This window comes from Artibeus jamaicensis, unplaced genomic scaffold, assembly GCF_021234435.1.
Source record: "Artibeus jamaicensis isolate MK-2021 breed Jamaican fruit bat unplaced genomic scaffold, CSHL_Jam_final contig_332, whole genome shotgun sequence".
Taxonomy (NCBI): Eukaryota; Metazoa; Chordata; class Mammalia; order Chiroptera; family Phyllostomidae; genus Artibeus; species Artibeus jamaicensis.
Window position 1 is genome coordinate 15,474,317 of NW_026521788.1, and position 133,882 is coordinate 15,608,198.

General features: G+C 37.0%; 1 protein-coding gene across 2 annotated transcripts; it reads right to left on the reverse strand.

The window, feature by feature from the left end:
* Positions 1-14,670: 14,670 nt before the first annotated feature.
* RTKN2 (rhotekin 2) lies at positions 14,671-86,205 on the reverse strand. 2 transcript variants are annotated; one of them, XM_037153989.2, is made up of 12 exons: positions 85,942-86,205; positions 79,746-79,942; positions 67,385-67,443; positions 62,330-62,383; positions 60,869-60,986; positions 58,248-58,442; positions 47,781-47,875; positions 37,802-37,908; positions 36,718-36,849; positions 25,403-25,565; positions 20,424-20,531; positions 14,671-18,941 (listed from the first exon to the last, which is right to left on the reverse strand). In XM_037153989.2, exons 1-12 carry the CDS (start codon positions 85,999-86,001, stop codon positions 18,412-18,414), a joined length of 1,818 nt encoding a protein of 605 aa, XP_037009884.2. In that variant the 5' UTR covers positions 86,002-86,205; the 3' UTR covers positions 14,671-18,411. The 2 variants fall into 2 exon arrangements, with proteins under 2 accessions (XP_037009884.2, XP_053519795.1); XM_053663820.1 differs by having other exon boundaries at positions 67,385-67,461.
* Between the last annotated feature and the right edge of the window lie 47,677 nt (positions 86,206-133,882).

Consider the following 133,882-nt stretch of genomic DNA (forward strand, 5'->3'; position numbering starts at 1 on the left):
ATTCTTAGATGATAACCAAAGCCAGAAAGGGTGTAGAAAATACAAGTTTGGGGATAGAGTTGCAATTTTAAGTAGGATGGCTAGGGAAGGAGTCATTAGTGAAGTTACATTTAAATTAAGAACTGAAGAAAGTGTGGGTGGCTGGGGAAAGAGCATTCTAGGCAGAGGAAACAGCATGTGCAAAGGCCCCGAGGCAGGAACATGTCTGGCATTTTTAAGACAGCAAAAAGACCATTATGTCTGAAGCAAAGAGAGTGAGGCCATCTCAAGAATAGGAGGAGTTGCCCTGGCAGGTGTAGCTCAGTGGATTGAGCACCAGACTGCAAACCAAAGGGTCGACGGTTCAATTCCCAGTCAGGGCACATTCCTGAGTTTTGGGTTAGGTTGGGCCCCAGTAGGGGGTGTGTGAGAGGCAACCACACATGGATGTTTCTCTCCCTCTCTTTCACCTTCCCTTCCCCTCTCTCTAAAAATAAATAAAGTATTTTTTAAATAATTTTAAAAAGACTAGGAGGAGATGGTTACAGGTCAGCAATCATATAGAGTCTTGTAGGTCATTGTAAGAACTGTGGCTTTTTATCCTGAGTAACTGGGGAGGTGTAGGATGATTTTTGAGTATGGAAGAGATAAAATATTACTTGTGTTTTCAAAGGACCTCTCTGTCTGCTATAATAAGTATAGACAATAGGAAGCTAAGAAGAAGTAGGGAGACTGGGTAGAAGACTATTGTAGTGATTCAAGCGGGAGATGATGGTGGCTTGAATAAGGGTGGAAGCAACAGAGATGGTGATAACTGGTCGATTCTGGATATACTTTGAACACATACCCCAAAAGATTTGCCGATGAATTGGACAAAGAGTGGGAAAGAACAGAGAAGCCAAAAGTGGTTTCAATATTTTTGACCCAAGCAATGGGAAGGATGGAATTGGCATTTACCAGATAAACAAGAACCTCAGAATTGAGAGAGAAGAGATGGTCACATTGGGTTCAGAGTTACTTTTAGACCTTCAAGGGTAGCTATGTAATGGGAAATGAAACATATAATTAATTGTATGTGTATGTGTTTGTACATGTATACACCACAAACATTTAATGCATAAAAAATTTAGAAATATGCAATAACGGCTTATTGCATATTTAATAGTTATTAAGTAGTTATTACCTCTGGATAATAGGAATCTTCAAAAGTGGCACTGGGATGTAAGAAAGGGAAGTAATGATTATTTTTTGTTTTTTCTAATTTAATATCTTCTGTACCAAGTAATATAAATATATGAATTACCATATCCTGCATTACTTTTATTGCTAAAAATATTACATAAAAGTTGTGCGGTTGGTGAAATGAATCCTGTCACCACAAGTAAGTCTTACCAGGAAAGCCCACAATAGAGCAGGGTTTTGACAATATTCTTTCAAGCTCTGACACCGATTTCTACAAGGGCGAATTAACTGCTAATTCTTACCCTCACTTCCTCCCGAGATTTCTGTGAAATCTGGAGTGTGTAAACAGCCTCTCTAATTCACTTGCCTCATCTTGAAAACAGTACCAAGAGCTCTCAACACTTACCTACCTTACAGGAAATTTGAGGTTGGATGAGATAAGGTGTTCAAATACTTTGCGTTAGCACAAAGGCAGGTGCGCAGGTAGGCAGGATATTGTGAGTCCTGGAATATCAAGAGGCGTAGTAAGAGGAAGCCATTTCTGCCTTTTGATCCCATAGGAATTTTGATACTCTCGAACTATTACTCTTCATTTAGTCTGCTGTACAATGAGTGTTTCTCCCTGACAGTATTCATTTTAGCATTTTTTTTTCCTGCTTTCTGTCAAACAAGCTTTCCTTAGCCTTTGATTTTTTATCAAGATTTACTTGACTTCATTCTTCAAAGCATTTCATTCAAAGTTCACTCTATCAGTGGGTGGATTAGTTGAGTAACTGAAATAACAATGTCGAATGCCATAATAGTTTGTTACAATATTTCTCTTCACAGGAGATATACTTACTAAAATCATGTACTAAAGAACAATGAAGTGACTGTCTAAATAGCAGACATCTTTAAAAGACAGTTCCTGGTAAATGCTGAGTGGAAATTGTAAACAACGACAGCTCTATAAAATGTTCAATCAATGCCTCTTGAGTGTTCTTCTAAGGCCATTATTATGTGTTGGGTACTGTATTAGGTGCTAAGAATACAAAAAGAAAACACATGTCTTTTCCCTCATGAAGCTTATATTCTGGCAGACATATGCCACATTGTATTTTAAATTTCACACAACTGTTCTAATGAAGTATTTGAGATGATAGGTGAAGAGGAGTTTGGGTTGCTGGCAGTTTCCATTATGTAGTTGATTATTATTATTTTGAAAAATCTACCTTTAATCCCACAAAGGTGAAGAGAAAACTACAACGTCACTACTACCCAGAATCACAAAGGGTAGTCAGTGGAACAAATTGCAAGTTTCAGGAAAGATGAGCTCTCTTATTATGTAACAAGGCCTTTCTTAGAACTTGAAGTTACAAGAAATCAGACTGAATATTATAAAAAGAAACAACCTAAATTTTTAAAAAAAAACACCCAAGCAACAATTGTGTTGAGCAGAAGCTGGACATTGATGGATATTATGGATTGGGGAAGTGGCTTCTGCGTGGAAAAGAGGGTGGGGTAGACTGCCTTTGAGGTACCTTCCCAGACAAAGGAACATAAAATACATACAGCAATTGTGAAGTTACATTTTCTCAGGAGAAAGATTTCTCAACAACCAAATACACCCAAGATGCTAATATTCTATTTATATTTTAGAATTATTTAACAATGATCTGAAAGTAGAGATGAGTAAAGAAAACAAACAGACCTTGTTAATTACTGAAGAGAGAATAAAAGTCTTAGCAGATATTTTCTTGCCTGAAACTCACTGGAAATCTTACCATTCACTGGTCGACCATCTGTCAGAATGAATAGGCAGGCCTCCCATTGGTCAATGATCAGTCCAGGACCCCCACCATCCTCGTCATTCCCAACTCCCTGGAAATCTTCTAAAATCTTCCCCATTGCTTTTGTCTCTTTGTTCTAATTAATTTGCCACCCACATTTCCAATTTCAGAGCCAACCTCAAATAACTCTTGTTTCATCTTATGATAATTTAACTTGCCACTTCTCACATTTATAATTTATCCTAAATAAGACTTCTTTGATTGGCAGACTCTCTGAGTTGACTGGCACATAGGCAATAAATCCTAAGGTAATGAGCATTTAATTGCATAAAAATGCCCCTGGCAAAGACATCGTCTGTCTTTGTGGTGAGACATCAGAGGAGTTCTAGGTCTGGTCCCTTGAGGAAGCGTTCAGGTTAACCTAATGTCAGAATTTATGGTACATTTACATGTGACCACTGGCTCCTCACCTTGCAGCAACCCTAAGTTAAGTTATCTCCTACACAAAGATCTTTCTGTGCTTAAAACAACCTCAAAGGTTGGGAAAATAGTGGCCTTCCTAGCTACCACATATGGGACACGCTGTTTTCTTGCAACTTCACAGATAGCTGTATGTAGTTTCATGTTGAGTCCTTGCAGTGGCCCCCTGGAGAAGGTCCTACTGTTATCATTTTACAGGGTCTGGGGCTCAGCAGAGTTGGGAAGGCACTTCTGCCAGGACTGGAACTGGTGGGAGATTTCAGCAATGAATGGAAACTAAGGTGTGACCATGGGAGGCAGCTGGACCTGCATCCCAAGCCTGACTCCCCTGCCTAGAGCCCAAAGGGCCTCTTTCACTTATTCTTAACTTAGAAGCATTTATTCTGTACTTGCTTTGTTTTATAAGGGAAATATTTTATACTTCAGCTAAAGTTTCTGCTTAATGCATTCGGATACTGTGAAGTTCCCAAAAAGTCCTTCTCTACATATCTCTGTGAAGTTTTGTTAAAGAAAGAACAGTTAAGTGAGCAATTTACTAGAAACAGGATTGATGAGGGAAGCTTCTGTAGACCTGAAGGGGACAAACGTGGAGAATTTGCAACAATGGGGCAAGACAGAGAACAATGAATATCTGCATTTTTTCTGTTTCCTGACTGGAATGGGCGTTGGCACATTAGGAGATGTGTGGTAATAAGGAGTTATGTTCTCTCCTTGATTCATGGTCTCAGGAACCAGCGGAGGGCAAATTAGTGGGAATTAAGCCTTTGGGAGACTCCAGGAACTAAAGATTTGTATGTCCAATATAATTAAAAAATGATACAATACCAATCTATAAAATGTAAATCTTACATGTGCTGACATTAATGTAGTTTTTAATTATATTTTATTGATTATGCCATTACAGTTGTCCCAATTCTTTTTCTCTCCTTTATTCCCCTCCACCCTATACCTCCCCCCATCAGCATTCCCTTCCCTTAGTTCATGTCCATGCGTCATACATATAAATTTTTGGCTTCTCCATTTCTTATACTATTTTAACCTCTCCCTATCTATTTTGTACCTACCATTTACATTTCTTATTCTCTGTACCTTTCTCCCCCATTCTCTCCTATTCCCCTCCTAGCTGATACCCTCCATGTGATCTCCATTTCTTTGATTCTGTTCCTGTTTTAGTTGTTTGCTTAGTTTGTTTTGTTTTTTAGGTTCAGTTGTTGATAGTTTTGAGTTTGTTGTCATTTTACTGTTCATAGTTTTGATTTTCTTCTCTTTCTTAGATAAGTCCCTTTAACATTTCATATAATAAGGGCTTGGTGATGATGAACTCCTTTAACTTGACCTAATCTGGGAAGCACTTTGTCTGCCCTTCCACTCTAAATGAAAGCTTTGCTGGATAGAGCAATCTTGGATGTAGGTCCTCGCCTTTCATGATTTGAATACTTCTTTCCCTTCTTGCTTATAAGGTTTCTTCTGAGAAACCAGCTGACAGTCTTTAGAGAACCTCTTTGTAGGTAACTCTTTTTCTCATGCTGCTTTTAAAAATTCTCTCCTTATCTTTAATCTTGGGTAATTTAATTACGATGTACCTTGATGTATTCCTCCTTGGGTCCAATTTCTTTGGGATTCTCTGAGTTTCCTGAACCTCCTAGAAGTCTATTTACTTTGCCATATTAAGGAAGTTCTCCTTCATTATTTTTTCAAATAAGTTTTCATTTTCTTGCTCTTTCTCTTCTCCTTCTGGCACACCTATGATTCAGATGTTGGAATGTTTAAAGTTGTCCTAGAGGTTCCTAAGCCTCTCCTCATTTTTTTTTGAATTCTTGTTTCTTCATTCTGTTCTGGTTGAATGTTTATTTCTCCCTTCTGTTCCAAGTGGTTGATTTGAGTCCTGGTTTCCTTTCCTTCACTGTTGGTTCCCCTGTATATTTTGCTTTACTTCACTTTACATGGCCTTCACTTCTTCTTTTTCTTTTTTTTTGCAACTGTACTCAACCGTTTCTGTGAGCATCCTGATTACCAGTGTTTTGAACTCAGCATCTGATAGGTTGTCTATTTCTTCATAGCTTAGTTCTATGTTTGGAGCTTTAATCTGTTCTTTTATTTGGGCCGTATTTCTTTGTCTCAGTGCACCTGTTATGTTGTAAGGGGCAGAGCCTTAGGCATTTGCCAGGACTGGGCAACTAACATTGCTGCATTGTGGTGTTGTCTATGGGGGAGGGGTCAGAGAGAGAACAGTGCTGCTTGCTCAGCTCTTAGCCAGCTTTCAGTCACTTCCACTGCTTCTCCCCAAGAAAATCGGGCCCTTCTGGTGGTGATTCCTGGGTGGGTGGGTTTGTGTACATCCTGGGACCCTGTGGGTCTCTCCAACAAACTCTCCTGTGAGTCTGGGAATTTCTCCCACCAGCATAACCCCCACAGGTTTTTACCACCAGAGGTATTGAGGCTTTATTTCCCAGCGCTAGAACCCTGGGTTGGACAGTCTGTCTTGCCCCCCCAGTTATTCCTCCAGGTTTATATGCCCACAAGTGTGGGACCACCCAGTCTGCCAATCACTGCCTCTCCCACCTGGTTTTTGAGCAGCCACCTTGCTCTGTGCCCTCTTTGCCCAGGCTGCCTGGCTCCGTCCCTCCTACCAGTCTGGATGAATGTGTCTTCTTTCACTCTCCAGTTGTTGGACTTCCATACAGTTCTATTTTTCTGGCAGTCCTGTTTGGTTTTTTGTTTGTTTTTAAAATTTGTTGCTATCCTTATTTTGGCTGTGTGAGGAAACAAACATATTTACCTACACCTCCATCTCGGCTAGACATCAATGTAGTTTGTTTCTTATTGAAAAGTCTAGCTTCTCGTTCTATTATATGTGTGTGTGTTGTTGTTGGACTGAGTACTGCTTAGTTTTGTTTACTGTGTAATCTGGTACTAAGCAGTGAAAATATGAGATTCTAGAATGCCGATTAATTACAAAAAGGAAAGAAGGTGACTCTTAAGCCCATCAGCTTCCACACTGCCTGTCCAGCAATATTTTACTAATACTCAAGCAATGTATTAGACCAGCACTTTCCAAACTGTTCTGGGAAACCTTGAGGTCCTACAGAGAAGGTTCTGGGGCCACTAGAGAGTGGGAGGGGTGAGGAAGCAGGACAGGGAGTCCAAGTGCTCCTCATTCCCTCCCTCCTCGAGAGTACATCCACTTTGATCAGTTTTTCATATTAAAAGGCCTACGTAAGATTTTGTTTGGAAATGGGACTTTGCTGCTACAACAAAATGAAAGCATGGTATTGTACAATTGTCATTTCAATGCTAGTTACTGATCAGAAACTGACACTGGAACTAAATCCCATGAATCATACAACAAAGCTCTAAACTTTGTGAGGATGAACAATGGACTTCATCCTCATCATCATGTGCCCAGACGGCTAGAAGATTCCTACATACGATGGGAACTAAGCAAAGTGTTGGCTGAAGGCATGTTTTTTTCCCCTCCAGATATCACATTAAGAGGACAAGTTATCGACTGCTTCCCAGGAAGTTCATGGCAGAAAATTAAACAACAGATTATTTTCGTTGGTGTTGATAAGACGTGTGGTACATTTAGTTCAACACTCGGTTCTCCACTCCAAGCATTTTATTTTAGTAATTGATTTGGGTTGAAATCAACCTAAAGTGGAATCATATCTCAAAATTTTTATTGAATTTAATTTCTTGGAATGCTCTGCTGTGTGATAAAGCAGAAGTGTTGAAGTATACCAGGTGCACTATTCTAATTTCCCAGGGAAACTTTGAGTGACTGATTTTGGGGATGATAGCAGCTTTGCTTTCATAATTGACTGTTCGAGAAACACTTTTGGTGCCACAAGTTACAAAACAAACAAATTTTAAAAAACCTGAACGAAAGAAACGCACAGTTAAATTTCCCAGAGTGGATCGAGCATCATGAACGGACTCCACTCAAAGCCTTTGGTGTGGGTGCAGGTACACGGTGTTGCTCTGGGCTCCTGTGTGTTTCCTGCCTGCAGTCTGTTCATCCCTCTGTACCACTCACCCTTCACAGCCCTTCAGGCCTTTCCTTCCGTCTTGCCACGAAAACGAGAATTTGATAAACTCAGTCAGGCCAGGATGGCACAGGTGGAGGCAATTTAATGTGTCACCCTGTCCTTGCAAAAAGGCTGGCAGGAAACAAAAACCAAGCCAGTGGTGTCACATTAGTGACCTGAATGCACGTGAGAGGTTTTTTCTCTACCAAAACACTTACAAATAAGTAAATAAATAAGGCTAGGGGAGGCTTGATCCTCTCAGCATCTTCACGCTGACAAAGTATGACTGAAGCGCTCCATGAAGTTATTGTGTAGTAGTGGCATTTAGAGGCTATTCTGTTCCTTCTTTATAACCACTTCTGCCCTTACTACTCTAACAGAGAATAAGTCGGGCGTGATCTGGATGTATTGAGCCCACATTGCAGATTTCTGCAGCTCTCAAATAAAAGGCAAACATTTAGCCTGACACTCGAGGCCTTCCATGATTTGACTTCACCTGCCTAGTCAATCTTTTTGCTCACTAATCCCCTACCAAATGCAACTAAACTATATTCCAAGCCCTCGCCACACCCAGTATTTCATGCTGTTAAAAGTTATCTGTTGCTGTGGAAACAAATTACCTCAGAATTTACTGATTAAAAGAATAAACATTATCTTCTTAATTTCTGTTAGTTAGGTGCTTCTGGCTTGGAATTTATGAGGTTTTGGGGACTGGAGGATCTGCTTCAGAGGTGTCTTCTACACTCCTCGTTGGTGGGAAGTCTCGGTTCCTCTCCACGTGGGTCTCTTCCAGGGCCGTTTGAACATAGTTGCTGGCTTCTCTCAAAGTAAATGATCCAAGAGAGAGTGCTGAGGTGCAAGCTGTCCCTTTTACGACCTAGCCTCACGAGCCACATAGCATCACTTCTACCACAGGGTAGAAGCCTATCATTCAGTCCACACTCCAGGGGAGGGGAATTAGGCTTCACCTTTGAGGAGGGTTGTCAAATAATTTGTGGACATATTTGAAACCACCATAATGCTCCCACACCACTGTTCACTCTGTTCCCTCCGCACAGAATGCACTTCCCATATCGGCAGAGCCCAGTCCTACATGACTGTATATTTAGCAGCTTCCCTGGTCTCTTCCTACTAGATTCCATTAGCACCCAGACTCCCAGGAGTGATCATCAAAAATGTCTCCAGACATTGTCAAGTGTGCCACAGGGAACATGAATCACTCCTGCTTTAGAACCACAGTTCTAGATATTTCGTTTTGTGATTCGTGTTGTAACCCTAATTTAAAATAGTTTTGACATGTTGATATTAACCATTCTAAAAGACTAGTCTAACAAGCTAGGAGAATAAGACTTTATTTTTTCAATCTTTATGTTGCTGAAGACACTGAATTACCCTGTCCAACTTTTCCTGGGCTTCTTTTACTCCTTTGGGTGATTCCAATAGCTTCAATAAATTTCTCTGTTGTTATTATTATTATTTTGCTTATATTAGCTGCGGTTGCTTTCTACGGAAATGTAATGAACAAAGACCAACTCATACTTCAAGCTCTAGCTCAAATACCATTTCTTCCAGTTCTCCCAGATGTTCTTGGATGAAATTTATCTTTTCCTCTCCTTCATTTCTATTTTTGGGCTTTCCGCAGCCTCATAGTAGAATCAGGTTTACATATACCCTAACCTTTTTTTCCAAAAGCCTCCAAGAGCCAGGAATTGCACCTAGAATAATATATCCTGAATCTAATTGTAAATGAAATAGAGTTTCATTTGGGGGCAAAACACCAAGGGAAATACCAAGTGACCACATCACTAGGGAAAAAGAATTTGGACGCTAGTATGCTTCCAATGCCTTTTTGCTTTTTCACATTTATTAGAGGCGGTTTCAGTACGATGAGGAGGTTTAGCACTCACTTTGGATCACGATTCAGTTCAGATTCTGTCTCACTCACTGTGAGACCTTGGACAAGTTACTTAATTTTTCTGTGCCTCAGATTGCTCATCTGTAAGATGGTGATTGATATAATACAATCTAATGAGGTTAAACATAAAACAGGTAAGTCAGAGCTGTTCTAGCCGAATTAGGAGAGAACCAGAGGTTCAGTCAGTTGGCCTCGCCCTCACTGGTAGCCGCCCCTGAGGGAATCAACTCAGGAGCCGAGGGCTCTCGAGTTCAGTCTGAGACAAACACCAACAGCCATTCTAGTGGTTTTACTGATAAGAAAGTTGAACAGGTGAATAAATAGCTTTCCCTTGACAACGTGGCTAGTTAATGGTAAACCAGGGACTACAGCCCAGTCCCCCCAACTCATAAGCTGGGTGCTCTTTCCACTAACTCTCCCAACTCTAGTCCTGATGTCAACTCTTCCTACTTAGTTTATCTTGTCCTATTTTCTTAACTTGACATTCCAGGTCCTGCATGTCAGCCGACTTACCCTACCTTTCTGCCATTGCCACTTTCACTTCAGCCATGTCAACCTCATCGTTTTGCCATCGTGGTTTGTTGATTCTTCCCTTAACAGCAGGCTCACTGCCCTTCCAAACATTTTTCCTTTTATGACTTGTTCTCACATCACTCCAAGAGATTCATAGTACATAATTTTGCATGATTTAACTCATTATTTTAGTAGTAAAGAGATAGTAGGCCTTTGGCACTTGTTATAAAATTTTTATGAAAGTTCTCATACCCTTCACTAATTTTTCTCATATAACCTAAAATTAAATGTTAATTGTGTTATACTTTCATATCGCCCATTGTTGTTTTATTACAGAACAGACACACAGGGCCCCATACTCCAGAGGATGGTATACTAATATCGGCCGGACCACCTACTGGGCTCCATTGTCCGCTGCCAATCAGAAAGATGTCTCTCAATGCCAGAGATTTGTGAAAAGAAAAAGAAACATTTATTTAATGCTATGCAGACTTAAAGTAGTGACCTAACATCTTCATTAAAATATCAAATTCCTTTATGATACCCACAGACCCACACAGTGCTCCCTTCTCCCCCTGCCCTAATTCAGGGCACCATAACTCAGAAAAAGACCATACATCCATGTTCCCAGGCCGCTGGCACCATCAGCTGTGTCACCATCCAGGCAGGATCTCTGATTAATCCAAAGCCATGTGGCACCTTCTCGTGGTCTACTGGCATGAGTTCTTTATACCCATTTTTCCAGGCAAAGTCTCTCCTGCTTCTCAGGCCACGTGGCCAAAGGGAGCACCCCAAAGCTGCATGGGCCTCTTCTACCAAAGCTGCAGGGGTCTGCACTCTGGCCAAACCATGTGGATCTCTTTTCTTCCACCAGACCCAAGAGGGGGTCCTCACTCTGGCAAAGCCATGTGGCATTGTCTTTCAATGGCTGCCCTGTCTGGATTTAAATCCCCATGCCAATCTTCCTCTGTAACCCCATTTCCAACTCCTCCCATAATCAGTTACACCTGCCAGCATTTCTGTATTATTCCAAGTTTACTGGGCTGCCATCATGAGTCTGGGCAGGTATGGCCCACATGTCCTGGAGCCAATCTTCTCCAAGCTCCCACACAGGTACTGTAACTTGGGGGACCTGCCCCCCCAGTTACATTTTGAGGGGAGTCTCTTTCCATCCCCCTGGCTCAGAGCATGGCCACAGCCATTTAACATATCTAAGCAACCCACCAAAGGCTATAGATATGTTAAATGATCATGCCATGGATTAGCTGTAAGGCTGTGGTTACACAAAACAGCCCTGCATGTTCCTGCTCCATGTGTCCCTTCCCCAAACTCACACCTATGGGGGAAGGAGTGAGGAGGACATCTTATATGTCTCTCCAATATTTTCTAGACACCTTGAGTGCTGAACCCCATTCCAAATCCCTTTTTGGGACCCTCTCTTAGCTGCACCCTCTATCAGTTTTACATTATTACTTAAACTTTTCAAGTAATTTCTTATGTTTATTGATGGTAGGTAAGGATTGTTTTAAATGTCTGTATACAGATATATTTGCTAGATATTCAAGAGACAAGGTCAAGCAGTAATTCATTTCAATATTTTAAAATATGGTTGATTCCACAAACTAGAATGTGAACTTCTCAAGAATAGTCTTTTCAATTTTAAAAACTCCAATAGTGCCTAATGTAAGGAGGAGTATTTAGATAAGTGTTTGGGTCTCTTAAATTCTTCTGCGTTCTAAGCTCACTATTTTAACATCAAGCATTAATGAAATATATATATATATATATATCACCTATGTCCTCTCATTCCTCTCGTGATACATTTGTTATATGCTATTGCTATTCTGTAGGAACAATGTAAGAACTCAAGTGTTAGGCCCTGGACTATGTGTTATATGCATTATAACTTAGTAATCACTGAGCTAAGTACTATTTTTATCTTAAAGATTAAAAAGATACCCCAAAACTTAGACGAGGTTAAAAAAAACAGCTCCAAATAACACAGCTAGGTCATGGCAGAGCTAGAATTGAATCCAGGTCTAATTGCAGAATTCACACTCTTAACTGCCGTGAGGTGCAGCCTGGAGCAAGTCCCCTACATCTGTTTAGTGGAGTAAATAGGAGGCTACGGTAAGGGTTAAATGAGCTAATTCAAGTTCTTAGCAGGATACCTGACAATCCCTAACCATCTGCCCTCATATCAAGACACTATGACAGGGTTGAAAGGTCAAATAAGACCAGCTCCCTATCCTTGAAAAATTTGTCTAACTTTTGGTAGGCAGAATTATACAATAGTACCCCAAGATTTCCTGCCATTGGTATCATGCCCATGGTTATCTTATATGTAAAAGTTTACCCAGATGTAATTAAGGTTACTAATCAGTGGACTCTAAATTAACCAAAAGGGAAATTATCCTGGTGGGCTGTGCCTAAGAACAGGGGCCCTCAAACAGCGCTTTTCTGCAGCTAGCAGTGAGTGCAAGTCAGACAGGATGGAATCGGATTCCAATTCTGCACGAAGAGGATGTGATGTGTCAGATTTAATGAGCTGTTTCCAGCTTTGAAGATGCAAGGGCTGGAGAGTGGGCTTTAGGAGAGGAGACCCCTGGCCAATACACAAGCATGAGGAACCAAATTCTGATGGCAACCTGTAAGCCTTGAAGTGGATTTTTCCCGGTCTCCAGATTAGAGCTCGGCCTGGCTGACATTTTGATGTCAGCCCTGTGAGATCCTAAATCAGAGAACCCATCAGAACCCATCTGGACTTGTGATATAGAGAAATGTAAGATAATGAATTGATGTTAAGTTTATAGTAATTTGTTATGCAAGGGACAGCTTTACAAAACTATTGCATGGGGTAATACAAACACATGGACAAGGGCCTAAGCCATCCATAGAGGTGGAGAGACATAAAGCACAAGGAAGGACCGTACTTCCACCTGGGTGGAGAGGCTAAGGAGGGTACGAAGCCTTGGCAAATTCAGAGGCGCTACTATTTTGAAGAATGAATAAAACTTGCTGACTGTGGGCGGGGGGACCTTATATGAAGGAGGAGGAGGAAATATGTGTTAGGCAGGGAGTTCAGTAAGAAAATGATGAACGATCAGAAACTGTAAATACCGTTGAAGCAATGTCCAATGGACGAGCGGCGAGGGCGAAGCGCCAGGCGGGGTGGGCAGGTTGGAGCTGGGCTGCAATGCTTTTGGGAGACAGAAAGGTGTGGTCTCGTTCTGCCAGCACTGGCAGCACATTTACAGAAAAACCTTTTAAAACTAATTGAAAATATTTAAAGACAGAGTACATGTATGTATATACTTGTAGTTTTATATTTATATATACAATAGATGTTTCAATATTTGAGGTAAGTAGATGAATAACTCTTTTTAATAGTATTTCACCCCTTTAATATAAATCTGCTACAACTAATTACGTTAAAATGTTTATTCTGAAGGCTATAAAAAAAGGAAATCTTACCTTTTGCAACAGTATTGTAAGATCTGGAGAGTATTACGTGAAGTGAAATAAGCCAGTCAGAAAAAGACAAATTCCATAGGATTTTGCCTATATGTGGAATCTAATGAACGAAATAGAAACGGACTCATAGATACAGAGAACAGCCTGGCAGCTGGCAGAGGGGAGGGGAGGTTGGGGGCCAGGTGAGAAAGGCGAAGGGGTTAAGAAAAAAACCCAGACACAAAAACACGGTGATCACCACAGGGAGAGGAGGCCGGTAGAACAAAGCGGGATAAACGGTGGCAGAAGGAATCTTGACTCGGAATGGTGAACACAAATACAGTATATAAATAATGTATGACAGAATTGTACGCTTGAAACCTATGTAATTTTATTAACCAGTGTCACCCCAATAAATTCAATGAAAGTTTTTAAAAAGAGATTATGATCTTTCTCAAAGCAAATTGATGCAATTTAAAACATGATTTTCAGCAACATTTGGAATGTTTTTGCCTAGCTTTCTAATGACCAAACATCCCAGATTGGTATTTTTCTCATATTAATATAAATATAAAATGTAGGTTAATATTTCTATAATCGTTTAATTTGTTCATTGAACCTGAATGTACTTTGTTTATCTGAGCACACTGATTAGCAGGCTTCTCTTCTTAGGGAAAGAGAAGTTTTTTTCTAAAAAGAAATGTTAATATTTATTTTTGGTCACATTACAGGTTTAGAAATAAAACGCTCAAGTAATATAATTGAGCCAATTGTTCATTTCTCCTCCCCTTCCCTGAGGTTCTCCATGGGAACAGATTACGTGCTCAGGGAGGTGCATTGAAATAGGGAGTCTCCGTGTGGCTGAGAGCACCTGAGTATCCTGGGTCCCCAATTTTTCATCAGAGTGACTTATGCTCTGGGACATTTCCCATCACTAAAGACTAAGGTTACATCAACGGATTTTTTTAAAGAGCATATTGTAAGAAGGATTATATGCAAACAGTTTAATAAATGTTAGCTATCCCAAAGATATTAAATATTGGTCTTACAATAATTAGCACCAGCTACTGGGTATATCTTTGTTTGAATAAACCAGCTTCAATATACTGTTCACTTTTATCAGTCTAACCCAGAGAGGAAAAAAGCTAGAAAATGTCTTCATGAATCAGAAATGTGTGTAAGTCTTAATCACATGACCTTGGCTTCCTTACCAACGTTTGGTACTTTAAAAATTATATAATCTGTGATATAATACTTTTTAACTCAGAAGCTTGACTCACATTTAATTAAAAATTAAAAAATACAAACAATTTCCATTATACAAGCACATCACAGAAAATAACACACCATATTTTCAAAAGAAATCTCGTCTTTTAAAAACTCAAAGGTAACATCTTTTCTAGTAACTAAGAATATACATGATCTGTCATAAACTGTTTTCATATAACTATTATTAGCAATGAAGTAGTAACACATAAACAAGTAAACATTTGAAAGTTGTACTATCTTTGGAATCTAAGTACAACAAGTCAACTCTATCTGCATTATAGTTCCAGACAAATAGACACTGGGAACAACTACTAGGATACAAATGGTCATCAGTTAAAGTTTAATTACTGTTCAATAATTCACTCTTTAAAAAGGAACAGGTTTTAATAAGTTCTGGCCCACGGGAGCGGACATTCTCCTTGCCAAAGCCCTTCTCCACGCTGCTGCGCTCCACCCCCATCTGGGAAGGTTCTCCGCGTTCACGCTAACACAGGTGATTACATTCAAGTGGCATTCAGCAGAAATTCTACCAAACTGCTCTATAATTTCATTTTGCACTGAATTAATTAACTTCTTGGTAGGTGGCTCAGATGCTGAACCTAAGCCTAAAGAAATATTTTACTCTTTAACCTATCGTACATGAATTGTCTCTAAATAAGGTAGCTTCCATTTTTAGTAAATAGTACCAGGTTAAGCACATTTTGTAGGGTCTGAAAGGGTAAAGATGTAACATTCATAATGAGTAGATTTAGGTTTTGACAGACAGGCACATCCATTTAAAAAAAGTTGGGGCACTGAAGACAGTTGAGAAGGATTTAATAAAACTCACCAAGAGTTGGCAGGCATGATATTTTGAAAGACTATTTACCTTAGAAGGTGTTTATAACAAAATGGCTTCTTTGTCCTTTGTTTAAAAGTTACCACTTTGTAGCAATTAAACATAATATCTTAATGCTGTTGTAATTTATATCCCAGAGCTTGAAATGTAAATTTTCTAAACTATTTTTTCAGATCATTAGAATTATATTCTGAAACATATATTCTATTATGTTTCTCCAATTATATTACCAAGATATGACAGCTAACTCTTTGTTTCAAGTTTATAGCCTTCATATACCAAGAAAAAAATGAGAAGACAAACAAGGAATGTGAAAAGCCATCTCATAAAAAGCTGAAATGTCTTTCATTACATAGCATATTTTTCTCTGTAATAAACTTCTGGTTTAGGAAATGAGAAAACAAATACTTCTTTTGACGAACTTTTTTTTTTTAAGCAAACTTCTTCTCTTTTTTTTTATATTTTATTTCTTTATCTTTAGAGGGGAAGGGGGGAAGGAGAGAGGAGGAGAGAAACATCAATGTGTGGTTGCCTTTCGTGCATCCCCTGCTGGGAAGTGGCCTGCAGGGAACTGGCCTGCAACCCAGGCATGTGCCCTGACTGGGAATCGAACTGCGATTGTGTGGTTTGCAGGCCTGTGCTCAATCCACTGAGCTACACCAGCCAGGGCAATGAACTATTTTTAGTTTTTCAGATTTTTTGAAACTGAAAGGAAGGGAGGGAAGGAAAGAAAAAGGGAAAGAGGGAGGTGGGAGAGCCAACTTCAACTTAGACCTTTTGGGGAGAACTGCACTGACATTTAATGAGCACAATTCCAGAGGAAGTGCAGCTGAAGACTTCAGACCAATTTCAAAAGCTTTGTAACATACAGTGAAATGGGCCCCTGGAAACGGCCTGAATAATGTGGGCGGGGGAGGTAGTCCTTGGTCAGGTTTCACCTAAAGGGAGTCTAGGAGCTTGGGCCTCAGACTTGTTTCAAAGCGTCCCACTGAGGGAACAACTGCTAGGTAATCTCTCTATGAATAAATTCTCTTTCCTGTACAACTTAAACCCTTCTTGATATAATATGCATAAGGAGAAATGACAAGAATATAATTTGGAAGTTTTAACACTGGTTTGTTATAAGGCAGGCTTCAGCTTAAAAAAATGCTTACATACCAGTTTCAGAAACAATTTTGCCTACAGCACCTTCTAACTCAATAATTCTGCAGCAATGACAGTCAAGAATGCTGTCAAAAACAGCACTGAGGTTTAAAGAATAACAATTCAAATAATTATATCCTTTAGATTTGTAATATGCCATTTACTAAATTGGCAATCACAACAGAAACTTACAAGAGCCTTCTAGTTAGAAAAAACAAATTAATCCTACCTTCTTAGGTTTTTATGCGTGTGATTGTCTCTAAATTCTATCAGGCAAGTATATAGGGTTTCCTTCTCATCAAATACTATGTCTGTCCTGATGTCGCCAGTCACAAGAGACCTTTTGTATCACTGCTCCCTGGAGTCCTAATTCTAACCAGAGTCCTGAGCAAACACAAAAGTAACCTGGCAGTTACATCATTCTATATAAATGAAGAAAGACTTTGCTACCTAAAAATAACCAAAGGCTCCATTTAAATTAATGTTATTTTTGTCAAGTGTTCATTTTACTTTGTAATAATGTAGTTCTGATCCAAATAGAGTTCTTACAGGCTCTAAAAAGATCTCTAGAGATTATATGCAGGGCAGTAATTTAATTCTTATTTCTTGCAATGATATTTAAGGTTCACTGTGATTTGGGATTTTTAGGGCTGTTGCTGACACCTTATGGAAACTGTTTTATTTAGAAATTCTGATTAGATTCTGTTCAGCTCTTGTTTACAAAAAGTATTATTATAAAAAAATAAATGTTCTTGTTCTTGTGAGGTATTCAATCTCTTGCTTATTTGATTTCATAATTCTGTTTCGGTCACTATGATTAATTGCTATGGAAATTACCTCCTATGGAAATAATTCTGATGTCATTATTGTAAGAATATGATTTTTAATGAATCATATCAATTGTAGACATCAATCCTTGCTAGAAAAAGAAAGTCTAATTAAAATTCTTAAAAGGGGGATTAATTCTGAAAGTTATTATCATGGGCCACTTTTCTGATATTTTTGAATTGACCACCTGCTTTTAAAATAAGTATTAAATAAATTTTAAAGTGTTAATCAGCTACTCACTTCCCTAAATTCCAATGTAACAATGGAAATCAGTACTATGCATAGAAAAATGAAAGAACATTTCATCTACCTTTTCTCTAAACTAATAAGTGTATGCTTCACTTATGAGAGTTAATGTCTACAGGATTTCAGGGCTCATCAAAGAGACAACTCTGAATAGCACATTACAAATTCCCTTTAAAGATGAAGAATTTAATATCCCAAATTTATCCCAGGAATTTAAAAGGTCAGTGAGTTAACTAAGTGGGTTAAACAATAGATGAGAGCCAGTGAATCATTAGATGAGAATTCCAGAATGCTGAGAGGAAATTTTCTTGGGTGAATTCTATAATTTGTGGTTTGAACAAAACTTTGAAAAATTCCATTAGTGTTAAAATTCTCAAAATGAGAATATGGCTCATATTTAACACATTTTAAATTACTAGACAGTCTCTCCCCAAAGAAAGTTTAATGCTTTCTTCTGCCTAGTTCTTGTTCACTGCCTGGTACTAATTTAGGAATAAATTAACCCTTCCAACAATTAGGGTATTGTCTAGAGAGTGCCTCTTGCACTCTGCTGGGGAAATCACTCATATTATGAAAATCAGAAGTAAATGAGAAATTCATTTCTTCATTATAAAACACATTTATACCTTATAACTTATTAATTATTGATTTAAATCACTATCTTATTTACCTACATAATTCCATATTACTACATCTACAGTGCTTCTGAATCAAGCCTCACAGTTACAGATTTTGTTAATGTCTTAGAGAGTTAAGGGGTTTCTGTATTTATGCCTGCAACCATGATCGAGGGTCCAAAATGTCCTTGATCGATTTCTGCCTTGGAGCAGGCATTGGCTTGGCTTCAGAAGCAGTTTTGGTGTCCGAGTGTTCACCATTGGTTAAACTGCTTTTCCTGGCAGGAGGCAGTTTTCGAGGAGCAGCCACTGGTTTCTGTGAGTGATGCATTAGGGTTGATAGTTTGGTATCCAAAGAGGAGGTCTGAGATGAATCTGTATTTTCCCAGTTGTCCTTCACCGATTGATCTGTGCTGCTCTGTGTCTTTAAGCTGAATGGAGCTTTATCAGAAGGGGGAAGGGGAGCTTGTCTCTTTTTCCTTTTCCCATCGGGTACCTGCTTGCTTGCAGAAGACAGTATCTTCTTCTGGATGACCACTTCATGGTCACCATCAAAGAGTGTGGCCCAAGGAGGTGGTGAGTATTCTTCCTGCGGACCAATAAGGAACTGCCCATTTGTCTCTTCAATTTTTTTTTGTATTATGTCAGTTAAACTTTCAAGTTTTATAGGTGAATCAATGCCTGTAATAATTTTAAGAAAAAGATACATGGGACAAAAATCGAAACAGTATACACTCTACCTGAGTTACTATTTTCCAAACCAATATGCTATCTATAATAGTCATCACAAACACACTAGGATAGCAAGCGGTTTTTAAAAAGTATTTACTTGAGAAAACAACCACACTCGGAGAACCAAAAAATAAGATCACATACTATGCACTGCACACACTCACATATATACGTATATGAATAAATGTGTGTGTTCCTAAATAAATGAGTAAAGTCTACCTTACAAAAAAACAGTAACATCAGAATTTTTTCAATTACTTTCCTGGATTTAAAATCTATTCTGACTTCTAAGTAAGAGAGGAGTCCATTTTTATAAAAGCCTAGTATATAAACTGCAATGAACACAATGGATTTTCTCTTATAGATCAGCCAAAGTTCTCTAATAGGGTAAAAATGCAAAACCAAAAATCCAGAGGAATAGAGTGAAACCCTGATACCATTTCTGTGATAATTCTGGGTGAAATTTTCATTGGTAAAAATAAAAGAACAGAGATAAATGTCTATTAAATGAATCACTGGTATTCTCTAATGTGTAAACCCAAATGTATCCTTTTAAATCTAACACTTTAAAGTACATGTGAGTGCAGGGCCACTGGGGGCAAAACAGGCTAGAGTTTAGTCTTGACTTGTGCTTGCCCACAACATGGCTCACGGAGGCGATCTTGCAAAGACAAATAAATGCCCAGCAAATGCCCTTCAAAGAGTAAGAAAATGAAGTATTAATGAGTCTAATTTTTTTAATTTTCCAAAGTATTACATATCACCAATTTTTTGACCTGGCAGGTGTGGCTCATTTGGTTGGGTGTTGTCCCGTAAATCAAAAGGTCACTGGTTCGATTCCCAGTCCAGACACAGGCCTGGGTTGCAGGCCTGGTCCCCAGTCCATGTGCATGCAAAGGCAACGGATAGATGTTTCTCTCTCACATGGACGTTTCCCTCTCTTTCTCCCTCCCTTCCCCAATCTCTAAAAATAAATAAATAAAATCTTAAGGAAAAACATTACCATCTTTTTTGGCCTGAGATAAAAGCTTCCATTTATTAATATTCATTTATCAGCACTACTTTGAAACAAATTTAATAAAATACAAAAATTACTGAACATGGTAATATTTTATAATCTGTAACTTTACATTTTCAGAATTTTCATCAGCTATTCAGCTAATATTTATTTTAGTGCACCCTTATTCATTTTGAAACCTTAACATTTTTGTTAGATCTCAGGCATTCAAACTACAAAAATGCGTATTCATTAATTTTGCATTAATTCATCTATTAAACATGAGTTCCTTAGTCTATAATCACAGCCTTTTTTAATTCATTTTCACTGTGCCCCAAAAATGTTAGCATTTTAATGTCAATGAATAAGCTGCTTGATTATGGACAATGTTGTTTTTGTTACCCTGCAGCTTAGAAAAGACAAACCCCACTTACTCATATCATGGTACACTGAGGTCGCGTCTTTTGTCAGGAACAAAGGTGGTTTCCGTGGTGACATAATCTCAATTTTCATAAGTTCTTCACAACAATGCTTCCATTGGCCTAAGAAAGAAAGAAAAAGGCAGGCTAGTTTAAAACATAAATGTGAAGGAGTATATTTCAGTTTCAGTAGATATCAACACACATTTTTGCTTTACAAAATAAAAGCGAATTTATAAAGCATTACCTTAAAAAAGCCATAAAAATATAGTACTACCCATCATTTTAAGTCCAGGTTGAGGCATAAAAATAATCTACTTTAAAAATAAAGTTCTATGCACAGATCTTGAGCTAAGATCTCTAAGCTATTAAATACTGTACTATTTCACTAAGTGGTCAATAATTAAAATTTCTATTAATGACAAAAGTTTACACAAGTTTTCTTCTCTTAAATAGTAAATAAAAATGTCCAGTATTTAAGACAGTTGAAAGGTAAAACATCAAATGGAATATAGTTACCCAGGAGGAAAAAAGGGAGTAGTGGTTCTCAGAAGTAATTTCAACTTTGAAATTTCTAAGTAAAAAATAAAGATTGGTTATCTAACAATTACATCTTTAAGATGATTATCGTGCTTTTAAAAAAATCATGCAACTCTAGAAAAACAATGTTTTCATTTAAGTAAAAGCTATATAAAAGCCTATTATAATGACAGAGCCATCAATACTCTAGCAGAATCTAATTTATTTTAGGAAGAACACTTTAAATAAAGCCATTAGGCACTCAGAATAAACAAATACTCTTGAATAAATTGTTTCAATTATTAAGTTAAACTTTAAAAGTGTGGACAACATTAATTTTTCTTTTAATTATGTTTTACTATTTTCATCTTAAAATAAAATCCTCAAATTATTTCTTCTGCGTGGATGTGAAAAAACTGAAGCTCTCTGTATTTACCATGCACCTGCATGCTGGAGAACAGCCATGGGAGGAACTGTGTGTCTATAAATTCATATTACAAGAGTCTAAGTTATTGAGGTTCACCATTATTAAATTCTTGTATCAGTAGAAAAGTAAATGTAATACACAAGTGCCTTTTTAGACTGATTAATGATCCATATTTCTTTTCCTTTTATTATATTCTCAATCTCCATATTCAATATCCAACTTAGTTATTTTCCAGGGCTTAAAAATTAAAGACTTTTCATGTTTAGTCAAATTAGCTATTCATTTTTGTTATTTTAAGTCTGTCATAGTAATATGGTAATATATGCTAAATTTTAAATTCATAATCTTAACTGGTTAAGCAACATAAAAACCTTTCAGTATGTTTTATTATAATGCTAAATACAGAATATCATAAAAATTTCAAAATAACCTACATAGCAACACTAAAGGGAATAAAATCTTGAGTTTGAGGCTTCAAAGGTTGCCCTGCAGAATTGAAATCTAGTGGGATCTGAGATCTGATAACTTATTCCTCCCCTCCACTTCCTTTTTAGATAAGTATATAAAAGCCAGCTCTTCCTTCTTGGGGGCAGAAAAAAAGGCCATATTTAATGGAAAAATAATGAATTGCTTTAAACCAGCAAACATTTCTCTGTCAAATCTTACACAAATTATAAAGTGCAGTATTTTCTCTATGTTGATGGAAGAAAGCTTCTGATGGTTAAACTGGTAGCAGAACACGCATCATGCTGAAAACTGGAACATAAAGCCACATTACCCCATGTGTTACTGAAGTCTGGGGGACAAAAAGGTGGTATGTTCACTGGTCAAGACTTCACAGCTGAGAAACATTTACCAACGACTAAATTAGTATGCACAGTTATAGATGCTACCAATATGCTAGCATAAAAACAAAGGCTCAGTATGCAATATTCAATGCATATATTTTACTTACATAGAATCTGTATACTGAAGGTGTTCCCCACAATATTTGTTATACTATTCCCAGTCAAAATAATCTGTTATGCTAAGCTGCTCATCTAACTCAATATTTATATTATTAAATATCTGAAAAAAAATTATTTTTGACCCACCATTCCTAGTTCTACCCTTTTGATCAACTAAGACAAGTGGTATTTCCTCTTATGCATGTTTGTTAGCTCCAATTATTAAAAATTAACTATAACATATAATAACAATGTATGGTACCAGGTGGGTACTGGAAATCTCAGGGGGAGGAGCAATTTGTGAAGTGTATGATTGTCTGACCACGATGCCGTCTGCCTGAAACTAATACAAAATATTGACTGTAAACCATAATTTTAAAAAGGTTAAAATAATTATATGGTAAAAAATTAAAAGTTAACTATCATATCCCCGTTGCCTCGCAACCTCCACTCCTCAGAGCGCTCTTCAACAGGATCAACAGGACCTGGTTCCATTAATGTTTTCTCAAGATTTCTCATAATGATCTCACTCTTCTGATTTTCTACTCTTAAGCAGAGTCAAATAATTGAAATTTGCTCCAAATGTTAAATTGCTCTTACTTTATTGTGACCTGGACATCCATCCTCTACTTTGTTGCACTGTCATAATTCACCTATGATAACAGGAGTCCACACTTACCACTAGGAAGGCAAAAATTTTAAAGTGCAAGGCAATCTGTAGGATAGTATAAACATTTGCATCTTTGCTTATATACACAATGAATTCTGAAGTACAAATGTAATAGAATTTATACTTTAAAAACCAGACAGATTGGCAGATTTTATCCCCCAAACATTAAGTACTGAAGAAACAGCCAGACCTGAGAACCTTGTTGTCATCACTTTTTTATTACTCTGACAGTACAAAAATGCAGTGAGATTCTGCTAGCTCCCCCTTTTAGCATGATAAGTTATTTTACATAATCTGGAGAATGAAAACATGAGATCATGTAGTAGAAGCTGATATCCAGACAATAATATTCTGGCATTTTAACTTCCTTCCTGCTCTTATGTACATAAAAATTACAAAATACCAGAATCATTTCTAAAAATAACAGTCTTTTGTAGAGGGACTCTCTAAATGAAAGCATTTAGGGAAGCCGTTAAAATTTTAGCTGTGATTAACAAATGAAGGGAAGTTGTCATTTAGACAACACACCTATCATCAGCTGAAATTTTAAGAGAAAGAAATGCTGTCCATGCTTATCAGCACAGAACATCTATTCAAACACTGAGTGCTCAGGTATAGTACTTAAGGAAAACCACCTCCTGAAGTCCCATAAAGGCCAAGGAAGGAGTCCTCTCTCTGGTTCCCTGGAGCAAACTAGAAACCTCTTCAGGACCCAATTGTCTCATATTTAAAGCAGAGGGAAATAATTTCTACACCACTGGTATATTATGAGGAATAAACAAAGCCACATGGTGCACGGAAGGCAATCAAACGTGGTTCCTTTTCTGCCCTCTCCTCAGCCGTCACTGTAATATTCAACCAGGCCAAGGATCAGAGCAGGCTTATAAAACTCAATCTCAGGACTGAAACTGCAGATATTAACTCTTTTTATAGGGTTTCCCAAAACTACTTGTAAGAAGTCCTAAAAAGTTTCTAGGATTAGTTCTAGGAGTTGCAGAGGTAACTACAATTGTTTGAAAGTGGCTCTACTTTGTAATTCTATAGAAAAGTATTCTAAATACATAAGATACTGGTTGAATCTAACACTAGGCTTAATTTGATAGAAATATATTCCCATTGACAAAATCCCTCTTTAAACCGAGACAATTAGAGCCCCATATATTTTACTATAGCCCCATATATTTTATACTAGAACTCTATTACATTACCTTCCCATTGTTTTATAATCCATGCCATTGGAGTGTATTATTGAAGCTGAGAATGGTATGTATGGTTTAAAAAAATCTCTTTGGATGATATCCAAGATGATATTATAACAAATCTGAGTTAAAAGAAGATTATAGGAAAATGAATTTCCTTTCAAGCATTTAAATATTTTAGAATCATTATTATCTAGAGAAGTTTTTTATTCCTCAAATGGTTTCTTATCAAACAACATGGATAATCCTCAGCCTATCATGCTAAGTGAAATAAGTCAGACAGAAGAATTAAGAACTATGTGATTTCACTCATATGTGGAATATAAAATTGAACGCAAAAAAAATGAAAAATAAGAAAAACAAACAAAAACTCACAGACACAGGCCCTGACCAGGTAGCTCAGTTGGTTACAGCATCTTCCCAACACACTGAAGCAGCAGGTATGACCCAAGTCAGGGTACATACACTAAGCAACCAATGAATGCATAAAAAAGTGGAACAACAAACTGATGTTTCTCTCTCTCTCAAATCAATACATGAAAATTAAAAACAAAACTTCATAGACAGAGACAATAGTATGATTGTTACTAGAGGAAAGAGGGGTGGGAGGGTAGTAAAGGATAAAGGGGGTGAAATATGTGGTGACAAAAAAAGATTTGACTTTGCAGGATGGCACACAGTGCAACAATATACAGATGATGTATCATAGACTTGTACACTTGAAACCTATATAATTTCATTCATCAATGTCACCCCGGCAAATTTAATTAAAAAGAAAATGTATTTGCACAGAAGTACATCAGTGAAAATCTAGTTCTTTCTGAAATATGAATAAATTATCTTAACATAAATAAAAATGTCATAGACTGTCTACAATGCCTACTGTGACTTCATTCTTTTAAGAAACTACTTAAAATCATAGCTTGCAATCATCAAGTTGGTTTTTGAATATTTTAACAATTAAAATGTCATAGACTTCAAAAAAAGTAAGAAGGAAATAGGAGGAATTCAAAGGTAAACTATACTATGGTCCGTAGGCAAAGGGAAAGGTTAAGAGAAAAAGCGTTAGTGCATTGGTGATTGGTGATACCCTACTACTTTATTCAAGAGCATACACATTTCTTGATACAAACTATAAGATTATTATATGTATAATTTTTATATTTAGATTGCCACGTGTATCTTTTCAGGATACATAAATATACTACTAGAAAACGCAAACATTAACTTACTAAGATCAAAGAAATGCTGCCAGAAGGCTTCCCTCCATTTCTGAAGATCTTCTCTACTGTCAGCTACAAAAATATGAGTTACTGCCTCTCCAGCAATGGGACTGACGACAGAGAAGCTATGGGTTTTCTTGGCATTCTTATCCATTGCTCGAATTCTGGTCTCCTAAAAATTAAAACAAAATTGGTGTGTTCTAGGAGAATTATTTCTGTAATGATCAAATAAATGTTTTATTGCTTAACGACTATATTTACACCAGGTGCAATTATAATCTTATTGCTGATCACTTGGAATTTAAAATATGTAATCTTGAGAATGTTCAATATTCAAACTCAAATCTAGAGGGTTTTTAAAAATACTTTATATTAAAAATACTGATTAATATTTCAAAGTATGCAACAGATAGCACTTATGTTAAATTACATGAGATGAAAATGTAACCTGTTTTGATCTCTCAGCCTATGCAGGAGTTTGCTGTCTTTTATATACACCTTTAAATTTGCAATGAAACAAGTATAGCATGTCGTAAATGTAATGAGAATTATGTTAACTAGATTTCCCACAGTAATAAAATAGAAGAATTAGTAAAGTATGTTTCTTATTCTAATATTCATGCATAATATACAGTATTATCAATTAAAGCAGTAAAATCATAACAGTGTTTACTGTAGGAAAACAGGTTTTCCTCATTAACATTTATTTCATATGTAATAAGCATTTACTAAGCTCATAGCAAAAGATCCATAAAATAATACTGTATAATCCTCATAATGGTAAATATTATTTTTTCAAATATTGAACGCCAGACTCTAGACCAAAGGCAATGGTTTCATTCACGTGGACAGTCCGGACCGTTTCCTGAGTGGTACTGAGTGTGACATTGTGGTGATGCTCACTGTGTCGACATGTAGAAAAGTCGACTCCTAGGTCACACGCAGGCACTGTGATTGTCACAGCACAAGCTAGCTAGGACTTGAAGTTTCCGAGGAAGCTTGGGGAGAAAAGTCTGGAAGAGAACTATCTATTATGCAAAGATAGGGATTGGCTGCCAGGATAATGATTGATATTACATTATTCGGGAGCAGTGATGCCATTAAAAATATAATGTAAGCCACATATGTAATTTAAGATTTTCTAGTAATCCCATCTAATAAGGGAAAATGAAACTGGTACAAATAATTATGTATAATAATTATTATATTATTTTAAAATAATGTACTTTATGTATCCCAACATATCCAGAATTGTAACATATAATGGATACAAGGTTTTTGAAATATTTTACATTTTTTCATCCTGAGTCTCCAAAATCTAGTCCAACTTATAGAACATCTCTATTTGAGCGAGCCCCGTTTGATGAGCCTAGCAGCCACCACTGGCTAGTGGCTGCCATGCTGGGTAGAGCAGTTCTAGAGGAGTCTGGTCAGGACCACAGGAGGGTGCAGAAGAGTATCTGGCTGGCAGTTACACAAGCTGGTGAAGAATGGGAAGAAACTCTTCACTGTGCTGCGTGTAGGGTGAAGAGAGACTGCACACTTCCACAGTAAAACCAACATGCTCATATAGTCGCGTCTATGTGGACATCGCCAAAATAACAAAGAGTTAGCAGAAAAAATATATCCATTCCCTGAAAAGTGGGTACATATATGCAGGTGAACCATATGTACTACACAAGAAGTTCTTTTCTGAAGGAATTCTTATTGAAAAATCACATGAGGAAAATGCATGCTGTATAAAATAGCAATATAACTTTGAACATGTGGAGTATCACAGAATATAAGGATTGGTAACTCTCTTAGAGATGATCTGTCATTTTAAAAATGTAGGAATGTGAGTTGAGAATGACAACTCTAAGGAAGAATCTTCGATATGCTTCTCTAGCAGATTAACCGAAGGCAGACTCAGTGAAGGGTAAGGAGAGAATTCTTTCTTGCTGTTAGTATTTAAAAAAACTCCAAACAATAAAATATGAAGTATTCTTGTTGCTTCCCTCCACCCAAATCCATTTTAACACATTTATAAATGATTATAATAATTTATGTCCCTCTCAAAGAATATAGTGCAACAATAAATACATAAACACCATACATACTCCATTAACTCTGATAACCATAAACACCACTAAATTTTTTTTAAAACATGAGGGGTGTTTAAAGGGTGCAAATGAAACACACAATAGATCATTTGAATTAGCTTCTCTATTTTATCACCCAAAATAATTTAATTCATGGGAAAATTTTTAACACAAAGGTTGAATATCAAAGAAATGATTAAACAAAGTCTCTGGTAATGTCAGAAAGCTCATGCAAGCTGTTTTCAGGGTGGGCAAAGTATGACAGTATTCAGGACTTCACTTTCCAAACAAGGAATAGATTAGAAAACAGGTGAATTTTTGGACTGTTATTCGGGCTCACACCATGCACAGATGATTCAAGTATCCTCTTAGCGTAGTACACAAGGAAAGAAATTGAGTATTTTTACCTCCACTATTTCTACCACCTAAACTATTGCTTTATACAATCTAAGCGACTGAAAAATATTTAATAATAAAAGAATGAGAAAGAGAAAGGACTCAGATAATGATAAAAAGGTTTACATTGATAGACTCAGATCCCAGAGATAATCTCTAGTTCAATTCTTTAATTTATAGATGAGGAAACGTAGGTTCTAAGATAAGTGGATAGAAATCCAAGGTCCAAGTTTCCAGTCTTGCTTTTGATAATCCCAAAACTTTTAGATATTTGGGAGACGTTACAGTCACCTGTTACTAATTTGTGGGTACAACTGAGATTATTCACTGTGAAATTTTAATTCTTGCTGACTCGACTTTTTCGACCAGCACACATTGAACTGCAATGTTCCACAGCCAACTCAAGTCATCAAAAATACAACGTGAGAAACCAATTTTGTAACAGAATGTAATTAACTCTTACATTGAAGGAAAATTTCTTTTAGGTTGTTCATTAGTTTGAATTAAAAATGTATTTTAATTTCTCTATTTCTGTGGTAATGAAAAATTACTAGATCAAGACAGATTTATGAATTGTGTCTCATCTTACTTTTGACTATAGGATTTTAAAGAAATTTACTATGTACACAGATTATGGTCTCAAAATACTTTCCTACTAAAAAGAACCAGAGCTCTTTAGAGAAATGGCTGATTCCTAGCCTGGGTCAGGAAATGTATGAGATGATTCTGGGATATCTTGTGCTAAAAAATCACAGATTACTAGGGTTTTATCAAAATGAATTTTATCAACTTGAAGAGGCTTCCAGGAGCCAAAGATAGGGCAATCTGAATATCAATAACAATGGAAATGAACTGATGCTTGAAATGTCTTTAAATCCATAAATTCATAATGATATTTAAAAACGAACTCATTGATCACCTCTTAAGGATGCTAGGGAACTACTTCATTGTTTTGGTAAGTAGGATATAAATGCAAAAAACTCAAGTCATTATCTTGCCTTTACTATAAAAATGGTACCTCAATCACGTAGCTGATAAATGAAGAAATTTAGATATCACAAGTTGCAATTACTAATGAAATAAAAGATCTAAGCAATGTTCAGCAGTGGAAGGGCCCATACCATATGCCTCCTGATAAACGTTAAGTAGTATTTCCTAAGACATAGTCTTATTAACCAGCCTAAATCTGATGCAGAAAGGAAAAAAGACAGACGAAGACATAATTATGCAAAATTCTGTGGATCAATGACCCAATTTCTTCACAAATAAATTGGGTGTGATTGTGTGTGTGTGTGTAAGAGAGAGAGAGACAGAGAGAGGGAATGAAAGCTAATAAAGAAACCTGATCAATCCACTATCACTATAATGTGTGGTCCATATTTGGATCTTGATTTAAAAACCACTAAAAATATAATATTAGGAAATTTGAACACTGTCTGAATTTTTTAAATTTTTGTTTACTGATTTTAGAGAAAGGGGGAGGGAGGAGAAAGTAGAGGGAAAGAGGGAGGAAGAGATGGAAGGAAGGAGGAAGAGAGAGGGAGAGAAACATTTATTTTTTGTTCCACTTACTTATGCATTCATTGGTTGATTCTTGTACATGTCCTGATCAGGATCAAACCCGCAACCTTGGCACATTGGGATGAATGCTCTAACCAACTGAGTACCCGGCCAGGGATTTCTTACCATATGTATAAATTATCAGAAGTATCGCCATTGTAATACTTACAAATAAAATGATAAAGTTTTCCTTAGGATTTCCTTCTAAATAATTCTATGGTGGTGGTAATGTGTGAAGGTACAAGAGTTATATTATCTTCTTTATAGATTATCTTGAAATTTAACAACTAACAATTCAAAAATCACATACAAGTACTAAAAATGAAGTGCCACTTCCTTATCTATAATGCAGAGATAATATTCTTTTACTCCTATCTTCCTCACAAACATATTCTAAAGATAAATTAGTTCAGGGGATGGTGATTGTTCTCAAGTCTTTGTTGACTGGAGAGGAAGGAAAAATGTTGCTAGCTAAAACAAGTGTTAGACCTTGTATATACTCTAATAGCAAACAAAGTATATTCGACAACATGTGATGAGGAATGTTTGAAATATATAAAGTATAACCATAAATTAAGCCAAGCATTAGGTATAATTAGTATTAGTGGGATATAATTATTTCCAATTTATGCCAATGAAATCAGACATCAACTCCTACTAAAAAAAAGACTGTTTAAAAAATCATTTTTTGTTGTATTTAATAAAGGTCAACATGCATGGTTGGCAGAGTTCGGACATTAAGAGGGCTAACATAATCAGAAGAAAACCCCATGTACTTCTTAATAATTTTGCTTGCTAGGATTCCTGATAAAAGTAATGGTGAAAAGCAATTTCAAGACAATTTAACAAAGGTCTATCACCCCAACAAGTGTTATTGACTTGTTTAGTGCAAACTTTATTAGTCATTAAAATGAAGTGATGCATAATATTTAAATCAAGAAAAGACTATTGATCTCAAAGACCCAAACTTCTTTTCCATTCTGCTCCCCACCCCACTGGCAATGGATAAAACTTGGGCTAACAAAATGCTTTCTGCAATGTGTGGGAGATTCAGGGGCTCCAGTTAAGTGCCCCTGTTGAGAATGTCTTACTCAACAACATTCCCAGGGAAGTTTTTTGAAGTTGCAGCAATCACTTTGAAGTAAATCATCCTTTCAAAGTTAGATTGAAAAGAAGAGGGGAATAGCTTTTAGGCTTTTCTTTCCTTAATGTGACTATTTCCACAGATGGCTCCCTATGAAAATTAATGAACTGACTTAGCCTTACAGGAAATGCCATTTAGAAGGACAAGAATTATAGTTAGAGAAGAGGTCCTGTGATCAAAATAACAGAACTATTATTAATATACCTTAGTAACTGCAAAATGTATGTTTTCACATAATTTTTAAAGCAGCAAGCAAAATTATTTTCTAATTCATGACAGGTGACCACCAAAACAAGGAACTCTGATTTCTACTTAATATTTAAGCTTATAAAACACAAAAGATCTTAGAGACTCAGCATTGGAAATACACTAAAAACTGAAAAACATTATTCTTAAAAGTTTTCTTTGGTGCTTACCTCCTTTACATATCAGAAAATAACAAGCTGACATCTATCAAGGCTGCTGTTTAAGAATGCATGAACAGTATGTGTCCCTTAAACATTTCCAAAGTAAGCAAGATGATTAAAACATCAACTTTATATTTAAAAACCAAATAATTTAACTAAGGAAAAACCGAACATTGACTAAGTAAAAATCTGTAAGTTTACTGTAATATTTCGGGCAGACCCAGAAACCCAACATTCATTTGCTACTTCTGGAGGGGTAACACCACTCCAATACATACTGTGAATATTAATACAATACCAATATTCAGCACCAATTAATTACTCCGAAAACTGGCAATTTTAACTTTAAACATTTTATCCTGCCTTTTCAGGAGGAACCATAATGCATTCGTCCTTGACGAGAAAAGTTCTCAAAAAGAGTACAAAGGCATGCCAGCTAATATATGTACAAGGAAGGGCAGTCTGAGAAAAACATATGTCTCCTGCAAGGTAATAACTGATTCCAGTGAGAGCAGTCACAAAGATCTGTGTCACCACTTACACTACTGCTAACTGTACAGAGGAAAGCTTCACTACGTACTGGAAAAAGCTAGTGGTCACCATGTCAACCCAGCATTATCAATAATAAAACAACCTCATATCATGTACCTTTGAACAGGATGCTCTATAAAGTATTTACCATTATCCATGAATTATTCTTGTAAAAAATACTTTAAAATCAGCTAATCAAGCCTCTGGACCCAATCAATGGGCTAAAAAGAACAAACAATGCACAATACTTAAATATTCCTAGATTGAAAGCAAAAGCTAAAAGAACACTTTGAGGACAAAAAAAAAAAAGAAAAGAAAGACTCAAAAAGAAAAATTTGAGTATGAACTAGATGTAAGATGACATAAAAAATTATTGTTCATTTGCCTACTTGTGATAATGATATTGTGTGTGTGTGTATATATATCCTAAAACATCAATATCAAAGAACCTATGCACCACAATGTTCATAGCAGCACAATTTACAATAGCCAAGAGTTGGAAGCAACCTAGGTGCCCATCAGTAAATGAATGGATCTAAAAATTGTGGTACATATACACAATGGAATTCTATGCTGCAGAGAGAAAGAAGGAGCTACTACCTTTTGCAACAACATGGATGGAACTGGAAAGCATTATGCTGAGTGAAATAGGCCAGGTGCTGAAAGACAAATACCATATGATCTCACCTTTAACAGGAAGCTAAACAACAAAACAAACAAGCAAGCAGAAAAAAAAACAAAGACACTGAAATAGAGAACAAGGGGATAGTGACCAGAGGGGAGAAGGAAGGGAAGTTAAGGGGAAAAAGGGGGAGGGATTTGGAGGAACAAATAGGAAGGACACAGGGACGAGAACTAAGGGGGATGTAAATGGGAGGGAGGTAGGGAGCAAGGGGTGGGGGAGGCTGGGATGGGAAAAATAGACAAAAAACTGTACTTGAAAAATAACTAAATAAAATTAATTAAAAAAATGGATCAGCAAAACATATAGATGAAAGGTTTTATAAACTTTCAGCTACGGGTAAGGTCTTAGGATCTAATATAAAACATGGTGACTCTTGCTGATAACATTATTGAGTAATTGACATTTGCTGAATAGAACTTTTTACCAAAAAAAGATTAAGAACAAAAAAACTGTAATGCAATGACTGGAGTACTGATGACACAATTGTATATTTGTCAAAACTATCAAACTATACTTGTAAAACTTGTGCATTTTATTTTACATGAACTCTACCACCTAAGTAAAATTTAGATTAATGCAAAGTATTTAGCTCCATTTATGAAAATTTTTAAAAGACATAAAGCAAATGTGAGAAAATGTTAACTGTTAAGTCTAGGTAGTATACAAATGACCATTATAGTATTTTTTCAACTTTTCTGTAAATTTGAATAATTTTATAAGTTGAGAGAAAAGTAAGTAAAAATTATTTTAATAGGAGGTAGAATTATTTTCATAAGTTAAATAAATTTCTTGACCAAAATGATCCTTGGTCAAGAAATTTATATTTAAATAAGTAGACTAGTGGAATTGACTGTTAAGAGTGAAGTTTTCTGGTGGTTAGAAGAGTCCAGAGAAACCTGCGGAAGCAGTAGGAATCGCAAAGAGAGAAGTTTCTAGAGAAAGGGCAGGAAAAGTTTCTAGAGAGAGTGCTGGGGGAAATTGGGGTGACGAGATTGCAAAGCTAGAGAAGAAGACTTTCCCATCTGTTTAATCTTTGTGATTAGAAACTAAATTATATCAACTTTCCCAGCCTTAACTCTTAGCTCATAGTTTAACCTTAAATTCCCTTTTGTGCTTCAGACAAAAGTCACGTGCAACACGAGAGATATCTGTCATCAGTACTCAGAGTAAGATATAACCAAGTCCAAGGCTGAGTCTATACAAATCACTAGCTTCACCATTTGCCTGTGAATTTGTAATGGTCAATTGTTGAACCACCACTGGGATTTCTATGTATGCTAATGTCAGTTATTTTAGTAACAAAGTTGATTGACTACAGAATCCTATTAGTTGCTAGGTCATCAGCCTTTATTACCACAAGGAAAAATGAGTCAATTGAAATCCGGTCAATTCAGTGAGGCTGTGCAAACACTATTAACCACTTTTCAGGAGTTAGACCCTTGTCATCAGACAAAAATAAATACAGGTATATTGCCTATAATAAAAAGGAGTTCCTTTTTAATCCTCCAAAATTTATTTATTTTTTTTTTTTAATATATTTTATTAATTATGCCATTACAGTTGTTCTATTTCCCCCCTCATTCCCCTCCACCCTGCATACCCCCTCCCCCACCATCCCCCCTTTAGTTTATGACCACGTGTCTCAAGTTCTTTAGATTCTATATTTCCCATACTATTCTTGCCCTCCCCCCTATTTATTTTCTACCTACCCTCTATGCTACTTATTTTCTGTACCTTCTCCTTCTCCCACTCCCCTGTTGTTAACCCTCCATGTGATCTTCATTTCTATGGCTCTGCTCCTGATCTAGCTGTCCTCTTAGTTTGCTTTTGTTTTAGGTGTGGTTCTTAATAACTGTGAGTTTGCTGTCCTTTCGCTGTTCATCTTTTTTATCTTCTTTTTCTTAGGTAAAGATTCAACACATGCCCAAGACATTGCTCGAAGAGGTACATTGCAGCTTCAGGCTCAGAACCTCATTTCAGAGCTACTTTTTACTTTCAAAACTGACTTAGAGTGGGTATGGAGATAGGAAAAAAGTCTAATTTTGCCTTCCAAATCTAGTCCAGCAGTCTGTCTATGAGGAAATAGAAAGAGAGCCCACAAATTTTATCTACTTTTTTCCTACCCATTATGAAAAGAATGAGCCATATAATCTTCATTACTGGACAGACAAGTTCTATCTCATCTCCGAGTCCATTTCTTCTCTTATAAAACAGGAGTAACACATCTGTACAATGGGGCTGACTTCAATTTGCTCTGCCTACCTTAAAAAAGCTGAGAGAAAGCAAAATGAGTACCTCGAAGACTGTTTTCAAATAAAACAAATGGCTTTAAAAATACTTGTTTAGGCCTGGCTGGTATGGCTTAGTGGTTGAGTGCTGGCCTGCTAATCAAAGGGTCACTGGTTTGATTCCTGGTCAGGGTACATGCCTGGGTTGTAGGCCAGGTCCCCAGGGGGAAACATGCAAGAGGCAACCACACATTGATGTTTCTCTCCCATTCTTTCTCTTTCCCTTCCCTTCTATCTAAAATACATAAATAAAACCTTTAAAATATATTTGTTTAAATTACATTTTCATTTGTTTTATGGTTATCTATATTCCACTGCACAACGTGTAAGAAAAAAATCATAGGATTCAATTTTTACTACCTAGCTACCTAGTGAACAGGTTGGAAATCATCTATGAAGAACACAAGCCAAAAATATTTAACCTAAATAATTAGTCAAACACAGATATGGGGACTGCCTGGACTTCTCAAAAATATCATGAAAGATTAAAAAACAAAAGGCAGCAAGTGGAGGGCACAATTTAGATGAAAAGGAAACAAACAATAGACCAGATGCAACCCGTGATCCTTGATGGGGTCTTGGATCAATCAATAAATAAAAATTAAAAAGAACTGTTTGGGGACAATTGAGGCAATTTGCTCTGTATATTAGATATTATTTTATCAAGAGTAAATTTCTTCAGTATGCTAATAATATTATGGTTATGTGGGGAAAATCCTTGTTTTTAGGAGAAGCATGCTGAAATATTCTAGGAAAGAACTGTTATGCTTTCTACTACTTACACTGAAATGGTTCAGAAAACAATTTAAACCACATAGTGAGAAAGCACATGTGACAAAATGTTAACAATAGATAAAGAATTTAAATGAAGGGTATGCAGATGTTCATTATTCTGTTCTTGCAACTTTTCTATACCCGTGAAATTTTCAAAAGACTAAGGTGGAGAAAAGTGCTACTTAAACAAAACAAAACAATGAATTGGCAAATAATTTTAAAACTTTAACAATTTTCCAATAAAATTATATTTTGATAAACCCAATTTTCTAAACCAAAATAAATTCACTACGTTGTAATACTGAGGTATTATTTAAGAGCAACACAAATCTTTCTAATACACAAAAGAGATAAATTAAGTGGGCTTAATTATATAATAAAAGGTCTCCCTGAAGCATTTCCTTTAAGTAAAGAGCTGTGTAATTTCTAAAAGCAGGATAGAAACAAACCATATGTTATTACTGGAAGAGTTCATAGAAATTAACCCACATCCTTATTTATTAGCAAACCGGTATCTACATGCTTTTAAAGACACGCCACTTTACATTTTTCTTCAAAAGGAAATTTAAAGAAAAGTGGAACATGTATAGTTAACAGATGGGATAGTTTATATTTTATCATATACTTCAATTTAACCAGTGCAAAGGCAAGAAAATTAAAACAACTAGAAAAATTAAGTTCAGTCTTTAGGAAGAAAAATGGACATTCTGCTCTAGAGGTGCCATTCAAGTATTCTAGAGCAGGAATCCTAAAAAGCCGGGGGGGGGAGGGGCTCTAGTAAACCTGCAACTAGATGAAGATAAATTTAAGATCCTGGAATAAAAGAAAATCTGGCTTAACATGAAAAGTTTTCCTAAAGATTTGTGGCTAAAAATTTTTGTCACTAAATTTTCATCATTTCCTTTGTGACAGTCCTCTGTGTGTGTACATTTAATAGATGCTCTGGGTGGAATGGTACTACTTTTTAAATGCAGTGCAAGCACTACAGTATTCTAATGAGCCGTCAGCCTTTCCTAGTCCAACAGAAGGTTGGACAATTGCCCATCAATCCCATAAGCAATCAGAAAGGATGCTCAGAAATATCTCTTCATGGATTCACTTAAATACCAGCCAGAAAGAACATCACTGTAACATGAGCTAACAATTTATGCTTATGTAATCTCTTAATTTAAAAATTCATGGAAAATTTAAATATCCTCTTAATGTAGAGTTAAGTTCTCTGCTTTAAACCCTATTATAGATTTCCAATTCCTATGTTTTTTTAGGAACTATATATTATTTCCTTTACAGAATAAGCTGTATAATAGAAGGAAAAATAGGATTAATTATCTTCGTGAACAAACCTATTTTAGTAGTACTTCCCTTTTCTTTTTAAGATGGCAACCATATAAATTGTATAGAAATGGACAAGCATCATTAACTGTTATATTTTTATTTCCAAAATAACATTTTATTTACCTTGTTAATGGACACCACCAAAGCTGGCTCCACTTTAGCTTCAATTTCTTCTGGAGTGTAAAAACAATAGAGTTTACCTCCTTTCAAAACACAATACAACCGTCTCCAACTAATCCGACCTTCTAACATTTGCTGGAAAAACAAATCGAGAAACTATCAATCTTAAATCATTATTTATCATCTTAACTCTAAATTCAACAAAATACCTTAAATTATCAAAGTTTCATTCGTTTTTTGAAACTGTTAAATGTGTTTATTACCCATCAATTTACTAGATAAGTCAACAGCACAGCCCAAAACCAAAGAGTAAGTTTCTACTAGAGAGTAAAGGCCTGGAGTTCTCAAAGCCATTAAAAAAGCAAAATGGAAGTAATGATCACCACATAACTTTACATACAGAAAGTCATAAATCAGTGCAGCTTTAGAGAAGCTAGTCTATTAAAAATGAATACTTAGAATTCCACAGCAATTCATCTAATGGCTCAGGAAAATTATAAAAATAGCTCGATATTCAAAATATAACTTTCCCTTACCGTTCTTAGAACCCTGGAAAATGTTGACTACCCTGTAAGAATGCAAATTTTCTTTCTGCTTAATGCAATCTTTCAGAAAAAGCTATTGATTCACTGGAGCCCATAATTAATTATTTACTGAATATAAATAACTATGGTTATAAATAAATCAGGAGTAGGTGACACAGAGGCAGCTTCGGAAACCCAGAGGCCTAAGCTGTGCCAAAAGCTGTCTGCCAGAAGGGCCTTTGTGTGAGAGGTGCTGAGCGGCCCGCTTGGGTTTTCACAAGGAGTCCTCTGTTGCTGATGATCCTGGTGCTTCGATTAAGGAAACAGAGGAACCTAGAAGGGTAGCTCCTTAGCCATCCAAACTGCGTGAGGCCCCTCCCCTTCCTCCCTTCTCACCCCCAGGGTAGCGGGGGAGGTAGCGGTCTCCCCCGCTACCTCCAAATCTGTGTCCAACACTGATAAAACTGTTATTTAAAAGAAGACTCTAAAAATTACTTTTCGGTATCAGAATTAAGATCTAAGTTGGAGCTGTAAGTGTTGTAGAATATTTAAGGTCGTCTAACCTGCTGATTAAGAAATCCTGCAAATGCATCCTCTGCCATGCAAGCTGGCTGGGCGACTAACCGGCAGCACATGTTGCCATATAAGGGAAGCCAAAACGAAGACTCCTCTATTTAAACGAGAGAAAAAAAATCAAATTACAATTATTTTTAATGTCATTACACATTTTTTCCCTTTTTACAATTATTTTGGGCTTATATAAAAACACACATAGATAAAGGTTCATCCTACTCAAACACCATAGTTAATGACAAAATCAAGTACCATAGTTAATGACAAAATCAAGTAAGAGATGATATAAAGCAGTTTATAGCATGCTATCACCTGGAATAGACATGGAGATATTAGTCTCTTGATCTCTTGTTTGATCTTAAAATGATTAACCAATAGAGGTAGTTCACGGGCATATAAGTAAACTCATTTAATGTAGAAAATTCTAATTCAATGATTTTTATATATCAAATTCTACTTTTGCTGAGTTTCACTATAATAATTAGCAAAGTGACCCTCTGAATAAAACATTTTGGAGCACAACTTTAAGAAAATTATTTAATAAACCTTTTGCCTTCCCTTCTTCTTCCCCTACCTAACTGAAGAATTTAGTTGTAAGTCATTAGGTGGAATCCACCAAGCTGGGCATCTGTGCTGGGGTGGGGGCGAAGCCGCGGCGTGCTCCGGCTGGGTGAGAGGGGAAGAGGAGGGTGAGTCAAAGAGCTGCCTGGCACGAGGGATCAGAGCCAGAACTGGCCGAGGACGACAGATTACATGGGGCACAGCCTAAAGCCCAAAGGAGGTCTCTGCTCAGGGAATGGGCTGGCAGTGGGAGTCGGGCAGGAGCAGAGAGAGGGGGCCTGCCCCATGTGAGGTATTAGAGCCCAAGGAGAGTGAGAGGAGCACATTTGGGGGGGGGCAGCCATGAAAGTCAGAGTCTGAGGGCAGCAAAGAAGCCATCCACACGTTTGATGACCCAGAAAGAAGGGCATCCCAGCAGAGAACAGCTGGGCAGGGGGTGTCAGAGCACAGGCAGGCTGAGGAGGGTGTCGACTCTGATGACAGTGAGGGTAACCAGACCCGGGAAAGTAAAGCCAGAGCAGGTAAAAGAGTGTGCACATGGGCAGGGGCTGCCCAGAGTGGGAGTCAGAGCCCCAGCAAGCAGAAGAAGTCACCAAGGCAGAGAAGGGAGGATGGTTGCTTTCAGAGAGACTGATTAAAGAAGAAAAACCACTAAAGATAACAGAGAACAGTTTTCTTATTGCCAGAGAAAGGAGTTACACATATGTAGAATGAACTCTCTGTGGTTTGGATTAGAACTGGATATACTAGTGTGAATTTATGGTTTTCAACCACAAGGATTAAGAAATACATGACAGGACTTCCGCCAAGATGGAGGCGAAGGTGAAAGCACTGCACCTTCTCACACACCAAGTTTAAAAGCAACAAAGTTTTAGCAACAAAAACACAGCCAAACCACAGAAAATTTAACTACACGGAAGTCCGACAACAACGAACCCTTCAGTCAAACCGGTAAGAGGGGCAGAGCCAGCGTCAGAGCCAGCAGCAGAGCGGGGTCAGGCAAGAAAGATCCACCAGACCCACCGGGCCTGCGACCCAGGTGCGCCAGCAGCTATGGGAGGATCCCAGGTGTGGAGAAGTGGGTGGACCCACTGAGGGTGCAAGGCGGTGGACCCACAGAGGACTGATCTCGGTCACAAATTCCCGCGCAGATAAACCAGTGAAGGAGCTAGCAGTGAGACAGACCATGCAGGCCCCAGTGGCAGGAAGCAGCAGAGGAACCGCCATTGACCCTCTCTGACCCCGCCCCCACATACAGCATCACAAACCAGCGACCTGGGTAGCCCCGTCCTGGTGAACAACTAAGGCTCCGCTCCTCATATGTAACAGGCACAAACAGATCAAAACAGGCCTCAAGAACAACTCAAAGCCCTAGAGGCAATAAATCTAAGCGACCAACAAATAGCCAAACTTTCAGATGCACAGTTCAAAACACTGGTGATCAGGATGCTCACAGAACTGGTTGATTTTAGTCACAAGTTAGAGGAACATATGAAGGCTAAACTAATTGAAATGAATGGAAATGCACAGGAAACCAATAGTAATGGAAAGGAAACTGGGACTCAAATCAAAGGAGAGGACCAGAAGGAGGAAAAAAATGAACAAACAGAAAAGGATGAAGAAACAAGAATTCAAAAAAATGAGGAGAGGCTTAGGAACCTTCAGGACATCTTTAAACATTCCAACATCCGAATTATAGGGGTACCAGAAAGGGAAGAGGAACAGCCACAAGTGGAAAAATTATTTGAACAAATAATAAAGGAGAATTTCCCCAATCTGCCAAAGGAAATAGACTTCCAGGAAATCCAGGAAGCTCAGAGAGTCCCAAAGAAGTTGGACCCAAGAAGGAACACACCAAGGCACATCATAATTACATTAGCCAAGATTAAAATGAAGGAGAGAATCCTAGAAGCAGCAGGAGATAAGGGGACAGTCACCTACAAAGGAGTTCCCATCAGATTGTCAGCTGATTTCTTAAAAGAGACCTTGCAGGCAAGAAGGGGCTGGAAAGAAGTATTCCAAGTCATGAAATCCAAAGACCTACATCCAAGATTGCTCTATCCAGCAAAGCTTTGATTTAGAATGGAAGGGCAGATAAAGTGCTTCTCAGATAAGATCAAATTCAAGGAGTTCATCATCGCCAAGCCCTTATTATATGAAATGTTAAAGGGACTTACCTAAGAAAAGGAAGATAAAAAAGATGAACAGTGAAAGGACAGCAAACTCACAGTTATTAAGAACCACACCTAAAACAAAAGCAAACTAAGAGGACAGCTAGATCAGGAGCAGAACCATAGAAATGAAGATCACATGGAGGGTTAGCAACAGGGGAGTGGGAGGAGGAGAAGGGGGGAGAAGGTACAGAAAATAAGCAACATAGATGGTAAGTAGAAAATAGATAGGGGGAGGGCAAGAATAGTATGGGAAATATAGAATCTAAAGAACTTGAGACACGTGGTCATAAACTAAAGGGGGGAATGGTGGTGGGGGTGTGCAGGGTGGAGGGGAATGAGGGGGGGGAATAGAACTGTAATGGCAGAATTAATAAAATGTATTTTAAAAAAGAAATACATGACAAAATATCAATATATATGTGTGTATGTACCTCTGTCCACTGAGGGGAGTCTAGGAAAAGCAACATAATAGTGATACTCTAATAGCAATGAAAATACATAGAGCCCAGATCATGTCTTCTAAACACTATTTCCATTAAAAAGAACTAGCATTCCTTGGAGAAATGGCTGATTCCAGGGCCGAGGCAGGGAAAGTACATGATGAGCCTGAAATATCTTGTTATGCCATAAAGCAAGGAAGTACTTAAAATGATGAAGACCTGTCAAAAACCACAGAAGCTATCTTGAATGTGCTCCTATTGGCCAAACTGAAGACAACCTGAACCTCAAATTAAACATGATGTAGCAGATTATGATGCACTGAACGAAACAGAAAAACATGAGTCCATATTGATATAAATACATAAATGAATAAATTGAAAAAGTCCAATAAGAAATAATATGCATAGTTTCAATGTATATGCATTTACTATAAAAGGGGACAAAATATGCATTTGATCTTATATGTGATTAACCAATAGATCACAATCTATTAACCAATAGATTTTGTCCCCAATGCATACCAAACAAAATATGCATTTATTATAAAGGGGAAACAAAAGAGTAACTTTACAACAGAAATGTTTGGTAGATACTACCATAATCGAGCGATCAAAGTGAACATGATGAGTAAGAGGATGAATCAAAGGTATATGCCACCTAATGGATGCATCAAGCACATCAATTCTCTGACATTTCTCCTAAGATGTATATCCAGAATTTTAAACCCCAAGGACTCATCAGAAAAACCCAGACTGAAGGACCTTCCACAAGAGGACCTTCCACAAAAGAAATGATGTGTAAAAGTGCCAAGGTAAAAAAGCCAAGGAAAGACTGAAGAACTGGTCCAGACCGAAAGTGACTAAGGAAGAATGATAACCAAAGGCAATTCATGATTCTGTACCGGATCCTTCTGCCATAAACATTATGGGGACAATTAACACCTGAATGGAATCTGAGAATGAAATGGTTGTAATGTATTAGTATGCATCCTGACTTGGATGACTGCAGTGGTATAGCCAGATGCTCTATCAGTAAGAAATACATATGAACATATTTGGGGGTAATGGAGGAGCATCATCTATTAAGTAACTTGCTTTCATATATATGTGTATATATTTTTATAAAAATATGTGCATATATTTTTATTTTTATATGTATATATTTTTTAGGGGGAAAAGATTTTGACATTCAGATTGTGAATTTTCTATTAGGATGCACATGTTTAAAAAAGTTCTTTCAAAAAATTGTTACTCTTTTTATGTGTGCAGTTAGGTATATAGCCTTCAAATCAATATGGAAGGAGAGCACTGCATAATTTATTCTGTTTATCAAGGTAAAAGTAAAAATCCAGCATAAGGCTCTTTGACCAAACAAAAATGATTTTTAAAGTTTTCACTGACCCTGTTGGTAGTAGCTATAAAATGGCTAGCCATTGGCTTTTACTTTTATTGCCCAAATGCCTTAGTAACACTGGAAAATAAAACATTTTTGGTAAAAATATAATTAGTTCATAGATTGATGCTATGTAGCCGAGGTTTCATACATTAGTTAAATGAAAAAGACAAGCCTACAATGCTGAGTATAAAGTAAAACAAAAAAAATTTATTAACTTACCTTCTCAACATTTTATTTTACATTAGCACACAACAAATTATCTGGGATTATTCAAATCTTTTTTTATTGATACCTTATTAGAGTCTATCTCTCAGAAATAAAGGGTTTAAGCTGGGAATAAATGCATAAATACAATACAGGAAATGATCCCAAAATGAAGACATAAATAGGCAAATAAAGAAATGAGAATCTCCTTTCCCAAAATAAATAGGAAATGAAATAAAAATTCTATAAAAGCAGAATTTGAGTAACACCTAAAATCAACTTTGTGATTTATGAATTTAAAGTTCAATAGCAAATTTCTTTATACAGTAATCAAGATTTGTTAGTAACTAATATTCTAAATATCTGTAAACTAGTTATTTTTAAGTCAGGATGCAATTCCTAAAAAAGCAGAATCATAAATGATGATTAGTTTTCCATACCAGTTCATAAAGTTTGTTCAACCAGTAATGCACTGGAACCTAAACACCCCTTGTAACAATGTGCTTCTCTAGTTAAATCAGTACAGATTCCATGGCCCACGAGAAAAATAATTCCTTCCTGACTGCAGTCCTTGAAACTGGATACTGGATGCCGAATTCCTTGCCACATAACCCATAATCATCTGTTATTTCTAATCTAGGTTTCTTTGCAGTTCAGGAGCATTGTTAAATAAAAGGCAGTCACAGCTTCTTTCTACTTCAGACAAGAAATATGGCATCTCAGCCAGTCATTTAATCTATCTCAGTATCAATTTCTCATTTAAAAAAAATACTACCTATCTTAAGTAGGAGGGTTGTGAAAATCAAATAAGATAATGTACATATGACATCTATCACTGTGTCTTGCACAGAATAGATGCTTCTCATAATTTCACTCCCCAAACCGTACCCTTTCCATTTTTCAATGCTGTCTCTCAGTCCTTATGCAACGCATTTCATCAAAATACTTAATTCTTCTTTTCTAGGCAAGGGAGGTATTAGGACAAGATAAAATGAAACAGGAAGTGAGAGCAGTTTGACTTTTCATTACTAAAAGATTTTATCTAATTCATCTGTAGTTTCACAGGGGGAACAAAATGGTTTGAAAAGTGACAGCAACAACAAAAACAATACACAGGCGAGACAAAGGACACAGATAACATCTCAGTTCCGGGTGAGTCAGTCTTCACAATGCGGCTTCAGTGTTTTATAAAAAGTATAAAATTTTCTTGATGACAAATATAAACCTGAAGATATCATTTTGGCTTTTCCCTTCAACTAGTAAGAATAAAGATCCTTTATAAATTTCAAAAATCTTATATTCCCTTTGACTTTACAGTTTTGGGTAGACATTAACATAACTTTTTTAGGAAAACCCCATTACATTAACATTAAGGAAAAAATTAGAAGGTGGCCTTTTTTTCTATATAAAAGTTTTCATTTTAATTATAAAATTTAATTACAAGTTTTAAATTTACATGCAGTTCTAGGCATATACCCATTACATAAAGAGTTGGGCACATAGGTTATTTTTTCTTAAATTATTTTCAGTGGAATCTACAAGTTCTAAAGTCAACAGTTTTGGGTGTTCGTGTTTTACGCATGGGTCTTCTCACAGTCTTTACTATATTAATCTGTATTGCGTTTCTCTAAGAAAGAGCTATAACAACTGTTCCCATGCTTCATACGCATTTTATTGAAGGAGAATCTAGTAATATCTCATAGAACATTGAAGACAACTGAGGAATTACTGCTAAGAGTGATGCTTCCTTTGTGAATTTTATTCCTTTCCACAACTTTTCAGATGATTTGGTTGAAAGAACGGGGCCTCTCATCACCAAGTCCATTCACACATTGATGGTATTTTAAGTCTTCAGTGGCTTTAACGGTTATCAGGCCTGACCAGAAAGCACAGCAGGAAGAGCACGGCTTGTCCTGGATTATTTAAAGTGCAGTTCACCCACTTGCTAGCTGTATGATCTAGTATGCTACGTTCCCTAAACTGTATTTTACTCATCTGTAAACTGCAAATCATGACAGAATGAGGAACTTGTGAAGGTCACAGAGCTAGCCAGTGGTAGAAATAGAATATGAATCCAAGGCCAACGGCCACACTTTTAACTACTTCATTGTGATGTTTCCTTATAACCACATCTCACAGTGACTAAGAATAAAAACTGCTTTAAAAGTATTTGTTTGCTTATTTATTTCTCCCTTACTGGGGTAAGAACACGCAACAGGAAATACACCCTCTTAGATTTTTCAGCACACAGTGCAGCACTGTTAACAGCAGGTGCTTCGTTGCACAGCAGATCTCTAGAACTTACTCATCTTGTGTGACTGAAACTTTATACCTGTTGATTAGCAACTCTCCCTCCCCCCTCCTCCTGCCCCTGGTGACTGCCATGCCACTACCCTCTGCTGCTGCGAGTTGGATTATTTTAGATACTGGCTATTTCAGTTAGCATAATGTCCTCACGGTTCATTCATGTTGTCATGTATTGTATAATTCCCTCTTCCTGAAGGCTGAGTAGTGTCCCATAGAATAGTGTCTAGCACATAACAGGCAGTCAACATATGGTAGTAGTATCGATAATTCTGCACAACTGCCATAAGTGGGATTACAACAAACTTCGTTGACTAATTTTCTGTAAAATTGATAATATTAATACTATTGCAGACTTTGAGTTTTGTGTGATAAAAGGCTGCCCTGTTCAGATCAGTCTTCCTGAAAACGTTAAATTAACTCTATTTTAATTTTTTCCCAGAGCAACAAAGATAGTGGAATTATATCTTTCATAGTCAAAGTTTTTTAAAGATTTATTTATATTTAAAGAGATGGGAAGGGAGGGAGAAGGAGACAGAGAGAAACACTGATGTGTGAGAGATACGTTGACCAGTTGTCTCTCGCACACCCCGATCCTGGGAACTGGCCCACAACCCAGGCATGTGCCCTGACTGGGAATCGAACTGGTGACTCTTTGGTTTGCAGGCCGACATTCAATCCACTGAGCCACATCAGCCAGGGCCAGAGTCAAAAATTTTTCAACTGCCAAAGTTATATGTTCTGTAAAAAATACTTTCAAGAAGAATCCAAATAAACCTATCACACAAAAACAAAGGCTCGAGAAGTAGAAGCCAGAGCCCTGGCTAATGTGGCCCAGGGGACTGAATGCCGACTTGCAAACCGAAAGAAGTAAGACACCAGCAGGACACACCCCGAGAAACTCTAAATTATACTTCAAGCAGAAGGAAAACGATCCTAGGGGTTTGGAATAAGATACAGGTAGTCCATGGGAACATGTGGGCTAATCTAAATAAATATCAAGCACATAAAACACAAGGGGGAGTACATGGTAATGAAAAAAATAATAAAAAAGGAAAAATCTTGTGAAGTTTAAAACTCATAAAGAATTGTAATACATAACAATATCACATAGGTCAGACAAATGGGGTCTAACTTGCTAGTCCCTGCATTGTCTGAGGAGAAGGTAAAACTATCTTTAATCTTATACTTTACTAAGTATTATTAATATTTCTAGAGATAATTTCTAAAAGACGAGAAAAAGAATTATAACTTTAATTAGAACAAGAAAAAACTGAAATGATGAAACTATCAGTCCTTAAAGGGTAAGACAAAAGAGAAAAACCACAATGGAAAAGACAAACAGAAAACACAGGATATGATGGTAGAATTTGAACCCAAATATTTAATATCATATAATATGAGTTATAAATTATTTGGTATTAAATGTCAAATGACTAAATGGGCTAGTAAAAAACCCACAATTATTGTCAAATTGGATAAAAATTAAAATCTAATGTATAACCCTGTTGGAAGAAGCATATTGACAATATAAAAATAGGTACAGTTTGAGGTAAAAGAGTGAAAAAATACTCAAAGTGTGCAAATCAAATAGCAAAGGCTCAATTTATATAAAGCAAAAAGAGACATAACTATGAAAACTAGAAAAATCCACAGTAATCAGAATTTGTTACACCTCTCACAATAAAAGAGTATATGTAAACTACAATAATTATTTCTATACATTGCTATGTTTCTTGTGCATAAACTACAACTACCGATATATCATACAGAGAGAAGAGGATTAAGATTAATTTAGCCCCATGTTTTCTTATATCCTCTGCTACCAAGAGAAGTGTTGGCTTCTTCAATTTTAAATTTAAAAATAAGACAGGTCTTTGCCAATGAGAAGAGGGTGGCCATCAATTTCAAGTCAAAGACAAGGATTCGGCACATACAAAATAGTACGGTTCTCACGAAGCCGGCCTCACAAACAAATGTCTGGCAAGAGCATAGAGAGAGAAAAGTAAACTTCACTTTTGGAGAAAAGGGATGGATATATTTGAAAAACCCATAGAATGACTCATGCCTACATTACTTACGCTAATATCTACTTCAGGGGAACATATTAAAATTAAAAGTTATTACTCTCACCACATATACAAGGTCGGTCTGGAAAAAGTCCAGCCTTTGTTACTGTAATGGGAGCTATACTTTTTGTGTGACATCGATGTAACCTGGCAGCCAAGGAGAGTAGACTGGAATGTGCACGCATGAACAATGACGATTTCACTGTACTGAAGCGGGGCAGTAGACACTGTTGAGTGAGCACGCGTTCTGCGTGGCCGTCACATTCAAAATGACTGCACAAGCAGAGCAATTAATCTGCACCAAACTTTGCATTAAGCTTGAACATTCCACCACCGAAACTCTTCAGGTGATTCAGAAGCCCACAGCTGTGGGCAACTGGTGATTGACAGCTTCATCATGACAACGTACTCAGTCATGCATCACCAAAAAACTCTGCACCTGGTGAAGAGTTTTTTGGCAAAACATCAAACTGCCCAGGTGACTCAGCCCCACTATAGCCCAGATCTGATACCCTGCAACTTCTGGATTTTCCAAAAACTAAAATCACCTTTGAAAGGGAAGAGATTTCAGACCATCAATGAGATTCAGGAAAATATGACAGGGCAGGGCAGCTGATGGCAATTGGGAAAACTGTGTGAGGTGCCACGGTGCCTTCTTTGAAGGCGACTGAAGCATCATTGTCCCATGTACAATGTTTCTTGTATCTTGTATCTTCTTCAATAAATGGACCTATTTTTCATATTACATGGCTGTATACTTTCTGGACAGACCTCATTATCAATATAACACATGTAATAAGTAAATTATAGACCGTACTTACCATTTCCATTAATAGACAGATTATGGGTCTTGAAACTGTCCTCAGCACTTTCCAAGGTCAGTGTAGTGTGAGCTAGCAAATTATACTTTACACCACTAATAGTGAGAAAGAAGACATGTTTTAAGTACTCTAATACATTTTCTATTACATACAATATCAGATGTTTAACAACAACAAAATAAACCTAGTTAAAAAATGGGTAAATGACTTAAATGGATAGGACATTTCTCCCAAAGAGATACACAAATGGTCAATAAAAACATGAAAAGATGCTCAAGATCACCAGTTATTAGGAAAAGACAAATCAAAACCACAATGAGATACCACTTCACAGCCATTAGAATGGCTATCATAAAAAAACACTAATAACATCAACAACAAAGAAAAATAGAAAATAACACATGTTGGTCAGGATGTGGACAAACTGCTGATGGGAATATAAAATGTTGTTATCACTATGGAAACAGCATAGTGACTCCTCAAAAAGTGAGAAATAGAATTGCCATATAAGTCAGCAACTCTCCTTCAGGGCATATTCCCAGAAGAACTGAAAGTAGGGACTCAGATCTGTGTAAACTCATGATAACAGCAGCATTCTTTACAACAGCCAAATAAGGAAGGTAGCCTAAGTCAAGGCTGAAAGGATAGAAAACATGTATATACACACAATGGAATATTACTCAGCCTTACAAAGGGAGAAAATTCTGACTCCAGCATTGGATGAATTGCAAAGACATTATGTTAAGTGAAATAAGTCAGCCACAGAGGACAAATACTATATGATTGATTCCACTTATATGAGGGACCTAGGAAAGTCAAATTTACAGAAACAGAAAGTAGAATGGAGGTTTCCAGGCTCTGAGCGGAGAGGGAAACTGGTGTTAGTGTTTGGTGGGTACAGAGTTCCCGTTTGGGAAGGTAGAAAGTTCTGGAGATGGACCGTGGCGAGGGTTGTACGACTCTGTGTATATGCTTAATGCCACTGAGTCATATACTTAGGCAAACTTTTTGTTATGCATATTTTACCAAAATAAAAAAAACACATTTAGGTGTTATAAATGACAGTCTAAAGTTAACATAAATGATTAATCGACTCTTCATTTGTTTATACTACTTCATCTTAAGAAAATCTGAAAATTACTTGGTTTAACTTACAAATGTTTCTTTTGAAGGGTCTCCATCCATTCAAAATTGTAAACTTAATACCTTATATGTGCCATGTCACAAGATTATGGGCATGAATGGTAAATAAGACTCAGAATTATATTCTGATGCAGAAGGGGGGGAAGTAGAGGAATAAATCAAATACTAGTATTTCAAAGTTATAATGCAACTTTTTCTATGAAACAAACAAAGGGTATAAGAATACTGAGGACCTATGTTAGGTAGGGGAATTGAGAAAGGACCCTCCAAAGAGCTAACAATTATGAATAAAAGGATGGGGCCAAGCAAAGGATGCAGAAAAACATTGTAAGCAGAGAGAATACCAGGTGCAAAGGGAGGCTGAGAGAAGACAAGTGTGGCTGAGGCACAGTGAGCAAGTGGGGAACACAGTACAGCACTGAAAATACAGGCGGGGGTTGAATCCCCTAAGACTGAGCCCTGGAAGAACAGAGGATTTACTTCCAAGTGTAATGGGAAGTTACTGGAGAAGGTTAATTAGGAGGATAGTGATGGAACCTGGTTCATACTTATTTCCTGGAGATCAGAATAAACCTCCTTCTTCTGGTTTATCCACTTTAAAGATTTGTAATTTTTATCTATAGTATGGGGAAATGGAGATTTCCCCACTCCAACTTCCATTTTTTTCATTAAGCTACCTAAGTTAAAATAACACATTGCCAAAGTATCTAAAAATTGTGATGATAAATTTCATATCCTGTCTTTCTGTGGTGATAAAAGGTGAAAATTTTTGTTCAATAACTGTATTTCCTCTGCTAGTAATCTTAATTTTATTTCAAGACATCTCTTGGTTCTTTAATTTTCCAAAATAATAAAATCTTAACACCAAAAACAGTAAAGAAAATGTTTTAAAAAAAGGAGGAGACAGAGAGATGGACAGACAGAAATACAGACAAACCTAGGGAAAAAAAAGAAGTCTGACGGGGATCTCTGTCAATTATGCCAGGTTATATGTTTCATAAACCTCATCTCGCTAATCTTTTTTGTTTGTTTTGGGGTTTTTTAGGATTTTATTTATTTTTAGAGAGAGGGGAAGGGAGGGAGAGAGAGGGGAAGTAAAACATCAATGTGCCCCCTACTGGGGACCTGGCCCACAACCCAGGCATTTGCTCTGATGGGGAATTGAACCAGCAACACTTTGGTTTGCAGGCCCATGCTTAATCCACTGAGCTATACCAGCCAGGGTGTCATCTCACTAATCTTTAATAAAATCTCTACTACAAAGGAAAAATAGGTGTACGTACTAAGTATGCAGTACATGCATGTATACACTTCTTCGGTGTAATGCCATACCCTACAGAATATTACCCACTGTGAGAACACCTCTTGGTTTTTGTTTTTCCAGTTATATTGTGAAATCATTGATATACATTACTATGGAAGTTTAAGGCATACAGCACAATGGTTTATCTTGGTTTTAACATGCAACTATCAAAGACCACACCTATCTTTCAATAACCCATGCTTTTTGTCAGTATTTATACAGGAAAATTTATGTTTCTGTCTCCCAAACATTTTTTTCACAAAAAACAACGCATGAGTAACTTTCAAGTTACATTCTGAATACAGCTGCTATAATATCAGACTCATATGTGAAAGTTCAGAAAACTTTGCTCAGTATTAACAAATCTCCACTTTGCTAGAGCTAAAAGGTTCCAGCCTCATATTCAGTGTAACGATTCTCTGCTGTTATTCACTTATCCTGAACCGGTATCTAGAATGCTTTTCATAATTAGCTCTTATCTTTCCCTAGTGTTAGACAACAAGTACCCCCCCACACCAAAAAAAGTTGAGGAAGTATTTAAAAAAAACTGTGGAGAAACAATCAAAGCAATTGGGAATAGCAATTATAATGGAAGAGCAAACATCGCTACACAAAAGCTGCCTATTAACAATCACAAGCTGTTTTAATATTTTAAGAATTAGTTCAACATGATAATTTGTCATTGATATACAGGTTTCATGGAGCTACATTATCATTTTCCACCACTTAAAAGGATAGGAAATAGACTCCCGTCAGCATGTTAACACAGCGCGTTATCTACGGGAAGAGGTTCTTGGCAGTGAGTGGACAACTGCCGCAGGGGAGTGACGCTCGCCTCGGCGGCAACAGGCCCAGCGGCTGGAGGGCAAGGTGGGAGAGGGAGGGGGGACGTCCAACAGGAAGGAGGGGCGACACTGTACATCTCAGTGCTGTGCAGGGCATGATGAGGCACTGGATTTTATTCTGCGTAAAATGGGGAGCAAATGGTAGGTTTGGGGCTATGTGTTGTGATCTGACTTGTATTTTTGATCCCTCTGGTTGCTGTATGGAGAACAGAACACAGAGGCCAAGAGTGAAAGTGAATGGAGACACCAAGCAGAAAGTTACTGCAATTGACCAGCCAAGAGCTGATGCAGGCCTGGAACAGGGTGGTGGCTGGAGGGGTGGTGAGAAGTGGTGACATTCTTGATATAGTCTTAAAGTTGAGCCAGTGTGGACATTGGATGGATGCGAAAGTAAACAGTCAAGACAACTCCAAGGCTTTTGGCCTGAGCAACTGGAATTGTTATTAACTGCAATGAGTCTAACTAAGAAGAATAAATAAAGGAAGTAAGAATTTAGTTTGGATAAGTTAAGTTTGAGACACTTTTAGGTATCTAGATGGTATCTCTACAGGCAGCTAGGTAGATGAATCTGCAGTTAGGAGAAGAAAATTGTTGAAGAATTGAATTTGGAAGTTACCAGTGCCTGGATAAAATTTAATGAAAGTTAGAAAGCTAAATGAAGTTCAAGGACCGAACACTGGGACACAAGCACTCTGTCACTAATGATTAAGCTGAAGAGCAACGAACAAAGGAGAGGTGAGGAACAGTCGCTGGACAGAAGAAAAATCCCGGAACTGGTATTCTAGAAGGCAAGTCAAAAACACTGCTTCAGGGAGAGTGATCAGTTACGGTAAATAATGTCAAAAGGTCCCGGAAAAGGGATACTGACAACTGGCCCCAGGCTCGGGGAGCATGTAGACCCCTGTTGGCCTTGACAAGAGCAATCTCTATCGGGATGGAGGCAACGTGATGAACGCTGACCGAAACTTTCTAGGAAAGAATGGGAGCAGACAAAGCGGAGATAGGGAATATAAAAAACTCTTATCCGGAAAGAACAGCTATGAAATAGGCAGGAGCAGTGAGAGATATTGCAGTATGTTTGTATTTGTGGAAATGATGCAGGGGAAAAATTCCTGATGTGGCAGAGGCAGGACGGGCACACGTGTAGGAGCCTACTTCTGAGTGGTTGAGAAGGCGTGACTAGTGTAGACTGACTAGGTGAGGCAAAGGCCGCTCACAGAGGAAAGCAGCAGATACAGATCCCAATGCTGGTGGATTTTACAGAGGGAACATATGCGAGTTCTTTCAGATTTCTTCATCAGTGACACGGTCGGCACCTTTGAGGGAGGGGTGGAGAGGATGGGGTGCTGGAGGTTTCGGAAGAGAGAATTACATGATGTAAACTTCTCACCCTAAAGAGAAGCAGAGCAGAAGGCTACGACGACTCAGGATTGCACAATTGTACTGAAAACTCACTTAAGGTTAGAGATCGTGTGTCTAACACGAACCAGTCGGTAAGACTCTTTTTCTCCGGCTTCCTCATCCATTCCTCATGAGTATGGGTGCAGAGGAGTTAAAAGTAAAATGTAACCAAGGTTCGAGTTTTTCAAAGGTTAGTATGACAAAAGGAGAAGATGCTTCTAGAAAAGAATTAAATGGCAGGTCAGGGAATCTAAGCTGAGCTGGAGGCAAAGCACCGAAGGGAGCGAGCTGGGAATGTGGGAAACAGGAGACGAAGTGGAACGCCTACTATGGAGATTGTAGAAGGTGTGCAATTTTTAGTAATGACGAGACCTAGAGTACAATCACAGGGTGGATGGCCCAAAAGGGCGAAAGGACAAGATCGCTGGAGGCAAGGGGGTCATGAAACTGAGGGGTCAAGGTATTCAACGGATAGTTCAGAAGTATTTTTAAGTCCATCAAGGAAATAAAGAACAAACTGACAGTGACCAGAGGGGAGCGAGGAGGGGAATAACTGGGCAAAGAAGGGGAAGGGGTAAGCCGAGGAACACCAGTAGAAGACTCGCGGGAATGGACAATGCGGGGGGATTGACTGTGGGAGCAGGGGGAGCAGAGTGAGGAGGATCAACGGGGAAAAAGGCAGGACAACTGTAACTGAACAACAAAAATTTTTAAAAAAGAAAAATACAGGAAGTAGCTATGCTATAGGCTGTGCGCTGGCACTGAGGGACCTGGAGCGGTGGCATGTTTAGGAAGCAGTCTCTGTGGGAGGATAGGCTAAACTTACGTGATGACAACACAAATGTTTACTTTTTTCCCCTCAAGCCTTAAGAAATGATTGTGACTAAAACATCTTTTCCTCAACTACTTTAAGGTAAACATATAACACGTTTGCCTCTATTTCCAATGAATGACACATCTGAAAATAACAATCCAAAAAAGTTATTGATAATCTCCTCTAGGAATAGTTAAATAAACCATTTATTTAGATAGATAATGTGGTCATTAAAATGATTTTGTGAAGACTGCAATAACTCTAAAAAAAAGTTGAATGCACGGTATAATTGTGACTATCTAAATCTCCCCTAAAGCTAGTTATTTTAAAACCCAGAAGAAAAATATTAGTTCAAAATTGTAAAAAGTATTTGATTTAGAGTGGTTGAACTATGAATAACTTTTCTAGATTCTACTTCTCAAGTTTATATTACTTTTGTAATGAAGTAATAAATGTGGTGAAGTGGTAGTAGGCTGAAAACTTCCCCTAAAAATCACAGACATGCAAAACGTGATGATCCTCCATCTACCAACGTGCAGCGGAAGGCACTTTGACAGGCAATCTCTTTTTAAAGGCTTATAATAACTACTTGAGGTAGGCAGGGCAGAGATTTGCAGATGGAGAGACTCAAGTTCACAGAATGTAATTAACTTGCCTGCAGCTAGCAAGTGGTATATGGAAAGAGAAGCCTACTGTACTATACTTAGTACCTTTATGCTTCATTAAGGAATTGTTCAGAATTAAGGTACTTCTTCTGTTAAAACAGATACACAGTGACCATATTTCACTGCATGGAACATGACTTACTAACCTTTGACTCCAATGTACCACATGACATAGCTACTCGATAATCATTCCTAAGATCTTTAAATAAATGAATAAGTTATATTCAGTAGTTGAGTAAGTCCTTAGTTATGTTTGAACACTGCATAATATTTCGTACTACCAAACCATTAACACCCTTACTCCTCAAAACATCAATAACCCATTTAGCCTGGACAAGTGTTAGTATACTAGTTTTATAATTTCAATCTAATTTAAAATATAGCATAGTGGCTTTTTAAAGTTAATACACTTTTTTGTCAAGTAAATAATCATTGTCAATTTTACCAGTTTTCACAAGATGGCTGTTTAAAATGATGTATATTTATATGCACAATGAAAAATAATGTGCTGAATACCTCTTATGGAGCATAAGGTAGTGAATTTAGCTATTAGAGTCACTGGGAAAATCTAGCTAAATTCCACAAATAAAATGAATAAATGAAATCACATGAGGGAGCATGCTAAAATTACCAAAAATGTTCACTGTCCTCCTTCAGATCAAACAATACTTTATGATGACATTTCATGTTACTTCATTTTTAAGCCATGACTAACTACAATGGCAATGCTTCCAAAAGCAACAATGATCTCACTTTTAAAACATTCTTGTCAGGATGACATTTTCTTACTAAAACATTACACTCATTCCTTTTAGCCAACCCTAATATTGAGTTCCCAAAAGTTTAATCAGCTACATTTTTTAAATTAAAAAGGCCAATTGTTATAAGATTGGGTGCGGGGGTATCCAAAAATGTTATGAAAAAAATAAATTACTACTTTAAATGGTAGTCTAAAAAAAGTACACACTTTTGTCAGGAAGAACAGCTGTATTTGATCACATACCATACTACTAGAGAAGATATATACTGCCCAACTTTGATCTTTAGTGCCCATTTTGGCTACAACTTTAAAATTGTATTAGGAATCTTTGCACTGATCTTGAACTAGATCACTGTTACATAAATAAAATTTATCCCCTAAACACTCTTTTTACTAATTCTACTCTCAAACTCTTACCACGGTGCTGAAGTGGTCAGTTGAAGAAGTACCAGGTAAGAGTAGTCCTGGGCTGTGAGTTTAACCTCATCCACTCTGGGTTCCCATCAGATGCTGGTATTAGGAGAATATTTCGCGAAATACTGTTAAAGGCTTTATTCCACCTTTTGACCTACTTCGATGGTATAAACACATGATATGCAAGTTTCATGGAAAATGTTCATAAGGAAAATTATTGTTTGGATTCACATATAAACCAAGTAGAATGACAAATCTAAATAGAAGAAACGCTTCAAAACAGGTAGGTCAATCCCTACTTTAGAAAAAAGCTTAATAACAACTAATTTTATTCTCAAAAATTCCACTAGGCTTCAAAGAGGAATGTAGGTTAAATACAAGTTCAAACATTACTTAGATTATGCTCTATGACATAATAAACAATGATTTTAAATTTTGAAATATGTCTGCATTTTATAATCCGTGTCAAGTTTCTACACGGCTATGCTTCAGCATGAGTTGGAAAAAAAAGTTCAAAAACCACTGGTCTCAGAATAACAACAATAATGGTAAGAGCTATATTTATTAAATGCTTACCACATATAAAGTTCAGGAATTATCTTTTGGAATCTCATAATGATCCTATGGAGTTCGATACAATTACATTATTACCATTGTTCCCATTTCACATAGGAAAAAACAAAAACCCAGAGGGTGAATTAATCTGCCCCGGGTCACACAAATAAATGGCAGATACAAAATGGAAAACATTCACTGCCCTACAATGAAGTCATAAACTGAGAGTCACTCATTGTCTTTATATGTGTTCAAGGTGCATAAAACCCTAAAAATGTCTCTAAGGAGCCTTCTAAAAAGAAACGATTTTGTCTAACCACCCTTACTTTCCATGTGAGAAAGTAGAGGACCTGGGAATACTGTAACTGGTCCAGAACAAAACTGGTCCTGTTGTTTTTAAATAAGAAACTTTCCTGCTTAAATAAGTTTTAAAATTACTGAATTTGGTGATTACCTCTAAGGTCTCTTTCAGTCCTAAAATCTCTGTTTTGACCTAGAAATATAATTGCGTATTTAATTATCAAAAAGAAATAGTTCCACAACCCTGTGGTTCAATTAAAGCACCTTTCAGCAAAAACTTGACATAATCTTAACCTAGAAAACTTTAAAAATGTCCTTAATTCTAAAGGATGAAAATCTAAGGTCCCCTCCTTTCCTCCTTTTTAATGACATCTATGTTAAACAAGACATTTTCTATCACGGTTTTTTAGCGGAAGGGACCGATTCATGGATCACAAAATCAATTTAATAATTTATAAATAGCATTTTTAAAGGCTGAAAATAACTAGAAATTAAAATTTCTGATAATTATACTATAAATAACAAGCCCTAAATTTTGCATCATGAAATCTGTTGATGTGGCTGTGTACTCAGTCATGACATAGAATTTATTTCTCACCATGGGTCTCAATCAAAACAGACTGGAAGCCAGGATGCTAGATAGAGCCCGAGGCATTTTTCAAAAGAAGTATATCTGACACAAAAAGAGTTATTTAATTACATTCTGATGACTGATATTTCCAGGTTCTATACCTCAAGTATTTTGTTTTTTGTAATATTAGTAAAATTATTGGCATGCTGAAGAGCCAAGTCTACTAAGACATACAAAGAAATTCTAGGAATGTAGCCCGACCAACAGTTTTCCCAAGAAACAGAAACATAAAATGACTGCTGAGGCAACAAACACAATGTTTAAAGAAAGTATCTGAAAGAAACCAGGGCTCCTTGAAGAAATGATAATTCCAAGCCTGGGCAGAAAAACACAAGATGAAAGTGGAACATCTTGTGTCATAAACCAAAGAAGCTCTCAGAGATTAGGTTGTGTCAAAACGACACAGGAGTCAGCTTAAAAGCTTCCCATGGATCAAATAGGGGACAATCTGGCTTCAGAAAGAATAATACCTATAAAAGAGTGAGACAGAAATTTATAAAAGTCCAGCAGTTCAAATAAAAGATAATGCTGATCACCTCCATGATTGCCAGGCTATCAATTTAATATTCTAAAATTGGGTAAATAAAAGAAAGTATCTTTTCCCTGCCTTTCCTTCATCAGTTATTTTTAGCATTAATAGTTCATGAAGGGAAGTTCTTCTCTGAGAGAATTCCAGGTTTAAAAAAAATGCAGGACAAATTTTTAAAGTCACCAAATCATAATCCCTGATGAAATAATGAATGCTCAGTAATGGCTACTAAAACCATTAGATAAAAGATTGATAGGCAATTTTATAATAGATGAATCAGGCTGGCAACATCTGAATCCACCGATCAATTTTAACATGACTAAAAGTGGGACAGGGCTTCCTAATGGGAGATAGTAAGAAGTATATATAATCGATATGAAGTATCATTGCCCTTAAAGAAAACCCGCACCTAATCAGTTCTCTAGATCTACTATCTACCAGTTGTAGGACAAACAGGGGACAGAAAAAGATGTTAAAAAGAAAAGCCACAAATACGCAATTATGCTAAACTCAAAATATGGGAAATTCTGTAAGATCTGGTTTCTTCAATACAAGCAGCAGAAAAAAGTAAACAGGAAATTGTTAAGGATTAAAAGAAATTTGAAAGACTCACTATAACGCAACATTGTAGACCTTATTTGGATCCTGATTTACACAAACAAATCATAAAAGGACTTTTTCAGAATTGAGGCAATTTGAATACATACTAGATATCACATATACTAAGGACTTTTATTTTGTTAGGTATGATAATGGCAATGTAGTGTTGTGATAAAGGTAAAACATTATTTTTAAATCTATAAAGCATGCCATACAGAAATTCAATTAGCAGCTGATAGATAGTCCCTTTTCAAGAAAAACATTTCATCTTTCCGGTAGATACTGGAATTCCAAATCACAAAAAACACATTCTCACTCAAATTCCTACTTTCAAAGTAAGGTATTAAGGCTACTTCAGCCGAGTAAATGTCAGACAGCCAAGTTTTGTTTCTGTTGCAGGATGTTTTTTTCCATTTAAAATGTAAACATACACTCCACATATAGTACTTTAAAATGTCACAAACATATAATTATACTGTCACTATAAATATTGTATTAGAAACTTACGAAATAGCACAACTGAAGGACAAACACGTTTCACGATCTTCCTGAAGCACTGAATTTATTTTCTTCCCTGTAGCTTTACTTATAGATGTCTTCAGTTTCTTAGCTAATTTTTTTGGTGTATTGGTTATAGAAGAGTCTTCTGTACAGCAACTATATACTTCCACCTTTATCTGAAAGTCTGGCTTTGCTTCATTACTGAAAACAAGGATATTCATAATGTTAGAAATTTAACTCAGTAGAAAATAGAATTATAACATCCTTTGATGTTTCATACATTTAAAATCAGCATGTGAGATGGGTTTATGTTAATAGATGTTAATGAGACAGACTCTCCCAGTGTTTATTTAGTATCTAAATGACCTGAGAGAGTCTGCAACTTCCAGAGCTACCAGCTTCTAAAAAGTAGGTCAATCTTAACTCAATTTAACCAATACATTACAGGCACATTACTGAAAGAAAAAGAATAAAATGTTCTGGTTATTTTGTTGCCAATGTTATTTCTCCTTGTCATCCCTTTAACACAGCTATTTTTAAGGTATTTACATTATACATGTAATTTCCTGAAATGACTATTCTTCCAGAAGAAAAAAAGGTTTCGGGGAAAAAAAGCAGAAACAAATGTTTCTTCCGCTCAAACCTTTAGTTTTCATTTCTTTTTCATCATCACTTATCATCCACTCACCAAATGCTGCTAACTCATCCCATAAACCAGTCCCACCTTTCTGCCTAACAACTCTAAAGCAACATTTCAATATTCGATCATGTAGGGGAAAGCAAACCAAGAAACAAACAAAAAATGATATAAGGAGATATGCTCAAGACATGAATTCCTTGAGGGCAAGTGCTGTCTTAACCTTTATTCTCTTAATCTAGCACAAAAGGTATTCAATGAATATTTATTAAACCCATATGCAGAAATTCCACAGTTTTAGCAAACACTAGGATGGCCTTTGTCCTTTGTCAGGCACAATGAACTGCCTCTCCCATAAAAGCCTGTGGTGGTGTCACCAACAACAAAAAACACTCGAAGCTGCAGAAGACTCCGTCAGTAGAGGTTGCCTGTATGATCCACCCGCCTCAGAGATTTTAAAACTGCAGTGCAGACTTTGGAAGATTTAAATGGCCAATCCAAAGTTTGCACAAATCCCAGGAATAATTTCCAGATATTTTTATAGTTTATTATTTGGCAACTTTTAAACATACAGTATTCCTGGTAATGACTAACAAATGTCAATATTTAGAGGAAAACCAGAGGTTCATAAATATTGAACAGTTATTAAAAACAACCATAACAAAAAGCACATTTTTAAACAACATTTAGAACATTTGACTGCAGTTATTTTTAGAACAATTTAAAATATTTACAAAATTTTCTAAAAAATTACAAATCATGTGTTGTTTTCCCAAGTAACTTGCATTGTTCTTTCCTTGAAAAAATTCTTATTTTTGTCTTTGTGGTAAAACAAAGAAGAGCAAAGTCATGTGAAGAAAAAAGCCCATTATCAGGTTGACCTTGACAGAAAAAAATGCACTAGCAATAGCTGATAACGGAAATAAATGTCTTTATGTAACTAAGAAAAATTATTTTTGTCTCAATTATGTGAGCATGTGGCAATATTTTGGGAATCCTAAATAAATTTGCTTCAACAGAGCTTATAAAAAGGCCTACACAACTGCTAATAACCCAGAACAATGCATTTTGTTTTCTCCATGCTACACAATTTAGGGGATACTAGACAGAAGCCACAAAACATGGTTTGCAAAAGTTGCTTCTCTTCAATGTTATGTTGAGTGTTCAATCATATAACATTACTTTAAAATCTCAACTATATAGCTCCATAGCTGAAAATGGAAAAAACCATGCATACTGATTTTATTTTAATACTTAAACAGCTATTAATATTTACATATTAAGATAGTGTCTTTGAAACCCTGAAAGAAATACAATTCACACACTGATTCAGGCCAATAGAATCTTTTAAAGGGGCCAGGAAAAACTTGTGTTACTTAAAAATGATTTCTATGGGCACCTGAGGAGTTCTTTCTGGTGCTGTATTATGACCACAATAAAATGAGCCTCTGCAAGAGCAGGAGCAATGAAAACAGCCCTGAGGATCCTCCAAGTTTTTACTGTTTTGGAGAACATGAAAGAAGTCCACCATAAGAAAAAGAATATCTTAAATTTTATTAAAGTGCTTTTCCTATGACACGTATATCAGGACCATCTTATAAATAAAGTTGTAATACTATTTTAGTATTTCTGTAACTAAACCTCCTGTGTGAGACATAAGAACCTGTTTATATGAAGTATCTTTATAATGAGATTCCCTTCTATGCATAGCTTAGTTAATAAACTATAACATTTTGTAAAAGTTAATAAAAATCTATAACATTCAAGTCAAATATTTACTATTTATGTAACATAATTTCCATTTTACTTTAAACTGGAAAATTTCAAATGCAGACATAGGCTTCTTTTGAATAAAGTCATTTTTAAAATAAATTTAAACATTTAAAGATCTAATGCTTCAAAAATAGCTCAAAGACCCAATAATTATGCCCTCTTTAAAAAGGCACAAATTTATATTATTTTCATTCTTTAAAGATAAAAAAGTACTTACAATATAGTTACATTTTCAAAACATATATCTGTGGTTGTTTTATCAACAATTACCATGTCGGTATCAAAAACTTCAGCTCCCATTTTGAATAAACAAAAAATGGCATAACGCTGTGATCCTAGAGAAAAAAGAAACATTTTAAGCCATGATCCAGGGGTCAAATCATGTCTAATTATATTAAAAATCTACTTGAAAATGAAAAATGTTAGCTTAAATATTTATTAATAGATTCTTACTTCTGTACATTGTAATCCTTAACCTTTTATAATGACTATTGTGTCAGTGTATATTAAGACTTTTTTACCCAATTAAGACTATTAAACTAGGGAATATCAAAAATAAAGTTAAGAATATAGGCCTCTCAGCAGCCTAAAATAATCATCAAGCTCATAAATTTTATCCCTAGAAGACCCGTTAAGCTTTAATTAATAGCAAATTTATTATATATTATATATATTATTACCTTTGTCATTTTGGTTTCCAAGTCTATTTAAGAAAAAATGTTTTCTATTATAAGATGTTAACAGCAGGCTCGTTAACAACAGCAAAACATTTTCCACCAAACTAAAAGCAAGGGAGGAAACCACAAAAACAATAAAAGTAGACATGCGAACACAAAAAAACATAGCTGCTGGGTCTTTCAATTTGGTGATGTTTTTAAAAAAGTATTAGGTGATTAAAGGGCTACATCCTCATTATTGAGAAAATGTAGTTCTTCAGAAAAACCTATTCTCTACAGTAATCAAAAAGATGTATTAATTCCCACATGTATTCTTTTGTAAAGTAAATGATATTTCCTAATTGAATAACATATACTAACCTGATTTTGGATTCCTCATATTAAACTAATTATGCTCCATACGATTCAGTTTTTAAAATATTGAGTAACAAAGCTATCACAATAGACAAGAAAGAAACAGGATTATCTTATCTTTTCTGCTTTGCCTCTAACAGCTAGAAATCATCTGAGGTTAATTTCCATGACCTCAACATTACATGGATTTGTGAAGACTATATAAAGCTGTAAAATGCTGAAGGGGGAGAAAAACAGATCAAGCTAAAAATCTTTCTCTCTTGTGTCCTGTGAAATAATCTGAAGAAACAAAACAAGGCGGAAAAGATCTCCCAGATTCTGGGCAAAAGGAAGAAACATCACCTCTACCTTCACCCCTTAAGCCTTTTCTTTGTTTCAAACTTCCCTTAGAACTTGTTACATACTACCCTTGCACAGTTTCCTACCAACAACTAAAAGTATATTAGCTATGCATTATATTAATTAGTACCAAGCAATTACAGCACATTTATACTAAAAATCCAAAAAGAAAAACCTCAGTTCAGCAAAATTTTGCTATATTCTGTCAAATTCTATATTATTTCAGCATGAAGGCAGCTCTTTCCCCAATAACACAAATTTATTAGACACTAGAAAAAACTTCAATTACAAATTAAAATTATACATACGTTCTTTATTGCTGAAGTGATCAGAGTCTTTCCACATTAGTGGTATTCGAATATCTATAAAGAGAGGAAAAAGAAATGACAGGTAATAATTTTGGTAAATTTCATTTCTTAGAGTGAAATGCACCTCTGGATTCCATAATGGGTTCTGACCACTAAAGCTATTAAAATTTATTATTTAAATTTTCTAACACAGGTAATATTTCCTTTAAGAATGGCTTAGACTAGACACATAAAATCTGTTACATTTATTTACATAATTTACTAAAAAAACCCATCAACTATAACTCAAGAAATCAACATATTAAGTGAGATCTGTAATAAGTTTATGACATCACATTTTCATTTTGAGATTTATGTTTTTGAAGCGAATTATGGGAAACCCTAGTGTTGAATTTCTATTTGGGCTGAGTGGTAGCAGAAAAAGTCGATATGTTCAAACTATTACAGAATAATAGAGGCAGAAAAAACTTGAGAAGTTTATTCACTATGCGAAAGTCAAAGATGAAGAAAATTCAATGACTTGTCTAAGATCACTGGTTTTTTGGAGAGGGATGTAGCTCTGGACAAACAGATCAAAACTATTTCCAGTAAGAAGATTAACTTGTCTACAAAAGAATTTGCAGACATCTTTGTATATTCGTGTTACAAACTGCAGCATTTCCCTTAAGAAATAAAGCTAAAAAGAGGAATGTGTTACTTCTCTCAGTCCAAGAAAAAAGTTTTACATTCTAAAAGTGATCTAAACATCCTTTCTCTTATTCACAGACCCTTCAAACTGGAAAGTAATTGCATTGACGATCTTTATTCCAGAAGTTAATCTAGAGCTGTGATATAGTCAAAATTTTTCCTTCCCAGTTTCCTCCATTCTTTACTTTTAATACTAGATCAACAGTAGTAACAACTTCTCTGACATTCCTAAACTCTTTACATATTTTCAGAGTTAGAGTATCAAGGTTCCACCACACAGATCAAGCCGTGTGAACTACCACATTACACAACACAGTTAGAGATCTCCACCACATGGTTTTAGTTACTCAGAGAGCATGAAAACCACACAAACAACTCAAACCTTTGTGGAAAACTTAACACACTTCCTTATTATATTTAGGAAGTTTATGTGCACATTTTTCATACTTATTAATTATGCCACTTTCAAATTAATTACAAATCTTAACGAAGTAAGCTGTTTGACTATATTTAGGTTGGGCTTCCCTTTTAGATCCCAAAACCTTTTGTCTATATTTTTATTCGCATAGAATTCAATTTTTAAGGTTCTTAGTGCCTATTTTGAATTTCCTTTCTCTAACAGCTTTATACTACTCCTTCACCCCTGACCCATGCAGCCAGGGAGGTGTGCATCAGCGCCCTTGACCCTGCTGCCTTGGCAGTTCTGGTAAAAACGCAACCTATTGAGCTCTCTCTGTGTGCCAAGCTAAATACTTTACATACATGTCACCAAACAATGATTTTTAAAATGTGATTTCCAATTTCATAGTCAAGTAACAGGACTTAATTGTTTACATTTGCTTTTTCTTGCTTAACAAGAAAAATATTCCTAGATTATTGGCTTGCTCAGTGAGTCTATTGTGTCCATGGCCCATTTCTCTCTCTCTCTCTTTAACATTATTTATGGTTCGTACTTTTAAAAGTTAATTATTTCATCCATGTGAGACTTTGAGTGTGTGAAGCAAAATATAAAAATAATTATCCTTATAAAAATAATTGTTGCAGTTCCATTTATTTATACCAAATAGAAATTCTTTACTGATTTAATTATGCCATCTTTATCATGTATGTCATTCTAAATGTAGGTTTCTTGGCTATAAGTTTATGGATCTAATTTAATAATTTATTAATGACTATCTAGCCTAATATCAACACCATACTATTATAATCATTGAACTTTCATAATATACTGTTAGAATATATCCTTCCAGCAACATCTTACTCTTACTTGCTAATTTCTTTATGTGAACTTTAGAATATTTTGTCCAAATTTCCCCTCCAAAATTTTTATTACAATTCTATTGTCCAAATTAATTAGGAAACTGATACTGTTATAATATTGTCTTTACACAGAGTGGCACAATAAAGTTACCCTTATATTTTTATTAAGGTTATTCTTGGTGGTAAATGTTCTTTGTTGTTGTTGTTGCTATTGCATTTATTGTAAAGGAGGACTTTTTTGCCATCAAATCTCATAACTAGTTATTGCTCATTTTGAGAGCAGCTACCACTTATTGTATATTTATCTTGAGTCTAGCCATTTTACTGAATTCCTTATTAATTCAAATAGTTCAGTAAATTTCCTTAAATTTTCTAGTTCTGCAATCTATTGTCTTCAAATAGTATCAAATTTCCCTATTTCTTTTCAGTAGTTTCATATTTCATTCTTACTACTTTAGCTAGGATTTCTAAAACTGTGTTAAATTATGGTGATACAATAGACATTATTTTGTTCTTGCTTTTAATGGGATTGCTTTTATTGTTTTGTAATTATGACTTGGCTGTTGTCCTGTCAAAGAGCCTGCATCTTACTTGACCACAATTGCTGACTCATTTCATTTCACAACTGTTCTTGTTCACAGCTGTTCTTGTTCTATTAGGGTGGTATTAACTATTTACACTGTCTTAAGAGGAACATGGACCCTGACTTCCTTTGCTGGTTACCACAGCTTGTGGGCCCCTCTTGCCTTCACCCATGCCTGCTTATGTTAGATCTGCAACAGAAGGTGGGCGCGTCCATGTCCCGGGTAGTCAAGTAGTGTCAGAGGACAAAACATGTATGAACCACCGACTATGTTCCTTAATTCAGGTTCAAATAGTAGAAATTCCTTTCTGATTCTGGAAAATGGCTGACTCAGTTTTAGTTTACAGTGCTGTGACCTTTGTCTTTTTTTTTGTTTTCATTGTCATTTTAATGGAAAACTGAAAGAGTCTATTAAATAGGATCGCTAACTTGATGCTATCAGGCCCTACAAGTGTATCATAATTTTCAAAAATAAAAACTGAAGCACTTGTGAACTGATTTGGCTTTAGTCACTGAATTAGTAGTCAGTGAGTAAGCTCAGACAACTTTAACACAATGTACTTATTTGATGTTAAGCAAATAATCACAATAAACCTCAAGTATTCTTTTTACTTTTATAACAATCTACCCCGTGAGTGGTGAAGCTGGAAATGAAAACCCAGCTATCTCCTGATAATTGATGTAATCTCAGAAATATTATTAAAAAAAGAAAGGGTGAATTCATTTTCAATTTTTATTTTTTACAAATATACAGACAAGGTATAATTGTCTAAGCAAAGATTATACATGCATCCCATTTTCAGATACTTTCAGTTCCTTAATTGAATTTAAACTAGTCTTTTGGAAAAAAAGGAACGTATGAAGAAATAAGTTTAATTTCTATACTTGAGTATCTGCGGTCAAGAAAATGGTGTTTCCTCTTACTTTAAATGCTTTTACTTAAGCACTCTTCTAAATGTACAGTTAACGCTAATTTCATGAATTGCTGCAGTCAATAAACTATTATCGAATGACAACAGATGTTAACTCTATTTCATCATTTGAGCGTTCAATAGCAATTTAACGTATCTAAGTTGTGTGCTTAATACTACATTGGAAGCAAGAAGTAAAGGATTATGTTTAAGTATTTTTAGAAAATCTCCTTTAAAGATCTATAATATTTTATCTATCACATTAAAATACATTAATATAGTGACCAACTAGTATGTAAAAGTATTGTGTTCAGCATCAAAAGGATATAAGAGGCATAAGACATTTTATTCTAGTCTTATAATTAGAAAGATGAAAATATAAATAAATATAAAACAAGCAACAAATCTTTACATAGTTCGGTTTTTTTCTGATGAATTTTTGGTGAGGGCAATTCCTCTGATTCAGGATAATTATGTCCTTTGTGAAATTCAGGTCTGTCCTTCCTCTATGAGAATTTTTGTTTACACATAAGGACATTTCTAAAAAATATCCCTGGCGTGAAAGGGCCTGAAATGCAGCAGCAGGGTCCCTAGAGCTAAGAAAATAAGGCTTTTGGCCAATGACGCAACTCAATTATTACTTAAGGACCAATGGAGGCCTGCTGTTTCCGGTCTTTGTACAAGGTGCATTATCTAACTAGCATACAAACAAGTCAGCCATGTGTTCACTTCAATCTATGACATCTGCAAGCCATTGTCTTTAGCTTTAACACTTTGGAGAAACTGAGACAACACAGCGTAAGTGCCATCTAGTGGTAAAGAGTCTCTTAACTGTATTAGGAATTCAGAGGAGAAGCATCATTTCTAGCTGGGATAACAGGGAGGACTTTATAGATGAGCAAACAGATCCTGAAGACAACACAGTTATTTCAAGAGCTAACTGGGTGTCAGAAGCATGGGGTGCGCAGGTGGAACAGAGAGAGAAATGTCTTGCTAAAGCAGACAGCTTATGTATAGAAATAGTAAAAAATATAGTTAGAAAAATAGTTGGATCAGAACAGAAAACTCTGGGGGGAAATGTTTGGTCTTTATCCTACAGGCATGAAGAAGTCATCCATCCAATCAATACTCACTGGGTAATTACTATGTGCAAGCACTGTGTTACTTCTGGGTATACAGTGATGAACGAAACAAACAGTTCAACCCTCATGGAACTTCTAGCCTAGATAAACATTAAAAACATTGAAACTTTTGAGCAGAAAGAGTGGAGAGGCAAAAGATTTGAGTCTGCAGCCCAACTCAAACGCTTACAGGAAGTCATTTAACCTTTGAGTTTATAAAAAAGAGAACTACCCTACATATTTCATAAAACTGCACTGAGAAGAAAATTACATAATATATGTAATATGTATGAAATGGGTTTCTCAAATTGTTTGTAAAATTCTTCTTATTTGTAGAGCATAATGATAAGTATTTACAAATTATTTTGATAGAGATAAATGCAGAAGAAAATGAAGAGAATAGGCACAGAAAATTTTAAAAACCGTACCAGCTCTGGAATGTTACTTTACAGAATTTGTTCAGCAGCATAAAAATAACCTATCTATCACATACCTGATATGGCAATCTTTCCTTTACACGCTGTTCGTTCTTTACTTTCAAAGTTCACATCACTGTCGAAAGGAAAACACCTAATGAAAAAAAGATCTTTTCTAGTAAGCAATTGTTTGAACAACCTTTCACAAAATGTCTAAATATTAAAAGCAAGCACTTATCCATGAATAATAATGATTTCTAGTTAATATGAACTAGAACTTGACTCAAATGTTAAGATGTTTAGTCAACAGCTAACTGGTTTTAAAGGAAACAAAGAGAGTTATTCTCTTTGATTTTTCATAAAAGCTTTACCTTCCCTGGTGGCTACATACTGGTTTACTATGCAATGAGAAAGCCTTTTGTTATTCCTTACATTTATAAACGATATTTATAATATTTGCCCACATCCCAGGAAGTGTAATACCTCGAATCACCATTTCATAAAATATATCTCTAGCTTGCCCAAAAAAGTTAATGAACGTTCCAATCATAAATTTTTGCCCAAGAGTATCTTATCTCATAAAATATAACAAGTATCAAAGTAACTCTGTTCTATATTTATATGCAGTAAGACAATAATTTATTTCCTTGAAATTCCAACAAACTAAAATTAACTAAGGTGGAAAAGGAAGGGATGGCTCTGTGGAGAGGAAAATATTATCATGACAACAGAAAACAGTTTCAAAGGAAATTCTTGGGATATAAAACATATCCGGGTCTGACTTGAGAATTTACTATTACAAAAAAATAAAATAAAATAAATACACTATTACCATTTTTTAAAATCTTTTTAAATCTTTTAAAATAATTACCTACTACTAGACCAAATCAATCCCTCCCTTTCACATTTCTCCAATATCCTATTTCTTAATATCCTGCATTTAGAGATTAGCATTCCATTTCTAGAGCAGTACTTCCAAGAGTATTCTTCTTAGCACTTTTTGGGGGGGCGGTCTTTATTTAAATTGGATAGCCAGTTAACTGTTAGCTAACTTAATTAGGTACTTTAAGTACATATAAGATAGAAACTTTTCATTTGACTACTGTTTGATTTTCTAAGAGGCTTTTAGAGAAAGACTGGGTGGGAGTTTGAAGTGCATCTAACCAATTTGCAAAAGAGTATGACACCATCTCACTGCATGTCATTCAGGGGGCTTGTTAAAAGATTGCACATAGCCCTGGCTGGTGTAGCTCGGTGGATTGAGCGCAGGCCTGTGAAGCAAAGGGTTACCGGTTCGATTCCCAGTCAGGGCACATGCCTGGGTTGCAGGCCAGGTCCCCAGTAGGGGACACATGAAAGGCAACCACACATTGATGTTTCTCCCCCACTCTTTCTCCTTCCCTTCCCCTCTCTCTAAAAAAATGAATAAATAAAATATATTTTTTAAATTGCATATATTCATTATCATGTGTCCAAATGTGAAAATAAAATATATCAACCTACTATTTTCATTTACTCTCTTACTGGGTTAAGCACATAAGTATTACATGTGAAGTGTATTTCAAATGAGCTAAAATATTGGGTTGGGCAGAATTTCATTTATTTTTTCCGTAAGATGGCTCTACTAGCACTTAGTTGTCTTTAACTTCATTTGAAACAATTTTGTTAGACTGTATTGTGACAGCTTTCATATCAGCATGCATTAAAAAACTTATCAAAATTGGTGATTTTTTATGTAGCCATTTTAATATTGAAGATGGAAGAAAATACATTATATTTTTGGCATATTATGCTTTATTACTTCAAGAAAGGTAAAAGAGTAAATGAAATGTGAAAAAAGGTTTGTGCAGTGTGTGGAGAAGGTGCTGTGACTGATCAAACATGTCAAAAGTGGGTTGTAGCCCTGGCTGGTGTAGCTCGTTGGATTGAGCACGGGCCTGCGAACCACAGGATTGCAGTTCGATGCCTGGGTTGCAGGCCAGTTCCCAGCAGGGGACGCACGAGAAGCAACCATACACTGATATTTTTCTCTCCCTCTCTCCTTCCCTTCCCCTCTAAAGATAAATAAATAAAATCTTTTAAAAAAGTGGTCTGTGGACTTTCATTTTGGCAATTTCTTACTGGACAATGCTTCATGGTCAGATAGACCAATTGTGGACAATGATCAAATTGAGACATTAATTCAGAATAATCAATGTTATACTACACATGTCACATACTCAAAATAGTCAAATCAATAAAGTTATTGGTGAAAATGAAAAATATATAATTTATTTTACAGAAAAAAAAACCATACAGACTTTTTGGCCAACCCAATAATTTACTAATGTATTTAAGGTGATAAACTCATATGGGACATTTACATGGTATTTACACACTCGCATATTAGGTATAACTAAAGTAATGCAGCAGACTTAAAGACATACGTTCGCAGAATCCGATCTAATTACTTTGCAAACACACCAGTATTTGAGTTAAAATACAGAATTCACTGAATGAAATTAAAAAAACTCCTCAGTGATTATTTCACACTCATGCTTTATTGAATCAGAAATTTAAGAAAGAGTCAAGTTCAACATTTTATACTAAAGTTTAGTTTGTCATGCTGAAGAACACTAACTTGTTTATTAATCCATCATAGAGTGGGGAATCCAGCTGAACAGTCTACTACGCTTTGGTGACGATAACATACTGACAGGCCCGCTAGAAATCAAACACAAATCTCAACTTTCTCAAATTGGAACAAGGAATACAAATACAAATAGAGCTGGTTGGCGTTTGTAAGTAATATTTCTGCAAATACCTTCTATGTGAGCAGTACATAATATAAATTCTTAAAATACTTATTTCAATGAAAAATATAAGGAAACTCTAATATGGTAAGTAACTTGAGTGTTACGGAATAGGTCGCTCAAGTTTAGATCCATTAGCTATTATTAAATTGGATTAAACTTGAGGCTTTGGCAGACAAGTAATATTCTGAAATACTAGAGCGACCAAAAGTAGACTTGAATATTTACCAAAAAAAATTTTCTCTTCTCAACTATTCAACCACCTGGCAAAGTACAGCTTTCTTCCCTATAATTATAAATGACTTGCATTGGCATTTCTAGGACCAATCAACAAAACTATTATACAAATATTGTCAAACTATAGCATAAATCCAATTAACTATATAATCTTACAGAACAATTAAGCCTGTTGTTTAAAAAAATTAGAGAGGAACCAAAGTAATTTAGCCTCATTTTTCTGAAGCTTGAATTATTTTCAATTCAAATAACTCCTCAAATTGTTATTTACGGCGCTAAAATGTGATATTTTCTAATTAATCCAAATTGACAATAAAATTGTTAAACATTATCTGTTTAATAATGTGCTACTGTAGCTAATAGTTTGCTACAGTTAAATACTTGTTTGAAAATCTGCAATGTTAATGCCAATTCTAAATGCTATAATTAGAGAGCCAGCCTGAGGAAAAAGCAAATAACCACAAAATTATTCAAATAAAAGCACAGCTAAATAATAGTGTACCTTATTCTTAGAAACCCAATTTAGTGTATTATTTTGCTGAGACTTGTAATGCTAATTTAAAGGGCACAGAAAAATATAAAAGACAAACTTTTATCTTTATTATACTACTGCATGTAGGTAAATAAAATGACCAACAGAGGGTGCCAATCAGCTACTTTGTCGCTCAAAAATCTGTGTTAAAATTGACCCAGTAACTACAGATTACCCTATTTTATATTGTTCCACGTGGGAATGTAAAACAACATTTCTTTGCCAAAATTAACAAGCTATAATGAGAAATAGCACAATGATAAAAAGCATTTTATATTTTCTTAATGAAGTAGTAAAAGAATTCTAAATGGGATTCTATTATTTGAAAGCAGGTTATAAAATTCTTCACCTCCAATGCAAATCAGTGAAAAACTGTAACACTCTGAAATGCTTAATAGGGAATTTTAAACCATTCTAACACTCTGTAGTAGAAAATTAATACCCTCGAAGTATCTTAAATTGAGAGGATGAGTTTTCTATTTCAAACCTTGACATAAATGCTTTCAAAAGACACTAAATAATGCAAAGTTTACAAAATAAAATCAGTAATGTCTTTAAGCTATATTGTGTTTTATTACAGAAATACCAGCAGTGTAGAATTTTCTCTTGCAACCTATACTTTTTCCTTTTTTTATTACAGTACATAAGCAACTACAGTCTAAGAAATTAGCTATTGTGGCATTATTAAAATCACTGTAAATTACCATTACAACAATGGTAAGTGATACACATATTTACGTTCTATACGTGACTTTGACTAGTATTATTTTTAAAAATTCAAATAGAGTATTTCACAAGTTAAAACAAAGTTAGATTGGAGAGTGGCAGCAAGGGGAGAATATCACTGCCGTAAGCTTTGTAAGAATGGGGCTTTCTTTTGATCTGTTTTGTTCGCTGCTGAATCACCAGGGCCTAGTATATACAGTACATTCTAAGGCAATCCATACATGTTTAGTAAATATTGAATGAAGTGAAATAAGACATAATCATTTTGATGGAGCAGGCAGTAGATTCAGACAATAAAGTCTCAGGGTCGACTGTTACCCATCAGTAATGAGCTATGTTAATGAGTTGCTGCTAACCTCTCAGCCTCAGCACCCTCCTCTGTAAAATAGAGGAAATAACTACCTACCTCAAAGCTACTGAATGGAATAATACATGTATTCTATATCATTCTCGAAGACATTACACAAATGCAAAGATTACTTTGTGTTTATATTTTGGGCTTCAGTGTTTATTTAAAGTGGAGCCTATGTGAGAGAAGCACTAAAACATTCGTTAGTGGTCAGAGTATGACTTCCCAGTTTCTGTAAGATAATGGTAGCCACTGAAATCACAGTCTCTTCAGGCATCCTACAAAAGCTTTCAGGTGCACAAGGAAAGCAAACAAAATCACCTATCATCCACATCTATAGCATAACTAGAAAATAGAGACTACTATGGGAAAATTAACAACTGAAACCATTAAACCCAGCTCCTGGAGGCCTTACCCAAGTAAAGAGTCAGGTACACACTGCAAAACACAGTATCAGCTTGTGATCTCCCCTAAAAGAAAAGAGAATGGACGTGGTGGACACCACAGCCCTGGTCCCTGGAGAGTTGAAAGGAAGCAGCTCCAAAAGATTCTGGTTCAGAAGATGTTAGTCTTGTGGAGACAGACATAGCTGGGGGAAGCTGTCTGTCTCTACCCTTTGAAGGCTGGGCTGTGACAAAAAATGGAGACACAGCAAATGAAGTTAAAAACCCCAAGAGACAAAACATAGTCATATCCCGGCACTCGTTGGCTTTGGAACTCGTCAAACCGGCACTTGTTGCATTTTGACGAGAAAAACGTGTTTCAACGCTCAACGTTTGCTCGATACTCATCAGTTTCTGCACTTGTCATGCGCTCTGGAATGGTTAATGATGAGTAGGTACCACTGTACCATCAAAAGATCAGAAAACCGACTTACCACCCAACCACCCCACATCCCAAAGGGCACCATTTATTAAAGAAATTGCTCTTCACAGTCCCCAAAATAGAAAATACTCTTGAACAAAGAAACCAAGTAAACCCTTCCACATCAGTGCCCTCTCCACCCCAATCATTTGACTTGGCCCTGAAAAATCCTGCATCCTACATATTTCACAAAAATTAGGGACAAAAAAAGGAATCCAGACAGCTGTAGAAAGCTACTATAAAATGAAGGTAGAAAGAAGCACAATGCTTCAGCTGATAAAAATACTCTACACCCACTCTTCAAAAAATAAGGAATAAAAACTGTAACACGATAATCCAAAATAAATTAAATACAGTTAAATAAGCTACTCAAATATGAAAAAAATTCAAGGTTAAAATTAAGACTAGTAAAGCAAATGTAATGTAAAAAGAAGAAAAAAATGAAGGGCCAAAGAAAAATTAGAAAAAATCATTTCTGAAATAAATATACAAAGTGCCTAAGGACAAAGAGATAAAACTGAAAGCACACAAATTAGTGTACAAATGAAAGTACATGGTGAATGAGAAATTTTTAAAAATGAAATAAAGAGCTTAAAACTATTAAAGAGAAAGTGATAGACATAAAAGACAAGCAAAGAAAACCCAAATTTTGTGCATTTGGAGTCCTTAAATAAGAAAAGCAAAATAATAAGATAAAACTGATGCTTTATTCTGGAGGTTTTAACTTGAGAAAAACTTTCTGAAAATAAAATAATTGAACTACATATTGAAAGGGTCCTGAGTAAATCAAAATGCTCAGCCTTAGACATCTTCCAGTAAAATTATCAGACTTCAAGATAAAGAAATCTATTTTCAGCCTCTGGGAAGGAAAGAAGGAAGGAAGGGAGGGAGGGAGGGAGGGAGGGAACCTGAGTATTTACGAAGGAACAAAACACAGTGTAGCTTAAAGTCCTTTACAAAGGAAAAATAATCAGACATTGTATTTGTTGACAACAAGACAAGGATGGAGCAAGGATTTCAAGAAACTCAAGGAAAGGTGTTTGCCAAGGATCTGCATCCGGCCATGTGGCCCTTTAAGTACCAAAACTAAAGAAAAGTAAACACGAAAGAAGGAAAAGAAAAATGCACTCATTTTGAGTAATCTACTAACTAGCTCCTGAGCTTCCTTTAACAAGCAATGATTTGGGGAAGTACAACGAAAAGGTGGATAGCAAACATTATACATGTTTAATTGCAGCTCAAAGGCTAAAACGAAGGTGGAGATACAAGTACAAGGTTAGTATGAAAATATTATCCACTCCACCAAAGGAGAAAAAAGAAATGATCATTTTCTAAACAGAGCCACCAAAGAAACTAAGGATACAAAACAAAAGATGTCTTATTCAGTGGAAATGAAAGACAGGGAGTGTCAGTATAAGCAATGGCACTGGAGACAAGAAAATTCAAGAACTGTTTAAGGGATAGATATCTAGCATTTGGCTAGATATGAATTTGTAAAGTAGAAATTGGAGAGAGAAGACAATGAAAGTAGTTTGAAATCAGACCACAAAGACCCTGCAATGTAATGACTATCTAAAGCATTTTAGTAAATAGAAATCATTAGCTGCTTTTTTTTTAAAGAGGACTGATGTAAGCAGTCTTGTAAGTAGATAACCTGGCTATAACAAGCAGGGAAAAGGGAATGAACCAGTCAAAAGACTAGCGAACTGACAGTTTGCCTCGAGCAATCTTAACTAAGCAATCCTGTCACCTACAATGAGAGAGTAAACTGTGTTCCACCCCTTGCCCAAATGATCTACAGTTCACTCAACCTAGAAAGCTTCCCATACCCCACTTTTTTTACTCATCTTGACACTATTGTGAGTTGTACACAAACCTGGGTATCTTTTGCATATTTAGGCATAAAAAATAGGTGTTATATACCATAAGGTGTTTCATAACTATGTGCAATTAATTAGAACAAGCTTTTGCTATATAATTAGGACATTATGGTATTAGGACATTTGACCAGTTACTGATATTCTCAGATATGTAGTTCTAAAAATATAAATGATACGACTATATAACTGATTGCTCAATGGGAGGTTCCTCATCTAAACCAAAGAATGACTATTTTCTCAATTTTCCCAAGAATGACACCAAATTAGCACTATTCTAGATACACAAAAGTGAAGTCACTGTATGCAATGCATGACTTGGGGTATTAGGGCTTAATTCTTTCCTGGAATCCTGATTTTAAAAAGCTGTAAAATGAAGTGAAAATATCTGCTTATTTTAATAAATTGAGAGAACTCTGAGTGAAGATTTATTAGAAAAACACAAAATTCAGGCACTGTTCTGATCTCCTGAATTCTTTCATCAAAAGTTACTATTTGATCACTTTTATGTGTGCCTTATTCTTACACATATTTCCTAAATATTGGTTATTTCAATTATTTTTCTTCACCATCCTTTTCAATAGTCTACTACAAGATAACCTTCCCAAATATCCATTTCATGATGTCTCTTTCTTGCAGAAAATAAAACAATAAAGGATAAACAATGAAATAAATGTAAAGTCCTGTAAGAACTCCTAGGGCAGCTTGGGGTAGTACAAAATCCATGGGCTTCTTCTTGGCGGGTGAGGGATGCTCATGTCATCGGGGTTCACATCCTGGCCAGAGTCACTCTGTGCCCTTTGAAACAGTTACCTAATATTTCTAAGACCTAGTTTCTGAATATTTATTTAATAAATAGGCTTATATGTCTCTCAGTTCATAAGGTGGCATTTGTGAACACTTAGCACAAAGTCTGGCACCTAGAAAGGCTGTCAGCACCAATGAACTTCCCAGCATTCCAAATGTTCTTGAATCTTCCTACCACACCCCCCCTTCCTTTTCAACTTGGGCTTGATCTTTAACCTCAACCAAACATAACTTTTCATTGCTCTTGAATAATTCAGGCTCATCTTCCACCCTCAGCTTTTATTTTGTTATCTTCCTTTTTTGGAATGCTTCCTTCCCCTACTTACCTGACCAGACTCTATCTAGATCTAGATTCCACGATCTAGAAGCTTCAGGCCCAATTCTTCCATTAAACCTTTCTTAACTATACCATTTCTTACTGATCTGATTCCTCTTTTTAAAGGTCAAGATGTATTATTTGTATTTTTCTTTTTACATTTTATCATACAATTTTAGAGAAGGTAGGCTAGTGTTAGTAGACTCATTAAAATGCTATTTTAACTCTGGTAGCAATATGAAAACAGGGCACTTTTCTACTTTGAAGACTATTAAAACCAAGCTAAGGAACACACTTCTATGGCTTAAAAGAAAAAATATTTGACTGTTGAATATTCATATGTCCCCATATTTTGACAAATCCTTTTTTTTAGATTTGGATATACTAGCAAAGTACTTAGTAAGTGTTCTATAAGTAGTAGATATTGGTAAATAATTGATTGACTAATCAAATTTGATTGATTGAGTCAATCAAATAGTTGAGTCAATCAAATAGTTGATTGACTACATAATTTTCTTCAAGGAACAAAACCCTACTGTTAGACTCTCATTAATCTTTGGATCATTTTTATGTAATAAGAAGGCGAGAACTACCTTTCCAGTTATATTTGGTCTGTGAACTCAGGTTATATCTGCACATGATAAAATGAAGTCATAAACAAAAAATGAATATAGAATACCCAGATTTTCTAAAAGATGAAAATAATTCAATAATTAAGGGAGACAATGTTTTTATATGAATGATGAAAAATAAATGTGTGTAGCATCAAAGCTATTTTCATCTATCAAAGATAACCAGTAGAGGAGCTAAAAATCATTACATCTTCATTTGAGAGTCCAAAATATTTTTTCTATCTTTCTTATATAAATCCAACAGGAATTCAACTTATTTAACGTTTAAAAAATTTTTTATTGATTGATTTATTTTGTAGAGAGAGGTAGGGGGAGAGAGAGAGAGAAACATCAATTTGTTGTTCCACTTATTAATGCATTCACTAGTTGCTTCTTGTATGTACCTTGACCAGAGATTGAATTCCGCAACGTTGGCGTATCAGAACAATGCTCTAACCAACTGAGCTACCTGGCCTGGGCCTTATTTAACATTTTTATAAGTCAGTAACTTCAGAAAAGTCATACAGCCAAGTTGAGAAAATGACCAACTCACAATTCATTTTACAGTACGTTCCTCTTATCCACGGTTTTGCTTCTCACAATTTGTTATCCATAGTCAACTGCAGTCCAAAATATTAAATGAAAAATTCTAGAATGAACAATTCATAAGTTTTAAACTGCATGCATTTCCGAGTGGTGTGATGAAATCTGATGCCATCCTACTCTGTCCCTGCTGGAATATCACTCATTCCTTGTCCAGCATATCCACTCTGTTAAACCCTACCTGCCCGTTAGTCACTAACTAGTCACCTCAGTGATCAGATCAACTGTCACGGTATCACGGCGCTTATGTTCAAGTAACTTTTATTTTACTTAATGGCCCCAATACACAATAGTAGTGGTCTGGCAATTTGGATATGCCACAGCAAAAGTAGAAGTTCTCAACTTAATAGGCAAGAAAAAAGCTGTGTGCTGAAGTTACCAAGAACTGTAGTCGGAACAACTCTATCCATGAAATTTTGAAGACGGAAAAGGAAATTTGTGCTAGACCATCAGTTGTGCCCAAACTGCAAAAGTTACAGTCACAGCCCTGGCCAGGTGGCTCACTTGACTGGAGCGCTGTCCTGGTATACCAAAAGGTCGTGGGTTCGATCCCTGGTCAGGGCACATACCTAAATGTGGGTTTGATAACTGGTAGGGGCGTGTGCAGGAAGAGGCAACTGATCGATGTTTTTCTCTCACATGGATGTTTCTTTCTCTCCCCCTTCACCTCTCTCTAAAATCAATAAACATATCCTCAGGTGAGGATTTAAAACATTAAAAAAACATTGTAGCCGTGGCGCAATACACAGAAAGTGTTTAGTTAAGATGAACAAGGCATTAAATTTGTGGGTAGAAGAAATGAACAGAAAACCTGTCCCAATCAAGGGCAATGTATTACTCCGGGTAGCATGGAGCCTGTATGAGGACTTTAGCAAGGGATCCCCCAAAACAAATGACACAAAGCCATTTACTGTAAAAACAGGGGATGGTTATATAGATTCAGGAACAGTTGTGGGCTGAAAAATATATAAATTACTGGGGAGGCTGCGTCTGCAGATGAAGCAGCTGTTGCCACATTTACAGCAGAATTAAATAAACTGAACAGGGTTTGGTACTATCCACAGTTTCAGGCATTACATGGGAGGGGTGTCAGAATATATCTCCCATAGATACTTAAAAAACATAAATTTGGAGGACAGATATGGTTCCCAGATGAATATTCTATATAACTGTGAGAGATGATAAAATATTTAGTCTCACACTGTATACACCAGTGCTTCTTAAACTTTTCCACTGAAATATATTTCCTTGATAAAATACCCTTATAAAGCCTGGGGAAAAGAACACACACCCATCCCCATGAGTACAAAAACCCCAAACTATGCCACAATTCTAAATTTCTCATGCTTCACCTTAAAATTCATGTAATAAGAAGGTATGCCATATTTATTCTATGGCTTTGCATATCTCCTGGCATAGAATCCTGTACCCTCAGTGATAAATGTGACCTGGTTTGAGAAGTGCTGACTTAAACCAGTGTATGCCATGTATACTTGAAAATTATTGTCCTTGTCTATGGCGATACCACCCTAAATGTGCCTGATCTTGTCTGAAAATTATTTTCCTATATTATGATAGTGGAATAACCTCACTATATAATGCCAGGGATAAAAAATAATAAAAATCATTTGACATCTGTTGAGTACTAATTATGTAAAAGGTATTAAAATAGGTTTTATATATAATCTTGATTTTCAAATGTAAATATTCTCATGCCAACTGTAATGAAGAAAATGAGGCACAAAGATTAAATAGCTATCCTGAGGAAATACAGCTAACAAACGTTAGCTACTTTATACACAAGGCTTATTGTGTCACAATCTCATCAACATTTTATTTTTACAAAAACCTCTTTCTATGATCTCTATTTTACCTTACTTTTCAAAAATGTAAGATGGTTCTGTGAACAGACCAAAGGCCACTAATGTCTAAAAAGAAATGTTTACCCATGCTAGATCTTTGAGACTGGTCATCAGTGAGTAATGTGAGACCATTTATGTATTAAAAAAATCAACATCTAGCCACTAAGCTGAGTCAATTCTTGGGCCCCAGTAAGACCTGGCACTGCAAATAGGATCTGATATAAATTTCATACACAAATCCTAGACCTGATCCCAAAGTGTGTCCTGAAGTGACAGAGAACAAGACACAGAAGTTACTCAGCAATCCTAACTCACCACTCATTAGCTTCTGCCACGAGCTAGTTACACGTTTTAGTAAGTTTCTTGCCTAAGACTTCTATTCACCAAATGAAGAGAATACGCTAGCAGATTTTTAAGTTCCCTTCCATTTATAAGATTTTATATCATTTTGATTGTGCTGTCCACTGATTTCCATTTATACACCTAAGTTTCCATTATTCTCGGCTAGTACCTTCTTTGTTAGCATAGTTTTAAGCCACTAGTTTTTCCTTTACTTTACATTTCTTTTTACTCAACTATTATTCTTGGTCCTTCTTAAAATATTCTGTAGGTTCTTGCTTTTCAACCACTTAATTTTACAATCTGGAAGTACTGAGCACAACCAAACTGCCCTGTGAAACATGCTGCTTCACAGTAAGTTTACCCTGAGCTCTACTGTCACAATGTTTATGGGATCAGAGACTATTTCAGGATACTTATTCTTTAAAGGCTTTGCTGATTTGACATTTGACCTTAAGGTTAAATTATATCATGTTTTTAATGCAAATGTTTAAGTGCACCGTAAGTAAACTATGCCACTAACCCTCTTCCACTTTGACTTGCAATCCGCTCTTCTAATTTCTGCAGCTCGGATGTGTAAGCCATTATTCGAGCATTGCACACCATGAGATTCTTCACCGCATGTAAAATCTGGTCTTTCTGAGTGCTCAGAGAGAGGAGTTTCCATATTCCTTGCCGCATCCGAATTTCTAAAGCTATTTTTTCTTGAATGCTACAGTCCTTAAAAAAAGAGAGAAAAGCATTTTTTAAAAATAGCAAAAATACAAAATTATAACACTTCTTTTTACCCCAGTAGGTAAATGTACTCGATATCATTATAGTTTTATACCACATTGGGAAAGTAACAAAGTTCATGTACTACAGTATAAAAAATAGAGCTATTTTGAAAAGCTCTTTGCAAAACCATTTCTTGCTTTATTTGGAAGTCTTTACAAGCTATTGGATAAAAAGAACAGAAACAAAGGCAAGAAACCTGATATATTCCTACCATAAGTGCACAAGGTTGAATGGTGTCTCCCAAACAGTCTGTCCTCTGGAACCTCAGAATGCGACCTTATTCGGCTACAGAGTTTACTTATGTAACTCGTTAAGACGAGGTCATAATGAATTAGTGTGGGTCCTAAATTCAAGAACTGGTGCCCTTACAGGAATGATGTGTAAGGACATAGAAAAACACACAGAGAAAATTTCATGGGAAGATGGAGGCAGAGAGTGGAACAGTGAGACCAAGCCAAGGATGACCAAGGATTGCCAGCAACCACCAGAAGCTGGAAAAGGAAAGGAAGGGTTCTTTCTCCTCCAGAGCTTTCAGCGGAGCGGGGCCCTGCAGATCCCTTGGTTTCAGGCGTCTGGCCTCCAGAAGAACTACAAGAGAATCAATTTCTGTTGTTAAGCCACCTAGTTCTGGTAATTTATGATGGTAGCCTCGGGAAACTAATATAATAACTAATGTGAACAACATAGCACATGTACATCTTATATAAGCTGTATTGTAGAACGGCAACTTGTGGTTGATGACACAGAATTAATGAAGGAAAAACTTTCTAAAATGGATTCTGAACAAACAAAGGCTCAGGAGAGAACGGACTACTGGCCATGGTAAGCAATGTAAATAAAATCTCAGAAGCAGCGGAGTGAAAGCACTGTGCTTAGGAAATATCATAAGTTTTAGCTACTTGGAACAGAGATTTAGAGTATAGGTTCAGATATATTTTAGTTCTAAGAGTTACCATAAAACTACTAAATAATTTTAGTTCTGAAAGTCTTTTATTCCATACAACGATCTTGTTATGGCCTGACTCTATATACTAGTTTCATACTAACATTAAAATTCTGAGAACTGACTTTTCTGATTTCATAGTGGCTTTTTAAAAATTATAAATCATCATATACTATACTACAAACACATAATAATGGTCGAATACAGCTATTTTTAAAATAAAATGGCCATCCTGGTTTATGTGGTAAAAAATGAAGCCTATAATTCACCTTTTATTTGGATCAAAATCTAAATTTTAAAAAGTGAATTAGATTAAAAAATCTAATAATAGAAGTTCCCAATGTTGCCATGGCTGACGTGGCTCACTCAGTTGGTTGGAGCCTTGTCCTGAAACCCAAAGGTTGAAAGTTCAATTCCCAGTCAGGGCACCTGCCTACATTGCAGGTTTGGTCCCTGGTCTGGGTACATACAAGAGTCAACTGATCGATGTTTCTCTCAGAGGATGTTCTCCTCCCTGTCTTTGTCCCTCCATTCCCCTCTGTGTAAAAAAATCAATAAGCATGTCCTTGGGCAAGGATCTAAAAAAAAACATTTAAAAAGTTCCAGATGTTAAAAAGATAATCTTTTCAAAAAGAAAAGCTAAAAGTTAGGAAAGTAATAGCCTATAATGATTACCCAAAGAGAACTAGATGAACTAGATGACTATTCAAATCAGTCAATATGCTAGTCACTGCAGAAAACAGATCTGCTTAATTACCTTCTGTAATTACATTACATATAAAAATCTTCTCTTGTAGTATAACTCGAAACTGGTGTACTGTATAAAAGCAGGCATTTGATGGTTTTCCTTCTTTACACATGACTGAACTCCAACAGCTCCATTTCGTCTTTTCATGACTTGTCAGGCCCGAAGTAAATTCTTCTTTAATGTAATTAGTAATTAATTATAAGACTATCTATGTGACCCATATGTCTATAGAAATATGAGTACACTCTGGCAGGCTGGCTAGAATTGGAGAGTACACAGAGGGAGCAACTTGAAGCTGGGATGAATAGCTTTACCCCGCACCTCACAGACAAACAAATACCATCTGAAACCATTAGATTCAATTTTGCTTTTTAAAATGCTGCCGTGAGGCAGCCAGTTGAACTAGCAAGGTGGTTCTTAAAGCTGGCCGTACATTAGAATGACCTCAGGCAGACAGGAAAACCTCATAAAAGGTACCTAAGCTTATGACCTACTCCAAAACAGTTAGGATCTCTGAGGGTGGAGTCTGAGCATTTCTCCCCCAAGTTCCTCTGATACTCAATATACATCCAGAGCAGAGAACCACTGCGGGACTTGAAATGCCACAGCAATCTGGGAAGCTGCAACCACCTTAAGGAACCAGTAGATGGCCACAGCCACATGAAAGAATTGGTTAGGGTTTCCATCTTGTAAATGAAGACTGCCTTCTTTTCATCATTTATTAATAAGAATTTTATTAAATTATAGAGGCTTGAGGAGCAGAAGAAGAAAAAAAGTAAAGTCAGATTAAAAAAAACCCTTATTTGTAAGATTAAATATTTATTATGAAAATGAAATACATCTACCAAACATTAATATTGTAAGTCTACCGTTTCGAGCCGGGGTCAGCAAACTACAGCCCAGCCCATGCCTGTGTTTGTAAATAAAGTTGTATTGAAGCGCAGTCACACCCGTTTGTAGTGTCTATGGCTTCCAAGCTACAAGGGCAGAGCTGAGTAATTTCAACAGACCGTCTGGCCCAAGAAGCTGAAAATATTTACTATCTGTCCTTTTACAGAAATAATTTGCTGATTCCTAACCCAGCCAAATTAGCATACTTAATTAACTGTGACTCTGCCTCCCCTGCTTTATGATGATTGGATGTAAACCTGTGAGGGCTGCTGTATTAGCCAGTTTGGTATTCTCCATGCAACTTCTTTCAGCACCGATACCTTTCTGTTCAAGCGATAGGGCTCTAGCTAATAGAGACTTCGTGGAGTTGAAGGACCTGCCTTTAGTTAATAAGGGATGCAAAGTGCTCCCGGGGTAAAAGCTGATGTCTAGTGCTATCCACAGTGAAAATAATGATCATGTAATGAGGGCACCCATTGGGCATTCAATGGTGATGCTTACCTCAAAAAGGAAGAGTAAGAAGCTAAAAATAACACTCTCCTTCCTGGACCGTATGGCAGTCAAGACTGACTAAGACCCATGACAGAAGCACATGTCCCTGTATCCATCCCTCTTACAAGTATCTGAATGCATGTCCCCAGGAAAAAAGAGAATAGTGGAGTTGGGGGCCATTGGGTAAAGAGGAAAGCCATCCTTTTTCCATTTCTTCTTCAATTTTCTGAATAAGGGTTTGCTTGCAATCAAGGCAACAGAAGCCTATGAAACTGTCTTGCTCTTGTATGTATTAAAGCCTGGCTGATAAAAATAAATAGACAAGGCAAGGCTAAAAATGAAACAGGGACATGACGTAAAAGTAAAAATCTAGATTACATAAGAAGCAGAAACTCACTAGGATTTAGGAGCTAGACTGAGCACAAAGGAAGTGCAAAGAAAATCGCCTAAATGTTCAAATTAAGCACTGACATTAAAAAAAATGAAGTCGGGTTGTTGGTAAGACGACTGTACTAACCCAGATAGAAACCACCAGCCACCTGATGGATACAGTTAAACCATGTTAGCTAAGAAACCAAGATGATAAAAGATTGCAGAAGAATGTATACAGTAGGCATTCTTCTAAAAGAAATGGTAAGAATGGCTTACATACAGAATAAAATCTGGAAAGTGTAAGTAATCATTCTGGGGAACGGAATTGAAGAAAGAATTCTTAAATTCATGCTTCTGTATACATTAACTTTTCTGCAATGTGATTGTATTACTTCTCAAAATTTATGAAGATTTTAAAAGCTTAAACATTTGTAAGAAAAGGTAGGTGACAGCCCCAACTGCTCATAGAAATAGGACAAAAGATAATAACAAAATATTCATCTCTCAAACACAATCTGAGTGCAAGGTACTATACTAAGTACTATATTTTAAAGAGGTTCTCAAATTCCAGCAAATTTCTGGAACTGGCATATTACCCACTCTGCCACTATGGAAACTGGGCCTTGCAAAAGACAGGTAACTCATTCAAGGTTGCACGGCCAGCAGACTTGGTTTTTACTTTAATCTGACTCAAGAAGTCAATATTCTATGCCAGTGATTTTCAACCGGTGCGCCACAAGAATTTTTAGAACATGCAATACCTGACTATTTAGTCAGGGCAACTGACCTATTTTCCCTTAGTTATCTGATTTAAAAAATGACAACAGCCAATGGAACAATAGCTGTCCAAGGTGAATGAACCAAAATTATACAAAAAATAGTTTTTCTGGTATGCCGCAAAATTTTAGTAATAGTTCCTGTGCCATGAGACGAACGAGGCTGACAGTTGCTGTTCTGTGCTGGCAGTAGTCACAGACGACTCCACGGTTTGAGGAGATGCGCTTCACTAGTGGAGCAAAGGCTTTCTTCCCATCCCTCCCTCTTAGATGGCAAGTTCATTAACATCGAAGGAGGAACGCCAAGTAAAAATTCAGTGTTGGTCAAGTATAAATGCTCTTCTTGACCCTCCATATTCCTGTCGGGTTGAAACCTATTACTATTTTGCAATTTTTCTCTAAGATTCAGACAGAAAGAATGTAGATGTGGTAATCCAGCTCTTATATATGTAAATATTTATTTTAATTTCATGTAGCTAAATTTCTTTTATGACCATATCCTCTTTTCTATTTTGTATCATTCCTAAATATCACTGCTGCACACAACTCAATAAATATACTTTCACCACTGCACCAAGCTCTATAAAATGAGTGTAAGAGGCGCCATAAATCGCCAATTCACTAGAAATCAAGATTTTTTGTTATCAGGACAAAGTACATAACAAGATAGGGCAGAAAAGAAGTATTTTACATCAAAATGTTTGAAATGTTTGAAAATGCTGGCATAAAACAGCATAAATTACCACCAATGGCACTGGACTTTTTGCATAATGATTATTGTTTTGCTTAATTTTTCACAGTGCTATTGAAGACGTCCTAATAATTTTGTATCTGCTAAGGTTTTTAAGATTCTGGAAAAGTAACAGCTTTCCAAACAAAGGTTTTGCCAGGTTTCTAAGCAAAGATAGTATTTTTGATCATACAAAATTACTAATATTCTGCCAGTTTTGACCTACAAAACTGGCTATTTCATATGGGTTAACTTAGTTCAGAAGTAGGTAAAAGAAAGTGGAGATTAAATGGAAGTGAAGATCCACTTTTATTAAAGACATCGTTTTCTTTTAAGACCGTAAAGTTATAGTTAAAAGTGGAAAGGATGCCATTTTAATGACTAATTTTGCCAAGAAATAATGCTGGTCTATATGAAGTAAAAAGGTTTGTAACACATTTACAAGGCTAAATAAAATCACCAAACTTCTAACCAACTCAAAAAGAATCCACTCTCAAACGAAGAGAGTTCAGAGGTTGCATGAAGTTTGTTTTTCTACCCACCCCTGCAAATTTATGTTCTGTGTAGACATTGCTCCAGTAATTGTGCTTTCCATCAGATCCAGTAAAATAAGCAAACTGTCCTCTGTTGGCCTTGGGTAGGCTTCTCGGAAGTCCTGAGGATCCCACCCACCTTGCGTCACCTACACTTGCAAAGACACAGGTGTCCAAAACTTGGGTGAGGAGGGGCAGCCGACAGGTGCCCCCGGAAACGCGCAGTGCGTCTCTGGCATCGCTTCCCCATTCTGGGCCTTTTTCCTCCCCAAGAGACAGGGGACAGGAGTGTGTGCAGATTCCCAAGTTCCATCAGACTCTCGGAAGGACAGTCTCCTAGCGCTGCCCTTTGTTTCTGGCCACGGTTGAATACGAGGACACGCGGAGTGGGGGCTTTCCCGACGATGAGACCAAACCACGGCGAGAAGGCTTGAAGCCGGGCCCCCTCCTCACTCACCTGCTGAGCGGGAAGCCCCGCCAGGCCGAGCTTGGAACCCCGCTGGGCCAGCCCCTCCATCTCCAGTGCCACAACCTAGGCAGGTGCCAGTCCGCCAAAGATTTGAAAAGCCCGCCTCTGGCTGGAGCCACAGAGGACACCAACCGCCCGGTCGTACCAAGTACCGACCGCAGGGGGAGGGGGTGCGGGGACCTCCGAGCTGGCGCGCGCAGGCGCAGTGGGTGCGCCCGGCGCCCCTCGCCTCCTCCGGGACGTTTTCGGGGACCCGAGTTCTACCTCTGGACTGGGACGTGGGGAGCCGCTGGCCCATTTAAGGCACAGATTAGGTCGTGGGCGGGCCTGAGAAACGATAGGGTGGGGCTGTGGGGAAAGTGTCCGCCCCCGAGCGCACCTGACCTAGCTCCGAGTTTTAGGCTGGTGGTTTTCCAGACACTCCCTTTGCATGGGGAGCCTTCTGCCTGCACCCCACGGAGGGCTGTTCAAGGCCCTCGGGGAGGGCAGACTCAAAACTACAGTCGCTGAGCTCCTACAAATAGCTCGGGGACACAGGATGTCTTTAGGAGACCCTGGTCTCACTCCCAAAGAACGAAGTGGCAAGTGACGCTGCTCTTAGCATTTACTCACTCTTTGCACTCTCTCACACACGGAGTCACTCAGATCACGGCCTTATTGATCAGGCTGGTGAGATGCCGTGTCAGGCATTTCACAGAGTCTGTTCTTTTTGCCTCAATGTTTCTTTCTAATTCCAGACTCCCCTCACCCAAGAAGTCTATTCTTTCTTGCAGAAAACCTCTTCCTTACTCTTTCCCCACCAACATCCAAGGTGACAGACAGCAAAATAGAGATTTTCCCAGAGCCCATTTCTTGCTGTCCCTAAAGTCCAACACAAACACTCTTTAATTAAAGAATTGTTATTAATCATAATGGGAAAGTATGGAATCTTTAAAAAACCAGAAGTGTAGAGCCAAAGATTCCAGGTCCTTGTTAGGTTCTTCAAATCCATTGTCTCTGGCTTAACCTGACTTGCCCTTGAAAAGGCATCAGGAAGCCTCTTCAGCTTGTCATTTTTTACACTGAGAAGAATCTACCAAATTAGCCCTTCCATCCTCTCTTCATGGAAGGCCTTTGGTGCTTTTCCTTCCATAAAGAGTGCAAGCATATTTTTCATATGCATGAGATAGCCCCTATTTGGATGTATTGTCTCAATGTCCTATGGATTTAATATCTACTTGTCCCAAAGTAGATATTAAATTATACAGCCATACGACCCACAAAAACCTTTAAAAAGTAGTTGCTTTGGAGACATGCTTATAAAAACATGGGTGACTTTCCTCTCAAATGGGCAGTTTGCTTCTTTGAGGTCCTTTAGACTTGGCAGTCCTAGAAGCTGCCCAGCTAGGAATGACACTCTCCTTACATTAGAAATATATGAGCTATTAGAAATGACCCATACACTTACGCACCAGTTTGATCCCTGGTCAGGGCACATGCCTGAATTGTAGGTCCAATCCCCAGTTGCAGATATATATATTCTACATATAGAGAATATATTCTATATAGAGAGGATATATTCTATATATATATTCTCTATATTTAATATATTCTATTAAAAATTCTTTTGGTGCTTCCTTTACTCATGCGTTATCTTGCAAGTAATGAGTTTACATTGAACTTATAGTCTACAGCTGTATTTTTAATTATATACAAACAAAAGATGGAATGGAAGTGAAGACACTAAGCAGAGATGCAGTATTTTCTTAAATGAATAGGCCATAATCTAGAAAGAGCTGAAGCATCATATAATCACAAGAAGGATATGGAACAAAGAGTCTGGAGACTTATTAGCCCTACGACCTTGAGCAAGCCACTCATTCTCCTTATCTGTAAAACAAGTACAATAATACCCACCTTGTTTTTTTAAAAGTTGTTGGGAGGGTCAAATGAGATTAGAGTTATGAGGGTGCTTTGGAAACTGGTTATTCCACATAAACATAAGGCATCCCTACTTCTGGGCAAATGTACAAGACCCACACTGAGAAGTGAATAAGACAAACTTATGTGAAAAAGGATATATTCAAGGTATATTATCTACCACTGAAAAATAATTAATACCTAGATTATATATAAAGAACTCCTGTAAGTCAATAGAAATCCAACTGGAAAATGGTCAAAGGTAATGACGGGCATACTGTACAAGTGAACACAAATGGTAAATAAAATGTGAAAATTTCAATTTACAGATTAAGACCTCAAGGAGATAATATTTTATAATCACTACATGGGTAAATATTAAGAAGTTTGATAATACTAAAAGTTGGTGAAGACAGAAACCGAAAGGATATTTCTATACACTCATAGAGAGGATGTCAAATAGATACAAGTAGACCTCTGCCCAGCATCTGGCCAGGAGAGAGGCCATAGGAGGAGTTTGCCCTAGGCGACAACAGTAAAAGCACATAACATATGAAGACAGATTTTGCTACCCCTCATACAGAGATGTAACAAGAGGGGCCCTGCAGGGGGTCAGAGAGAAGCTGGCAAGAGTCACTGGTGGAATGAAAAGCTCTCCTAGTCACTTCAGGAACATGGCGGCTTAGGGAGGTGCAGACCTGCCAGCCTAGCCTGGGAAAAGGACCAAAATGGCTGGGGGCCGAACCATTCCAGGTGGCATAGAAGCTTGGGCCAGGAGATTTAAATGGAGGGGAGGCAGAGACTCCACCCTTCTATTCCTCTGTGATCCACTCATGGGCATGAGGCCCCCCAGGTGGAGCCCCTGCATGGCCAGCTGCAGTGGTTGGCAGGGGCCACAGGCCTGGAGCAGGAAGCTGTGGCGTGGCAATGGCGGTACAGGCTGGGTGAGCACACTCCAGGGAACCTGAAGCTGGACAGCCGTCTGCCTAGTAACCTTGTGCTCTGAAGGACATAAAAGAATGGAGTGGGATTTCTGGGTGTGATTTTGGGTTTCAGTCTTTTGGGGAGCAAATGATTTTTTTCCGTGTTTTGTGAAAGAAAGGAGCCTGGAGCCATGAGCATCCCATTTCCCCAAGCTGTGCAACATCTTAACAAAGAACTTTTTCCTTCCCCACCAACCTTTGTCTTCAAAATATGCCTGTGTTCAACGGCAGGCAGCCAAAACCCACTTCTGTTTGCTAACAAATTTGTTCAATCACATTTTAAAAATTCAGAATGACCTTGTAAGGTTTTAAATATGTACACCAAGCTTATATATAGATAGATATAGATATATGGTCTGTCCAGAAAGTATCCAGCCATGTGCTATGAAAATTACATTTGTTGAAGAAGAAACAAGAAACTTTGTAGATAGGCCAATGACATCTCAGTCCCCTTCAAGGTAGGCACCATGGAGTCTTTGTTGCAGGATATACACCTTCCACATGGATGGTGTATACCATCCACATTCTCAGGTGTTCTGCTTGTTCTCAGGATATACACCTTCCACATTCTCAGGTGTTCTGCTTGTTGCAGGCCTTCCAGAATGTGGATCACTTTCAACAGATTCTTGGCCATCTTTGAAGTGTTTGTGCCACATTTTTATTTGTGCTACATTCATTACATTGTCCTCAAAAGCCTTCTGAATCATTTGAATAGTTTCCACAGAGGAATGCTCAAGCTTAAAGCAAAATTCTATGCAGATGTGTCATTCTACTCACTCGGTCATTTTGAATGCACTGGACACACAGAAAATGTGCTCACTCAGTGGTGTCAACTGCCCCACTGACTAGGACGGTGAAGTCATCATTGTTCACACATGCGTATTCCAGTCCACTCTCCTTGCCTTCCAGGTCACATCAATATCACAAAAACTGTTCTCTCTCTCTATATATATAAATTTATATATATAAAACAATCCAAATGTTCATTTCAGGAGAATGAATACAGAAATTATGATGATTTACCCAGTGGAATATTCTATATCAGTAATAACAAATAAATCATAGATACATGTAGTATCGTGGCTGAATCTTAGAAATATTGAATGAAGAAATCATGTTGCAGAGGAATACATAGAATATATAATTTTTATAAAGCTAAATAATATGAGAAACTAAACAATATGTTGTTTAGGAATACATACATGTGATAAACATTTATATTTAAAAAGAGAGAGAGTGCTAAAAACAAAACTCAACATAGTGACTATCTCTGAGAGAACAACAGAAAATGGAATAGAGACACAGCATGAAAGCACAAAACTTCTTGTGATGTTTTAGTTCTTAATTTGGGTGACGGGTTTGCAAGTATTCATTTTAATGTTTACTTTATATATATACATATATAGATATACATATATACATAAATTCTTTTGTATACTTCAAACATTGCATAATAAGAAATAATTCTAAAATATTTAAAATCTTCTTGGCCCTGGCTGTGTGGCCCAGTGGGTGGGAGCATTGTCCAGTACACCAAAAAAATGGTGGGCTAGATTTCCAGTCAGAGGACATACCTAGGTTTTGGATTCAATCCCTATTTAAGGCACATTTGAGAAGCAACCCATCGATGTTTCTCTCTTGCATCAATGTTTCTCTCTCTCCCAAATCAATAAAATAGATCCATGGGTGAGGATAAAAAAAAATAAAACATTCTTGTACAAGTTAAACAAAGGTGATAATTACAGTATTTTAAAAGATACTCAGCAATGTAATAATACATTTTTTGGCTTACAAAGTTGGACTTATATGTTATTGGTTTCCAATAAATCTTACCACGTGAAAGTGTGGAAAGCACAGCCGTAATGCAGTGATACACTACCTATGCCCAGTGAGAGAGGACGTTTGGCCATGTGGATTTCTTGGATTGGGGATTGGGTGGGTGGGGTCTGCAAAAGATGAGGGGTTTCGTCAGTGGGTGGGGATGGAATTAAGCGCAACGTGAGTTATTACTGTTAATGTGACCCACATATTACTCACAGGCATAAGGGTATTTGAATGACATTAAAATCAGAGGGCTCCTTACTGAGCAAGCAAAGCAGCCAGAGAAATTAGTTACATGACTTGAATAAATGATTGTCAAACTGTGGCACACAAAGACTTTTCAAGGTTTATGTAGGTTAGGGTAGTGTAAAAGGAAGCATTGTCAAGATCTTCACTTTATGGTTCCCATCCTAAAAAGTTATCTAACAACTTGTCTGCTGTCTAGGCTGCACATAAATCTCCCTTTAACGATTTCCTTTTCCCACTGAACAAAGAAAGGCTTCACATTAACTCATTCCTTCTGCATTGCCCCAGGGTATAAAATCCATCTGGGGCCCAAAGGGACAATTTAGTTTATTGGTGTTGATGTCCTATAAGTGATGAACCAGAGGCTCAGGGCTTACATTTATAAAAATGAAAACCAGATGTGGACTTGATATTGAAACCGGTGTCATTTTAGCATTATATAATACCCATGTATACATAAAATAATTGGATGGGGGAAAAGGATTTATCTATCTCACTAAGAGTCATTTCCAAGAAAAATGTACATTGGATGTATAATGCTGGTCCATTTTATAATTTGTTATGTACTTATTTTGTTCTTATCAGTTGTGTACTACCAATAATTTAAATAATGCAGTCCAAAAGAAAACTCTTGAATTAAATCTTATACTTACATGAAATGTGAAAAATATATAAAGTTCTAATTTATGTGCATATTTTGTTGCAGAGAAACATGATAGGATGAGCAATAAAGACCTCTCAAGCATAAAAATATTTCATATGGGCATAATATTCTGTGGAGGAAGTGAAATAAAAAATACAAATTCAAATAGGAAAATGAACAATTAAATTTCCAACTTACAGATAAAATTGTTCATACATGTTTTTAAATGAACGATGGCATCTGAATATTAAATCTTTAACATTTTGGATTCCTTGGATACGCCAGCAATTATATAACTATTTAAACATAGACTAAAACATAACAGATGCCACCTTAAAGATGCATAAAGGATAAAAAGTTATTTAAATCTTTTAGGTGTTTGCAAAAATATTTTGGAAATTGCTGACTCCTAGCTGATAGCATTGCACTATAATACCTGAAGGCATCCCTGCCTAACAGCACTCTTGCAGACTTACTTCCCGAGTGTTTTTTTTTTTTTTCTGATTCTGCTTCTTCTACTTCCCATCACCCTCACAGTCCCTCATATACACCTCTAGTTTCCCGGAGAGACTCAGCTCCTTGTCCAGGTGATTTTTTCTTTAGGTGTATTAATGCCATTGCTTAAGCTAAGAACAAATTCTTCTCTCCCTCTTTTGGCTCTATAATTGTTCCCTATAGATATTCACCCACGTCTGCTCAATCTCAATAGTATCTTGACTATTCTTAAGCCTTTGCTCTCTCACATAAATTTTGGCATCAGCTTCTCAAGTTCTACAGAAACAAAAATAGAAGCCTGTTGGAATTGTCATTGGAATTGCATTGGATTTGGAAGGAAATGATATATTTAGGTTATTGGCATCCCTATCCATGAACATCCCATGTTGCCAATTTACATCTTCTTTAATTTCTTTTAATAGAGTTTTACAGGGGTTTTTTTCCACATAGGCATTGCATATGTTTTGTTCAAAATACAGGATGGGGCAAAAATAGGTTTGCAGTTGTTTGCGTGGAAAATAATGTCACAATTAATAAATAATAATGCAAAAATAAACACTGTATTTCACCTACTCACAATCCTTTTGCCCCACCCTGTGGTTTCAGATTCCTTTTATCTCTTCTTGCTATTTTAAATAATTCTTTAAAAATATGTCTTCTGTCTGTGGCTCACATAGAGAAATAAAACTGATTTTTGTCTATTGTCCATATACCTTGCTAAATTCTTTTCATATTTATAATACACTCGGCTTTTGAGGGTATTCTATGTAGACAACTAAGTATGGATAATAATTGTGGCTTTAAGGGAAACTCGCCATATTATCTTTGTGTTTCTCCTGCAAATGTAGCCACAGGAAAAACTTGCTCAGTGTCTCAACAAGGTCATATTCCCTAATATTCACTTTGAAGGTATACAAAGAGGAAAATGAAAAAGACAGGTAGAACAAAGAGCCATGGGGAATAAGTAGACTAGAAAGTCCCTTCCAGGTCTAACCAGGGAAAGTCTCTCTCCCCGCGGGGGAGCAACTGCCCAGTGGACTTTCACACTTGCTACAGACAGGTATTACTCTGTCTCCCATTCTTCTTCTAAGTGGGAATAGTTATTGAGGTTACCTGAACATGTTTCACCAGTTTATATTGGATGTTTGGGGAGCAGATGACTTGCCTTTTTAGTTCATAGGTTTTTGATTCAAGAGGAATAATACCCAGACATTTCTCCCAAAACACGGAAATACATTTCTCCCTGATGTAGGGACTACAGTATATCACTCCTAGCTCTGTTCTTTGAGCTTGATGTCCTCAGTAAATGACGCTTCTGTTTTCTTCTCCTCCAGGAAGGGATGAGTACGTATTGCCTAAGGGAACAAGAGTAGCTTGAATATTTAGCGTCTAGAAGGACTGACAGTGATACTTAACCAAATATTTCTGGTTTGCCTCACTGTCTCAGAGGTTTGCCCATTTGTAGTTAGCCATGACGATGAAGTGTGATTTGGCTGATGAATGAACAGGAGTGTTTCTGTACCAGATGTAAGAGCAAGTATGTGATTTACTATAATTTTCTTTTTCTCTGTCCCAGTGATAGGCAACTTTTCATATAATGAGTGGTACAATATCCTGGGTTTCAGAAAGAGAGAGCTAAAGAAAGCCGCCAGGCATCTCGAGATGGACGTATACTAAGAACAAGAAATGTATCTTTGTTGTTTTGAGCCCCTGGATCTGGGGATTGTTTGTCGCTGCAGCATAACCTAGCCCTTCTTGACTGACACAAGTATCAAACTGAGTACAGGATTTAAAGTGTAATATTAGCCTTGACATCTCTAACTCCAGGTTTCTTTGCCTGGGATGTGGGACTAATAATTCTTGCCCTTTCCGTTTCACAGACTTGTTTTTGATATCCAGTGTTTGCAAACGTGTTTGAAAAATGTAAAGCATGTGCAAAAATATGCCAGTAATATCTTAACAAGATTGAATTGGTCTATTCCTATCTCTGTAATGCCAACCCCAAGAAGAAAACATAGGGGAATTATGAAAACTCGAGATTTAAATCAGATAACAGTGGAATGAATGACTTGACAATTTCAACTTAAGCTAGTGATCATTCCACTTAACATATCAAAAAAACTATGCAAACCTCCTTTTATGGCCATTATCTCCTTTAAAGAGTCTTCAATACTTTTGGAGTTTTGTCGTAAGTTAAATAAATTGTGACTAACAAAAATAAAACCAAAGATAATTTTAGAAGAAAAATGTATTTTGGCCTTAGAAAATATTATTTTTGTCTCCAAAGAACAATTTACGTTCAGATTGAAATCGCCTGATAAAACCATCCAACTTACTGGTGCAGAAATTTGTTTTCTTCTAAATCATATTCTTCTGGTTTACAAAGTAGAGCCCAATGCAAAGACTAGAGAGGAAATCGCAGTTCAAACCTAAACCATTTTAACTGGAAAAGAGGGAACACCAAGAACACAAATAGACACAAAGAACAAATCAAAAGGTATAAGAGCTATAGGGAAAAATAAACCAAGAAAGGCTACTTGAACCTGAGGCAGGAGAGGTGTATAATTTTCCCTATTTGTGAAAGGCCTCGCTGAGGTGACATTTGAGAAAAGATTTGAAAGAAATTAAGAAGAAAGTCATGCATATTGGGGCAGGGGGAGTATTCCAAGCAGAGCGAACAGCAAGATAATGTTTTCCCCCTTTTTCTCCTCCTGTCTTCTGGACATAGCACATAAAAGTCCTTTAATGTCTGGGATGTTCAGAAAATTGTTTCCATTTTCTATTTCTGTACATATGTGTGATATAGCCAGAAAGGGCTTCATACGTTAAAGAAATTATTAACTTTTGTAATCATACTTAAATATCTCTTTTGGCTATACAAGAATAGGTATGTTTAAATTAGTAACTGTCAAAAAATATATGTTCTAATAAATTTAACTTTGTGCTTGTTCTTTTTCGAGTTTGCACACGTAAGTGAGCAGTTAAAACCCCAGCAGGGGGACTGAGCGGTTATCAGCAGTGGAAATGTTATATTTTTATTTGTGATGTCAAGGTAAACATTTGCTTACTGCAAATTCCAGAGTCAAGTTGATTTAAACTGCTTCGTTTTCAAATTCCATCTGCCTTTCTTGCACCCCAAAGTTCCGAGTTCCCAGGAGTTGACCCTTGTCTTCCATTGAGAGCACCATATCAGAAAGAATAAATGAGAGATTTTTGTAAAAAAGCAATTCTTATTATTTTCTGAAAACCCTAAGACAGGAGGAGAACATCCTGCGGCCACTTGCCAGAGCATGTGACCACTTGCCAGAGCGTGTGAGCAAGTTTCTAAGCTCTGTGCTGCTTTGCGAAAACCAGAAAGGGTCACAGAGGCTCTTCGTGGGAAGGAACTCTGGGTCCCCTGGAATTGTTTACGGCTTGCCATTTGCTGTGTTGTGAATGGCCAGGCCAGTTGAGCAGGGCTCCTATCACGGTAATGACAATGATGTGTGATGAATAATTACATGTGAAACACTAAGCTCCTTCTCTTATATATAAGATACCTAAAATTGATTGTGTCTCTCCGTCTTTTCTAGTTTTGCATTGAGAAATCTAAAATTTTGGGATTCATTTTGAGCTGTATAAGCTTTGCTGATTACTTGTGCTCAAATTAGGAGTAAAATAATAGCTAACGCTCGCTCAGTGAAAGCTTACTTTTTGCTGACCACTGTTCTAATTTCTATCTATTAACTCTGCCATGAATATAATCTCATTTCTTCAAGAAAGAAAGAAAATCATTCGTTTGTAAAACATGCACTAAATTCTTTAGTTGGAATAAGCAAATACATTGTAAAATAGTATGTAGTATCACCAAGACACTTTTTGTTACTTGTAACTCAAATAATGTGGCTCTGATTCCTTGGAAAGACATTCGTGCATGCTAATGAACGTAGGCATCAGATATATATCTCTATTTTTATGTCCTGACAATATCTTCATCTTCGGGAGTTTTATTTCTTTGTGGATGTTGGTATAACAATGTCACTCTTTCTCTCTAGCATTGTATAAATAAAATTTGATATTTTACCTGCAGATTTAATATCATATACTTTCTTCATATTTGAAAAGTGTCTAACCAAAATTTTCTTTTAAATTATCACTATCCTCAGAAAAAAGGAACTCATTTTAAATAGAAAATACCAAGTAGCATCACTGCTGGGAGAATTTTTTTTCTGATGCCTAATATCCATTTTCCTGCATAGTTTTTATTTAATTGAATTCTGCTTTGCTTCTTTGCTTAATAGTTTCTATGTTCAAGCTAATTAAAGAAATTACATAGAAAATAATATATATTTTATTTTCTAAAGTAAAATTATTTTCTGCTTTTGGACCTTATTTACTGAAACTAAATTTACCTCTATTAGCTATGTTTAAAATTCATAATATTAATAAAATAAAAATAGTTATTAGAGAAATCAGGATTACCATAAATTACTTTCTAACATAATGCAATCTTAACAAAAAAATTAGTTTTATAAGTTTTGAAAATGGCTGTAGAAATTTTTAGAACTCTTAAAAGCCCTTAGTGTATCTTATTGATTTTTTCTATATCTTAACTCATTAGTAGGGGCAACAACTAATTATTGATTGTGCATATTAATTACCTTGCACTTTTCAAACAAAATAATCCCCCCTCAAAAAATTTAGGCTGTCTCAGAGGATTCATTTTAATAGACCACCTGGTTAGATTTGTTAAATAGATAGATTTTTATCATATGTATTTTGAACATGAAAACAATTTGGTAATTATCACCAAATGTACAAGGCAGATGCTATACTTACGTGTTTAAAAGGTACAGGATAAAATTTATTGTGTATCAGCATTAGTAATAAGAGGTCTAGGTTGATGTCAGTTCTCTTTTTAAGTATATTTTGTTGATTATGCTGAGACAGTTGTCCCACTTTTCCACCTTTCCCCCCTCCACCCAGCACCCCCATTCCCTCCAGTGATCCCCACCTTCGTTCTTCATGTCCATGGGCTGTAATCAGGTCAGAATTTTTGTGACTTGGAAAAATGTATTAGAGGACTGTAAAAGCAAAGAAGATTCAATCATAGAATTTTATACATTAGAACAAGCCTTAGAGAGTATCCATCTAGTTCTATTTCATAGTTTTATAGATGAGGGAAGAAACAATGTAGTCATTATAAAATATTATAAAAGAAAAGAACTCATTACTTATTAAGTGCCTTTATTATGCTACTGGTGCATATTGGCAATCTCTTCCAATATGATGAATTGTAATATGATGAATTGCCAGCTCTCATTTATTATGATTTCATATAAACATTAATCTATGCTGTTTGTCATCTAGGGGTACAAATCCTATATCCGACAACAAAACATTTTACAAAATGATTTCCTGATGTGGCCTTTTGGATGGCAACATTTACTGAGATGTGAACTGGTTATAAATATACCGCAATATTTTCCATCATTTAAAAATGACTGTTTATAGTATTGGCAAAGGTTTCACCCAGATAGCAATACATGATTTTTCCAAGGACTGTCTTCTTATGTTTATCTCTCAACTGTGATAGCAACATATGAAAGGCTGTTGCTGAGATTTTTGTCTCGCCAGCTGTGAGTCTAAAAGTTAGAAGTGCTGTTGGACGTGGAGACAGTTCAATGGAAAGAAAAGAAAGAGCGAGAAAGAAAAGATGCCCATTACTAAGGATCCTGCTGTGCTCCTTGTTTTCCTGCCGTCTATAGCCAATTGTCATAGTTTATATAAGATTCACTAATCACCCAGGAGCTCCGGGGTCCTGCCAGTGGCAAAGCTCTTGAAATAAAATGCTTCTTTGACTGCACTGTGATACAGCTGCACCCACCATAGAACACACATATTCATTTATCCACTGAGAAAGTCGCTTTTCTTTCTTACAGTAGCAGCAATTTTTCTCTTCCAAAATAAAGCAAAATCTAACTTTTACGATAGAACGGTTGAACAATAGTCACATCTCCCTCTCTCTCTCTAAAGCCAAAAGAATTTATTTTTAGGTTTTTATTAGAGAAAGGTTACCATTAGCAGTATAACCACACATAGCATTTCATCTGTTGAATTTTAAATCTTTAATTTACAGATGAAAAGTGTAAAAAAAAAGACTTAACACCTCAACCCCCAGGCTCAATACACCTCTATACTTTGTAAAATTTTGTATGCTGAATCAAATCATTTCTCAGGATTATTACTATTTATTTCTGTGGCTACATTTCAAACCTCAAATGAACAAGATTAATATCAAAAGGTTACACAACACTAGGTAAAATGTCAGTTTGATGCCATAGTAATCAACTTAACAAATGAGACGACAAACTATTATGAACATCATGTTTATGGTTATGTGAATAAAGTTATTCATACCAGAATGTGAACAAGATGTCTTTCATATATCATTAAAATAACTCATGTCAAGTAGTTGGCTAAATTATTGAAGTACTTTCTATATTAATTATTTCATACAAATGTCTAGCAAGAATAGCCAGTCAAAATTAATTAATGATCAGTTAGGATAGATTATTTCTCTAGGCTCTCATTTGCTTTCCTAATAATCAACTTGCTTTTTTTTCTAAAATAGGTCAATATAAAATGAGTCCTAGTCATTTACACTTCTGTTTTTCAATAAATCAAAACTGTTTAAAGAAATGAGTGATTCTCTTGTAAGTTATTAATTCTTAGAATATTACAAATCATGTTTTCATCCTTTAAATTTGACGTGCTCATTTTCTCTTTAATTATCATGCACTAATATGATAATACCACAGTAATTTTATTAGTTCTACTTCTAATTCATTTTGTAAAAATTGATTTCTTCTAAAATTAATCATATTTGACTTTATACTACAAACATTCCTCTCATTATTACACTACTGGTTAGGGGAAACTTATTGTCAAGATTCATAGCTAGAAGTAGAATAGTGCACATTATAAAATACAGTGCCTTTAATTTTTTAATTATTTTGTTCTCCGATTTGGATTTTTGAGACTCATTGTTGCTACACAAATGTCTCACTAATTTAGGCTAGAATCCAAGAGATTAAGAATCAAACCTGCCTCTTTTTTTAGCAGAGGAAACAATATTAACAAAGTCATATTACCTAGTTAGCTTCAACTAAGAATACAGATCTGAAATGTTGAGAGGATCAAATTTTTGAATCTTAGTCATGTTGAAGAGATGCCGAGAGTCTGACGAAGGGTTATTTATGCTCTTCTGTGGTTGCTATAGAGGGTGGGGGTGAGTAGGTTTACCATAGTGAGTACAGGAAACAGAGTTTATTATTTTATTATTATTTATCAGTTATTATGTTATTCTCCACACAAACATCTGTAAACCTACTTTTGCTCCACCGTGTTTGTGAGAAAGGTCCTTCCCTTTAAGTACTTGTAGAATTTACCATTTTACTTGGCAAGTTTTCTAAGTTACACATGAATATTAAAATGGAAAAATTGTGAAAATAACTGCAGAATAAAGATAAGCAGATATCTTGGAAACACATTTTTTAAAGATTTTATTTATTTATTTTTAGAGAGAGGGGAATGGAGGGAGAAAGAAAGGGAGAGAAACACTGATGTGTGAGGGAAACATTGACTGGTTGCCTCTCACTTGCCCCCACCAGGGACCTGGCCTGCAGCCCTGACTGGGAATCGAACTGGAGACCTTTTGGTCTGCAGGACAACTCTCAACCCACAGAATCACACCAGTCAGGGCTTGAAAACACATTTTAAAAACATTTTACCAGCCAATTATTCTTAATGTTAAGTTTATCATTTAACTTAATTGGGGTCAATTTCCTTCTTACATTACTGAAAAGTAGTATATATTTTCCTAATGATTTGGACTTTATAGTTCAGGTACCTACTCTTAAATTACTTCTGTGCTAAATAAATGGTATGCTTAGAAAAGCAGCCACTTTTCTAAGTGTTTTTTACATCCTCTAAATAGTCTCCCCATGTGAAGATGGAAGTGGAGCCTGTTTAGTTAGATAATAATTTAATCTTTTCAGTAGTCTTATGATATAAAGTATGAATTAGAGACTTTGCATATAATAACAGCTGCAGCAGCTAATATTTACTTGGTATCTTTGTTTCACAGTCCTGATGCTTGGTGCTTTATATTTTCTATCTTAGTTAATCCTCGCAACCTCGGGGCAGGTAAATACAGGAGAGGGAAGGAAGAAGGCTCACAAGCTAAGTAACTTGCTTAATTCCTATAGCTACTAAGTGGACAACCTGGCTAGGATTTAAACCAGATCTGCTTGATTCTAGAGTTTACCTACTATACTATCTTTCCAATTGCAATGGAATGAAATAGGATAGATTACAATGGCATCAATACAATACAATATAATACAGTACAATCAATACAATATAGTACAGTACAATATAATATAATACAGTACAATACAATATAAGAGGCTGTGTCTGGTAGGGTTTAGAACCATATGTTTATTGCTATTGAGCAAGAAAGTTAAAACTCTGATCTCTACCAAAGAAAGATTTGGAGACATGTATTGTGAACTCCAGAAGGCATCCCCATAACCACTCCGGAAACTGATAAAATTCAACTGATATTAATAAGAATAGTGAAAAGTGGGAGGGGAAACTTTGAGAGTTTAGAAATTGCGTCTTTGGGAAAGGGGTGTTGACAGAAATGCTGGGCAAGTTGCGGGTCTGAAATCACCAGGGCCTGGGCCTTGCTCCTAGATAGAGACTGGAAGAGTAGTATGGCCGCAGAAAGGAGCTACCCGTGAAGTGTTTGGACAAGCAGATGCACTAGAGACAGGCTTGGCTCTCTCCCTTGTCTCTCTGGAGGAACAGAGTGAAGGCACAGAGGGAAAGGTCCTTGAGCACAGGGCCCAGCATGGCTCCTGAGTGGCATGCAGGTCCCAGGGCACCTTGAGTGTGGCACTGAAGTGGCAGGGAGAGTGTGAGACCTGAAGGGATCTTGCAGATGGGACTGACGGGATACTCCCAGCAACCTGTGAGGACCTGCAGCAAAGGAACAAGCAAGATAATAGCCATCTCAGAAGATGTCACTGAAGGTAGACGTTGCTGCAGCCAGAGACCCCTCCCAGAGGTGATGACACTGTCTGAGACTGCCACCCCAGGAGAGAGAGTGAACTAATCACCACAAAATGAGATCTTAAAACTTACTAGGAGTACGTGGACCCTGTCCACATCCATAGAATCTTTAAATAGGAGCTAGAATGAGGATTGTTTTATCTTCCTGCTGGTCACCCAATGTTCCCACCTTACATTGAATGATTTACTTGATTTTTGTTCTTTTATTATTTAATTGGCGATATTATTGGCCTGAGGATTTTAAATATTCTTTTGTCAATTTTCTGGGGGAGGGAGACAGTTTCCAATTATTCTGTTTGCCCACTCCCATCATCCAGTCACTGTCTTTGCTCTACTCTGTGGTCTGGAGGCTGAGCCCTGTGACCTGTGTCTCTCAGCTCCCTCTCCTGCTGGCTTCTGGTTGTTTCAACCAGTGAGAGTCACTGGCCCTAGTTGGAGGATTGGGCAGGGCTGGGGTGGGGGCAGGGCGGGGCGGGCGGAGGCGCCAGTGTTCCTTCCTCATTCCCTCCTGCTTTGAGTAGTGGTTGTAACCCTTCATAGGCTCAGCTTCTACTCTGAGGTTCCAACTGCCATTGGCCTTCAGAAATATTACTTCCTCTCTTTGCCTTTAGTCATAGGGGCTCCCACCACTTCCCCCTGCTGCTAGACCTTGGGTACCTCACTCTGCCTCGTTTCCCTCACTTTGCTCACAGCTCAGGGAAGAGACTTGACTCTTTGTTTAGTCTCTTGAATCTTCTGAGCAGGATACTCCTTCCTGCAGGTATCCCAACTGACACAGTTATTTATTATTTTTATTAAAAAAATTTGAATATAGAGTGTCTTGGTGAGAGCTAAAAGATGCCACTCCTTGGTAATGGTCTGGGCAAACAGTTGTGAATAAACCAGACATGATTCTTGACCCCGTAGGGCTTCCAACTAAAATGCAATTTTTAACACATGAGACCTCATTTCTTGGGATGTGTTCCTGCTGCAGATGCACCTTGTATGTCTGTTCAAAGCTGATGCCCAGGTTTCACCAGGGCTCTTAATTTTGCTTTCCACACGGACACCACTACTCAAACTTCTTACTATAGCCAAACCATTTTCAAATAACTTTTCAAATGTATAAAGTAAACAATTCCACATTTGATTAGTGTAAAATGATTTAAGTACTTCAAAAAATATTTCTATTATGTTACATTGATTTACAATAATAAACAAAAAATTAATATTCATATATTATGATTGCAAGTTACAGTCATAAAATACTTTAAACATTCACATTTTGGGGGGATTTACAAAATGCTGATAAAATTTAGATTCACACAAACTAGTAATGGGAATTGTACTACTTTTCGACCACTCACCTTGTCATCTCAGGGTGTAATTTCTTTATTCAGTTAAACGGTGATGGCAGAAGTAATTTCACTTGTAGTCTTAAGCAAATCAAGTTAACTTATACATATGGTAATGGATAGGTAAATCTCCAAGGTGGGTTTTTAAATGACAGTTATTTTTAATTCAGTTATTTTTTTAAACAACTGAAAAAATATTTAGAAAGTGAAATCTCAATCAAATATTTCCGAAGGTGCTTCTGCGGAGCCCCAGGGTTGGTGAGAGGCACTTACCTGAAACTGACTGACTACACAGGCGACTGTGACAGATTTTGCTCTGTCTACCCAATATAAGAAAATTATTTTGCAATACTTTTGTTAACTTGATCAATAGAGCCAGTAAATTTAAGTTAAAGCGAATGCATTGTGTTTTTTGGTATGGATAATTAACTTAGTAATTAATAACTTAAATCACCCAGAAAAAAATTAAGCTGTTAATATAGGGATAATGTATAAGGCCAAAATCATTAGAAATGACATGTCTAAATATTTTTAAATTTCTTTATCATGGCAAATATTAGACATAATCTACAGTAAAGAGAATAATTTAATGAATTCTCGTGAATCCATCACCTAACTTCAACACTACCAATCTTGTTTTATCTACGTTGTCCCCTTCCTTCCAGCCCCAGGCCTGGGTCAGTTTGAAACAAATCTTAAACAGCATAGCATTTCTTCTAAAAGCATTTCAGTGGGCTCTATAAAAAATGAAATCTTTCTTTAGACACATAACCATAATCCCACAATTCCAATAATTCCTAACTATCATCAAATATCTAGTCAGTGTGTTCCTAGCTCTCTTATTGTTGCAAAGTATTTTCATACCTTGTTCTTATGAGTCAGGTCAAATATGTTCCATACGTTACTATTGGTCAATATGCCTCTTAAATTTCTTTCAGTATCTTTTTCTTTCTTGCTTGCAATTATTGTAGAGAAAAACCAAGATGTTTGTAAACTTTCCCAGAGTTGGGGTTTTATTGACCCCAACTGTGCTGTCCTCCGAATTTCTTGTAAATGAGTAGTGGGACCTGGAATGGTGGTTCTCATTGTGGGGGCGGGGTGGGTAATAATTTTGCCCCCCGGTGGACATTTGTCAGTGCCTGGAGATATTTGTGGATGTAACAACGCAGAAGGGTGCTACTGAAAAAAGATCCAGGACACTGCTAAAAATCCTGCAATACAGGGGACGACCCCTCTCCCCCAACACAGAATTATCTAGCTCAGTGTCAGTAATGTCAAGGTTGGAATACTCTAGAGGCATGGTCAAGGTCAAGTTCAATTTTCCCCCAACTTTTCCCAGTTTGTCTGAATATTTTTATCATCTTCACATTTTAAACATTTTTTGAAGTACATAAAATTTAATTATTTTTAACATATGATTTGAAATGTGCCATAGGTTAAAAAAGTATTTAAATGATTTAGAGAGGGCTGGAAACTTCAGTTAGGATTAGCATTTACCTTGGTTCCCTGATCAGATTATATTTTTATTCATTAAAATATAATTATACCCAGAAGAGTTGATATCTCAAATAACTGTGCTTGGGATACAAAGCTCATTTTTCTATGTTACTCATTCCAAATTAGTCCAGCTGCCTGCTGATATCTATTTTCTGAAACTATTATGAAAGCTGAAAAATTTAGTGTTTATAAAATCGTCTTCAAAATTTGGGAAAAATTATGCAAAAGGCAGTAACAAGTTTGCTTCTCATATGTACAGCTATAATTAAATTGGAAAATAAAAAAGCCATCTGTTCTGGCTTTTGAAAAAATAAAGCAACATCATTTAGAAAAAATTGGAAACAGTATCTAATTTACAAATGGTTCCGTCTTTAAATTCACTGAAAATGCACTAAAAAATACATTTTTTTACTGAAGTAGCCTACTTTTTTTCTGAAGTGAAGAAAACTTCTGAGCCCCAATTCTGCCAGTCAACTGAGTACAGCTTATATGTCTTTATGCTTTATTCTCTTTTTCTGTAAAAAAAAAAATTTTAAACAGTGAGCAATGAAATGACATACATGCATTTTTAGAATGTGTGGTGAATCAAAAAGCATATTAATCTTAAATTCTAAAAATATTTTTATCTCAAAGATCAAAAACAAGATAAAGATGAAGGAGCTTATTAAATAAAGCCAGTTTTATGTTGATATTGTACCAAAGCCCTGTTTCTGAGATCATAGTTCATTTATCTTCTCAGCATGCTTAACACGGATGAATGTTTAGGTGAATCTGTATGATAATGTGGACAGAAAACTGATTTGTAAATATGAATAACCTTTATAAGTTTTATTTATTTGGTAACAATACACTAACTTATAAGAGATTTCTCTTAAATATTAAAAATATATGATAAGATAAATTTTAAATGAGACCTCACTACATGATTAGTTGTAAAAGATAGACACTGACTCAAAGCAGCTCAAATAAATGAACTATTTGTCCTCAAATACCTGAAAAATCCACACAAAATCAGTGTAGGAGACCCTGCTGTGGCCAACCTCCCCATACTACCTTCCCCCCACCCCTTGCTGGAAGAATCTGTCTCTCACTGTGGAGGTGAAAAATGACAGATCGGCACTTACCCACTTCCTTACAGCTAGGGAAATGGGCATGTGACCAATCCTGGCCAATGACACATGCAGAGAACTCTACCTGGGGTCCTTGGGAAAGACTTTCATTCCTGATGAAAAGAGAGAGGAGAGTCCACTTCTGGTTTTTTTCTGCTTATGGCCACAGTTGTGTGAGGATAGGGTCCTGCAGAGGTGGGGCAAGAGGTGTGGCCCCAGGACCCTGATTTGGTCTACTGAATCGGCACTGGAAGTGTTTGTTATATGAAGAGAAGAAATGCCCAATATTAATGGAATGTTTTACTGTTTGTGGCCAAAGGCATCCTAGTTGATAATGCTGATTTCAGGTATGGTTCTGTTCAGAAGCTTAAGGGATATGATGAAGTCTTTATCTGTTTTTCTCAATATTGGCTGCATGTTCAGGCCTCAGGTAGTGGCCCCAAGGAGGTTCAAACTAACATCAAATTTACTGATATCAGTTTTAGCCTGAGGAGAACCTCCACAGAGAACAGAGCCAGTCTTGAGATTTAGTCAGATTCCTCTGACTTGGCTTCTCTACCCTTCTCTGGAAAAAATGTCTCCAGCCAAGGACAGGAAGCATAGTGACCAGGTCCCCTGAGTACCCCTGCTGCTAGGGGTAGGTTTTATCTGATCCACACTATCCAGGGAGCTGATGGTTCCCAGTGTCATTAACTGAAAAATGGAGGTGGATGCCCTACGGACAATCAAAACAAATAAGCAACAACAACAACAAAAATCCAGGTGTTTAGTGAAATAATAAAAACAAATAAATGTTTATATTTCATAAATATAGAATGTATAGTGAAAAATGTAGCCTTGGACATAGGAAGGCTTTGATTCTAATGACTGAGTCTTTTAAAGACACAAATCATTAAGCTTCGTAGATATATTCCAGGTATTATGTAGATGCTGAGGACACAGAAATTCAGACTCACGATACCTGTCCTCCAGTCTGAAGAGGGAGCGAGAGGGAGTTAGACAGAAATAGCTAATTACAACAAAGCAAATAAATGCCAAGTGCACTGTTGTAGCTTTGCAAAGGAAAGACAGAGAGGCATCTAACTCGGTCTAGGAGCGAGGTGAAAGTTTTCCCCAAACTTTCCAAGGACAATTGAGTTTCAGAAGATTGAGGTGGTAAGAACACCATGAGCAAAATCAAGAGGCAGGCGAGCTCTTGGGGCATTTGGCTAATTCTAGGCTACTTCCAAGTCTCCCAGTGGCCTTGGACAAGTTTACTAGCCTCTCTCTTTTTTCATCCGTGAACAAACAATGGGCTGGGAAGTAGGAACAGGGTGGGTAAGGCAGGACCCTTCCAATATTCTTCGGGGATTTAAAATCTGGTTATTCTATTGTAACTTTTTATCACAATACTTCTAATTAATTTGACAAAGCCTAAGAGCAGAGTGTTTTTAATTTTGGTCAGCCATGAAACTGACAACTGATCCAGTTTTCTAACTTGCCAGAAAAAAAAAGACTTTAACACTGAATTAAAAAGTCATCATGTTTGGGAGATAGTCCCCTAAATAGAGTTAACAACCCATTTTTGAAGGATACATTTTGTTATTTTGGTCTCAGTGAGTTCACCAAGAAGCTATGTCGTTAAACTCAAGTTTATTTGGTGGCTTGCAGAGTTGTCTTCTTTTGATAATACAACTTTGTAAAGCTAACATTGGCTTGGCCTTCTCTTGAGTCTTCAAGGACCCATTCGCACTCATTTACCCATATTCTGGAAGATGTTTACTATAATTATTGTGAAAATATGAGCTCCTAAGCCCCTACTGCACCGCCACTGAATAGTACTGAAAAGTTCAAAATTGTACAAAAAGTTCAGAAAGGGGAGGGAGAGAGTGAGGGAACAGAAATTACTGAGGGGGGTTTAAAGGACAAAAGAAAAGTCCTCTGTCAGGGGTCCTACAATGAGAGGCCAAGGACACCTAAGTCTTACTACTGATCATGCTGAACTTGACACCCATTTGTTCTAAAAAACAAAAAACAAAGACAAATCACTTTATGTCTTAGAATCTCTTTCTAATAAATACAGATCTATTCTTCTTGACTTTGCCCATGCTATCAAAGGAATGTTGTAAAATAATTCCCCATTAAATTTATATTATCCTAAAAGTATCCTAATGTTCCTATTGACTTGGAATAGACCTATATTTATAGACATCTTGAGCTTCATCTACAAAAATATCTTCCTCTGTAGAAATGTAGAATTTTCTGAATCTTTTCCACTCTCTTTTCACTACTTTAACAATCAACAGCAACAGGAAATTATAAATTCTATTAAAGTCAACATCTGAACATGAGAGAGAAGCTAATATTTTGTTGGACAGATAGTGAAAGATTTCGGTTTTAAGGCTTAGCATTTTTAGTGCTTTTTTATTAGATTCAAGAAAGGAGGCATGCATTATGCTTCTGTTATTCTTTCAGAAATTACAATGATATGAATAGAAATGAGCTTTAAAAATATTTGAAACCATATAGATCTATTCTGCTACGGTGAGGCTGTTTATTTCAAAGTATGACAGCGAGCTTACAAGAAAACAACACTGTCATACATAGTAACTGCGTGATACATTAATCTGAGAATATTCATGATGACAAGTAATGAGAGGCACAGAATGCTCTCTTTGTTTAAGTGATCAGGGAACTCATTTGGAGGAATAATTGGCTTTCTCTGGAAATCTGACACAGGAAACGATGAGCAGGCAAGCACAGCTTATTTAAAGTGTGTCTTTGTATTGGATTTTATTGGAAAGGTTTTTTTGTAGATGAATCAAGGTAATTATTTTGCAAGACAGAGTGTTCTTATGTTGTACCAAGCTAACTGAATATTCAACCCGCTGCAGTCAGTGAGGTTGACCCCCAGGGCAAAAAAAAAAAAGAGAAATGCTACAATATAACGTATCGGGATAAAAGAGCTCACCTTCATTTACGTCTCTGAAAAAAAGGGATCTCCCTCCCTCTGAATTGCACCTTAGTAGGGGAAATTCTGTTAAGATTTGTCACACCATAAACCCCAGACAGTATTGCTCCCACCCACTCTTCCCTCACCACCTCAGCCGCTGCTGCTTCACATGCTCAGGCTGCGCTTGAAGGGTGAGACTTTTAGGGAGACCACTCCAGGTCACAGGAGGCCCCCTTCAGTGAACCCTGCTCCCAGTACTGCAGGAGTCCCGGGCACCCAAGTGCCCTGAGGCTCTCTGGGGGTTGCCACAGTCGCCGCTTACGCCAGTCTTTGGCAGCACCACCAGCATCAACGTTCTCTCTCAAATTAAAGATTTTGCTCTGTGAAGGATACAGTTAGGAGGATGAAGAAACAAGTTATAGATGAGGATAACATTTTCAATTCGCGGAACCACAAAAAAAGGCTCATGTTCTGTATGCCTAAATAATTTTTAAAACAGCAATAAGAAAATAAATTCCCCAAATCAAAAAAAGGAGCAAAAGCCTTGAAGAGACACTTTGCCAAAGAGTCGATGGCCAATATAGCGGTACCTCGGTGCTTGTCATTAACTCATTTCAGAACACTGACAAGTGCTGAAATCGACGAGTATCAAATGGTGCCCTGCTTTCTTCTGCAGATGACTCACACAAGTTCCAGCAAGTGCTAAGAGTCCTGAGCAAGCGCCAAGTGCTGAGACATTTTTTGCTTGTCAAAATGCAACAAGTACAGGGTTTGATGAGTTTGATGAGTTCTGAAGCTGATGAGGGCTGAGGTACCACCTCAAACTATTAGAATGGCATAAAAAAAAAAGACGGTATCATGTACCCACTACCACCGCAACTCTCAAACATTGCCGATGGAAATATAAAATGGTGCAGCCACTCTGGAAGACAATTTGGCGGTTCCTTATAAAGATTACCATACACTTATTATCAGGCAACCCCCTTTCTATGTAGTAGTTTCCTAATTCAAATGAAAACCTGTGTTCACACAAAACCCATACACAAATGTCCATAGTAGCTTTCTTCATAAAACTGGAAAAAATCAAATGTGCTCCAAAGTGTGAATATGCAAACAAATTTAGATACATCGGCGCAGTAGAATTCTTTCTGCTCAGTAATAAAAAGCAACAAACTATTGAGCCACTCAACAGCTTGGAAGAATATCAAAGACGTGCTGAGTGAAAGAAGCCAATTTCAAAAGGTTACATACTGTATGATTCCATTTATAGAACTTTTTTAAAGGAAAAACTCTTAACAGTAGACAACAAATCACTAATTGTGAGAGGTTAGGGATAGCGTGAGAAACTTTGGGGGCCTGGGACTCTCTGTGCCCTGGCTTGGGGGTAGTTATAAGAATCCATAATTGTGTTAACATTCATAAAACTATGCCCATCAAAACAGTCAACATTAAGATACGTCTATCTACAAAATAAAATTAAAAACAAATGGGAAACACTTTAGCAACACTATCCCCCTAAAATGAATAAAGGGATAGCCAAGACAGTTTTGAAAAAGAACTCGGTAGAAGGGCTTACTCCACTAGACTTACTATGAAGTTACATTAATTGAAACAATATGGTATTGGCATAAGAACAGATAGACTTTAAAACCCAGGAAACAAAGAAGGGGGGTGGAGAAGAGAGGACCACCACCTTTATTTATTGTCTTAAGGCCAAATAAGTAAAAAACACTTTTCAGTATATTTTGAAATCCAACATTGCAATGGTGATGAGATCATTTAATCTTATACAAATTTCAAAAGTAAAGTCCCACTTGCCAAGAGAAAATGGTTTGTTTTTACAGAACATACTATTTCTTTTGAACATTAACTACTCAATTATACCTCAGAAGATGGTCTGGCACTGCTGTGGTGCATCTGATTTTTCCATTTCATATGAAGGAACAGATGTTCCAAGCACACCAGGGACTGGGTGATCTGTCCTTTCCCCGTCTCCCACCCACAGCCCCACTGGGTGTTCTCTGCATCCTCGGCACACCCGCTCCCCAAACTGGGCAACACAGGAGCACACAGAACACTGCTAATTTCCTGACACTTGATCATTATTTTCCTAAAAAATAATTTTAGGCTAATAATAAAGAAGAATTCCTCATACATTTGTAATGACCCCGGGAGAAGTGGAGGCTGAGGGATAGTTTAGAGGCAGAAAACAATTTGTGAGAGTTAAAAGACCAAATTAGAATGTGTTACTTATAATCTAATTACATTTCCAGTGGTGATGGGAGACCAAGAACTAAAATCTTGGTTCCAATTAGTAGCAGAGTGAGAATTTAGACTTTATGAGTTCTACTTAAATACTTATGAAATTATTTCATTGCTAAACATTTTATGCATGTGTCCTTTAATATATTTTTAGTTTTGACAGATGTAGTCATTAGGATTTATCGATGGCTTGCTTCTTAGGAATTCACATTTAAGTCATAGAAGATTGTTTTATACGTTTGAGTCCCATTTTCCATAACAGAGAGGGCTGCGATATGGAGAAGGAGCAGCCCGCAGGGTGGCCCTGGGAAGTGGAGGCTGTCAGGGTCAACACAGAGAGGGCAAACAGCTGGAAGGGACGGTGCAGCTGGAAGGCCAGTTTCACTCAGAAAGGGAGAGGACCAAGGTCATTAGCCCTGTTGGAGGGGGAGGGCAGAGATGAAAAGGCAGGGAGGTAGAAATGTTGGTGGTCAAAAAGGTTTCTAAATAGTATAGTTATGGGTTTTATTTTTTTTTAATGGGTGGAACCAACAGACAGTTTTCAATTTTTCATTTTTCCAGGTAAGAACATTGTAGCAAGTACTGCCTATTACCTACTAAGCAGCATTTCCCACCCCACTAGGAACCAGACGTGCTGAGTCACACTGGGGAGGTCCCTTGATTTTAGGAAAGACAGGCCTCTATTTCAGGCCTCAGGGTGAAACATAAGACTCCAGAGCAGTGTGGTCATTCATTCCTTCATTCATTCAGTATTAATCCAGCAGCTTCCATGAGTCAGGCACAGTTCTAAGCATTAAGGATACAGCAGTGGACAAAACAGTCAAAGCTCCTGCCTTCAAGGAACTTGTAGTCTAATTGGAGGAGACAAACAGTAACTAAATACAAAAGCAAATAGAGTTGCAGATGGTGGGATAGGGAGAAACATTAAGCACCACGAGATGAGGAGAGAGGGTTTTAGCAGGAGTGGGGATGGTTGCCACTGCACTTTGCATTGAGATGGCCCCCACGGCAGGGTGAGACAAACTGCTACCTGGAGGCAGAGAGCCCTGGGGGCAAAGAGCCCTTGAGGAGGAGGTACCCTGGGTGTGCTCAAAGAACAGCAGAGAGGGGGGTGTTTGAGACAGGCTGGGGGAGGGGAAAGGGCAGGGAGGTCACGTGGTGTGGGGCTGAATACACTGTGGTTTTTACCCTGAGCACAGTGGGGAAACCACTGTAAGTGTGAACAGAGGCATGACATAATATGGAATTTTTTTTTAAAGAAAAGCTCTGTAGCTGTCTTTATCAGGTCAGTTACTGTTCTATATATTATGTAGTCCCATTCATTCTATTGAAGTGTAAAAGGACGTGTACTGGGAAGGGCTTCTTTGGCCCAACTTTCAATAAGGAACTAAGCATTATGGATAGAAGGCTTTTGGCCCTTTTACCTGTCTGCCTGGAACTTGAATGTGATGCCTGGAACTTCAGCAGCTGCCACAAAGTGAAGGGGTATTGTGCTAAGAAGAGTGGAGGTAAAATAAAGAAGGAGCTTGGGTCATCGATGATATCACTGAACATTTATAGCAGCCCTTGGCTACCTAGTTCCAAACTTTTCGTTAGGTCTATTCTAGTGTGTCATTGTTCCTTGTAACTGAAATCGAAACTCTAACTGATTCGGTGAAGTAAAAAAAAAGAAAACAATGGCCATTACACACTTGAAATGATATGTAATTGCCAAAACAGGGTGGGAGGGGCATAACTTCAGAATACAATATAATTTTTAAAAATTGGATCAGGTTAGCTTTATAAAAATCCCATAATTGAGTATTAGTTATTCTCATTTCTCTGGGACCAGTAAAAGCCTCATCACAGACTAAGTTCTAAAGCATAAAGATGGAGTAACTGGACAGTTCGCCAAGCTAGGTCCTTAACGGTGGTCACGGACTCCACGCACCCTGCAAGGGAGCTGGGGCAACACTTCATGGCTGGGTGACCTATATGGATAATTACTAATAGTACATTCTTCCACCTTCAGAAGTGTCTTGGTTTGGATAATAAATTACATCACACACGTCCCCATACACAGGAGTAAAGGAATAAAACTTCCCTGATAAGATTTGTAAAGAAATAAGATTTTCTTTGGCAATGGGAGTAAGGTTGGGGGAGAATTATATTTTATTTGTTTGAATTTTCTATCAAGTGTATGTTTTACTTCCAAAATTTAAAAAAGTTTAAAACAATTACAAGAAACACCTATCAAGTAATAAGAAGGATTCTAAACTTTATTTTTCCTATGGAGGAAGTCAATCATGGATGAAAATGTCAGGTTCTATTGCAAACATCAGAAGGAGACAAAAGCTAATATTTGAAAGTAAATGTCAGTTACTTGGCCCTGAGACTGTGGTCAAAACACAAGGGCAGGATCCAGGGTACCTGGTTTTAGTGCCATTTGCTCACTGTCACCTGCCCCTGAGTCAGTGTGCTGCCAGACACTGCAGAATTTCGAGGACTGAAGACAGAATGCACCATTTTCTGTAACTTTCACTGAATATTCAACACAGGTTTTCTGAATGCCTACTATGCACGAAGCACTGCGCTGGGCTCTGGGTAATAAACCGACCTGCCCTCTCCCATGTGGGACTTACAGGCTTGTCAGGGAGACAGACAGCAAACGAACAAACAAACAAATGAAAATGTGAGGAATCATAAATTATAATGAGTATTGTGAAGCAAATGAAAAAGACACAGTGCCAGAGAATAAATGAATGAATGAACTAACTCACTATAACACACATTTATTTTTGATTGAATAAGCACTCGAAAAAAAGTGAAAGCTTTTATTTCTTCCTTCTGTGATGGGAGGCAGGGTCCAGGAGTGGAGAGGAGCTGGGATTTGGTCAGAAAAGTCCAGGTCTGGTTCCACCATACATACAATAGTCCTATGACTGTAAAAGTGACAAATATTCTAAGCCTTTTTTTGGAGGCAACCTTCTTCAGTCATAAGGTTGTTGTGAAAAACAAATAAAAATTAATCAGTGTAAGTGAAATGCGATAAAGTGCTATTTATTATCTGTTCTCTCAACAAACATTTACTGAGTACTGTCTGAGCTGGGCTTCAGTGCTAGGAGATGGGTGTTATAAAGCTTCAAGAGACTGTAGTCACATGGAATTCACCTCAGATCTGGGGAGAGAGAGAAAATCTGTGTACCTATTGTGCGTGCAACATACTGCTCCATGACCACGGTGCCAGATAAATAAACTTTTTCTATTAATAAACAACACTTCTGAGTCTAAATTATGGACCCCGAAAAGTAAAAGATTTGTGCATGAGTTTAAGATGATTTTTGCCAAAACTTGAGTCTTTCAAAGAAGAGAATGAATTGGTGATATTAGAGCTACAGCTAGCCTTTCTCAGGTGTTCAAGCAAAGCATTTACATACTTAAATTTCAATTGAAATGGAAAGTTTAACATATTTTTTGCATCTTTAGAAATGAATATTCCACAGAACTAACCCAGTCACTAAGTGTTATTTGGTTCACAAGTTCTACAATTGGTTTTGCCTGGAGAGGTGGAGTTTTTTTGACTGGATTGATGAGATATTTAGGTTTGTTATCCCAAGATGCTCAAAAGTCACTCAGGCCCACATACCCTCTCAAGTGGCCTATTTCTTTTTCAAAACTACCTCACTATCTCACATTCCTTTCTGTGTTTAGTTTGATCTTGATAAAGCATGTTATATGAATGCCACCTGAAACATGCAGTACTTAAAAAGATTCTTGGAATAATTGACATGATGTTCCTCAAACAAAACTAAATAAACAACATTAAGAAGTGGATTAAGCCTTAAATATTTATTTGGGTGATTTTATAACAATTTAACATGTCTGTATTGCCTTGTGCTCTTATCCACAGGGCCTTACTCTGCTTAAGTGAGACCTCATTATTCCTGTTTCTGATTATTATAGTTCCCTGCTTCTTTCCTTTTCCCCTTACAATTTAACATTTGCCCTCAGCAAGATTCTGAATGATATGACTTTTAATGTTTTCTCCATTAATAGTTCTTGTTATGAATAAGATGGAAACAGAAGCCATTTGTAGGAAGGGATCCCATGGATTACTGGTTGATGATTTTTTTCTTGTCTAGTGGTAACCCGGATGAGAGCAATGGCCCCGCCCACCCTGTTCAACACCACATCGCTGGGACCTGCTATGGGAACTGGTACCTGAAAGGTGTTCCGTAGAGAGTGACTGCATAAACTAACTCATCTCAATCTTGGCTCTTGCTGACAGCGCACGACACAGGCTAATTGTATAAACATGGTAAAACTGCCAAAATAGAAATCGTGACACTTGATTGGCCAATAACTAGGCATAATGCTGGGCAAGATGCTTTGTTCCTCAGGACACAGCTTTTTAATTTTAAAATGAAGACTTCGGACAAGAGTTACCTGTTGTTATAATAGTAACTCCCAAAGAGTTGGTGAATAAAACAGCATCTCATGATTTTGTGGGCCAAGATCAGGCAGAGTTTTACTCTGGGGACTGTTCTCTTTGCTTGACAGTATTTAGCTGGAAACGGGGCTGATCTGGAGGGTCCAAGGCAGTTTCATCCACAAATCTGTCTCCTTGACAGGAGTGGGGGCTGGGAGCCTGGACTCAGCTGGGACAGTGAACTGGGGTGCCTATCCTAGGCCTTTCCAGCACAGCAGACTTAAGGTGCTCAGATTCTTAAACGGTGGCTCAAGGCTTTTAAGCAGTGTGCTCCAGCGAACAAGGCAGAGGCTATGTGGCTCTGAAAATCACATAGCATCCCTTCTGCTGAACTCTATTAGTGGAAGCTGTGCCAGGCTTATCTAGATTCAAGGGGAGGATCTGACACCCTACCTCTCAATGGGAGGAGTATCAAAGAATTTGCAGCCATGTTTTATTTATGTATTTATGTTATGTTTATATTTTTCAATTACAGTTGACATTCAATATCACATCAATTTAAGGTGTATAACACAGTGCTTAGACATTTATGTAACTTACAAAGTCATCTCCTGATAAGTCTAGTATCCACTTTGCACCTGTTTTAGAACAGCCATTTCAGGATCTGGTTTAATTATTGCAGAAGTCACGGAAAATTGTTGAGATTTCATAGTACATTTCTGTCCACTGTCACAGGAGGCGAATATTGCAAGCAATTTCACACTTTCTTAAAAATGTTATGTTGGGATTAAATGTACCCAAAGAAATGAGTGCTGAGGTTCTTGAGTTCTACGCTTTACAGGCAAGCCTCACACCTGTGCTGTGGGCTATTTCTGGCCGAATTCGTTGCCATCAGTATCATTCAGTTATTCAAGGCTTCTCGAGTCAGGATGTGCTAACCCACTCAAGTGTTGTTTGAGTGATGGAAACAGAACTGCCCATTTGCAGAGGGGCCTTTGGAATAGTGACTAAGAGTTCCTGGCATACAGGTTTTGTTATGCAACTAGAACCATTTGGATATTTTTCTTGCCTTCCAGTAATACTAGACTGGCAATAAATGTGTTGAAACTATAGAAGGTATGTTGTGTAGGGAAACATATTGACTGTGGTTTTGGACATGGTTCATTTTGAAAAATGTTTTACAATGTGGAAAAAGAATGTGAAAGTGTTTAGGAGGCTAAATTACTTATTGTTCTTGATAATGACAAATGGACTTGGCTGGGCTTTTTCTACACAAATGAAAGGTAACAGGGAGTCTTGTTCCACCACCAAAAATGATTTTCTTTTTACCCCTGTTAATTCTACATGTTGCCTGGAGAATTTCTCTCCTACGGAGACTATATAACTCAGACTTTTTAAAGACACGTAGGGGAAAATAATTTCAGAAATCAAATTACTCTGGTGGAGAATTGCCACAGAGTTTTTTTTTACAAAACTAAATACGAGACTTTTTTTAGTGTCTTGCACAGGACCACTTTATGCCCAGTGGGTCTGCAGGCAATAAGGACATAACCACCAAAATGCCTCTTTTAATCATCACAGCAGTCTCTGGAACTACCGGAACAGGCCAAGCCCTTTGTCTAAATTAAGTTATGGGAGAACTACATAAGTTATCTCTCCTTATCTGTTTCTAGCCTGGATCTGAATAGACAGATAAACTTCTATCTGAGACAATTATCTATCTGGATAGTGGCGAGAAAGGAATGGCTGAGGTTGTGGAAAGGGGGACTTTACCCCTGTCTCTGGGCTAAAACCCAGTGTTTAAAAAAAGTTGTGTTTGTATGTGTGTGTGGGGGGGGGCATTGATGTTAAGGGTAGGGATTTTGGATTCACATCTTGGTCTCTGGCAAAGATAGCCTTATAAGTTTCCCACATACCAACCTGGGATTTGGCCACATCAGTGTAAACTTGAAAGTTCTCTCTGTGATAGGCACATGGACAACTGAAGTTTAGCTTTCTAGAACTCTTCTAATTCCTGTATGGCATGGGTCACACCAATTGGTGCCTGAAAGTAGTGGTGGGGAATGGGGTAAGGAAGGGGGACCAAACCAGATTACTCCAGAGAAGTCAGTAGGCCTGGGTAGGATGATCTTATAGCAGAAGCCGTGGGATCAGACTGAAAGCAAAGCCAGATGGAGGGTATGGGAGAGACCCAGGAGGCCTTGAGCATCAGTAAGTACTAAGGTAAGACCAAGCAGTCCTGGTAAATCCAGATAGTAAAAAAAGACACCAGTTACTGACTGCAGCTGCAGATGCCAGCAGGGAAAGCATGACTAGGCAGAACAGAGAGCTCACCACCATGAATCCTGGTCTTCCTTTCTCCACCTCCGTGAGATGACCGAATCTACCCCTAACCAGATTCTATGCAGTGAGAATTAAGGCACATTTGATGGATCAATATTTTACCCAGAGGCACACAGAAGATACTCTATAAATCACTCTCATAGGTGGTTAATATTACTGCCTTTAAAAAATATGCTTCATTTTTGTAGTAATACAGTCACATGCTCCACAAATTGAAACAACATACAAAGAGTTACAGGAAAAAGTCTTGCTTCCCATGTACCCCATTCCTAGTCACACAACAGCACACCCCCCAAAAGGTACCATTTAAAACTGACCTCTCTGTGCATGTTTTCAGTTTCTCGATGCTATCGTTAGCAAATGTGAACACATATCCTAATCTTTCTTTTCCTTTTCTTAAGTCAAAGGAAACATAACTTTTTTTGACCCTTGTCTTGCCATTGAAAATATATCACTGGGATTTTCACAGCAATAAGCACATAATATACTCATTTTGGGGTTTGTTTTTTTAGAGAGCATTTTAGTGTAAGAATGTTTTATAACTTATTTAACTCTTTCCTTATTGATGTACATAGATAAAATTTTGCTGTTACAAACTGCAAATGTATAGCTCAATGGATAGCCTTATCAATATGTTATTTTGCCTACATGCAGATGTATCTTTAACATAAACCTAGGGGGTTGAACTTTAACTGAGGGTGTAAACTGGACAGAGACATTCATGCCAGCAATGACTGGAACATTGCCAAATCTAACTGTCTAACTGTCTCAGGCACCCAGTGAGAAGTATCTTTTAAGTGATCAGATTGATTGATAGACAAATAAAGAAGACACATAATATTGGCACATCTAAGCATATTCTTAGTAAGTTTATGACTACTTTATATCCATAAATACATGTAATCACACATTAAAAATATTAAATTTCAAACTCATAGTCTTTATACTCTTGTAACAGTTGCAAGACAGAGGCCCACTAAGGTCAGTCCATGTAGAGGGAGTACTAAAAGGATTTACAATGAATGATGAAGAAATTTTCTTGGGCATCTCAAAGCAGGGGCTAAGTTAAGTCAGGATGCTTGTGGACCTTGACAGAGTGTGGTCTGGGTCCCAGGCGGCTGCCAAGACCCAGGCATCAAGAGCTGGAGTCCTCACTGCAGAGCAGTGATGACTCCGTGGCTGGCTGCCCTCCATCTGTCTTTGTGCCCTGCTTCCAGATGATTTTTCTCCTGATTCTTATTTGCTGCAGTCCCCAGTTTCCAGTTTACTGTTTCTTACAGCAGTTTCTCTGGCTTCAACTCTGCCTACGAATTTTTAACTGTTTTACCCTTCCTGTATCATACTTCTAGGTTTTTAACACAAACTTCAAACATTGCTCTTCTCATTTTCCATCAAGCCCACGCTGAAAATGGGTTTCTGGCGTGCCTACTGATTGGTTACTCTTGGATCTGTTGCTCACTTCTGAGCCAACCAGCAATTGTGGTGGGAGGAGCCATGTGGTCACACAAGGTTTAACCAATTCCCTGTCATGGGAAGGTCGGGTGGGGTTGTTTTCTTTACCACCATGACTGTTGAGGACAGGCGCATTAACTTTTCCAACATACCAAATCATGATGACATTTTCCATATTTAATGTCCCCATGTCATTATAAATAACTCCGTAGCTGTCTATCGTATGGAAATACTGTCATTTACATTATGAATTCCCATTATTAGATGTTTATATTTTCTTAAATTATTTTGATAATCTTATTAAAATAAAATAAAATGGAAATCAGGCTTGAAAACCCCCCAAGCAGCCATAGCAATTTAAGCCATGTAAGCAAAATTAAATCTAGCTTATTTTATGAACATAAGTGAAACTTAGGTTATTTCTTGTCAATACCTCTCACAATTGTAAACAAAAGTCATCTTTCTAAAATAGTAGAAGATAATCACTTTTAACCAATTCCCTGCTGCCTGGAAACCCTTATTGTAACATCCAGTCATTATAGATGAGGCTAAACAACTTCCTCATTTTCGCTTTAAAGGCCATCCTGTAATGTCAGGCCTTGCACTTCATACAAGTTTTGGATTTGAAATCTCCCTGTTCTCCAACAGCTTGTTTCTCACTCTAAAAATACTCAAATTGTATAAAGCTATTTGAATTTTCTTTTGACTAAGCAACAACAACAGCAAACAAAATAAAACAAGGAAAGAGCCTGTCCGAAGGGTAGGAATAGGGCCAGCTTCATGAGTGCGAACTGCACAATTGTCCTGGGCCACTGCCTTCAGACTGGCCCTGCACCTGATTTAACATAGCCTTCTTGAAATTAATAATAACTTTTGAACCAGGAGCCTGGCATTTTTATTTTATGCGAAGTCTCTCAAATGGAGTAGCTAATCCTGGTCAGAGAACACACGCATCAAGAAGAAAGGGAAGAAACAGTGATGATGAATGTTGAAGGGAGGCCAAGAAATTGACCAGAGCACATGTAGGAAGAGATGATATTGATATATTATGGATGCGTTTTTCCTCCTGTCCTCTTTTGTCTCTTGTGACTCTTCTCACCTCCACCGAGGCAGCTTCTGGGAAGAGATGACATGAAAGAGAGGAAAAACAAGTAGACAATCCTTCACGCTTGAGTTTTAAAACAAGTCTTTGGAATCACAGCAGAAACAATCGTCTTGCTTTGAGTTTCAAGAGTGTGGATTCTGAAAGCTTAAGAAGAGAATAATGGTTTTGAAAGAAAATGTTCTCAGTTCAAGACAGTTCACTCACCCTCTGAACTCGAGTATCAATAAGAAAGAAGAATCAGAGGACACAGACACTGCCATTGTGTGTAGGGGGGCCCTTGTACCTTAGTCCTCACTGCTGGGTCTAGTCCTGGAGAAAGCTTTCCTTCTGCATAGAACTGGGAGAGGCAGCAAGCTTCAGGGGCCCCTATTGGCTGCATGGTAGGGAAGCACTAGACTAGGTATGATGGAAGGGTATCTGAGCAGAGAAACCTGATACCCCCTCACATGCTCCTGCAAACCCCGGATGGCTGGGGGAGCTGCAGATTGCCTTCCCAAGAGACCGAGTGATGGGCAAAGGTTGTTGATAGAGAGCTGTACCTATGAGACTTTGTGGTCGGGAGTAACAGGATCCTTACATACCACTAGGCTAGGCAGGAAAGAGGATGTTTCAGAGGATGCCATTGAGGACAGATGAGGACCAGGGACCAGAGTTCTTCCTTGATGTCTTGGAATTGCCTAAATCCTTGAATTAGACACAACCATGGGCAGAGGCAGAGTACTTCACATATCAGGGTAATAGTATGTAAAAACAGAAATTAAGTCAAGGGCAGAAAAATGAAGTACATTTTAAAAACATGCACTTATGGCCTGAGATTCTTACCTCCTACACATATTTTTCACGGGTGCAAATATTTGAGCTTAGATCCCTTAGAGCTCATCAAACACCCGAGGAAAATGTGACTTAAGAATAAGCACTCCTTTATTCTTTTAAGTGTTTTCATGTTTCATTAATTGTTGAACTCTTGTCTGGCTCCTCAGGTACTTTGATAACATCTCAGAAATCGGCACACGATGCTCACATTTCGGAGATGTGATTTTTCAGACTTGACATACCTCAGCAGTGGAACCTTTTCTCCAAACTAAATACCAGGGGGACAAAAGTAGGTTTATAATTGTTCATATGGGGAAAGACATGCGGGTTATGATTATTATAATAGCTTGGTTAACTCAAAAGAATGTCCCAGTGGCACAGAGCACTTAGGTACAACCTTGTAAGTGCTCAAATTGCCAGCCTTTATTGCTTACACATTCTCGTAGTCTACTTGCTGTACTCAAGCACAGTTTGGCACAGAGTTCTTTAACCTACCTTTGTCCACTGCTGTATGAAGATCCCCAATATACAAATATCTAGGAGAGGGGTGCTCTGGTGGGAGATCAGACTCCCCCTCCTTCATCTTTCCCTTTCACCCCTGAGGTGGCCCTGAGGACGACACTTGTAACTCTGACTCACGTACAAGCTGGAAAATCACCGCTGGTCCAGATGCGCCAGTTTTCACAGCCTCATAAATGAGAAACAAAAGAGCAACCTTGTCCTTAGCCCCTGGCCCTCAGTCTCCACGTCTGTAAAGTGAGCAGGATGAACCAGCTCACTGCTGTAATAGTCATTAGAACCTCCCAAGTGGCTTTAAAGGTGTCTATGCCTCCCCCCTCCCCTGCTGAGATTAGTCTGGAGTGGGGCCCAGGTCCCTGTACTTGTACCAACCGCCTTTTGCTCCCCATAATTCTAATATGCAGCCACCATGAGAACCGTGGAGGAAAATGATCTTTGAGGACTGCTGTCAACAACGAAGTTTCATGAATAAGAATTTTAGGAGAAGAGACACCGCATTTTAACCACATCTTTAAGTGATTGGACTAATTTGCTGGGTTACCTCAATTTGACAATCCATTTGAAGCAAACTCTAGAGAGTAGGAGAGTCCTTTGAGGGCTCATAGGAAGTAGAAATAATACATTTGCTATTTCATTGGTGTTAAATGAGACAGTGAGGCAGAACAAATTCTATTCTCCTAAGAAAGCAAGAATTTCTCTCTGGCAAAAAGTCCTTGAAATAGCGATTTGCCCTTGGCTACTCGGAAAAGCATGGCTCATTGCCAGGTGGGTATAGAAGAAAGACGACTCTATTTGTGTGAATGTCAATATTGCCTTCAGGAGGTAAGAAAGTTAAAAACAGTGCCGGAAAATTTTAGGGGGTTGTTACCATATAATTAAATTAAGTCTCAGCTACAGTCTTGCCTTCTCTGAGAAGAGAGTATTATTCTGTTTTGGTTAAATATTTAAAAATTAACCTATAAGGAAATGAAAATGATCATTTTAATCTTACCTCATATTTGTTTAATAATCTCAAATGATTACTTTTCTAATTAAGGAAATGGAATTGATCTTGGAAATTATCATGTAGTATTCATGGCTGAAATGTTCAATATTTCATTGTGACATTTAGTTTAGTTTAATAAAAATTCTTCTGCAGTTTTCTAAAAGAGCATTTCCAAAGTATATCCTATTGCTGGTGCAAGAGGTTAATAGAGATCACACACACAAAAAAACATTTCTATATTGGAAGAAGTTTAAGAAACACAGCATACCTATATAAAGTTTGGGTTTGAATTTTAATACCCTAATTAAAGTTATTAGAATTTTCCTCCAAAATAGGTGGATTTTTTAAAAACTCAAGACTATTTACTGACATAGAATGAAAGGCAACGACAGATTCTTTTAAAGCCCCATCTCTGTTTACTCAAAGACCACAACACATGGGAACCCACTTATTCCGATTCTTGGTTTTCCAAATGGAGGTATTGACAGATATATGGTCATTCTAAGCACCTTTCTGGGACTCTTAATCAGATCAAGGTCTGAGTAATGAGGTTCCTCTCAGGATTCTGAGGAAGAAGCAGATAAAAAGACACAATTTCAGGGTGAGTTACTTGATTTTTATCTCTTCATCAGGGTGAAGTCCTCCATTTGATGTCAAAGGTATCCTGTCTACCATGGTAGTCACCAGCCACATGGGGCTATTTAAATTAAATGTAATTAATTAAAATTAAATAAGATCTAAAATTCAGCTCCACAGATGCATGGGTCACATTTCAAGTGCTCAGTAGCCACAAATGAACATTTCCATCACTGCAGGAAGCTCTATTAGAAACAAAAGTCTGGAAGGCTGGTCCCAGCCATTGAACCCTAACTCCTCATTGTACTCCCCATTGGTCTGGGGCCTTCCCTAGCCATCTACACTGAGCTTCCCTGTCATGACAATTGGTTGATTTTCTTTCTAGGTACTGTTTAGTTTCTACCTTAGTGTTCAATTATCTATGTTATTGTCATGATTCTGCAAGTTAGCTGGGCTCAGTGGGTTCTTCCTCTTCACGTGGTATTGACTAGGATTCTTCAGGTGACTGCAATTGCTGGGAGCTTCCCATGACCTGGAACACATGAGATGGCTTCACCTGCATTCTGGGCACCTCAGCTGGGTAACAGGAGTGGCTGGGAGTTAGCTGGATCTCTCGCTGTCTTATATTATTAGTTCAGCTCTTATTTGCCCTATAAACAATTGAAAGTGGAAGCTGCCATACATCTTAAAGGATGGGCCTAGAATGTACCCAACATGACTTCCATCACATTATATAGATCACAGCAAGTCACGAGAACAGCTGGAGTCAAGGGGAGGGGAAACAGTCTTCACCGCTCAATGAGAGGAAGAGTTATCTTTGCAGATGATTTATTACACTATCTAATTTTCTTCTTGGTCATTATATAAGACAGTTCTTTTTAAAAAAGATTTTATTTATTTATCTTTTGAGGGGAAGGGAAGGAGAGAAATATCAATGTATGGTTGCCTGCCGAGAACTGGCCTGCAACCCAGGCATGTGCCCTGACTGGGAATCGAACTTTGATTCACAGACCCTTTGATTCACAGGCCCATGCTCAATCCACTGAGCTACACCAGCCAGGGCACAGTTCTTAAGGATAGGTTTATAGCATAACTACATAATGAAAAACAAACTTTATCGTTTTTACATATAGTAATATGTACTAATAAATTATATTTCCACAGCATCTGGCAACCAGAGGTGGAGTAATTATAAACTGAGATGCTTAAAAGAAATTCTTAGATGGGCAAATCATAAGTAAAGTAACCATGTGATGGTAAAACTCATTCATAATTTAAAAACACGATTGAAAAGCAAGACATCATCATTTACAAATTCTATTTTCCATAACCAGAACATCAGTAACTTACAGGATGAGAAAGTGTGTGGAAAGGGGTGAGGTTCAGGATAACAAAGCTTATAGGAATATGCACTTGAACAACTTTTTAGAAGGCATTTAATATGTATCAAAATTTAAAAAGGGATATCATTTAAGTCAGCATTTAGGAATTTACCCTCATTCCAACAATTCCTTAGTAAAGTCCTTTTTAAAACACACTCCATGGATTGAATGATACTTTTGTCTCTTGAAGAAAAAAGACATGGCAAATTGTGACATATCAGTTGTTCACATCTAAGTCACATCAGGGTCAGCATGCTGCTTTCTCAGAGAGAAAAGCTTTGCATTATTGTCACCAAAAGAACTTGTAATGATCATGGATTATGGCAAGGTTTTGTTAAAGAAACTGACCCAGCAGGCTGTTTAATATTATTTAACAAATTTGCATGAGACATTTGGGATACTCCAATGATTTCTCCCTTAAAGAAGGTAATTTAAAAAACCAGAACCTCCCTGCCCCTTGAAGGTGTCACTCATCTATAGTGAAACCATCCATGATTATCCTGATAAAACATGATAAATTTCTTCCAGAAACACCTTCACAGATACACTCAGAAATGTTTTTATCAGCATCTCTTTGCCCAGCCAAGTTAACCATCAAAAAATTAACCATCACATGTTTTTTTTATTTCACTCTTAAAATATTCCCATCCACTCACAACTGTACATACTGAATTAGTTTTTCCCAAAATTGGGTTGGCTCATGTATAGAAATAGAGAAAAAGGAGGTTTTTGTCTATCTTTGACTAAGGCTTTCACAAAATAACAGGCCAGCTTGCTATGTGAAGTCAAGTAGCTTAATTTATTTATCATATCTATCTTTTTGAGTAGGACAAGGTATTTAGTATAAAAATCTTAAAGGAAATAGATTTCTCAGTATTCTCGATTTTATTCTAAGCAAGTTCTATAAAATGTTTAAAAAATTTGTCCATGAACTCTTCTGTCTGTATCTCTGATATCACCACCTCCAACAAATTTAACAATGACTCCTTAATGTTACCTAATACATACGCAGCCTACATTCAAATGTTCCTGGTATCTTAAAAAAGAAATATTATCTAAAAACAAATAAGTAAAATCTCTCTCTCTCTCTCTCTCTCTCTCTCTCTCTCTCTCTCTCTCTATATATATATATATATATAGAGAGAGAGAGAGAGAGACTATATATATGTAGACTATATATATAGGCCATATATATATAGTCAGAGTCAGCACTTACAGAAACAATGTCATAAGAATGGTGGAGTGGGTTATAGTTCCCCACTGTTACATATACACAGTGGAATATTATTTGGCCATAACAAAGAAGAAAATTCTGCTATTTGTGACAACATGGATAAACCTGGAGGGTATTGCATTAAATAAATGAGCCAGAGACAGCCAAATACCATCTAGTATCGCTTGTATGTAAAATCTCAGAAAGTGGAACTCATAGAAACTGAGTAGAATGGTGGTTGCTAGGGGCTGGGATGGGGAAAATGTAGAGATGTGGGTGGAAGTTTCAAACGTTCAGTTATAAAATAAATAAGTTCTTTTTTTCTTTTTTAAAAAATTTTATTTAGTTATTTTTCAAGTACAGTTTTTTGTGTATTTCTCCCATCCCAGCCCCCCCGCCCGTGCTCCCCACCTCCCTCCCATTTCCTCCCCCTCTAGGCCTCATCCCTGTGTCTTTCATACTTGTTCCTCAAAATCCCTCCCCTTTTTCCCCCTTAAATTCCCTTCCCTCTCCCCTCTGGTCACTGCCCACTTGTTCTCTATTTCAGTGTCTTTATTTTTATTCTGCTTGCTTGTTTGTTTTGTTGTTTAGCTTCCTGTTAAAGGTGAGATCATATGGTATTTGTCTTTCAACGCCTGGTTTATTTCACTCAGCATAATGCTTTCCAGTTCCATCCATGTCGTTGCAAAGAGTAGTAGCTCCTTCTTTCTCTCTGCTGCATAGAATTCCATTGTGTATATGTACCACAATTTTTGGGTCCATTCATTTACTGATGGGCACCTAGGTTGCGTCCAGCTCTTGGCTATTGTAAATTGTGCTGCTAGGAACATTGTGGTGCATAGGTTCTTTGATATTGATGTTTTAGGATTCTTAGGATATAATCCTAGCAGTGGAATTGCTGGGTCAAAAGGCAGGTCAATTTTTATTTTTCTGAGAAAATTCCATACTTTTTTCCATAATGGTTGCACCAGTCTGCAATCCCACCAACAGTGAACTAAGGACCCCTTTTCCCCACACCCTCTCCAACATTTGTTGTTTGTTGCTTTGTTTATGATAGCCATCCTGACTGGTGTAAAGTGGTATCTCATTGTGGTTTTAATTTGCATCTCTCTGATAGCTAATGATATTGAGTATCTCTTCATGTGTCTCTGGATATTCTGTATGTCCTCCTTGGAGAAATGTCTGTTCAAGTCCTTTTCCCATTTTTTAATTGGGTTAGATGTCTTCTTAGAGTGGAGCCGTGTAAGTTCTTTGTATATTTTGGAGACTAAACCTTTGTCTGAGGTATCATTGGCAAATATGTTTTCCCATACAGTTGGTTGTCTTTTTAATTTAATACTGTTTTCTATAGCCATGCAGAAGCTTTTTATTTTGATGAGATCCCATTTGTTTATTCTTTCCTTTATATTCCTTGCTCTAGGGGACATATCGGTAAAAATGTTGCTGCGTGAAATATCTGAGATTTTCTTGCCGATGTTCTCCTCTAGGACTTTAATGGTGTCACGGCTTATATTTAAGTCTTTTATCCACCTTGACTTTATTTTGGTGTAGAGAGCGATCAGGCAGGATTTTAGCGTCTATGTTCATCAGTGATATTGGCCTGAAGTTTTCTTTCTTTGTTGTATCTCTATCTGGTTTTGGAATTAGGATGATGCTGGCTTCATAAAAGGAGTTTGGGAGTTTTCCATCCTTTTGGATTTTCTGGAATAATCTGTGAAGAATAGGGGTTAGCTTTTCCTTAAATGCTTTGTAGAATTCTTCCGTGAACCCATCTGGTCCAGGGCTTTTGTGTGATGGGAGTTTTTTTTATTACTGCTTCAACTTCTTTTGCTGTTATTGGTCTATTCAGGTTTTCTACTTCTTTTTCATTGAGTTTTGGGAGATTATATTTTTCTAGAAATGTGTCCATTTCCCCTAGGTTCTCAAATTTCTTGGCATACAGTTCTTCATAGTAATTTCTTACTATCCTTTCTATTTCTGTGGTATCAGTTGTAATCTCTCCTGTTTCATTTCTGATTGTGTTTATTTGTGTCCATTCCCTTCTTTTTTTGATGAGCCTACTTAAAGGCTTGTCTATTTTGTTTATCTTTTCAAAGAACCAACTCCTGGATTCATTGATCCTTAGAATTGTGCTTTTAGTCTCCATGTCATTTAGTTCTGCTCTGATCTTGGTTATTTCCTTCCTTCTGCTTGCTCTGGGCTGACTTTGTTGTTGTTCCTCGAGTTCTTGCAGGCGTAGAGTCAGGTTGTTTGTTTGAAATGTTTCTATCTTCTTTAGGTAGGCCTGTGTTGCTATAAACTTCCCTCTCAGGACTGCCTTCGCTGTGTCCCATAAGTTTTGGGTTGTTGTGAGATCTTTTTCATTTGTTTCCAGAAACATTTTGATTTCTTCTCTAATTTCATTCTTGACTCATTCGTTGTTCAATAGCATACCATTCAGTCTCCATGATTTTGGGTGTTTTGGATTTTTTCCTTTGGGGTTGGTTTTCAGTTTCAGTCCCTTGTGGTCAGAGAAAATGCTTGGTATGATTTCAATATTCTTGAATTTGTTGAGGCTCGTTTTGTGTCCTATCATGTGGTCTATCTTTGAGAATGTTCCATGTACATTTGAAAAGAATGTGTATTTAGCTTCTTTGGGGTGAAGAGCTCTGTATATATCAGTTAGGTCCATTTCATCAAGGGTGTTGTTTAATGCCACAATGTCTTTGTTGATATTTTGTTTGGAAGATCTGTCCATTTTTGATAGTGGGGTGTTAAAATCTCCCACTATAATTGTGTTGCTGTCTATATCTTTCTTGAATTCCTCTAAGATTTTCCTTATATATTTTGGTGCTCCTATGTTGGGTGCATATATATTTATGATGTTAATGTCTTCTTGGTGTATTCTTCCCTTGAGTGGGTCTCTCTTTATCGCTCTTTTTTTGAAGTCTATTTTGTCTGATATGAGAATTGCTACCCCAGCTTTTTTTTCTTGTCCATTTGCTTGGAAAATTTGTTTCCAGCTTTTTACTTTTAGTCTGTGATGGTCTTTTGTCCTGAGGTGGGTCTCTTGTAGTCAGCATATGTGTGGGTCATGCTTTCTTATCCATTGAGCTATTCTGTGTCTTTTGATTGGAGCATTTAATCCATTTACGTTTAAGGTTATTACTGATAGGTACGTATTCATTGCCATTTTTGTACCTGTGTTCCTCTCTGACTGTCTCTTTTTCTTCCTTTCCGTAAAGCAGTCCTTTTAGTATTTCTTGTAGAGCTGGCTTGATGGCAGCATTTTCTTTTAGACTTATTTTGTCTTGGAAACTCTTTATTTGGCCTTCTATTTTGATTGAGAGTCTTGTTGGGTAAAGTAGCCTTGGTTGTAGGCCTCTGGTTCTCATTACTTGGAATATTTCTTGCCATTCTCTTCTTGCTTGGAGTGTTTCCATTGAGAAGTCAGTAGCTAACCTTATTGGGGCTCCCTTGTATGTTACTTCTTTTTTCTCCCTTGCTGCCTTTAAGATTCTCTCTTTGTCTTGGAATTTTGCCATTTTAATGATGATATGTCTTGAAGTGGGCCTCCTTGGGTTCCTCTTGATTGGGACTCTCTGTGATTCTTGAATTTGTGTGACTTTTTCTCTCATCAAATTAGGGAAATTTTCTCTCATTACTCTTTCAAATATGTTTGGAAAAATCCCAGGGAGGGAGCCGTTGGGGCACTGAACGCTGTCCCAGGTGCCCTTGGGCCCTCGCCACTGGGCTCTAGTCCCCCAACCATGCACCGGCGGAGATCCCTACTGTTTCTCTTTGCTCCGTCCTGAGACTACTGTACCACTGCTGTCTCCCTACCATCTGGTTCCTCCATGACCATTGAGGTTTCTGGTCCCTTATTTTCATATATGCTTGGCAACTGCTGGCTTGCTGGCTTCTCCTCCTCCGATCAGACAGGTTTCTCTCCCTTTTGTACTAGGAACTGGTATCTGCTCCGTCCTACTCCATCGCCATCTTCAAAATAAATAAGTTCTGAGAATCTAATGTGCACATGGTGACTATAGTTAACAATCCTGTACTGTGTGCCTGAATTTGCCAAGAGTGTAAGAAAAAAGGAAAAGATCATTAATGGTGAAGAAGATTTGAATAATAGGATTAGCAGACGACATAAATGACATATGCAGAACAGTGCGCCCAGCAGTGACAGCATCCTCCTATGTTCAAGTGCTCACGGAACAAATCTTAATGGATCACCCGTTAGGCCACAGATCTCTACAGATTTGACAGGACTGAAAACATACAGAATATACTCTTTGGTGGGATTACACTAGAAATCCATAATAAAAACTGGAAAATGCCTCCAATTTTCTGGAGACTAAGCAAATACATTTACATAATTTATGATTCAAAGAAGTCATAGTGGAAGGATCTGAAATACAACAACTTAGCGGAACTACTTTAATAGATTTGGGGGAGATTTCATGAACTGGAAACCAAAAGCATGAATCACAACAGAAACACTGAAAAATGGAACTACATTCAAATTAGAAGTAAAAAGAGTAGTTTCTTTGGGGAGGAGGGTAGAGTTAGTAACTTGAAAGGAATGCAAAGGAAACTTCTGGTGGGGAACTGGTAATGTTCTATTTCTTGATTTGGTTACTTACATAAGTTTATTCACTTCCTGTTCATTCATCAACCATACATTTACGATTTTTAGTCTCTTCTGTATGCATATGACATTTTACAAAAATTATTGTAAAATATGATATCTATAAATAAATATAAAATATGCCATTTTTAAATAGAAAAATTTAAAACTAAAACTAAATAAAAGATATAAAGAAGACTAGAGACCTACATTATGCTAATAGATTTACAGATTCCAAAATGTGATGTTAAGGATTCTATTAGGCTCATCTAAAATTTTATATGGACAAGCAATGACCCAAAATGAGTCCAGACACTATTTTGTTACTTATTTTTTTATTGTGAGAAAGTACACATTTTAACCATCTTAAAGTGTACAGTTCGGTGGTATTTAGCCCATTTGCATTCCACAATCATCATCACCATCTACTTCAGGACATTTTTTGTCACCCCCAAAAGAAATCCCTAACCTATTAAATAATTAATCCTCATTCTCCTTTCTCCTAGTTCCTGAAAACCAATAATCTGATTTATGTTTCTGTGAATTTGGATAGCACGGATATTTCACATAAATGGAATCATACAGTATCTTATCTTTTGTGTCTGGTTTATTTCAGTTAACATAATGTTTTAAGGGTCCTTCATGTTGTCTCATATATCAGAACTTTACAATTTCTTATGGCTCAATATATTCTATTGTATGACTGTGCCACACTTGTCTGTCTGTTAATCAGTTGCTGGGTTGTTTCCACCTTTCCCCTATTGTCAATAGCGCTGCTATGCACATTTTTGTACAACTTTTCATTTGAATACTTCTTTTCCATTTTGGGGGGTTATATACCTAGGAGAGGAGTCATATTGTAATTGCTGAGTGATATGGTAATTTTATGGTTAACTTATTAAAAAAACACCAAACTTTTTTCCATAGTGGCTACACCATTTTATATTTCCACAGCAATGTACAAGAGCTTCAGTTTCTACACATCTTCACCAACATTTATTTTTGTTGTTAAATTATAGCTATCCTAGTAAGTATGAAGTGATATCTCATTGTTTTGATTTATATTTCCCTAATGACTGGTGATATCAAGCATCCTTTTATCTTGTTGATTATTTGTGTATATAATCAAATATAAGCATCTTTATATATAAGTATCTTTTTATGCTTATTGGTTATCTGTACATATTGTTTGGAGAAGTGTCTTTTTAAGTTCCTTGCCTATTTTTAATTGGGTCACTTGCCTTTTTATTGCTGGATAATAAGATATGATTTTCAAATATTTTCTCTTACTCTGTAAATTGGAGGTTTTTTTTGCTAGGGTCCTTTGATGCACAAATGTGTTTTTAATTTTGATGAAGCCTAATTTATTTTTTTTCTTTTGTTGCTGGTGCCTTCCATTTCATTGCTAAGAAACCATTGCCAAGTCATAGGTTATAAAGACCCTTTACCAGTTTCCTGTGGTGGCCACAGCAGTGACAAAAACTGGGCAACTTAAAACAATAGAGATTTTATTGTCTTAAGGTTCCAGTGGGAAGAAGTCCCACGGTGGTAACAGAGCCATAGTCCCTCTGACCCCTCTGCAGGGAAATCTTTCCTATTTTTTTACAGCTTCTGGTGTTGGCTGACAGTCCTGGGCATTCTTTGGCTTGTAGATGCATCATAGAGATGACCTCTCTCTGGGTGTCTTCATTTATTTTCCCTCTCTTTGTTCTTTGTTATTGTCTTCATTTTTGATTTTATAAAAATGTACTAAATTTTTAAAATTGTTGTTCAAGTACAGTTGTCTCCATTTTCCCGCCACCATTTTCCCCCATCCTACCCACCCCCACCTCCCTCTGTCCATTTGAATCTACATTTTTTCCTTTTGTAAGGACACCAGTCATATTGGATTAAGGCCTCCCTCATGACCTCATTGTAACTTGATCACCTCTATAACAATTCTATTTCCAAATAAGATCACATTCTGAGATACTGGGGCTTAGGACTTCAAAATACTGTGGGGGGATGCACAATTCAACTCATAACAACCTCTTGGAGCGTTGAGTGTTTATCTCAACTGGTATCCTAGTCCAAGGTGGCAGAAAGTAATTGCCATGCCTGTAAAAGGTTTTGAAAAAAATCCCTCAATGTAGCAGCTTCTTTAACCTGAGAGATTTCCTAGTTAGGCAAAATAGAGCAAGCTCTTTGCATTAGTCCTTCAGGGGGTGATCAGAGGTCAAAGGCAACCATAATTTTCTGAGAACAAGGTTAGCTCTGCTCTCCCAGAAGGCTGCTAACTTCCAGATCACCACTGAGCTGGGGAGGGTGGAATGGTGCAAGGGCAGGTTAAAATATCTCAAAGAATCCCTGCCAGGTTTTAATCACCCTTTTCTTGATTAACTGTTTGTCTCTTTGCTGAAAAAAAAAATTGACCATTTTCCGCAGTTCTGATAAGTTGATTCTGGCAGGGTTTTTGGTGTTTTTTTTTTCTGTTGAGGCCCTCAGAGTTTCTTACTGTGTCTTTTTTCCTGACATTCCTCAAACACTTTTTAAGAAATAGAGTAGCATATGGGTTTGCCATAACAGTTATTAAGAGCTGTTATTATAAAGCCAGAGTAATGAGATAGTGAATTTTTCTTTTAGGGTTATTCAAAGTGATGGATTGAAAAGAAGAGAGTGCACAAGGTAGCGATGATTTTGTTAGTGTTTCATTTCTTAGTTTGATTGATAGGTACCGATTCTTACATATAGTCTTTTGAATGTATCAAATATTACATAATGAAATACAGTTACAAACTAAGTACTTGAATACTGAGAAATACACTTCTAGGTAACTATTGCATTAAGGATGAATTCAAAACAAATTATGAACCACTGAGAGTAACACAAGGAGATCACTACACAGAAAACCTGTGACACCTGCAAAAGCATACCAAGGAGTGAATGTGTTAGCCTTAAATCTTTTCATCATTAAAGAAGAAAAACAAAAAAGGAGTGGATTCATAATTTGTATCTTAAGAACATTGAAAAAGACTGACAATATAAACCAAAAGATGGAATTTTAAGATAGGGAAAAAATTAATGAATATAAAACTAAAAAAGTCTAAAGATAAATAATGCTTACAAAATAGAAAAGGTCAATAAAATTGAACTCCTCTTGATCCTGATTAAGAAAATGTAGACTAGATAATACAGATTTTGCTCCATCTAAGAACAAAGCAAACAGAGTTCTGTGCTGAAAAAATAACTCGTGGGAACTGATAACAATAGAATATGGGGGGGAAGTTTTTTTGATCTAAGGATGAAAAAGATGCAGGTCTAGGGCTGTGGTTATGAGAAGATTTCTAGGATATAGTTGAGATCAGAAAGGGTATGTGTGTTTAAAAAAAATTCAGTTTCCATGTCTGGGACTCAGCATGCATGATCACATGGGGTAAAGCCTGAATGATTTCAGAATCTGTCTTTGCAAATAGCCACAAGTTGGCAACAAGAAATATATCCTAGGACTAAGCTATACGCTTTAAAAATATTAAGATGCACACTGGATAATCAAGCCCTGGACAGTGTCTGGACACAATTCCAAAGGCAGAATTTTTCCCCTTTGGAAGTTTTCAACTCAGGGAATTCTACTTGCTTTGCTTGTCTCATCATGTAACCCAACACACGTGTTAGTCACTTCCTGTGTGGCCAGTCTGCTAGGTGGACAAATTGGATCCCCAGGAACCAGGAAGTAGGTGAATAATCTCTGTGAAGCTCTTACTAGGGTGTGTTAGTGATTTGAATACTAATCAGTATTTGCAAACTGGGAGGAGAAACAGGAGTGAGATGGTTGATTTTGATTACCTGATAGTAATGAACATATCACAATATTATTGTAAAGAGTGACATCCTACCGTCCTTTCATCTTGCCAATTTAAAGAAACAAGTCTTTAGCTCTCTCTACATGGAAAAATTTGGAACAAATAGGGCAATTAATAAAACAGTTTCAAAAGAAATAACAATAATGAAACCTATACTTACATTTCTAGGATCTTTCCTAATAATTAGACCACCATATATTGTACAAGGACTTATTCAAAAAATTCACCTGGATATTTTCAAACTTGAAAAAATTAAAGCCACTCATGGCGTGTTCTTTCCACAGTAGAATCAAGGTAGAAATTGATTTTAAATATATGTAGCTAAAATAATGTCAACTGCTTAA

Coding starts and splice junctions, on each gene's coding strand:
- RTKN2 (XM_053663820.1), bottom strand. CDS start 86,001: ATGGAGGGGCTGGCCCAGCGGGGTTCCAAGCTCGGCCTGGCGGGGCTT. Junction 79,943..85,941: donor CGGGGCTTCCCGCTCAGCAG/GTGAGTGAGGAG, acceptor TCTTTTTTTAAG/GACTGTAGCATTCAAGAAAA. Junction 37,909..47,780: donor TCTGTCTATTAATGGAAATG/GTAAGTACGGTC, acceptor TCGTTTAAATAG/AGGAGTCTTCGTTTTGGCTT.